Genomic DNA, 121,896 nt, shown 5'->3' with positions numbered 1-121,896 from the left:
TACTTTCTCCCACACTGAAAACACTTGGATGATAAAATTATTTGAACATTACCTCTTAAGACTGATTCAGGACAGACAATTAGTTATGTTAAACTTTTCTAGCAGTCCTTCACAAACAGGGAACAGTCTGTCTATTCTTTCCATCTGTCAGCTGCTGCTGGCTCTTCCTCCTCCTCTTCCTCACACACTGCTGAGTTTGTCCTGGTGGATCATCAGGGGTGCAAAGCCTCACAGATGATGTGCAGCAGCGGGTCCCGCAGTCTGTCCTCACTCTGGACACTTGCAGTTGTCACACATGGAAATCAAATGTGTGATAAGCTGCAGGATTCAAACACAAGTGTAACTTATAAATACATGTTCATACTTTTATTACACAATCAGAGAGAAAGAAAAAGAGAGACAGTGCAGGACAGAGAGAAAGTCAACAGTCTCAAGTATATACACTGCTACAAAACAGCACAAGAGAAGGAGGGTTTTTAAAGATGAAAACTATAAAACAATTAAATTTATACTTATTTTGTCATCTAAAGGAAATTTCTTTTTAATACAGAAACATAGGGCTCTCAGGAACTTAAGCTGTCAGTCTCAAAATGTCTTTCAAAATAAATGTTAAATGTTTCATTCTTTTCTTCACAGTCCATTAATTCTATTCTCTTGTAATCTAAAAAGAGGAGAAGAACAACTGATGTCACTTCCTTGTTTTCTCTCAGTATACGAAAAAACCCAGAACAGAGTAAAACCTGCCAGTGTTTGAACTCCTTTGAGGCTAACAGGACACACTGCAGTCTGTTCAGAGTAAAACATACATTTGTTTTTGAGAGTAAAGGTCTGACAGCTGCTGCTTGAATCAGCAGTGAGAAAACATGGAAGCTGTAGTTGGACTGTTGTTGATGATGTATGGAGTTTCTCATGGTGAGCTGTTCAACTTTTCCTGCATTAATACTTCATTTTAAAATCAAAAACATGTTTTGCAGCCACAGGATCCAGTACAATCAGCGAAATAAGTCTGATAATATTCTTATTGATGAAGCATTTGAAACAATGAGGCACTGAAAAAATAATAGTTTGGAGAAAGATCAGCTAAATACAGTCTCAGTTTGTGAATATAATTTGAATGTTGTTTTTAATGACATTGTTTGGTGTCTTGTAATAATAATAACATCAAATGTTATGATCTAATTTACATACATATGCACCTAAAATAAATGCAGTTATTACAGTTGAGCTGATTAAACTATATAAATAACAATATTCATTATAAAATTGGACTGAAGATGAATCATTTACTCAAGTATTTATTTAACCTTGTTTTTGCTCTTTATAAACGACACTCACTGTTTTATTTAAACATTTGCAAATGTTGCCACAGTAGTAGAGACCGAACGCTCACACTGGTGATATTTTTGCTTTACTTGATGATGATGATGATGATGATTATCATTATTTAATAATAATAATGGATTGGATTTATATAGCGCTTTTCAAGGCACTCAAAGCGCTTTACAATACCACTATTCATTCACTCTCGCATTCACACACTGGTGGAGGAAAGCTACAGTTGTAGCCACAGCTGCCCTGGGGCAGACTGACAGAAGCAAGGCTGCCATATTGCGCCATCGGCCCCTCTGGCCAACACCAGTAGACGGTAGGGTAAAGTGTCTTGCCCAAGGACACAACGACCAGGACAGAGAGCCCAGGGATCGAACCGGCGACCTTCTGGTTACAGAGCGACCATGGCTCAGGGGGTTGGGAAATGCAGGTGTGGAAACCTACTGTAATGGCAGACAGAATGGGACTCAGATTTTGGAGCTTTGGGAGGAACTGTGGTCATCCAACTGATGAACTATAATATGCTGTTCAGGAATTCAGTAAATAGACTACTAGATGTCAGTATAATAAATAATACAGTTCTTCGTAATATCACAAAGCATAGATCTCTCTTTATTCTCACCAATGCAACATTTAGGATCAATAACCTAAACAGGAATGACAGTGGTAATTATAAAGTTTTTACTGCCATCTACTGATATTATTTGATTGTTACATTAATATAGCAAAAAGTTCAGTAAGCTTTGTACCAAAATAGCTGGTAGAAACATACTCCAAAGAGCTAATTTTTCAACACTTGTATCTGCATTTCTGCTTAAATACTGAATGTCTGTACTTTTGCCAATTCTGCTGGTATAGGAGGAGAAGTCAAAACCAGAAGCCGAGACTTTTTTTTTGCAAAGTTTTTTCTACAAATGCTCAAGTTTTTAAACTGTTCCAACATCTCTCTCTGTATATCTGTATGTCTCTGAGCTTCTATGCTGAAATATTATTAAAATAAAGGTAAAAACTGACATGATCATTCTGCTCAGACCCCAAGCAACTCTCCAACACTTCATGGGCTGGATGCTTTTTCTACATACATCATTCAAAGCGACACCTGTGCGTGCATGTGCAGCGAGTGGTCGTGATCTTGGAGTACCTGAGGCAGGCAGGGATCACGGCCAACCTGCAATCAATCTGGGACCTTGGGATATCACATGTTGACAATTTATCATCTCTCTTGTACTGACTTGTTTGCATCTGAAAACTTTGAAATTGTGGTCAGATTATTAGCATCACTTGTAGCCTCATCAAAGTCTTAACTTGTGTTTTTATTTAAAAAATATTTTGGTGTGAAAAAATGAATTTGCTGATTTGATTTTGCTTTGTGATCCACACAAAGGAACCTGATTTGCATTTACAAGGTGGTAAAACAGATACATTCACACTGCACTCTTGTTTCACACTGGTCTAAACCTCATGCTTTTTCTCTGTAAAGTTCCATTTCTCAAGCTAACTTAAATTTCTCACACCATCTTCCTCTTTTTTGCTTGCGTAACGAATATTAAGCAATGTCACCCAACACTGATCATGCTTTATTTAAAGAAACATGATGCCACATTGTTACACATTAACTGACATTAACATTTGCTGTTATCTAGAGCTACGTTACCTACCAGTCATCTCTATAACCTCTTGCCACATAAACAAGAGGCAGTGGAGAAATACATCCCTAACTCTTCACCTGGGTTTTTCTTTGTTGATAAAAAGGCTAAAACTCCCCGGCCCTGCATTCAAGACCTAAATAGCATTGCTATGAAAAATAAATAGCCACTCACATTCATATGCACTCCTTTCAAGACACTACTGGAAGCCAGAGTTTTCTCTAAGTTGAATCTCCAAAAAACCTTTCATTTTTCATTTCCACTATTTTTCGACTTGAATTGTAAACAAAAACAGATCTCATTAATTTAAATACAATCCAGATCAGATTTATATATGTAGCACCACATCGTAACATGTGCACTGTCAAATGTTGAATCTTATGTCAGCTTATTTGTACTTAGAAGCCAGTTTAACACACGTCTTCCTCTGTCGGCTTTGTAGGTTTATGACCATTGTTGGGTGGTCTAACCTTACTTGAGCAAAGAAGAGGAAGATGGTGTGAGAAACTTTGCTTGAGAAAAGGAACATTATAAAGAAAAAGCATGAAGTTTAGACAAGTGTGAAAAAACAGTACAGTGTGAATGAATCTGTTACAATAATCAAAACAGTTTGAAAACTGCTGCACTGAGTAACACTGTAAAAAGTCTGAAATGTATTACTATTACATCTAATGTGATCACTCTAAATTTTTCACATAGTCAGTACTAGCGAGTTGCTTTCTTGATAGCTCATCTCTGTACAAAGGGAACAAAAAACCAATGAACATCACGTCTAAAGCTAAGTCAGCTTAAGTTCCGTCTCAGAGCTTCTTTTAGAATACATGACAAATGTTTTGTTCTCCTTCTCACAGTCCTTCACACATGAAGTCTATTTGCTTGAAAGCTAAAAAGTGGAAGAATAACTGATGTCACTTCCTTTTTTCCTCTCAGTGTGTGAAAAGATAAACAGAACTTCAGTAAAACCTGACACCAACACATTCACACATTCTCCTTTGAGGCCGATTGCTGACAGGACACACTGCAGTCTGTTCAGAGCAAAACACACACGTTTGGTTTTGAAGTTTGAAAGCTGCTGACTGGATCAACAGTGAGGAGACATGGAAACTGTAGTTGGACTGTTGTTGATGATGTTTGGAGTGTCTCATGGTGAGCTGTTCAACTATTCTCATGTAGTCTTTCACAAATACTTGATTTTAAATCAGTAACATGTTTTGCAGCCATGACATCCAATAAAATCACTGAAAGATGTTTGAGCTGCTTCATCTATAAGAATAACAGTGAAATATATATTTTTTTAAAAACACCTAAAATTCAGATAAAGATCAGATGAATACAGCCTCAGTTTGTGAATATCATTTTAACTTTGAACTAAACGTAACAATTTGTGATCTAATTTACATAAATATGCGCTAAAGCTGATTAAATCATAGAAAGAATAATATAATAAGAAAAATTGGATTATCCCTGAGCCCTAGCTGTGTGCAACATGTGTCGTTTTCATCTGCATGCATATAAATGCTTCTTTAGATCTCCTCGAATCTCTCTCCTCCCAAATATAAGAACAAAATCAGCATTAGCTCAGAGTAGCTTCATTAGATATGTGAATTAGATGGATGCGATTTGATTTTTTAAAATTTGTGCTTTTGCTTTGCTTGTGCCAAGTTGCTTTGATAAAATCTCTCACAATTAGAGTCAATTTAATTGTAGATTTTCTCTTAACCCTTTGTAAAAGAAAATAAAGGTATAAATCTGAGTATTAATCCTTATTACTCCAAACAGCTTGTGTAGGTTGTTCTAGCCTTTCCAGGTAACACACCCTCGAAGGCTGCACTCTAGGCTTCTAAAAGCATCCTATAGGTCAGGGGTAGGCAACTCCAGGCCTCGAGTGCCGGTGTCCTGGAGGTTTTAGATGTGTCCGTGATCCATCCCAGCTGATTTAAAGGGCTAAATGACTCCTCAGCATTTCTTGAAGTTCTCCAGAGGCCTGGTAATGAACTAATCATTTGATTTAGGTGTGTTAACCCAGGGTGCGATCTAAAACCTGCAGGACACCGGCACTCGAGGCCTGGAGTTGCCTACCCCTGCTATAGGTTAACAAGTACCACAATCAAGAGGGGAGATGATACAGTTTGACCTGCAAGCGTACTCAGGTTTCTTCATATCAGGGCAATCAGGGAAGACACCTGGTCATCAGTGCAGTCAGGCTGGGCGAGTCCCCTCACCCACACTGGCTCCAGCTAAACCCTTCATCATCTACTGGGTAAGACCCAGTAGAAAATCACCGTCCTGTACAGGGTGGTGGGTACTGAAAATTGACAAATATATTCTCTCTAGGTTTGATTAGAAGCACTGTGTTACCCACACTGTGAGTGTTTTTTGTGCTTCTGTTTTTATTTCAAGTTGACTAGTTTTTGACTTGGTAAAGTCAAGCCAGTTTAACTCACATATCTTTCTATCCCTCCTGCACCCTCTATTCTCCTGCAGCTACAGGAGAATAAAATCGTCAGATTACCTCTTTATGTAAAGCTTTAGGGATGTAGTTCTCCCTTGCCTCTTGTTTAGGTTGAGTTTACAGAAATGACTATTTAATGTAGCTGCAGTTAATAGTCAATGTTAAGTCTATTATATCGGTATCATGTTTCTTTGAATCAAACATGACCAGTGTTGAGTGACACTGTTTAACCTTTAAAAATTTAAGTTGGCTTGAGAACCACCTTGTACATGTAAATGCTTCCTGTGTGTGAATGACAGTGTTGGTCAAGTTACTTGAAAAAAGTAATCAGTAACTAATTACTAATTACTTCCCCCAAAAAGTTACTTTACTGATTACTTATTTTCAAAAGTAATTAATTACTTAGTTACTTTTTAAAAACACGATTTACAACCTGAAGAGGTGATAAAGCGATAGATCTTTCAGCCCAATTCTACTTTTTCTGCATAATCCATCATACAAAATGTAATCAAATGGAAAAATCTCTTTTTTTTAAACTTGTTTTATCAGTTTTAATCTTTTAACTTTATGCATCAAGCAAAAATTTAATTATATGCAACATTCTCTGACTTGAATAAATTTGTTTAACATTTAAACCTATTTTCTGCACATTCCAGCACATAAAATAAAATATTTTTTGTGTTTACACTCACTCTTTCAAATAGATGCAAGTAAAACACAGCAGAACATAAATAAAGTCAAAGACTCAGCGGTCCTGTTGCTCTATTTTCACCTGTAAAGCAGGATTGCGGTAGGCGGAGGTTTACCCTGGTGCAGGTGTGCCGCGGTCAGTTGAAGAATCTGCGAGTTTCTCTGTGAGTTTCCCATTACGTCGTTGCGCACTCGGTACTTGCTTGGAAGTTTAGGGGTTTTTTTCGCTGTAAAAAGAAGTTTTCTTCCCACGCACAACGGACGCTAATGTTTTTGTCACTTTTTATGGAATCAAACTCAAAGTAAGGTCAGTACTTCCACGCTTTAAACGCTGCACGCTCATACTCTCTCCCACAATCAATTTGTGATCCATTGTTGATCTGCACACAGCTGTTGTCACGAACATCGCACTCGCTTACGCCACTGTCGTGAGACATTCTCGCAAAAAATCACGGTTTTAGTAACGCAGTAACGCAGCGTTCCTACGGGAAAGTAACGGTAATCTAATTACCGTTTTTGCAATAGTAATCCCTTACTTTACTTGTTACTTGAAAAAAGTAATCAGATTACAGTAACGCGTTACAAGTAACGCATCACTGCAACTCCCCCTGACTTCTGCTCCGCGGCTGCTGGGCGAGCCCTCATCTGGGACTCTCCTCAGCTCTTACTGGAACAGTGGCGCGGCTGCCCCTCTGTTGGTCTTCCATGGTCTCTTGTGTTCTGGGGGCCTCTGGATGTCTGGAGTTTTGATCTCCTCCATACCCGCTTCACACCCTGGAGGACGGGGCTGTGGCCCCCCCACACTCCCTAGCAGATCATTACATGGAGAAACCTTTGGAATGCAAGCATGCTGATCCACACAGGTATGCACACATGGGTATTCACAGACGCGGACTAAAGCTTTCTTGGCTTTAAGACATGCATGCGCTCAAAGCACACTGTGCGCTGTCTATCTTGCGTGCTGCACAATATCGTTTATTATTTAGTAAATATTGATATCTATGACTAGCTAGTTTATTGTGATGGTGCTTTGTTTTCTCTATTATTATGTTGCTCTTTGTTGTTTGCTGTCTCCTCTGTTTGTTTTTTTTGTTTGTTTTTTTTTTTTCTCCATACAGGTGACCCAGGAGTTCTTTTTTTTTTTTTTTCTCTCTCTTCCCCCCCCTTCTCACCGTCTCTTCTCCCCTTTGGTTTTCTTTCTTTCTCTCCCCCTCTTTCTCTCATTCATTCCCCCTGTCCTATTTATTAAAAAAAAAAAAAAATGACAAAGGATGAACTGAAGCTCTGCCATCACGTAATGTCGCATACTGCTGTTTCTGATGTCATTTAAAAAAAACCAAAAAAACCAAAAAACCAAAAAAAACAAGTAACGCATTACTGCCCATCTCTGGTGAATGACAAAGCAACATCATATCGGCAGTCATAAACAAGACATTTTTAAACTTCTGCACTGGCTAACACTGTGATGAGTCTAGAAGTAATGCTAATACATTCATATAAACCCATGATATACCCATGCTCCAGACTGATAACAATACTATCAATAATATCAGTATCGTTATGCCATTGAGATACTATGACAACTATTTAACCTGATCCATAGTGTTGTAGAGAGTGTTGATGTTAATGTATGTTTTGGGGCATTACACCCTGGAACCTTCAGAGGTTTTTCAGGGCTTTCCCTGTCGGAATGTTATGTGGGAAACATGTTCCTGTATGTGTTGTGGCTAACTGTTGATGCCTCCGAAAGTGGTCATTAAACGTCCTGATTGTGGACCCTGAGTCTTCGAGCATTATTATCCTGAGATTATAACACATAGTATTTAATGGACAGTTGATACTGGTGGCTTTCCCTCTGTGAGCTGCTGGGAGACCTTATGGGGTTTTTATGCTTGATGTGTTGTTTGTGTTGCGGGTGTCGCAAGACAATTTGTGAGATCACATCCTGAATTTACCAATTTAAAGGCAGTACATCGGCTGGTCATTCACCTTTGGATTTTTGTAACTTGGCGCATTGCGCACAGCCATCGCAGCTGGGTTGAAGACATGAGAGAACAATTGTGCCGATTTTTTTTACCACCATTTTGATGAAAATGCAGTACAGAAGCTACTGACACAGTGTGGAAGATGTTGCAACTGTTTGAAAACTTGAGTTTGTGGAAAGAATGTTGCAAAAAAACCCCACATTTGACAAAGTTTTGGTTTCCAGGTTTTCAGTTTTGACTCTTTTAAAAAAAAAAACTGTCTGACGTGATATAGTCTGATTGGTGACGCTTGTCATTTACAAAATTATTGCTGGTATACATGGCTGTATGATGTATCATTCTCTCTAGCTAGTGATCAGCGCAATGCATGCTATGTCCTATGTGAAAGGGCCTTGGGTAAAGGTATCTGAGGAGGCATATCTTGTGTTGTGGGACTGAATAATAAAAAACACCATAGTATAACTGGTCAAAAATAAAGTCTGAAGTACTACTATTTTTTTTAACCCCAAGGGCATGCAAGTATTTCCCACACTCTTGCTACACAACATGTATGTGCATATATGTATAGTATGTTACCACTTCCCTTTTCAGGGAACAAGAAGTGAAGCACCAACACTTAAAGCTGTTCTGCAGCAATGGGGGTTACTCAAGCCTTGAAAGTTTTTCCTACATGCGTCCAAAGTGTTCTTGATTACTTACAACCCTGCCCCTGCAGATAGAGGTGTTTGCAAAACTAGTGTTGGAACATGCTGTGATACCATGTCCTTGTGAGTATTATTTGAACTGTAATGTACAGCAGAAGATCATGTGTTTCCATAAAAATGGCAAGAAAAAGGAAATTAACCCTAGAAGAAAGACAGACCATCATAACATTTAAAAATATTTCCTACACAGAAATTGCAATGAAGTCAAGATGTCAGTCAGTAGTTTCCTTCACCATCAAGAACCACTCTAAGTAAACTGACGGGATGAGGTCTGCAGACTTCAAACCACACAGAATCAGAAGATACATTTCTGAAAGTCAAGCTTGTGTGGGACACCTCACAAGACCACAGCTTTAAAACTTGATAGTGATTGTAGAAAACAAATCTCAGTTTTGACTGCAAAGAGAAGCCTTTAAGTTGCAGGTTTGACAGGTCGAGTTGCAACAAGAAAACCATTTATAAGATGCCAGAATAAGTTAAAAAAAAGGGTTGCCTGGGCCAGGAACCACAAATGTTGGACTACTGTAGACTGGAAGGCAGTTTTATGGACTGATGAATCAAAATGTGAAATCTTTGTTTCATGCTGAAGGGATGGTTCCTCAGTGTGTAACAGCATACGTCAAATAAGTAAGAGAAAGCGTCTGGTCTGTATGTAAAGTCCTTTTGCAATGGCATATTTTGATGTTTTGGGGACTACATCAATAAAACTAATAAACTAAATCATAGCAACAATAAAAAATAATGTCTAAAAAAAGGCAACAAAAGTGTAGCTGGTCAACAATAAAGTGTGAAGCAGTATCATTATTCTTTACTAAATATTATGTAGCACACTCTTGCTACATATGTATATGTAAATAAATGTATGTTACAAGCTGTACTTATATTATATATTTATATTCCTGCAAACATATTCTTCACTCAGTGCTCACCATGCTGACTGACATGTTTTTACTTTTTACTTTGTGTTTAAAGATGAAAAATATAAGCCACAATTGATCTTGTGCTTTTGTTATCCACATATCTGTAACTGATCATTTCTCTTTAATACAGTAACACAGTTTTCTTATTAACATAATCTCAGATTCAAAACTTCTTTTAAAATAAATGAAGATTGTTTCGTTCTCTTACTCTCAGACCGTAACGACATAATTCTGTTTTCTTTAAGCTAAAAAGTGGAAGAACTTGTCACTTCCTTTTATCCTCTCAGCAGATGAAAGAATAAAGAAAACTTCAATAAGTCTTGAAACCAGCTTTTAAAAAAAATATTTTTAAACCCCTCTCATTCGAGGCTTATCACTGACACTTTGCTTCAGTTCAGAGCCGCTTACATGTTTAGTTATTCTGAAAGCTACTGAGTGGATCGACAGTGAGCAGACATGGGAGCTGTAGTTGGGTTGTTTTTGATGATGTTTGGAGTCTGTCATGATGAGCTGTTCAAATTTTCTCCTGTAGTCCTTCGTTAATACTTCGTTTTATAGTCAATGTGTTGTTGTTTTCAGCAATGGGAATCAGTAAAATAAGTCTGACATTGTTGTAGTCTAAACAAATCCCCGGTACACACCTGCAGAGGAATTATTATTCTGATGCTGCTTTGAGCAACATGAAGTTATAGACATCAGCAACCACAGTCAATTGTCTTCCAGGTGCCAGAGCAGGGGACGGTGAGGGAAATTTAAAACTGCTTGGCTAACGGTAAACATAAATTCAGTAAAATCTTTTTTGACGCCAGCGGTAACGACATCTGGTTTAGTCAATTGAAGGTGACAAAACTATTGCATGGTTGTGTAACTTTGGTAAAACAATGTTGTACTCTGTAGTGTTCATTTGTTACCATTACCAGCAAGTCAAACAAGTACAGGATATCTTAGTTTTTCTAAAATTGCTGGCTGTCCGAGTGGTGCCCTAAAAAACAATATGTTTTTTGTATATAATTGCAAAACTTTGTGGGGGAAACCTGGTCTTTTTTTTATGGGAAAGGGGATCCATCCCAATTTGGATGAAGCAACTCTCATTTCTCCAAACCTTGACAAATTTATTAAACCTCAAAACGTGGCTAAACAGAGTTGGGACCAGGAAGCAGCGTCACTTCTCGCCTCCTGGTATCCCCTTAGAGACTGACAAAAAGTAAAAAGAGATTTAAAGCAAAAAAAAAAATAAATAAATAAATAAATAAAAAAATAAAAAAAACAACAACAGCAACAACAAAACATTATAGGGTCCGCAGCTCCACCAAAGAGTAAAACAGTTAAATGTGGATAAGTTGAACATTAGGTCCCTTTTACCTGGTTGCAGCAGGATGAATGTTTAGTTTATTAGATGAATCAAAACCTCGGGTCATACTGTCAGTGTCCATAGCTGGACTGGCCATCGGGCATACCGGGCATTTGCCAGGTGGGCCGATTGTGATTTTTATTTTTTATGGGTTTTCTTTTCGTAACGGTATAAACAATGAAAGGTGGTGGATTGGCCAGATACTGGCAGATGTGTAGAAATAACTCAATTGTTTGGTGGTGGCTATAGCAGAGCTTCCACAGATTCAATAACATTAGCAAGTGGTGGAGACCAGCAGGTGGGCCTCCTGCCTCTCCGCTGGTCCGAGTATCAGCGGAACTGAACTTCAGGTGAGAAGTTATGACCTGCAGTCTATCTGGGTCAGATATAAACCAAGTTTAGTTTACTTTCGTTGTGCTAACTTTTTACAGTCAGTAACAATAACTCGCACTGCGTATTAGCCAGCATGACGGATTTTCTATACTGCTGGGCGGGTGCTATGATGTTACTAATGGTAAACTTTATTTTATTCATAAGGTTAGTTATTAGAGAACGCAATCTTCTCGTAGAGAAAATATTACGCGTTTCGTATTGCGGTGAAAAGGAACGCAATTTGGCCTGTGCTTCAGCTACAATGAAAAAAAGACACAAAGCTGGAATTATTCTGTGTGTTCATGCTGTCTTCTTTCACTTTTTAAAGGTTGCCATGTTAGAAAAAATATTTTGCCCTGCCATGCTCCTTTTTTTTATGTGGTAAATAAATAGTTTATGAAAATATCACTAAATCTGTCATTTATTATTTTTAATATTCAGTAATGATCAAGTTTCACCTCTAGTCTTCTAATTTCAGGTTTCCACTATGTGTTGTAGATAGTTCAGGAAGTTAACTCAACCAAGCAGTCTTTGGGTTTCGGCTAAGTACTGTTTAGAAGACCAGAATAGGGAGGATGGTGTAGGTTTAAGTTTATTAGATTGATACATATATACCAACAAGACAGTATATATCACGTTTGTTTTCATTCAAAGGCTTTATGGTTTTTCCTATAATACCTGGTGAGCAGGTCTCTAGTCACAAATTTTGTCCCAGTCCAGCCCTGACAGTGTCCTTAAAGCACAGGTCCACGTGGTGTGTGGCAGCAATCTTCCACTCCAGAAAATTTAGTGCTCAGTTCAGATAAAATAATTATTGTGGTTGATCTTAACATCCTTGCAGATGCTGTAAGTAAATATAGTTATGACTGTTGGAGCTGATTAATTTATATTTGAATAATAATATCAATAATAAAATAGGATGAAAGGCGTACCCTTTTTTCAAATATTTATTTAATGCATTTAAGTTTTGGAAAATCCCTCAATTACTTATTTAATTGCATTTTACAGACACTATGTTAGTGTAATTCAAATACTCTGCATTATTTGATCATTTTTAGTGTTTTAACTAGACCAATGTGAGGAGTTCCCTGAAACATCAAATGATCAAAATTGTTCATTCTTGCTATGTTTTTTTTTTGTATTTAAGCTATTGACATTTTAAATTGGTCTGTCTTAAGTATCTACATAGGTCATGATGTTATGATGATAAGGCAATATGAAGAGTAACCTTCTTTCATATCAGGTTCAGTCTTGTCATTTTATTATTTGGACATGAAACCCATAATTTTTAAATGTTTGTTATGAAAAAGACTCACTCTGATTAGGAAATAGTTGGCTGTAGCCTCGCTATGGTTTAGTCACAGACCTGTGTAATGCTCATTCACTTTGTGTGACCTGAGATAGGTTGCACTATTTCTGTTTTAGGTAAACATTTGGAAATGTTGCCATAAATGTTCTGGTAGCGACTGAACACTGAAATTAGTGATATCTTTTTTAAAATTTATTATTGTTATTATTTACAGGTGTGGAAAGTTACTGTGACGGCAGACCAGATGGAGCTCATTGTTATGGAACTTTGGGAGGAACTTTGGACATCAAACTGACGGACAACACCTCAGAAATATTCAGATTCCTACTGTCCAAGAATACATCAGTAATAAAATTCAGGAGAAGCAACAGTCTTAAATATAATACGACAGATGAAAGATTTCTGTTTTATCCCAGTAATGGAACACTTAGGATAAATAACCTGAGCAGTACAGACAGCGGAAAATATAACTTTTTGACCTTTAATTCAGATGGAAAAATATCAGCTGAGCGGACTTTACAGATTTTTATTCAAGGTAATTTTTCCCTGCATTACTAGATTGAAAGTTAACATTGTTCTGGTAATTCATATGCATATATACAGTGTGTAAAAAGAAGTATTGAACACATCACCAAATTTCTAAGTAAATGTAATTTTAAAGGTGCTATTGACATGAAATTCTCACCAGATGTCAGTAACAACCTATCCAACCAAACACATGAAAAGAAAAAGAGATAAATCGCCCTCATCACCCTAAAGTGAATTCAAGCGCTACAAATTATTTCACAAGTTCTAAGTTCAAAAGCCTCTTATTAACAAACTCTGACAGAAAGAAAGTTCTGTGAATCTGAGTGTCTTCTCAGTTTCCTGTACAGAATCTCCTCTGCAACACACTCTCTCACAGGGCTCTGCTGAACCGTTATATAGACAGCATGAGACACATTAGAAATATCTGTGAATATAACAGGGAAAAGGACTTGCAAATCAGCGAGGAGCTCACTATCACAGTTAAACAACACTTAGGAAAAGATTAGAGGTCAGATCCCAGCTGAAATAGGAGTCAGGTCATTGCCAGATGCTTCACACACATGCTTGAGTGTTTCAGGTGCATCTGATATGGGGATGGGGATCCTGGCAGATCCCTCCCCTGTAAGGTAAGGCGGGATGAGAGAATACACACACAGCCACCAGCACACAAACAGGATACAGAGGAGGACTGTGACATTTGTCTTGTAAAATATGGTGCAAGAGTGAAAACTCTCAAGTGTGTTTTATTTCACAGCTCTAACTTTTCAGAAATATGTGTGTGTCTCTACACAGGTACTTCCTGGTTCATACATGGTTTGAAAGCAGTGGTAATTACGGTGGTAATTATATCATTAAGTGGGTGTCATGGTCCTGGGCCATGTGGGCCCAGTATTCTTAGTTCTTTGTATTTTTGTATTTCGTTCCTTATTTAGGCCATGTCTTCTGAGTTGCCCTGTTGTGTTGTTCCCTAAGTGTTTTCCCTTCATGGCTCTCTCCCCCCTGTGTGCCCTCTATGTATTGATGAGCCCTCGTCTCCCTTTGTGGTTGTTTCATGTTTCCCCAGCCCGTTATGTCTGTGTTTTCCCCGTGCTCTCTCTCCTCCTGTCGGAACCTCTGTGCCTCTACATGTCATGTTCAGTTCACCCCGCCCTGTCTCGTTATGATTATCAGTGTCACCTGTGTTCCCCGTGTGTGCCCACTTTCCTCGTTTACCCTCTGTGTATTTCTGTCTGAGTCTCCCTCTGTTCGGCGTCGTGTTCTCCCTCATGCTGTGTGTGATTCCCCTGTGTTTCCTGGTGAGCTTTACGTTAGTTTTTCCCAGTTTAGTTTTGTATCTCCCATTATCTTTTGTCAGCAATAAAGCTGCTTTTTGAGTTCATCCCCGTGTGTGTGAGTTTTGCATTTTGGGTCCTCCTCCTGCCTGCCACACAGCCGAGCCATGACAGAAGAACACGACCACGATATGGACCCAGCAGTTCACAACCCCTCCGCGGACCTCCAGTACGATCTGACCATGTCAGACCCAGCGGACAGTCCGGACGAGATTGGGGAGGAGCTGCAACGGCTCTGCCGGCTCATGACGCGCATCTGTGGGTGCACGGACCCCAGAGTGGTGTCCACCGGGTTGGCGGCCATTGACGCAATCCTTCAGCAAGCGCCACAGCTCCGGCGGTTTCCCCAGCTTTTTGAGGCGTTCGACTCTCTGGCCCCCCTGAAGGAGGAGCTTCGCGCCCGCACGCTGGCCCAGAGGGTGTTAAACGCCGCCTCCGCACCTACGACTCCGACCCGCAAACGGTTGTCGTTGCCGCTGCCTCGCGAGCCGGAGGCAGTCAGAGTAGGGACTCTGAGGCTCACCGCTGCACCGCCATCAACTCACAGTTCGTCTCCGCCACTGTCAAGCTACATAGCCCAGCGCACCGAGATGGTGGAGGCCACAGATTTCGACGACGATGAGCGACAGCAGGTATTGCTAGCTTTACGGGAGGACGAGCTTCGTTGGAAGCCCTGGCTCATTTCAGAGGAGGAACTCACACCTGTTGCACCGCCTCGGACCAGCCGCTCGCCCTCCCCACACTGCTCAGACTTTACTTCGCCTGCCTCTTTTCTGGCAAGGATGTGGGCGGACGACGAGGAGATCGCCGCCACATCACCCTCTGCTTCGGTGGCTCCAGCATCCATCGTACACACTTCCAGAAAGAACCGGCGTCAGCGCCGCCATCGCGCACTGCTACGTCCTGTCTCGCCCTCCACGAAGCGTCCCGCGGACGCTGTGGGGGTCCTGGACGTCGATCACGAGGGGCAGCAGCACGCCGCAGGCGCACAGCTAGTGGAAGAGTTCGGGAGGGAGCCGTGGCTCGCTCCTGATCATGACGAGCGCTCTTTCCGGGGGACTCGACTGGCTCTTGGGGGTCCCCGGAGTTGCCAGGGACTTCCACTGCTCACCCCGCCCGCTTCCACGGATAGAAAGAAGCGGCACTCTCGCCGCCGGCACCCTGAGCCTGCCATTTCTCGGACAGTTTTTTCTGAGCCTGCTCCTTTTCCTGCCCGTGTTTCTCCTCCCAGGCCAGTTCAGTTAGCTCCCTCGCAGCCACCCTCAGTTCAGTTAGCTCCCTCGCAACCACCCTCAGTTCAGTTAGCTCCCTCGCAGCCACCCTCAGTTCAGTTAGCTCCCTCGCAGCCACCCTCAGTTCAGTTAGCTCCCTCGCAGCCACCCTCAGTTCAGTTAGCTCCCTCGCAGCCACCCTCAGTTCAGTCTCCAGTGTCACCCCCAGTTCAGTCTCCAGTAGCTCCAGTGCCGCCTGTAGCACAGGCCCCAGTAGCTCCAGTGCCGCCTGTAGCGCAGCCCAGTCCCCGATAGCAGTACGGTCCGCTGGTCAGCTTAACATTCAGCCAGGGGTCTCAAATCTCTCTGGCTCTGCATCAGCTCCTGCTGGGAGCTCGGATGAGCTCATCCAGGACTCCGCGGCTCCCACGCCGCCATCTACCTCGTCAGCTGGAGGGTCCGAGGGGCCCGTTCAGCCTCCTGTCTCCGCTGGAGGGTCCGAGGGGCCCGTTCAGCCTCCTGTCTCCGCTGGAGGGTCCGAGGGGCCCGTTCAGCAACCTTCCTCGTCAGCTGGGGGTTCAGGAGAACCGCACCAGCCTCATGCCACGTCAGCTGGAGGGTCCGAGGGGCCCGTTCAGCCTCCTGTCTCAGCTGGAGGGCCCGAGGAGCCCATCCAGCCACCTTCTGCTACGCCTGGTCCAGCCTGTGCTTCGTCAGCTGCAGCTCCAGCCTGTGCTTCGTCTGCTGCAGCCTCAGAGCCTTCGTCTGCTGCAGCCTCAGCCTGTGCTTCGCCTGGTCCCGCCTTGACTGGTCCCGCCTCGACTGGTCCTGTGCCCACCGGGCCTCGGCCAGTACGCCTGACACTGGAGAGCCGCCGCCGCTGCCTTCCGCGCGGCCGGCCCCCTGAACTGCTCCGTCGTCTCCTTCGCCGCCGCCGCTGCCTTCCGCGCGGCCGGCCTCCTGAACTGCTCCGTCGTCTCCTTCGCCGCCGCCGCTGCCTCCCGCGCGGCCGGCCTCCGGACCAGCTCTGCCACCTGTGCCACCCGCCTGGTCGGTCCCCCGACCGTGTGACCCGTGAACTCTGGTGCCTGTGGGCTCTGGGTCGGCCCCCTGAACTTTATTTTGACTATGGTCATGTGCTCCCGTGTTTTCTGTTGTTTATTTTGTTTCCCGTTCTGGTCCCTCCGTCCTGGTCCCCCGCCTCCCGCCCTGGGTGGGTTGTTTTCTGTTTTTGTTTTTGTTTCTCGGGTTTGGGCTGTCGGGAGCCAGCCCTTTAGGGGGGGGTGATGTCATGGTCCTGGGCCATGTGGGCCCAGTATTCTTAGTTCTTTGTATTTTTGTATTTCGTTCCTTATTTAGGCCATGTCTTCTGAGTTGCCCTGTTGTGTTGTTCCCTAAGTGTTTTCCCTTCATGGCTCTCTCCCCCCTGTGTGCCCTCTATGTATTGATGAGCCCTCGTCTCCCTTTGTGGTTGTTTCATGTTTCCCCAGCCCGTTATGTCTGTGTTTTCCCCGTGCTCTCTCTCCTCCTGTCGGAACCTCTGTGCCTCTACATGTCATGTTCAGTTCACCCCGCCCTGTCTCGTTATGATTATCAGTGTCACCTGTGTTCCCCGTGTGTGCCCACTTTCCTCGTTTACCCTCTGTGTATTTCTGTCTGAGTCTCCCTCTGTTCGGCGTTGTGTTCTCCCTCATGCTGTGTGTGATTCCCCCGTGTTTCCTGGTGAGCTTTACGTTAGTTTTTCCCAGTTTAGTTTTGTATCTCCCATTATCTTTTGTCAGCAATAAAGCTGCTTTTTGAGTTCATCCCCGTGTGTGTGAGTTTTGCATTTTGGGTCCTCCTCCTGCCTGCCACACAGCCGAGCCATGACAGTGGGATTTGGATCTACTTCACTTGGAAGAAAAAAAACAATATTGGAAGGCTCTGCTGTTCCACAAAGGATGGAATCTCCAGACAACTCTGTTTTAATGACTGAAATGAGTCCTTACTCCAACATCTAGTGTCACCTTTCACCTGCTGTAAATTCGCTGTGTGTCCTTATAGGTGTGCAAATGAGGACTAGGTTCTTCTTCTTCTTGTTCTTTTTTCTTTTGTCATATGTAGTGCACAAGGACACATTTGTTTACACCCTTTGGTGTGTTTGTGTTGCATTTTATAATAAACCATATAGTTTACAATGTGATTTCAGTGTGTGAATAAAGAGGTAACAAAAATGTTTATTTCTGGTTCTTAAAAGCAGGAATAGTCAAAGAAAAAAAAGACCATGGAAAAGGGGAGAGCAAAAACTTTAGAGGAAAGGAGCTAAAGAACTGAAATAACATCTGAGTCGAACATTAACAATCAAGTTAAAAAGGGTCACGTTTTTATGTTGTGTAGTGTCGGGCAACAGAACTTCAACTGGATGGCATTTAGCCGGATTTGAGCAGACAGTATGTCTCTGAACACCTCAAAATACATTCGGCTGCGTCTGTCCTGTGTCATCAATAAACACTAGTGTCCTAGTTCCATTGGCAGCCATGACATGCCTCCGCTGTTTTTTACAGATGATGTGGTATGCTTTGTATTGGTCTTTCACGTGGAATTCCAATAAAATTGATTCATGTTTGTGGCTGTAATGTGACAAAATGTGAGAAAGTTCAAGGGGACTGAATACTTTTGCAAGCCACTGTATATAAAAGGGCCTTGGCTAAAGTTCTCTGAGAAGACATATCTTGCGTTGTGGGACTACATAAATAAAACTAAATTTAAAGTCTGAAGAAGTACTTTCTGTTTTTTTTTTAACCACAAGGGCATGCATTTATGTACCACACTCTTGCTACACATTATGTATAACAACTTAAAGCTGTTCTGCAGCAACGGAAATGGATTAAGCCTTGAAAGTTTGTGCTACCATTTCCTACATGCGTCCAAAGTTTTCTTGATTACTTACAGCCCTGCTCCTACAGATAGAGGCTTTTGTAAAAGTAGTGTTGGAACATGCTGTGGTACCATTCCCTTGTGAGTATTATGTCAGCCTGCAGTTTCCTTTGCCATCAAGAGGCACTCCGAGGGGAAGAGGTCTGCAGACCTCAAACCACACAGAATCAGAAGATACATTTCTGAAAGTCAATAGCTTGTGTGAGACACTTAATAAGACCACAGCTTCAAAACTTGATAGTGATTATAGTAAGCAAGTTTCGGTTTTGACTGTAAAGAGAAGGTTTTGAGTTGCAGGTTTGACAGGTCGAGTTGCAACAAGAAAACCATTTATAAGATTCCAGAATAAGTTAAAAAAAAGGGTTGCCTGGGCCATGAAACACATCTGATGGACTACTGTAGACTGGAAGGCAGTTTTATGGACTGATGACTCAAAATGTGAAATCTTTGTTTCATGCAAGATTTTTATATGTCGTTGAGTAGGTGAAGAGATGGTCTTTCCCTTTTCACGTCCTTTGAAATGGCATATTTTGATGTTTTGGGGACTACATCAATAAAACTAATAAACTAAATCATAACAACAATAAAAATAATGTCTAAAAAAAGGCAATAAAAGTGTAACTGGTCAACAATAAAGTGTGAAGCAGTATCATTATTCTTTACCACATATTATGTAGCACACTCTTGCTACATATGTATATGTAAATAATAGTATGTTACAAGCTGTACTTATATTATATATTTATATTCCTGCAAACATATTCTTCACTCAGTGCTCACCATGCTGACTGACATGTTTTTACTTTTTACTTTGCGCTTAAAGATGAAAAATATAAGCCACAATTGATCCTGTGCTTATTTTGTTATCCACATATCTGTTAGTAGGCATTTCTCTTTCTCGTTGACGTAATCTGTCAGTTTTGAGACTTATTTCAAAATAAATGACGAATGTTTCGTTCTCTTCCTCCCTGTTAATCGCGATATATTTTTATTCTCGTCAAACTAAAAAGCGGAACAAGAACTTGTCACTTCCTTTTATCCTCTCAGCAGATGAAAGGATAAACAGAAATTCAATAAGACTTGAAACTAGCTTTCTTTGAAAACCCGTTGTCCGAGGCTTATCACTGACGCTTGGCTTCAGTTCAGAGCCGCACACGCGTCTGTTTTTAATTATTTTGAAAGCTGCCGAGTGGATCAACAGTGAGCAGACATGGAAGCTGTAGTTGGATTGTTTTTGATGATGTTTGGAGTCTGTCATGGTGAGCTGTTCAAATTTTCTCATGTAGTCCTTCGTTAATACTTCGTTTTGTAGTCAAAGTGTTGTTGTTGTTGTTGTTTTAAATCAGCCACGGGATCCTGTACAATCAGTTAAAAAAGTCTGATATTGCAACAGTGCTGGATATTGTTGTAGTCTAAACACCCCCGTCCCCTCCCTGTACACACCCCGTGGGGTAAATATTATTTTGATTATTGGCGATGCTGCTTTGAGAAACGTGAAGTTCGAGACAGCGAGAACCACAGTCACATGTCTTCCAGGCAGTGGTGTGTCTAGAAAATTTTTGTTGGGGGGGCAGGTAGATGCACAGACTTGGAGAAGGGTGGCAGATGTAATTGGCAGATAATGTTAAAAAAATATCTTAACAACTGTTAACCATAATTCAATAACCCTATAAACCTAATAACCGAACGCACTTTTAACTCTTATTAGAATGAGATTTTAACCACTACGGTGCAAAGGTTTTAGATACTGCATTGATAAAGTACAAGAGATACAATCAGTGCTTTGTTGGTGTTTATTCAGCATTCAAGTACAGCAATATTTGCATAGTATTTTTACTGACATATAGCGCACATATGTTTTGGGCAAAAACAGTTTTGAATTTTAAAATACGAACATTTTTAACATACAATTTGCAAATTAGCCAATGCCAATGCAAAACTTTATCTGCCTATTAAAAAAAGAAGATAATCTTCTCACAAACTGGTGTTTGATTTTGAAAAGGAAAAAAGTGGGGAAACAAATGAAAAGACTAACATTTGAATGAAACCTGAAAGCAAGTAAATACTTTCTATGCTGCTCTATACATTTTACGTCAGATAAAACTTTTGTTTGCAAGATTCAGATAATTATTTAATAAGAGCTAGATATTTTAAATGAGAATAAGAAAGAAAAGTATTTCTTTGTGCCCCCCTTTCCCTGTTAATGCCCCACCTGGCCCCCTGGCAAAACTTTCCTAGAGAATGAGAGAAGAAGAGGCAGCTGTGCAGCGTAAACACACAGAATAACTCCAGCTTTGTGTCTTTTTTTTCATTCTAGCTGAAGTACGGGACAAACTGCGTCTCTTCTCAGCTTAATACGAAATGCGTAATATTACCGTTCCATTTTTTAAGGAGCCGTTGGCAACTCTACTAACTAACCAGCGGAGGCGTCACCCAGAGGGGAGCCATTGAAATGTGGGGTGAAGAATGTGAGAGGGGTCGTTGATGATTTTGGCTGCCTGTCTAAGGGCCTGTTGGCTGAAAACCTGTGCCAGATTTTTGACAGGCAGGCCAATGATTTTAGAGCACACTGATGCAGTGTGCTGCAGTCTGTATAGCAGCAATCTTCCACTCTTGCTAATTAATCAACCATAGAGAGACAGAATTTTCATTCATTAGAAATCCTGATACTTAGCCTCATCCACCCTAATTGTCAAAACTCTCATAAATCAGTTGTTAAACTCACAACACATAAATTATTTGTTATTATCTATCATCCACATAGCCCTTACTCAGAGTTTCTGATTTAGTGCTCAGTTCAGATAAAATAATTATTGTGGGTGATCTTGACATCCTTGCAGATGCTGAAAGTAGATATAGTTATGACCGTTGAGCTGATTAATTTATATTTGAATAATAATTTTTTTAAAATTTATTTTGTTTGTAGAAAAGCTAATTCAACTTTTGCGAGATCTCGCAAAAGTTGATATTGGCTCGGTTTACAAGACATCACATATTCGCAAAAGTGCTCCGACGTTTTAGGAGATGTATGAAACTTTTGCGAGATCCCGAGTTTGTTTTGCGAGATCTTGCAAAAGTCCGTCTTAATTTTTTTTTCTCCCATGTCCGCTGCGGGGCTCCGAACTATTTACATTTTAAATGGGTCTAGCTTAAGTAACACAATAGGTCATGATGTTATGATGATAGGGCAACATCAGCAGTAACAGTTACCTGAAACATCAAATTATTTTATTATTTGGACATAAATTATGAATTTATATAATTATAAAAAAAAAAGCACAGTTGACTAACTGTGCTCATTCACTTTGTGTGACCTGAGATAGGTCGCACTATTTCTGTTTCAGATAAACATTTGGAAATGCTGCCATAAATGTTCTGGTGGCGACTAAACACAGAAATGAGTGATATCTTTTCTTTAATTCATTATTATTATTATTTACAGGTGTGGAAAGTTACTGTGATGGCAGACCAGATGGAGCTCATTGTTATGGAACTTTGGGAGGAACTTTGGACATCAAACTGATGGACAGCACCTCAGAAATATTCAGATTCCAACTATTAAAAAATACATCAGTAATAAAATTCAGGAGAAGCAACAGTCTTAAATATAATACGACAGATGAAAGATTTCTGTTTTATCCCAGTAATGGAACACTTAGGATAAATAACCTGAGCAGTACAGACAGCGGTAAATATAACTTTTCAACCTTTAATTCAGATGGAAAAATATCCGCTGAGCGGACTTTACAAATTTTTATTCAAGGTAATTTTTCCCTGTATTACTAGATCGAAATTTAACATTGTTCTACTAATCCATATGCATATTTACAGTGTGTAAAAAGAAGTTTTGAACACAACACCAATTTTCTAAGTAAATCTAATTTTAAAAGTGGTATTGACATAAAATTCTCACCGGATGTCAGTAACAACCTGTCCAATCCACACACGTAAAAAAAAACAAACCACAGATGTCCATTAATTATGTTATGTGTAATATTGAGAAATGACAAAGGGAAAAAGGTGCAAAAAAGCATTGAAAATCATGACACCAGCTGAGATCTGTCAGCAATAATAAAGCAGTCCTGTCACTTAGTGCAAATTAATTTTAGGTGGTTCAGTTCCAACTGCTAACCAATAAAAAGGTGTCTTGTTACCAAGGTGTCACACAAGAAATCTCTCATAATGGGTAAAACAAATGAGCAAGACCTTCACAACCTTATTTTTTAAAATAAAACATACTGATAGCATTGGTTACAGACAAAAATGTAAACTACTGAAGTTTACTGATCTCTGTTGAAGCCATAATCCTGAAGTGGAAAGAAAATAAGTTCACCCGGAAGATTTCAGACAGAGGAGTGAAAAGAATAATCCTTTGAGTTCTGATAGCTGGCCCTTCTCATAGGACCAGTTGAGGAGAGCTACAGAAAGACTTGGAATCAGCAGGTACAATTGTTTAAAACGATAAGTAATGCACTCAACCACCATGGCCTGTATGTGCACTCACCATGCAAGATTGCATTGCTGAAGAAGCGTGTTTAAGTTTACTAAACAAAATTTAGACAAGCCTGTGAAATACTGGGAAAATATGTCTGGTCAGATGAAACCAAAAATGAACTCTTTGGATACCATAATATATGCCATGTTTGAAGATCAAAAGGCACTGCATATCACCCCCAAAACACCATATCAACAGTGAAGTTTGGAGGTGAGAACATCATGGTGTGGAGCTGTTGTTCAGCATACGGGACTGGCATGCTGGAAAATGCACCAAGACATTTTTGACAAAATCTGCTGCCATCTACCAGGATGATGACGATGAAACGAGGGTGGACGTTTCAGCAAGAGAATGATCCCAAACACAAAGCCACGGAAAATCTAGAGTGGCCCAGCCAATCACTTGACCTGAATCACTTTGAAAATCTATGGAAAGAAATAAAGCTCAGAGATCATAGAATAGGGAGATTCTTGTGTGGAAGAATTGGCAAAATCACTCATGAGCAAGCATGCAACTGGTTTCTCCATACAGGACGCACCAACAAAGGCTTTTGTACAAAGTAGTAAATTCGGTAAGTGTGTTTTCTCTGTGTCATTTCTCTTTATTAAACATATCCTAATTTATGGAAATCTGTGGTTTGATTTCTTTGCGTGTGTGGATTGGACGGGCTTGTCACTGACATCTGGTGAGAATTTCACGGCAATAGTGCTAGAAATATATTACAAAAACTGGTCACTTATTCAATAAATAAATAATCTCTCTGTCTTCTCTATCTTATCTATGATAAATGTAGTTTGTGCTTTTGCTGTTCTTCATTAGAGGCTATAAAGTATGTCCAAGATTGTGTTTTAGCGTCAAAAGTCATCTGTTTGTGTTTCTCTTGGCTCCTGTGTCCTTTTATTTTTAGAAGGAGGTATTTTGCCAGTGATCTGTGGTGTTCTCTCAGCACTGGTGATTTTCTTAGTTGTGGGTGTAGCTGTCATCTGTTTTGAGAGGAGAAAAAACAAAACAAAAAAAGGTACAAAACTTGCTTTTCAATCACCTCACTCAGCCTTTTGCTCTTCTTGTAGATATACAGAATCACATTATGCTTCTTTTTTGAAGACACTTTTTTGCTTTCTTGCTAATGATTTCTTCATAATGTTATAATTTCATTGAAATATGTTGGTATTGCTAACCAGTCAGCTCTACTGCAGTAAAAACATGATCAAAACAGGTCAGAACAGCATGTTTCACAAAAACTATTACCCTAATGAGTCACTGATGTTAATTTTATCTTGCTTCTATGCAGAGGAAGATGACCAGGAAGTAATGTACGCTGATGTTAGGATCAGGCAGCAGCAGGAGAAGCAAGTGAAGGGAAGAGAAGAGGAAGTGGAGTATGGCCAAGTGAAGCTTTCACAGTGATCTTATCAGACTGAACCAACGTGATGATTGTACAGAAAGATTGTTTGTGTCGCAAAATCCTTAAAATCAGGTGATTTAGATGGTCTGTGCATTTATACAGACTGCACCACTAAATGCCCACAGAGGGAGGAAGTGATGCTAAATCCCTAAACATCTTTTCTATCACAAAGCGATTTTCTTTGCTTCATCTTTACTTTTGTATTATAACAGAGCATAAATTCATCATTTAAATGGAAATAATTCAAGTAAGAACACTGAAGTTTTGTATGAATTAAAGTGGAGCAACAGCTTTGAGCATGACAACACATCCAGATGTTACAGTTACAGAATATGAGAAAACCTTTTGTTTCGTGTTACTTGGTTTCATCAATGATTAATACTTTTTACTCTGTAAACAAAGACACACCACCTTTTTATTAAAGACAATTCAGATTTATTTATATAGAACTAAATCATAAAATATCAAAAAACCCTACAATAATACAGATATGAGCACGGCCAATTACTTGTTATAGTGACAATAATACCATATTGATAATGTTTTGTCATCAGTCTGGGATCTACATATGTGTTCGTTAGTGTTATGGTGTAAAAATCTCTTTATGCTAAATCAAAAATATAGTATTGTGAATAATGCTTCTATTATGCTAAAGATGTTTTTTGTTTTATTTTAATTGACTGGGTTTTTTATATATTTTGCTTCTCTATAGTTACACAGTCACAACATATTTGTAACATTGATTTTTGTGCATTTGGTGATTTACAGAAATTGCCATGGTCCCTGGGTCTCGGTATTGAAGTTTGGATTTTAGGTTATCTTTGGATTAGGTTTCCGTTATTTTTACTATTTAGTTTTCTGTTCACATAATAGTTTATTCCTTTGTCTGTATATGTTTTTTTTTCTAGCCTTTTCGTTTGTGCCATCGGTTCTTGGCTCTGATGACTTTAAATTTAGTTAGTTCCCCTTTCCAGTGTGTTCCTCCTTCTGTCTTATCTCTGTCCTTTTCTTTCAGTGTTTCCTCATTTCTGTCGACATCTCTCATGCTGTTTTCTTGTCTGCTTCCTCTAGTTACGCTCTTGTTTAACCGTTTAAAGACAAACTGCATCATGTTCAGTTTTTTTAAGAGTTTCTGAGACTTCAACATCATCAGTTTGTTTTTTTGATTCAGGCTTAAAGAGTTCAGTTCAGTTCATGTTCAGTTTTTCTTGATGAGGTTTTTTAGCTTTTCTTCCTGGCTTTGCTCTCACTGATCACCTGATTATCAGCCCATCTGTCTCCTTTTCTCTGACTAACTGATACTTTGACATGACTAAATGATGTAATTACTTTGTTTCTTATCTCTTTAGAGTCTGTTTCACTTACATGTTTTATCACCGTTAATGATTTACTCTTTTAGAAATAATTACACTTCTAAAATGTCAGTTGAATTGCCTTTTTTGTTATGATAAAATAATAATAAATAATTATTAAAGTTTCAGTGAGTAATCTCTATAATTTTTATGGTAAGCTGTGTGGAAGACAGGGGTCGGAGACTGAACACTTAACTAAAGATGGCAGCTTTATTGCTGGAAAAAATGAACTAAAACAACATCAAGGCTGAAAGAAACAAACAAAAGCTAAACTAAACCCAAGGATCTTGAATTTGACAACTAACGACTTGATGTGACTGGAGAACGTAGCACTAACACAACACCACATAGGAAAAATGGAGAACACAACAAAGAACAGAGGGAGACTGGTGATATGATATATTGTCATCCTTTTACAACAACATGAATGTACTATTGCTGTGTGGTTTATTACTATTACTGAAGGTTACTCGCCACCAAGCTAACATTGTTAGCTAGTGTCAGCTGAGGTTAGTTCATAAACTGCAGACTGTTAAACTTGATGGAAGCATTAACAAGAGTTTTTAAATCTGAGAGTCTTTAAATCTAGCTGAGATTGCTCAGCTGAGCAGAGAGACCGATCTTATCAGGGCTCAACTCAGCCAGGCAAAGGGCCTCGGGTCAGGGGTCAGAGAATCGCTCGACAGTGGCAATGAGAGAAGAGGGTTGAGCTGCAGAGAGTAACACCTCAGAGCGCTGCCGAGAGCAGGATGTCTGGGTCCAGCTGTAAAGAGAGGCGGAGCCAGCATGTGTGGACTCCTGAAGAACAACAGCTGACTCAACAGGTAAGATTTAAGGGGTTGTTTGAAGCTCTCTGAGAGCAGCTCACCTTTTAGAAGTGGAGTAGTGGCTGCTCTTATCCTCCCTTCATAGCGTGATGCGACAGGTGTGTCGAGGAATGAACTGCGCTGAGCCTTTAGGTGTTCTCCTCATTCAGATATAGTAATGATTCACATGCAGTGTGTGTCTTGTTTTTTGCTGGGTTTTTTTTTTTTTTTGCTTAGGCAACATCACTCAACACTTTCAGTGCAAACAGAGTGGAGCAATGCCTCCTGGAGCTGAACAGGCAGAGCGCTGCAGCCCAAGGTCAACTGCTGGAAATAATCGAGCAACAGAAGCGAAGTGTTTCAGCCAGAGTCTCTCCCACTGTCTCCCCGATCCCAGCTTCTGCCTTCTGCCCGAATCCAGAATCCAGTGGGTAAAAGCAACATGTCGCTGTCTGTCTGGAGCACACATGACAGTTTAAAATCATTACACCTCATCTTTTGCAGCGGAACGCCTGCAGGCATCAGAGCGGGAGCTCCGGTCACACAGTGGTGGCGGTGAGGGTGAGAGGAGGTGAGTATCAGATCGGCTCAGAGAGGGATGTTATGACAAAGAACAGTAAGGTTATTTTCCAGCACCTTAAACAGACACAAGGTGATGATGTCAGGAAGAAGAACTGACTGAAGATCACATGATGTAGGTGATTAATTATCTTTGCTGCAGGTTTGCTGGCTCTGATGCATCTTCTTACAGTTTTGGAAGAGAAACTAGGGATGGCAAAACACAGGTACACGCACGCACGCACGCACGCACGCACGCACGCACGCACGCACGCACGCACAACAGAAATGTTACCAAATAATAATTAACTCACCTCTGTTTTTTGTAGTTCCACTTGCCTTCTTATGAATCCTACAAGACACTGTTCTTTATATAGAGATCATTAAATACTGATCAGATATCAGTATTTGATGAAAGGTCTGCCCCTCACAAACTCCTCCCAGCTGACCCAGTTATAATGAGTTTGGTGGTAAAGATGTGTCGATAAAAATTATGAACCAAAATTTTTATCCGTATTCTGTTTACATTTAAAAAATATTGCTTATAGCACCATTTAATCTATTTAATAGCAGTATTTCAAAGCCCGAACTTATTTCAACATGAAATGCTATCACATATAGATTGTCTGCAGTCCAAAATCCAGTGTAACCTAAATTTGTTCCAGTATTATTCTTAAAGTGGTTTTAGCTGCAACACAAACAGTAAAGGCTTTAGAGTGAAAGTTGCTTATTTTTCTGGAATTGAAAACTCAGTTTCTATCTTTAGGGTTAAGACTGGAGTAAAGCCGTATCCACGCTGTACTGTTTAATCAATGCTTCTCTTGGGCACTTCAATCAGGCCGGTGTGAGAACACTCCTTCCACATCACTACAAACACACGGACTTTGCAACAAAAAAGTTTTTTTGCTCTGCTCCTCCCAAACTCCTCCCAATAACTGAGATGTCATATAAGATGTATAAGGAGTGTACATGAGTTTCAAATGAGTAATAAAAAAAACAAAAGTCAAAGTAGAATGGCTACACCACATGATTTCCCAGAAACCATGTGACTTAAGTTTCACCTTACTCATAAGCTCATTTATACCAACACGTATAAGTTTGTCTCCACCTGCTGGGCGGTGGCGTGTTTAGAGTGGAGGATGTAGTTGCAGCTGTCCTGCAGGAGGAGGTGGTGCAGGACAAGCAGAGCAGCAGATTTGTGAGTGTTTTGGACTTGAATTAAAAAGACCAAGACGTGCTGATGAGGCTGCTGTGTGAAGTAGAGACATGTATAAGGATTGGGTCTCGCTGTATTGCTCAGGCTGTGCTACAGCATCTATTCACAGGTGCGATCCCACTACTGAGCGACACAGGGGCTTTGACCTGCTCCGTCTCCGACCTGGGCACCCCTCCTTAGGTGACCTGGTGGTCCCGGGCTCCCCCGGGATCACCATATCGATGCCAAACTTAGTGCAGACACCCGATCGACATAGCCTGCTGCAGCTCAGAGCTCCTGAGCTCAAATGATCCTCCAACCTCAGCCTCCCGGTAGCTTGGATTACAGGCACACGCCACCGCACCCAGCGAGAAGCACTTAGGTTAACAGGGCTTTTAACCATGTCTGAGGTGACATCATGACACTAACCTGCTGCCCATCATTAGCAAAGTCGTAATGATGGGCAGCAAAGATGAGGAATGAATGGTGCACAGTTGTTATATGCAAGTTTTTAGAAAGCTCGTGGTTAACCCTAGAGGATTTTGTCACAATATCAAGAAGAGTAACGTTTCAATGTCAGAAGTGGGATTCAAACCCACGCCTCCAGGGAAGACTGCAACCTGAACGCAGCACCTTAGACTGCTCAGCCATTCTGACATTGCAGTGTCAGTTTGGTGGAGGTTACCACTGTTAGATACTTTGGAAGAAACAAACATTATCCCTCTCATAACACATATAGCAGCTGTTCAGCCATGGAAACGTAGTGCGAATAATCTACAATGTCATCCATATTGATCATTTGGCTGAATACTTTTAGGCAGGTTGCCATGACCTGACAGTTCACACACTTTCGCATCGGTTCCATGGTGTAATGGTTAGCACTCTGGACTTTGAATCCAGCGATCCGAGTTCAAGTCTCGGTGGGACCTGCTTATTGGGAGGTGAAACCATACTGCATGTCACGTAATGATAACTTGTGCAGGTTTTTGGTCGCCAAGCGGTCTAAGGCACTGCATTCAGGTCGCAGTCTTCTCTGGAGGCGTTTGTTTGAATATAGCAGCTATTCAGCCATGTAAACACATACTACGAAGCTCGTGGCGCCCACTTTCTGTGCTGACTTTGAGGTCGGAAGAGGTTTGGAGCTGTGCAGTTAGAGAGTCAGCAGAGTGTTTGTGACTTTTGCGCACAGGCGCACCTCAGCACTCGGATACTCCAATCTGTAACTTTGTGTGGGTTGTAACTGAATTTCAGACAGCTCTTTAGTACCACATAGTGACTGACAAGTGAAGGACCTCTTTAGTGATTGACAAGTGTTTTGTAAAGGCAGACGTCATGATTAGCTGCTTGATTTTATACACCTCTGACTGAAAGCACAATGTGCTAGAGAAGACATGCACTATGGTTTCATATCCCAAAAGCAAATCCCACTGGATTCGCTGGATTCAGAGTGCTAACCATTGCACCGTGGAACCACGACAAATCATATCAGTATTATTGTCGTAGTATTTTTAAATGGCTGTACAAGAAAAAGAACGCCAGATGCATTGGCTGCATTTTAAGATTAATAGTCGTATAAAACTTTGTTGTTCACAAAATTTGTAAACTTATGGACAAAATCTTTGCATACGTTTTAAAAATGCACAATTTCTATTTGCATTTCAAGTTATGAAGATAATTTACTAAACATGTCTGTGGTTTTTACAGTAAGAAGAAAATATTACTACTACTAGGATTTTATATTCTTGTGTGATTTCAGATCAGTTGTGTTAATACAGTATGTCAATGAAAAAATAACTGTAAATTCAGACACGTGAGGTTGTGCTGAAAAGAATGATACCAAGCAAGGCAAGGTAAAAAAAACAAAAAACAAACAAACAAACATTCAAACAAACAAACATTTACACAGTAAACATCTGAAATGATGACAGCCTTTCATATTTTAATACCATCACATGGGAAGGACCAGTCCTTATTTTGGGATAGTTGGAGTAAAAGATAAAGATTGTTTCAACTTGCTGAAAGTTTTGACTTCACAAAATCAGGTTTTTAGCACATCAGTGTCAGTGTGAACAAATCCACTCTCTAGTGAATTTTATTACAATTATCTAGAATGTTGTTACACTGTGCATGATTACAAAATCCACTGCTGTCAGGGATGAACAGTGCACAACTCTCATAGTTGCCAGTTTCAAGTGTATTTTGTCACAACAGTAAGAAGTCTCCAAAGGTTGATTCTGTTCATCTGGATGTAGCGTTTTCAGTGGGAGAAACGTCTCGTCACTCATCCAAGTGACTTCTTCAGTCTCAGCTGACTGCAGGTTTCCCCAATCTTATAAACAGTATATTTGCATAATGACTGAAAGCAGCCCCCTGAAGGAACAGTGGGCTCGGAGGTCAGTTCCTTCATCATGATTATGCAAATTCTCATGACCATTGATCAAAGACCCATGAGTACCAGTAAGAAAGAAGTGCAAAAATTCAATTGTCAGAAGTGGGATTTGAACCCACGCCTCCAGGGGAGACTGCGACCTGAACGCAGCGCCTTAGACCGCTCGGCCATCCTGACATATTGAAACTTACTACTAGTTGAATAATCCCGCGCAGTTGCTGATTTCCATTTGACATACTTGTATGTTAAGTGCATGTAATAAACAAAAACAAATAAAAAATAATTACAAAGAAAATATATTGATTTTAAAGTTTGTGTTAAATGTTGTAAGTCAGATCGAAATAGAAAGATCAGGTGTGGGTGGACAGGAATGATTAGATGTCAACAACTTGATTGGACGGCCAAAGTGTGAAATGTGACGTCCTGTGAGGGAAGCGTGAAAAAGCGTGAGCAGGTATAAAAATTAGGTAAAAAAAAGACATTCTGGGTTCTTCCATTTTGTCTTTTGCGAGATGAGCAGTTGGGAAGGTTGGATCTAAGAGGTTCACAGTTGAAAGTTCAAGCAGAGACGCTAGAGGGGGAACCACAGCCCAACCTGTGAACTGGTTTCAAATGAATGCCCAGCTGCTTTCCTGTTGGGTGATTTTCATCAACACAGAACACGGGGATAAATGCATTTTTGGTTCCATCCTCTCTCCTCACCAATAAAATAAGAATAAAATCTGCATTAGCTCAACGTGGTTTAGTCAGATAAGTGTTGTTTACATACATAATTGTTTGGCGACCATAAACATGCACGTGTTATCATCAAATTTTCATCTCATGCTGCTGTTACACATGCTACAGATTTAAAACAAGTGGGGCTTAAAACTTTACTTTGGAAGACATAAATATTATACTTCACAAAACACATAGCTGCTGTTCAGCCATGGAAGCCAATACCACGATGTTCATGCTTGTTTGTTTTTTGATGTTAAAGACAGAGGAGGTTTAGTGCTGTACAGTTGTTGAGTCAGCAGCGTGTTTGTGACTTTTACTCTGTAACTTGGTGTGGTGTGCAACTGAATTTCACACAGCTCTTTAGTACTACTCTTTAGTGATTGACAAGTGTTTTGTAAAGGCATGGTTAGCTGCTTGATTTTATACAGCGTTCACTGAAAACACAATTCATACAGAAATTCAAAGTGCCAGAGAAGATACGTAGTATGGTTTCACCTCGCAAATATCAGGTCCCACCGAGATTTGAACTCGGATCGCTGGATTCAGAGTCCAGAGTGCTAACCATTACACCATGGAACCCCTGTTGTAGTGGCTATACTGTCAGGTCATGGCAACCTGTCAAAAAGTATTCTGAATTAAGTAAGAACGGTTCCATGTAAACCCATGCCGGAGGTGGATCAGATGAGAAATAGTATATCATCATGCGCAATTGTGCAGCCCAATAGTCCAACTGAAAGTTAGGACCCTTAAGCCCACCCCTGTCAAATGGCAGATATAATAGAATTAACCGAAGCCGATGGCGATGATTTTGCCAAATAAAATTGGTAATAATTTTCTTTAAGTTAAGAAAAAGACCTACAGGTACTAGTAGAGGAATATTCTGAAATAAGAAGAGGATTTTAGGGAGTACGCTCATCTTCACAATAATATGATATGGGTCGATTTGCCTACCTATCTACAACCTCTGGCGAAGCGGATGGCACAACACAGAAGAGCACAGAAGAGGTCAAGGCCCAGCCAAAAGTGAGTTTCAACAATGAGATGGGATTCATGATAAAAAATGAAAAATGTCAATGTGATGACATCCAAAGAGGGAGCTCGCAGTTCCCAGTTTTCATGCTGATGTTAAAGTCAGAGGAGGTTTAGAGATGTGGAGTCAGTGAGTCAGGAGAGTGTTTGTGACTATTACGCACAACTCAGCACTCAGACACCCCACCGTGTAACTTTGTGTGGTGTACAACTGAATTTCAGACCGCTCTTTAGCACCACATAGTGATTGACAAGTATTTGTAAAGGCAGACGTCATGGTTAGCTGCTTGATTTTATACACCTCTCACTGAAAACACAATTGTAGCACAGTTCTGGTGTGCCAGAGAAGACATGCAGAATGGTTTCATCTCCAAAAAGCAGGTCTCACCAATTTTTGAATTCAGATCACTGGATTCTAGGTCCACAGTGCTAACCATTACACCATGGAAGCACTACTGAATAAAAAAGGTATGACTACCAGATTGTTGCACTGTGACAGCACCATACCAGATGGAAACCAGAAAAAAAAAAAGTGGGATAAAATAAGACAGATTATAGTTACTAAATGACTACAAATCACTTCAAATTTGAAAAAGGAAAGAAAATTAAAAGCAAAAAACAGAAATACATAAGAGAACAAAAGAAAAGAAAGACTAGCTCATAAGAGGGAAAAATTGATTGAAATGATCAAAAACCTCACCTTATGATAGTTCTTGTTTTAAATACAATATTTGAGTGAGCTGACTGGAATTTTCTCGATACTGTTAGATAATAATCATATATTGTTATATTTGTGTCTTTAAAAAAGATAATTCCTCAGTGGACAGTTAACTCCTGATAAACCTTTTTACAAGACAGTCATTCAAATCTGTGGTTATAACTTATAACACTTTAGTGTACTACTTAAACACTAAAGTGGGCCTCACATGAGATGTCAGTGCCAGCACCCTCTTCGTTGTAAATGTTAAATTCACCTTGAAGAGGTGATTGATCAGAAATAAAAACGTACACTACTTTAAAATGATGGTTCCCTCTAAAAGGATAAAGTCAAGCACCCATACCCCCACTTTAGGCATCAAAAGTTACATTTTTCCTTTAACACTGAAGACTCACAGATTTTACCAGGTCTTTACACACACACACACACACACACACACACACGCACGCACGCACACACACACACACACACACACACTCTCACATCTTTCAAGGCCAATTCTACACAGGTTGTCAGCTAGGCCCGAGTTAGGTCTGTATCTTAAAAATTATTTTAGTTGTTTATATTTTAGTTCTTATCTTATCCAACTCAGACATTAATAAAAAACATTACCATAGACATTTTCACTACTCAAACTTCACTACTACAGAGCAGTACATTTAGGTCAGGGGAACAATATCCCCAAATGATCACCTTCTGTCACCAGTTTTAGCTCACCTTTTTATATAAATAAATACATATTATTATATTATAATATATTATACATATATTTGTTTATGGGCAACATGGTGGTTATCACTGTTGCCTCACAACAAGAAGGTCCTGTGTTTAATTCCACCATCAGGCTGAGATCTTTCTGAGTGGAGTTCAAAAAGAATTTCTGTTACTACTGAGGCCCACCTGCTTTACCTTTGTGGCCCACCAGGCCCCCCCACACCACTCTTTGGGAATCACTGTGGTAGATGTTTACTATTTACACTTAGCTATCATATGACTATTTAGTATTATTTTCTCCTTTTGGCTGCTCTCTTTAGTCACAAAAGATCATCTTCCTCCATCTCACCCCATCCCTGTAACATCTGTCACACGATCCCTGTGTATATCGTCCTCCTCTACAAACATGAACCTACTCTGAGGTCTTCCTCTTTTTCTCCTGCTTGGTAGCTCCTTATCTTTGTCCATTGTATCCACTAGCCCTATTCTGGACATGTCCAAACGATCTCAGTCTCTTTAACTTTGTCTCCAAACTGGACAGTCTAAGGTGTCCAAATGAGAGACTCATTTCTAATCCTGTCCATTCTGGTCACTGCCAATGGAAATCTTAACATATTAAACTCTGTCACCTCCAACTCTGCGTCTTTTATTTTTGTTATTGCCAGTCTCCAAATCATACATCATAGTAGGTCTCACTACAACCTTATAAACCTTCCTTTTTGCTGCTATTTACAAATAACCCCACACAGTCATGTCCACCCACTCCACTTGGCCTGCATGCTTTGCCTGTTTGCTTTGGATGATTGACCTGAGACATTTAAACTACTTCACCTTCATTACCTGTACTTGTTGCAGTGTCACTGTTACCCATTTACACACGTTTAGTCTGTCTTGCTTCTACTGACTTTTCATTCCTCTTCTCTTTAGAGAAAACCTCCACTTTTCCAGGCTGACTGTTCCCTACTCTCTAAACAGATCAAAATGTCATCTGCGAACAACATAAATCCACAGAGACTCCTGCCTGACCTCATCTATCAACCTGTGTATCACCTTCACAAATAGGTGGCTCCCATCTGATCCCTGATGCAATCCCACCCCTACCTTGAACCCATCTATCTCATCACCTGCACACCTGCACACCACGCTCTTGCTTTCTTTATCCATCGCATCACCCTCTCATAATCACATATTTGTATGCCACTTTTGACTTCCTCCTGCAATACCGCAGTTCTTTTCTTAGCACCCTATTGTTGTGATATTTTGATACCATGGTAGCATTTACAGGATATTGTTTTATAGTGATATTATACAGGAAAACTGTTACTCAATAAGGCCCATTTACTAGTTGTTTTTCTCTTTCTCTGTGACCCAAGAATTAATGTGTAAGAATCACAGGCTGGTACCTCAAGGTCGAAAACACCACAGAGACCACTTCCTTACTCCCATCCTCCCTTCTTTATCTCTTAGAAAAAGGCTTGTTAAAGGCCAGGTGGTTTGTTTCAGAATTCACTAATGAAAGAACTCTGTATTCTATGTCTAGGAGTGTATTTCGCTGGGATAATCATAAATTGTAGCTGAACTGATAAACTATACAAAGGATACTTCTTTGCTCAGAGGGCAGGAAGACGCTTCCTTATTTGGTCTGTACCAGTTTGAACTGAGAATCTGCTGAGACACGAACCTTTTTCCTCTATATAAACTGTTGTATGACAAATAAACTTTGAGTTGGTTTGGGAAGGCAACCTGAAGCAGTCTGTGTTTCCTTGTTCTCCCAAGCTACTCCCGACGTCGTAACTAACCTGCTGAACGGCATACCTGAGTGTTACTTTGAATAATTTTGAATCTTATAGGGTAAAGACAAAACTCTGCTTATGGGTGCCCACGCCTCGGAGGTAAACCCGATCCACGGATGACCCGGGACGGAGATTTCTTTCACCTATCATATGCTTTCTCTAGATATTCAAATAAACAGTGGAACTCCTTCTGACCTTCTTTATACCGCTTCAACACTCTCAAAGCAAACATCTATAGTGCTCTTTCTTTGCATGAAGTCATAATGCTGTTCACTGATTGTCACCTCTCCTCTTAACCTAGCTTCAACAACTCTTTCTCATATCTTCATGGTATGGCTCATGAACTTTATTTGGAAAATAGAATACAACAGAACAGAATAGAATAGCTCTTGGTTAACTCCTGCAAATTGTATATTTACATTTTATGCTGAATATATGTTGAACTGGTTATTTTGTGGCATTGCACTGTGGCAGAGTAAAAACTTATGAGATGCCCAACTAATGCCAACATGTACATTCTGATGGACGTGTGCGCATGGATGTAGTTGTCACTTCTATTTTTAGGGCAGAATAAGAAGATGTATACAAAATAAAAGTCAAAGTAGACTCACTGACTATAAAAGCCCTGCACCAAACACAGTTCCATCTCTGCTCTGTAAAGCAGGAAGTACCAATGCATGGGTCTTTTTTTTTGGCTGATGAGCTTTTCTCACTTGTAGCTCAGTGCTTACATACTACCTTAGCCTGTGCTGCTCTATGCATCCATTTAACTGTAAGTAAACTATTTACATTCATCTTTACCTTGATTAAACAATAGTTTACCTGATTCTTCTTATGTTCATGTTTATCATCACTCCTCATGCTAAAGGCCTGCTAATTAGCCTGAGGCTAATTAGAAAAGTGAAGATCTGTAATGTTTGCTTCCATCGCACAATCACGTCATGTTCATTTATTTATTGATTATTGTTGTTTATTATTTAGTTGTGTAGCTGAGATTCTCATATTGAATTCAGCCTCCTTTGGTAGACAAAAGGCTTCTTTGTTTGTTGGTCAGCATTGCCTCACCGTTTCATATTGTGCTCATGATTTGCATCCTTTTAGTAAGCTGCTTTTTCATAGGTTGTTTATATTTTATTCTTTCTACGCCAATTTGTTTCCTTCCTTTCAGAAAGCAAACTCTGCAAACTTACAAACATAAAATGATGTCTCTCTTGGACACCCTGTAAAGACTCTTAAGCAATAAAGCTCTCCCCACAGGAACAACTGTTTGTGACTTAACGTGTCACTTCAGATGTTGCATGTTCTTTCTCAAAAGTACATGTGAAGAAAGTATGTGTGCCTGACACACTTTTGAAAGTGTGTTTTGTCTAGATTTCGTTTTGCGTATAAAAGTGAGGGGGAAATTGTTTATTTGCATTTGATGGATATTTCTTGAAATCAGGTCACTACAAAACGCAAACAACTCATCTGAGTCTTTTTGTTGGCAAGCAGAAGTGAAAGTTGATTTCCTAACTTTGAAAATAACTAAATATATCATCTCCCGTTGACTGTTTCCTGTCAGTTAGGACTCAGGTTTGCAGCAGATTTACACCCAGATTTGTACATAATTTTCTAGAAGCTTGGAAAGATTAAAACCACACCGTGGATGAATGATGAGCATGGAACAGTTTTTTTTTATCATTGTGCTACTAGCAGGAGGAACTCAAGGTAAGATTGTCCTCATAAAGAAGCCAAACATTCACATTTGTAGTGTGAATAATTTCACCTCATGTTCTATTAAATGCATCTTCTCCAGCTCTCTTTCCAGTTGATGCGACCACATGTGACCTCAGGACGAGCACATGTCCATGCTCTCCTCTTCTTGAAGGAACTGTGTATATCCAAGTAATGACTGATGCTAGTGGCCGTGAAATGAAGTGTTTGAAGGTGCTTCCCAATGAGACAAAAACTGTGTTCAGTCTGAAGAAAGAAAAAATAATGACAGACAAGGAATTTAACAACAGACTAACGTTTATAATCAAGAACGGGACACTCAAGATCACAAACCTGAAGAAGAATGATTCAGGTCAATACAGCATTGAGATCTTTAATTCAAATGGAGTCCAAGAGAAAAACATTAATTTCACCCTGGATGTTAAAGACAACAGCAAAGTTGAAAGCAAGTTATGTAAGTTACTCTTTATTGCCTAGTTTTTATGTTATTATAAAGTTAATTACAAATGTAAGCATCATGTGGCAGTAGAACTGTTAAACACAGTAAACATCACTTGTGCAACAAATGATAGAAGCTAGAATGGGGGAAAAACATATGGAAAGAAAGATGGAAATGTACAGTGAACAGAATAGAACAGAGTATATGTTGATGCAGTATTTGTCTCTCTATTAGTATTTGTGGTCATTTAGCCACACATGGGCTGCTATTCATTTTTATGATTTAATCATCTTTTATTACCCAGTAACTACCACCTAAACTCTAAAGGCACACTGAAACTTTCCACTTGGTCACTGATTATTATTAGTTGCATTAAATGAGAACATTAAGCTGTGAAGAAGAAATATTTTAGCAGATGCGGTTTTGTGACAGGAAATTTCCTGTCACAAAACCGCATCTGCTAAAATATTTCTGCCCTTGTTCAGCACAAGTTTTCAGTGTGGCTTTTCTTCAGTGTGTAACACTACCAGCTCTGGTGTGGTATGGTCAGGTTTAGTGAAAGATAAAAAAAAGAATAATATTTATCTATCTACCAATTTCCTTCACAATGTGCTTCACAAAAAGAATGAAAAGAATAAAAGATAAGAACATGTGTGAATCAGAAAGTGTTAACATGCAAAGGCTATGGAAGAAACAAAGCTGAAGTTCTTAATACTTGTATGGAGGTAATGAAGTATTAAATAACATGTAATAATGTTAACTATTAGTTATATAGTAGTGAATCCTCAACCCCATAACAAGCTGACTTGTTTCATACGAGTATTAAGATCTTCCTTGTTGCAAATGCAGTTACATTTGCTTTAACATAAATTACTTCATAACTTGGTTAATAAATGGTAAACTTATAGTTAAATACTTTTAACTATTTTATTTTTTAATAAAATTATAATGTGTAAAAATATGTTAATTTTTTATGAAATTATCTGAATTGTTATTGTAAAGTAATAGTAACTTTAAAACAATGCTAATCAGCTCTGTCTAGAGCATCTATAAATATTATAGATGTTTGTAGAGCTCATGGATAGTGTCATGTGGTGTTTGTGAAGGACCCAAAGCACAGGCATTGGCTGATGTGTGAGTGAGCTTTATTGAAGGAGAATGACATACAACCAATAGCGAGGGTGGTGAGAAACAGAACTAAGAAATGAGGAAACTGCACACAGGAGGGAGACACAGCTGAACCTAATGAATCTGATGAGACAGGGAGGATGCAAACTGAATACACTGACACAGACCTTCACAATAAAACAGGACACTCAACACACATGCAAAGACACAGACTAAGAAACACGGGCCTTACACAGAGGGAACACACCAGCAGGGAATGACAAGACACAGAGCAGAGGGAGCACAGGATAACATGAGGTGCAACGGGGCCAAAACCTAGGACCTACAAATAGAAACTCAAAACATAGACAGCCATAACATGGAAAATAGATACTAAACAACTCCACATACTGGGCCACAGACCCAGGACTCTGACAGGTAGACCGGCAGGGAGGAGGTGGAACCTGGAGGGCAATGCAACACGTTTGAGTGTTTTCCCCCATTGTTCCAGTCTTCTTTCACCACCTCTTTATTTAGTTTAGTCACTAAAGTTACTTGATTAGTTTTAGAAAAAGATTGACGTGAAATACATCAACTCACATCCCTACATCTTAAGAAACAAGGCTTAAGGGTACCCAGTGTGTGGGGGTTGTGCCCAAACGTTTATATATTTACAGTTAGTTAACCATAATAATACCAAAGTCTTACCAAAGTTACGCTTGAATAAATTGTAAGTACTGTACTTATAATTATCACTGTGTTCTCATCAGCACACAGTTTTCCTTACCTGAGGCTAGTCTTTGCTGCACTGGGATCTCCCCTGATAGCAGTGTCATGCTGTGTTGTGTATCGGGAACTGAAGCATCTTAAGAAGACTTCTAACAAGGCGGCCCATGATCAAAAGAGGTTAATAAACAATTACATAATTCCAGTGAATACCATCAGTTGATGGGTAATTGTAAAAGTCTTTGTTTTGCTATAATTGTTTTTTCTTTCTTTCACAGCCTCAGGTTTGAAACAGAGAATATAAACCTTAAGTGTGAGTCTGAGCTTTAGTGAACTGACCTCTTTCATAATCAGCACTGGACACTGAACTGAGGATCAATGAAATAAAAATAAAAAGGAAATTCAAAAACAACAATCAGGAGTATGTCTGTGTAGGTTCTCAGTCATCCAGGTCATGGTAATCTAAGGAGCTTGGCTTGAAAGCAACTGGACTTTGCTGAGTTTCTTGAAGACGCTTCACCTCTCATCCGACAAACCTCTTCAGTTCTGAAACCAAATGGTGGAGTGTTTCACTTAAGAAGGTCTTTGACCCACTAATAATCATGTCCGTCATCATATGACCCAAGGTGTAAGTCATTACCATTACAACACCAAGTGTCTGCCACCTACAACCCAGTTTTTAGATCCTTTCCCAGGTTCCTCAATCCCTGCTTTGTCAAGTGATGGGTCACATAATAGTTTTAGGTAAGGGCTTAGGGTGGTTTCACTCAAAACCTCTGGTGGTAAGGACTCATGCTTTGTTTTTTTAAACACCTTGGCTCATTGTATTGCATTGTATTGTATTGTATTGTTAAATACAATTATTTTAAAGGATCATACATTTATATCTTACTTTAACACTGAGTTTAGATACTTCTTGTCTATTAATCTGCAGTCAACAAATGACTCCGCCTTACTGTGGGAAACTATTAAAGCGTACACTAGAGGGATTCTTATTTCTTACTCAACCAGTAAGCGGCAGCAAAAAGTGAGGAAGCAGAATCAGTTAATGGTAGAACTTAAAACAAAAGAAAGGACTTATGCTGACTCCCCAACCCCAGCTTTACTACAAGAGATTTCTGCAGTCAGATCAACTTTAGATAGCCTTTTTATGCAAGATGAAGAGCTTAACCTTACGTTTACTAGACAAAGATTTTATGAACATGGAAACAAACCGGGAAAATACTTGGCATGCCTTACCAAGAAAAGATCTCAAACACAATTTATTACAGTTATTTGTGATGCTCAGAATGAGCGCGTATATGATAGTAAAACTATAAATAGCATTTTTAAAGAATTTTATTGTAGACTATATACATCTGAACAATCAGTTAATGCACTGGAATTAATGGAGGATTTCTTCTCCAGGCTTAGTCTGCCTACTATAACAAATAAACAACAGACTACCCTTAATGCTCCCATTTCTAGAGAGGAAGTACTAAACGCTATAAAAACTTTAAAGAACGGCAAAGCCCCAGGACCTGATGGTTTTTGTAGTGAATTCTATAAAGAATTTAGTGAGCTGTTAATAGACCCCTTACTTAATATGTTTAATTACTCGTTCTTGCATAATAGATTACCTCAGACTCTAAGGGAAGCTAATATCTCTCTTATTTTGAAGAAGGGGAAGTGCGCAGAGTCTTGCTCCTCTTATAGACCGATAGCTCTTCTAAATGTGGACCGGAAGATACTTTCTAAAATATTAGCTACTCGACTCGAAATTCTTTTGCCTGTAATTATTAAAGAAGATCAAACAGGCTTTATAAAAGGCCGTAATTCTCGTAATAATGTCAGACGCCTTCTCAATCTAATTCAGGCTGCTCAGCAAAGGAACATAGGCGGTTTGGTGCTCTCTCTGGATGCTGAAAAGGCTTTCGACCGTATAGAATGGACCTACTTATTTTATACTTTAAATAAATTCAGTCTTGGTGATAATTTCATTAAGTGGGTAAAAATTTTGTATGATAATCCCCAGGCGTCCATCTTGTCTAATGGATTGAAATCAGATAGTTTCCCATTGTATAGAGGAACGAGGCAAGGCTGCCCACTGTCACCTCTTTTGTTTGCCATGGCTATCGAACCATTAGCCGAGGCTATAAGGACGGCATCTGATGTACGGGGTTTGCAAATCGATTATGAGCATAAGATCAGTTTATATGCAGACGATGTTTTAATATTTATTTCTGATCCAGAGACATCAGTACCGGCTTTACTTAACATTATTGATACATTTAGTCAATTTTCTGGCTATAAAGTAAATTTGACTAAGTCAGAGGCTATGCCAATTGGGAGCTTTAATTCAGTGCCAACTAGACCGTTTTCTTTCCCCTTCAAATGGTCCCCCACAGGTTTGCTGGAAGGACGGGTGTCAGATCTGGAACAATATTCAAGAGTAAATGATGTGATAGTGACAGGACTGGAAACCAAGCATCAGACATACGCACGGGTAGCAGCAGCAGAGAGAGGGGAGCCACCCGAGCAAGAGCTACGCTCTTTGGAAGAGCAGGTAATGGCCTTCTTTAAAAGCAAAGGTATAGAAATGGACAGTAAAAATATTGAGGGATGCCATCCTCTTCCGAGAAAAAATCAAATACCTGCCATTATCATTCGTTTTGTTAATAGAAAACAGAAAAAAGAACTGCTCAAGCAAGGAAGAAAGCTAAAAGGTACAAATGTTTATTTAAATGAACACCTAATCAAGAAAAATGCAGACATTGCAAGACAAGCAAGAATATTAAGAAAACAGAAGAAAATACAGTCAACTTGGACGTCAGACTGTAAAATATTCATTAAGTTAAATGGAACACCAGAGCAGGCTAAGGTTCTAGTCATCAAAGAGATGACTGAACTAGAAAAATATAACTGATAAATGCAAAGCAGTGCTAAATATGATGTGACCGTCCAAGTGCACAACCAACGCAGATGTCTGACAATTTTCAACTAACAACTCATATAGATATTGAAAATAAGACATTGATGTATGACAGCAACATAGATCCTGATTGTAATTTCTTTAACAATAAGACAAATGAATGCAATTATTATACAAATGAGCAACTTAAAAAGGAATTCAAGGTAGAACAGGGTATAACAATGGTTCACTTTAATAGTCGAAGCTTATATGCAAACTTTCAATCCATCAAAGACTACATAACACAGTTTGAACAGCCATTCAATGTGATAGCCATATCGGAGACCTGGATAACTCCTGGAAAAGAAGAAGACTTTAAAATAAATGGATATGAATTCCTTCATGTAGACAGGATCAACAAGAAAGGAGGTGGGGTGGCACTTTACATTGATAAAAACCTAAAGTACAAAAGAATGGGAAGAATGACAACTGTTATTGATGGAGTGATGGAATGTTTATCAGTGGAAATAAGTATAGAAAAAAGGAAAAACCTAATTGTCAGTTGTATATATAGAACACCAGGATCTAAGATTGAGATATTTAAGGATAATATGGAGGACTTATTTACAAATATAAATCAGAAAAGAATGTTTATTTGTGGGGACTTTAATATTGACTTATTGAATCCAAATCATAATAAGAGTACAGAAGAATTTATTGATTCCATGTACAGCATAGGTTTATTTCCACTGATAACAAGACCGACCAGAATAACATCTCATTGTGCAACTCTATTAGATAATATATTTACAAATATAATAGAAGGAAAGATAAAAAGTGGGCTATTAATCAACGATATAAGTGACCATTTACCAGTCTTTGCATCGTATAATTGCCATTATAAAGTGAACAACGATGGACATAAGATTATTTACAAAAGAATAAGAACAGAGAAGACCTTAAATTGTCTTAGAAATGAACTTTTAAAGCAAGATTGGAATATTGTATATGAACAAACAGAAGTTAATAAAGCTTACGAAGGATTTTTAAGAACATTTAACACATTACTTGATAAAAACTGCCCAGTAATTGAAATCAATAGGAAACACAACTATGCAGGAAGACCATGGATGACAAAAGGACTACAAAATGCCAGCAAAAAAAAGAATACCCTATATCGAGAATTCATAAAAAAGAGAACAATAGAAACTGAAATGAAGTATAAAACTTACAAAAATAAATTAACTAATATAATGAGATCCTGTAAAAGAGAGTATTACATTAAAAGGTTAGAACACAATAAAGATAACACAAGAGATATATGGAATGTATTAAACAGAATAATCAAAAATGAAACAAGGAATAATGATTACCCTGGGTACTTTATAGAAGGGACAAGAAGTATTAATAACATGGAGGAGATAGTAAATGGCTTTAATGAATTCTTCGTAAACATAGGGCCAAAACTGGCAGAAGAAATAAAGGTTGATGGAATAGAAAGGGACACTGGTGAAAATATTGAAAGGAATAGTAGCTCAATGTTTTTAAGAGCAGTGGAAGAGAAAGAGATTTATGACATGGTTAGAGGACTTAAGAACAAAACCAGTACAGACTGGAATGATATTGATATGGTAACGGTAAAGACAGTTATTGATGGTATCGTAAAACCATTAAAATATATATTCAACTTGTCGTTTCAAAAAGGAGTTTTTCCACAAAAAATGAAAGTTGCTAAAGTTATTCCCATTTACAAAACCGGTGAAAGACATCATTTTACAAACTATAGACCAGTGTCAATACTCTCCCAGTTCTCTAAGATACTGGAAAAACTCTTCATAAAAAGATTTGACAGTTTTGTGGAAAAATATGAATTAATGACAGATAGTCAGTATGGGTTCAGAAACAACAGATCAACAGCTTTGGCACTGATAGATTTAATGGAAAAGATAACGGAATGTATGGATAATAAGAGGTATGCGCTCGGAGTTTTCTTAGATCTAAAGAAGGCGTTTGATACTGTTAATCATGAAATTCTATTAAAAAAACTGGAAAAGTACGGGTTTAGGGGAGTGGTTTTGGAATGGTTAAAAAGCTATGTAGGGAATAGGAAACAATATGTACAAATAAATGAATATAAATCTAATTTGATGGATATAGCTTGTGGAGTACCTCAAGGTTCAGTACTGGGTCCAAAAATGTTTATTATGTACTTAAATGATATCTGCAGAGTATCGGAGATTTTAAAGTTTGTAATATTTGCAGATGACACAAATATACTGTGTTCAGGTGGGGAATTGCCACAGGTTTTGGAAATGATCACACAGGAATTAACGATATTAAAGAAGTGGTTTGATATAAATAAATTATCATTGAATCTAGATAAAACCAAATTTATGTTGTTTGGAAACCAAAAGAAAAACATCGAAGTAGAAATATGTGTTGACAATGTATATTTAGAAAGAGTAAATGAAATAAAATTTCTTGGGGTGATCATTGACCACAAGCTCTGTTGGAAGCCACACATTACTTATGTTCGGGGGAAATTGGCACGGGGCATTGCCGTCCTGGGAAAAGCAAAGCATATGTTGGATCAGAAAGCACTGCACATTTTATACTGTGCTTTACTACTGCCATATATGAGCTACTGTGTAGAGGTCTGGGGAAACACATACAAAAGTAACACACAAACAATAACTATAATACAGAAAAGGGCCATTAGATTAATAAATAATGTAGGGTACAGGGACCATACAAATGCACTCTTTGTCAAAATGCAAGCTATTAAATTCCAAGACTTGGTGAAGCTTAAAACAGCGCAAATAATGTATAAAGTCAGAAATAAATTGCTTCCCAAAGAAATCTGTAAATTGTTCATAGAAAGAGAAGGTGGGTATAACTTAAGAGGGAAATGGAATTTAAAAATAGAAAGTGCTAGAACAACTTTAAGAACTATGTCAATCTCAATTGCAGGAGTTAAATTATGGAACAGTCTAACAGAAGAAATAAAAGACAGTCAAAACATAAAACAGTTTAAAGTAAAATATAAAAACCTAATTTTAAATAAGTATAAGAATGAAGAAAACGGGGTTAACCCAGGATGGTAATGTTGCTGGTAATGGTGTTGCGGTTCTTTTTTGGTTGTTTTTTTGTTTTTTTGTTTTGTTTTGGTTTGTTGTTTTTCCATAACTTGTGTATCTGCAAATATACACATTCTGTATTTTTCATATGAAAGAAACTATACTGTGGTGGGGCTTGCTAATTTCTTGTTTTTGATTTATGTATGTTATGTTTTGTTTTACTTCATATGTTTATATGTTTCATATGTTGTTTGTTTAATTTAAGACAAAAAAAAAATTAAATGAATGAGAGGTAAAACTTGAGGGGGTAGGGACAAATAAGTAAATACTTCAGCCTACTCCTTTTCAAACAAATAATGGAATGATATTTTGTAATGATTGTGAAGGCACATGTTTGAAATGTTTGAAATAAAAATGAACTGAACTGAACTGAACTGAACTGAACAGGTTTTGTATACTTAGGGATATTTATAACTCCAGAATTTAAAGAAATGTATAAAGCAAATTTTCCCCCTCTGTTCGAGAAGGTAAAGCAAGATTTGGAGAGATGGAATTCCCTACCTGTTTCTTGGCTAGGACGTATAGCTTTGATTAAGATGAATATTTTACCTCGATTGTTATATCCTGTCCAAATGATTCCGGTTATATTTTCAAATAGAGTGATGAAGGATCTGAATAGTTGGCTAAGCTCTTTTATATGGAGCAAACGTAGACCAAAACTTAAGATGGCTACACTGCAGCTCCCAGGTTCAGTAGGAGGTCTAGATTTACCAAATGTTAGAACATATCAATTGAGTACTCACATGAGTTATATTCATGACTGGGTCACAAATAATTCACACTCTATCTGGTTGGGGATTGAAACCTCTCTTTCAAAGTATCCATTAAGGGACCTATTGTTTTTTAAGAACTTTAAAGATATTAGATTGAGCTGTGATAATCCAGTCACACTTAATACACTTAAGGCCTGGCGGTCAGTATGTCGAATTGAGGGAAGGTTGAAGCTAACATCTATGTTTACTCCTATTGTGAATAATCTTGACTTTCAACCGGGGATGTTTGATATAGGTTTTAAGGAATGGAAGAACAAAGGAATTCAGAGACTGAGGGACTTATTCTCCGATAATGTAGTTATGCCATTTGACCAAATGGTTGAGAAATATTCTCTCCCCAAGCATGACTTTTTCCGTTACTTACAGATAAGGCATTATATTTTGCATAGTACTAACTTTAGTGAGAGTCATGAAGTCTCTCCTGTTGAAAAATTATTATTTTTAACAGACAAAGAGGTACCTGTGAAGATATTTTATAAGGCTTTATATTCTGTACTCTCAGGGACGTCACAGAGGCTTAAAGGCAAATGGGAAAAGGAATTAGGTATAGTAATTGATGATGAGGAGTGGGAAGATGTCTGGAGTTACGCCAAATCAATATCAGTTTGTAATCGTACCAAAGCAATACAGTTAAAAATTATACACAGAATGCACATATCTATGTTTCGCAGACATCAATATAATCCTACCCTTTCACCCATGTGCCTCAAATGTAAGACAGTAATTGGTACCCTAACTCACAGCTTCTGGTCATGTTTGAAATTGCAAGAATATTGGTCTAATGTGCTATTTGAAATGGAGAAGATTTTTGGTTGTGAATTGGAGATGGATCCTCTGTCTCTCATACTGGGCCTCCCCAGCCGGCGATTAATATCCAAGAATAATAGGAGATTGTACTGTGTTCTCACCTATGCGGCAAGGAAGAATATACTACTCCAATGGATTTATGAAAAAGTACCAACTATTAAAGGTTGGCAAAGAGTAGTGTTGGATTTAGTGCCACTGGAATATCTTACATGTATACTGCATTCAAAAACAGATCAATTCTTTAAGGTGTGGGAACCATACTTGAACTATGTGGAACCTGATGTTTCTAATATTATGTTACAAGGATTCTCTTGAGTGTTTAAACTGTAATGGAACTGAGCTGTTTTTTTATTTTTTTATTTTATTTTATTTTATTTTTTTGTGTTTAGTTATCAGTTTGTTGTTTGTTTTATGTTTGTTTGTCTGTTTGTTTATTTTTTGGTTTTGAATTGTACACTGTATTATGTTATGTAATTATGTACTATTTGTGAAAATAAAAAGTTAAAAGGGAAAAAACAAAAAAAACAAACAAAAAAAAACCCGGTGTGACAAAGTGAAGTAGGCTAAAAAATCTGAAAAAGCATGCCTAAAAAAAAAAAACAAAACAAAACAAAACAAAAAACAAAAAAAAACAAAACACCTTGGCTCATGCAATGAAGCACACGATCAATCGTGGGTCAATGACGCTCATAAAGGACAACTCCTACCAGGGTTTAAACACTTGGGACTCTCCACCATTTGTTTTTAGAAGTGAAGATGCCTCTTGGACCAGAGATGAAACATTTTCATGAAACTTAAAGAAGTCCAGTTGCTTTCTTTTCCAAGCTGCTTAAACATCAGGAGGTGACTGTGGAAGTTTCATATTGTATGTGTTTAATGTTGAAAAAGACTTGAAAACAATACAAATTTTATGCTTGTAGCTATGTGATCATATTTTACAGGCCACATAAGAATATAGAGTCATGTATATTATGTTGATTCAAAGTTCCTTAAAAGCAATAAAAACACTGTAAATGAATGGGAAAAGTATTTTTCAGTGAGTAAGTAGGCATTTTTTAAAAAAATATTTCACTCTAGTTAGAAATATATTAAAAGATATATCAAACCTTGTGTTTAGTGCCTCATTTAATTCATATATTACTTTGTATGAATAAAAAAAGTTTGAAAATTGTGTTTTAATTATAACTAATAGGATGGCATATTTATCAGTGTGGATTTGACATTAGGAAAACTGACAGGAAAAAATGAAGAGAAATAAAAGTACAATAGCTGGGCTCTTTGTGGGCCTGCAGTTTGTATGTTGACCATTGTCTGCGTTTCACTTCCTACATATGGTGGTGGTGTAAAATGAACATATCTCCTTGTATGGTGAGATCTCAGGGTGAAACTGAGGCTCTGTGTTGCTAAAATATTCACAAACTTCTACATTGTTTCACACGCCTATTTTCTCATGCAACTGAAGAATAATGTAACTGTTTTAATAAAGTTGACTGTAAATAATAATAATAATAATTTCATTAAGAAGAAGTGGTAATGTAACTTTATTGTTATATGTTAGTTGCTTTTTAAGGTAAAATGTAGTTCAGATCCAATTCCTACTTAGTCACATAACTCAGCTTACTGTGTAAAACAAAAGGACCTTCAGAAATACTTTCTTACTTAGGATGAGTATGACTGAATTTGTGGAAATACTATAAGCCAAAAACAGAAATATGTATTTCTGCACTTAAAAATAGATCAAACAGAATTATACTTATGATTTTGCACAAGAAATACAATTAATTCAACAAGGTAAGAAGAAGGGAGCATTTATTGTTGTGTAAACATTAAAATTAAATTAATGATCTGGACCTGTACATATGGGTAGGTGTGAGGTTTCCCTCTACTGGTTTATGGAGGTGTTGCATTTAAATTTGGATGAACTCTTGACCTGAGATGAGTCTTCTAGCAACTGTAGTTTTAATTATGTCACAGCAGGGAATTTGTCCTTTTAAGGCCGTGCGTATAATATTTGGTACATGGGTTTTGAGACCACGATATTATAAGGATGACTTTTTTCCCCAAATAAGCTGATGTATTAAATCAGACACATGCAGCGCTACTGTAAGCAATAAATAGAAAAAAATACTGCATGCAGTAAATATTATTAATTTGAAAGTCATGAATGCAAATAGATTAAAAAAATGTGAATTTAAAAAATATTTTCATAGTTCTGACTTTAGAGGGTAATGATCTATTATGTAACCCTGATACTGCTCAGTCAGTTGTGCTCGTAGATGATCTGCTCCATTTGATACTGTGGACCATCAAATATTTATTTTCCCATTTAAGATGAGATATAAACAGTTGAATTATAGAAAGGGGAGTGCTGTATTAGTACACACTAAGTGATGGGCAAGATAGTGTTAACTTGTTACAGATCTAAAAGTAGTTTAGTGAAAGTGTGAGCAATAAGTAAAAAGTCTGCACAAGCTCTGAGGGGTTCCTTTTATTTCTACCACGTAGATTATGTGAAATATGTGCTGGTGTTCCTTTTCAGCTTTCCACATATACAGAAAGAACTGTCTTAGAGGTTTATCAGAAGCCAATTGTGACTTTTAACTCCTTGATGTACATGCCATTTAATAAAGTATGCTGACTTTGTCAGCGCACACTGAACAAGGAGGAGACATGGAAGTTGTGCTTGGACTGATGGTGATTCTACAGGGAGTGTCTCATGGTAAACTGTTTGGGTTTTTTTTTTAATCTCATTTTAATCATAATAATATGCTATACATCAGCAATACTTAAGCAAAAATGCATAAATTCTCACATTGTTCTCTGGGATGAGAACAAAACTGGTTTCATAAAAGGTATGTACTCATCAAATACACGTAGACTACTTAATTTGATAGACTATTAATGTTTGCGTTTGACAGAGTTAACTGGAAATTTTTATTTGCAACTCTACACAAATTTGGTTTTGGAAACTCTTTCATAAACTGGTTAAAAATATTATACAATTCCCAACAGCATGTGTCAGGACAAATGACCAAACATCCGACAATTTCTGTCTCCAGAGACAGGGATGGCCACACTCCACTTCAGACCACATCAGATGGCTATTGCGATTAAAGGTATAAAATGCAAGGATGTAGAACATAAAATTAGTCTTTATGTGGATGATGTGTTGCTTTTTCTCCAAAACTCACAAACCACTCTCACTGAGGTAAATGCATTAATAAACTCTTTCTCAAAAGTTTCAGATTATTCGACAAACTGGTTAAAATCTACAGTTCTTCTGATTAATTGCTCCTTCTAGTTTCTTTAAAAGTGGGATGTTGTTTGGATTAGGTTAGTTAAATCTGCAAGATTAGTAGAGACATTAATACCTAAATATTTATATTTGTAGATTGCACTGGGATAGAAAAAGAATTATGGAAGACTCAAATCACTAATGGGATCGAAGGGTTGCCACAATAAAAATGATGGTCTTGCCAAGAATCAATTTTTTATTTTCGATGATCCCAAGTAAACCACCACCAGACTGGTTTAGCACTCTGGAACTGTTCATTTCTAAATTCCTTTGGAAAGATAAACCCCAGCGTATTAGTTTTAAAATGCTACAAAGGGCCGAGGATAACGGAGGACTAGATCTGATATCAACACTACTTCTTAGCCAACAGCCTACAATCATCTCAGGATGGTTAAAACATACCCTCTTATGAGCCCTGGCCAGACGTAGAACAGGCACCATGCGATAATATAGAGATTTCAGACCTACCATTCATTAGCTCAAACATCAAATGACATGTAGCAACCTCAAGGACTGACATAGGGACGATGTAGAGCAGGGGTGTCAAACTCAAATATACAGTGGACCAAAATTCAAAACTGGAACAAGGTCGCGGGCTAACATTAATATTTACTGAAAAAAAATCTTCCTCCAGATTTAAGAATGAATCTCTTCTTATGGACTCAAACAAGTTTTGCTGAAAAACTGAATATGGAACAAGCAAAGCTTAATACTAAACAATATATATATATTAGCTGTATAATACCAGTAGGCCAGCTCTAATAATAACTTGGTATGGCCAGAGTGTGACACCTATGATGTAGAGTTATAAAACCCGTGAGCGCTACTTACCGACGAAAACAACAAAAAAAATCATCACATCAAAATGCACTCTTGTACTTGGTGTCAATCAATCAAAAGTCATTAATCACAGAAAATAAAACATTTACAGTACACAAACCTCGTTAGCTGACATCCAGGAGGGGATAATATTCGTTTATGAGCTTATTATCTTCTTCTCCATCTTCTTTCTTACTTATTTCTTCTCTTTCTCTAACTTTGAACATTACTTTCTCTATGTGTGGAGCTAACCACGAGCTGCAGCATGCAGACACCAGTTGCACTGGCAAAAAAGTATTTGGGTGGAGACCCAAACTGCAAACAACTGTACCCTCCATAATTCACCACCAGAGGGTGCAAAAGAGCAAAATCTGGACATACAGCTCAACTAAACATCAAATGCAAAAGACTGTTACATCACATATATGCTTTAAAAACCAAAGGGTGCTCTGGATCTGGTCCAGTGGACAGGGCTGTGCCAGGTGGCATTTGTGCAGGTAAAAAAGGCTGTCTGTGGGTAGCCGCTGGAATTTAGGGTCACCTGATCCAGCCCTAATTATATGTTTTAGCAAAAAGGAAAGTTTTATCTCTAATTTTAAAATTAGAGATAGACTCTTGTCTCCTGAATCCAAATTGGAATCACTATAAGACAGAGGAGCACATTACAAGCCTGATACTTGCAAACCTAAAAATTTCAGTAAACTTAAAAAGTTTTACATGGAAACAACTGTGGTAGTTTCTGTGTAATAAGCAGGGCACAGCGCTGCAAAATGCAAAACTGCCCGTTTCTATTTAATAACATATGAATAACCTATTAAAGTTTGTATATAAGAATATCATAGAATGGAATAGAATACTGAAACTCCTACAAAATGTAAATCAAAATTTTATCCTCAATATATGTTGAACTGGTTGTGGCATTACATTCTGGCAGAGTAAAAACCTATGAGATGCCCACCCAGCTGGGTATGCCCATGTACATTCATACATCTTGGTGTTCATAGATCTAGCTGTCGATTGTATTTTTAGGGCAGAATAAGAAGAGGTATGCAAAATAAAAGTCAGCGCAGCCTCAGTGTCTATAAAAGCCCTGGACCACACACACAGTTCCATCTCTGTTCTGTAATGCAGGAAGTACCCATACACGGGTCTTTTTTTTTTCACAGATGAACTTTTCTCACTTCCAGCTGAGCACTTACATGTTACTTTCTTAGCCTGTGCTGCTATGTGCATCCATTCAAATGTAAGTAAGCTAATTACATCCTTCTTTTCCCCGACGAAACACAGATTTTCTTGATTCTTTTTTTATTCATGTTCACCATCATTCTTTGTTCTTACTGAAAACATTACAAAGTGAAGATTTGTAATGTTTGCTTCCATTGCAGAATCATGCCGTGTTTATTTATATGTTTATTTATTTTACTATATTCACAGTGACATTTCAAATCTTGTTATGTTATTACACAGTTTTTCTATCCACAGGTGACTTACCACTGGAAATATAATTTACAGTTTTATCTGTGCTTGTTACCAAATACTTGTGAGTTGTGTAGCTGAAATTCTCATATTGAATTCAGCCTCTTTTGGTAGATAAAAGGCTCCTTTGTTTGTTGGACAGCATTGCCTCACTGTTTCATGTTGTGCTAATGATTTGCATCCTTTTAATAAGCTGCTTTTTCACAGGTTGCTTACATTTTATTCTTTCTACATCAGTTCGCTCCCTTCATTTCAGAAAGCAAACTCTGCAAACCTCCAAACATAAAATGACATCTGTCATGGACATCCTGTAAAGACTGTTATGCAATAAAGCTCTCACCACAGGAACCTCTAGACTATTTGTAACTTAACTTATCACTTCAGATGTTGCACGTTTTTTCTCAAAAGTAAATGTGAAGAAAAAATAGTGTGTGCCTGACACACATTTGAAAGTGTGTATTGTTTAGATTCAGTTTTGTGTATTTAATTACAAGAGCAAGAGGAAAATTGTTTATTCGCATTTGATGAATATTTCTTGAAATCAGGTCGCTACAACACGTAGACATGCAGTTTATTTCCTGCTGTTGTGAAAATAACCTGTCTATATCATTTACTGTTTCCTGTCAGTTAGGACTCAGGTTTGCAGCAGATTTACATCCAGATTTGTACATAATTTTCTAGAATCTTTGAAAGATTGAAACCACAGTGTGGGTGAATGAAGAGCATGGAACAGTTTTTTATTATTGTGCTACTAACAGGAGGAACTCAAGGTAAGATTGTCCTCATAAAGAAGCTAAACATTCACATTTGTAGTGTGAATAATTTCACCTCATGTTCTATTAAATATGTTTTTTCCAGCTCTCATTCCAGTCGATGAGACCACATGTGACCTCAGGACGAACACATGTCCATGCTCTCCTCTTCTTAAAGGAACTGTGTATATCCAAGTGATGACTGATGCTAGTGGCCGTGAAGTGACATGTTTGAAGATGCTTCCCACCGTGAATATAATTGTGTTCAATCTGAAGAAAGAAACAATAACAATAGACAAAGAATTTAACAACAGACTACAGTTTCTAATCAGGAATGGGACAATCAAGATCACAAACGTGAGGAGGAATGATTCAGGTCAATACAGCATTGAGGTCTTTAATTCAGGTGGAGTCCGAGAGAAAAACATTAATTTCACCCTGGATGTTAAAGGCAATGACAAAGCTGAAAGCAAGTTATGTAAGTTACTCTTTGTTGAATAGTGTTGATGTTATTATAAAGATAATCAGACATGTAACTGTTAAACTGTTAAACACAGTACACATCACTTGTGCAACAAATGATAGAAGCAGAAATGCAGAAAAACATATGGAAAGAAAGATGCAAGTGTACAGTGAACAGTCTATGCTGATATAGTATTTGTCTATGTATAGGTATTATTGGTTATTTAGCCACACATGGGCTGCTATTACTTTTTATGATTGAATAATCTTTTATTTCCCAGTAACTACACTTTAACTACCACCTACACTTTAAAGAATATCCTGAGCTGCACTGTATGACCATATTAACTTGTGACATGTATGCATTATAATAGAAGAAGAATCCTTTTTATTGTTGTTATGTATATATATACACATATATACACACACACACATGCATATAAGCACAAAGAAGACACTATTAAAAGCACACCGTCATACTAAGACAGGGGACACTTTCTGTTGTCACTCTGTAGAAGTTCATAAGAGGCAGAGAAGCGAGTCCAGTCCGTTTTAGCTTCCTGGGGAATAATAGCCTTTGTTTGGCTTTCATCACAAGGTGTGACGTGTTCAGGAACTGGGTCAGGTCAGATAATGACCTGTTTCATATTGGGATCTTCTATGTTGCAAACAGGGTTGACAACATATTTTACATTTACTTTGAATTTTCATTTTAGTCAAAGCCAAATAAAAACATGTAGGTAATACTTCATCATACCTTGGTTAATAAGTTAGTAAAGTCATAGTCAAGTACTTTTAAGTTAATTTTTATACAATAAAAATTATAATGTCACAAAACATTAACAGATTTGTAAACATTATCTAAACTGTTTTTATAACATAATAGTAACGTTAAAACAATGTTAATAAACTCTGTCTACAGCATCTATAAATATTGTACACGTTTATTAAGGAGGAACCTGGAGGACCACGCTACACGTTTGAGTGTTTTCCCCCTTTGTTCCAGTTTTCTTTCACCATCTCTTTATTTAGTTTAAATAATAGTTTAGTGTGTGGGGGTTGTGCCCAAACGTTTATATATTTACAGTTAGTTAACCATAATAATACCAAAGTCTTACCAAAGTTTACGCTTGAATAAATTGTAAGTACTGTACTTATAATTATCACTGTGTTCTCATCAGCACACAGTTTTCCTTACCTGAGGCTAGTCTTTGCTGCACTGGGATCTCCCCTGATAGCAGTGTCATGCTGTGTTGTGTATCGGGAACTGAAGCATCTTAAGAAGACTTCTAACAAGGCGGCCCGTGATCAAAAGAGGTTGATATACCATTACATCATTTCAGTGCCATAATTTGATGGGTAATTGTAAAAGTATTTATTTTGCTATAATTGATTTTTTTTTCTTTCACAGCCTCAGGTGTGAAACAGAGACCATAAACCTTAAGTGTGAGCCTGAGCTTTAGTGAACTGAACTCACTCGTGATCAGCACTGGACACTGAACTGAGGATCAATGAAAAATGAAAACAGTTAGGAGGTGACTGTGGAAGTTTCATATTGTATCAAAAACAATTTAAAAATGTTATGCTTGCAGCTTTGTAATCATATTTTGGAGATCAGATAAGAATATACAGTCATGTATATTATCCTGATTCAAAATTCCTTAAATAACAATAAAAACTTTGTAAATGAATGGGAAGTCTTTTTCAGTGAGTTAGTAGGGATTAAAAAAAAATAAAAAAAAGTATATATATATATATATATATATATATATATATATATATATATATATATATATATATATATAGAGTGTTTGGAAGGTTACTTTTAAAATGTATTCCACTACAGATTACAAAATACATGCCCCAAAATGTATTCTGTAACGTATTCCGTTACGTTACTCGATGAGAGTGACGTATTCTGAATACTTTGGATTACTTAATATATTATCATGCTGTTTACAACTACGTGAATGTACTATTGCTGTGATTTATTACTGTTACTGAAGGTCCGCAGCTCCGAACCGTAGTAAAGGGACCTCTGGCTAATACGTCAGGTTCCGTGTCGGGCTCGTAGCCGAAAAATAGCTTTACTTTGTTGTCTGGGTCAACTTTGCTTGCGAGAGACAAAGAGAGGCGTTGAAAGGCTGCTCCAACAGAACTTATTGTTTCGGAGGAAAACACAAACACAGCGTACAGTTGAGTCTTAATAGCTTACTTACAACTGGGCTCGTCAGGCACTCTTCTTGGCTGCAGTGGTTATTATTATATTTATATGCTTCCAGCTCCCGTTTTTGCTCGATGACAACTCGTACTTTTCCTTTTTCTCCCTCCCTCGCTCACAGACACATAACAGGTATGGCAGTCCATTCTCCCTGCAGCATGGACTACACTGCCTATGATGCTACATTCTTTAGAGCTATACCTGTAGCATTCTGCCTATTAGCTTAGCACAACTACACCAACAAAAAGGCGCTCTCGCACCCAGGAAACACGCAGAGAGAGAGCGTCACCCTGTAACCATGGCAACCGTAACCTTGCCGCCTGGAACAACAGAACATACCTGTCAAACAAACCCAAACAGTCCTGACCCGCCACAATATGAAACAGGGAAGTACCGCCGTGTAAACCATTTATTTCAACAAAGTAACTGTATTCTAAATACCACGTTTTTAAACGGTAACTGTAACGGAATACAGTTACTCATAATTTGTATTTTAACTACGTAACGGCGGGACATGTATTCTGTTACTCCCTGTGACAAAGTGGGTGAGAAGACCATTTGTCTACATTCTTAGTTAACATTCTTGTTTTGATTTAACCATATTTCACATGTAATCTGCAATAGGCAAACATCTACTATCCCGGGTTTGTTTATGTTCTGCACTTTTACAGATTATATAATATAACATCTTGGTTTAAATCAATTCATGCAAGTTTGTTAAGTTAACATGTTATTTATTTCAACTGTTAATTTGTATTGTTTGAACTTACCTTTACCTACCTGTCTTCCAGAAGCAAAAGGAGGAAATGTAGTTCTACTTCCTGCTTTATACCTTCTGGGTTCATCTGAGGTCACAGGAAGAGACCAAGGGCAGGAGGGGAAGAATTCTTATAATTTAATAAAATTGATTTTAAAGGGTTTATAAAGAAATAGATTTAATGTTGTGATATGTATTGATTACACCAGAGTTTATGTTGCCAGTCAAGAGGAGTAGTAGAGGATGAATATAATCATGTTCATCTCACCTACCTACTGAATGGAATAGTCCAGAGGAGAAAGTGTTTGATTAAGGGGACTATTTAAGCAGACGAACTCAGGTGTTTCAGGAGAAGGGTTCAGGTCAGTGTAGCTGTGTGCAGTTTGACCTTAATTTCCGTTGATTTAAGTTCAGTTATGTTTATTTGAATTGAGTTTATTATAGAGTTGAGTTTCTTATTTGTTTCTTTGTAAATATTCTTGGGCCACAGAATGGTGAATAAATCACTTGCTACACTGGACAGCATCAGTCTCCTGCACTTCTTTGACCGCTTAAGTCGAGTCCTACCACACTCCCCAACACTGTATATATATATATATATATATTGCTGTAGTTAGAAATATATTAAAAGATATATCAAACCTTGTGGGTTTTGGCTTTATCACTTTAGTGTGTCTTTGAATGAACCTAAAGAAGTTTGAAAATAAATATAACTGTTTTAATTATAACTAACAGGGCCACATATTCATCAGTGTGGATCTGACTCTAGGGACATTGACAGGATAAAATGAAGATGGACTCTGTGGGAAAGCTGCTTGTGTCCCTGCAGCTTGTATGTTGACCATTGTCTGCGTTTCACTTCCTTCATATAGTAGCGGTGTAAAATGAACATATCTCCTCATATGGTGAGACCTCAGGGTGAAACTGAGGCTCTCAGTGTTGCTAAAATATTCTCAAACTTCTACATTGTTTCACACGTCTATTTTCTCATGCAACTGAAGAACAGAATTCACTCAGTCAGCTTCATTGTTTTAATGAAGTTGACTGTAAGTGAATTATGACATCACACAAAAGCTTTCTCCAATTTATTTCACCACTTTGTAAGTGGTGCTAATGAATAATTACGATTAATAATTAAATTTTTAAAAAAGCGTTAACTTTATTGTTATATTTATATGTTAGCTGTTTTTTTAAGGTAAAATGTAGTTTGAATCTAATTTTTATACAGTGCACATAACTCAACTTACTGTCAAACAAGAGGACCTTTATATGACTATGATTGAATCTGTGGAAATACTATATGTCAAAAACAGAAACATGTATTTCTGCACTTAAAAATAGGTCAAACAGAATCATTAGTTATGATTTTGCACTAGAAATGGTGCTATGAAGAAGAGAGACCCTATTGCTGTGTAAACAATATAACGACATTACTTTTAACGTCTGGACAAACATATTGGTAGGTGTGAGGTTTCTCTCTACTGGTTCATAAAGGGATTGCATTCAAGCTTTTACACTTTTACACTTTAACAGGAAAGGATCAGCACTAGTTACTTTGGTTGAGATGGCAGGAGCTTTTTAGGTTAATTTGTCCAGTAGCTGTATGTCGTGGCATTGAATTTGCCCTTTTCTGTGCTACTATAGGCAATAAATTGGACAGAAATATTTCAGCAGGCAAAAATGGTTAAATTATATATAAAATAACAGAGAAATTCTTCAATGTAAAGTAAAAAGGCAATGAGTTTCATTATTTGAGACGCGACTGTTGGTCTGTTCTTTAGTTTTGTTCTTTGGTGTCAACATAAATCTTCTTCTTCTGTACTTTTGTCATGTAAACACATTATGCTTGTGTTTGGTCCGTTTATAACATCCTGCCATGCGATTGCATTTGTCCCTAACCACCAGAAACCCTCACGTTAACTTTTATCAAGTGGAAAAAAGTTAGCGTTCATCCTTCAGCTTCACTGTGTTAATGTTATGCTAACGTAGCTGTTTTGCTAGTGATCACGTAGGACATCATTATATACCAGCTAGTCCGACTTCAGTAACCCTACAAAAGTCCCTGCTGTACATTTTAATTTTTTCAGAAATCTCTCAGTCAGAACATGGCATATGATGTTTAGGTGGAAACTAGCGAGCTAATTTCCTGCTAACTTCTAACTCCGTTGAATTTAATAAATCTGTTTTCATGGATGCCTGAATGTTAAACTTAATTGTTACACGTGGTTAAGCAGCAACACTGATCATTTTATTAAAGATGAAAGAATTTAGACAGTTTTTAAATCTCAGTGATGCCACAGTGTTCCTTTGACTTTGGGACCTGAAGCAGACGGAGTTTTGGACTCAGATTACTCAGCAAGGCTCCTGACTACGGCAGCCTAATGCTGCGGCAAGCCATCAAGCGGTGTGCCTTCATAGCTTACCAAAGTCGTACTAAAAGACTTTTTGACAGATTTCTGCGCGCCGTGTACTACATAAAATTGGTTCGAGGTCATTAAGCACAACCAGAATTCATACATAAGGCACACAGTTGATTTTTGAGAAAATTAAAGGATTTTAAGTGTGCCTTACAGTGTGTAAAATACGTTATACAGAAGAAAAGAATATATCATGATATATATAGTTACCGCATATGCTTCAAATTATACCATGATATGGATTTTAGGCCATATCGCCCAGCCCTATTTGGGAGTATATTATTGATTAAATGTGTGTGCTCTTGACGCTCTATTACCTGCACCTACTCAGAGTGAAATAATCAGAGCTCGTGTACTCATGGCAGTAGTGTTATTAAAAATAATTTGATAAACGTTATCATTTTATACAAAGCTAATCCAAAACACTGGATTCACAACATGTTAACATGAAACACTGAAAAAGAAAAAACTTTTTTAATGTTTCAAAATTTGCAGGTGTGGAAACTCACTGTGATGGCAGACGGGATGGAGCTCAGTGTTATGGAGCTTTGGGAGGAACTGTGGACATCCAGCTGATGGACAGCACCTCAGAAATACCTAGAATCCAACTGTTAAAGAATTCATTAAAAATACTATTTGTCAGAAATAATAAGGTTATTTCTAATACCGTAGTACATAGATCTAGCTTTTTTCCCAGAAATGGAAAATTTAGGATCAATAACCTGAGCAGGAACGACAGTGGTAAATATACCCTTCAAACCTTTGATTCAGATGGAAGATCATCAGGTGTGCTGACTTTACAGTTGCTTTTTCAAGGTAAATGTTATGTTAATAAGTAATTAATTAAATTAATTAATAACCAATTTAACATTGTTTTCGTAATGTATATATCTTACATAATTTCAGATACATATAGTTTGTGCATACCCTGTTCTTTATTAGGAGAGTATAAGCAATGATGTCTAGACTTAACACTTGCTTATTCAAAGTTGAAGGTTACTATTGGGAAATGACACTAATTAGTAGATAGAAACTTAACAATGTTTTGGTAATCTATATATCTCCTTTTTTTATTAGAGAGATTTTAAAATCTAAAACTAAACTCATCTGTGTGTGTTTCTCTCAGCTCCTGTGTCCTCTGTCCTGCTGGTCTCTCAGTGTCTGTCCCAGGGAGAGATGAGGGTGTCCTGCTCCTCTGAGGGAGGGGACAGTCCTCAGTACAGCTGGACTCTGGATGGACGCACACTGACAGTTGCTGAGCTGCTTTCTGTAAATATTAAGACTAACATCATCACTCTGAAACAGCACGTCTCAGGAAGTCTTGTCTGCTCAGTCAAAAACCATGTTAGTAAAGTCTCCAAAGAAAAGAGGATATCTACCTGTGTTGAGTGAAAAAGGTGATAGTTACAACTTTGATAATTATATCACTTTTTACATTTTTGATAAATTATTAGTTTTTTGCTCATAGGGTTCATTTTCATCAACTGCACCTCAATCAATGGGACACAGGTGTCAGAGTGGGTGTATGAAGCCAATAACACCCTGTGCATTGAACCAACAAGTGAACCCACCACAACCACACAAACTGCAGTGGGTAAGAGGAATGACCCATGGTACAGTGGAAATTGAAAAAACAGCTAGATCCATTGATATCATTTTCTCCTTTCTTCATTTCATGTTTGACTTAATTCTTTCTATGAAATAGGACATTTGCCACTGATCAGTGGTGTTCTCTCAACACTTATAATTTTCTTAGTTGTGGTTGTAGCAGCAATCTGTGCCCAACGGAAAAAGCAAAACAGCAAAACAAAAGGTACAAAACTTCTTTTCCCTTACTCACTTTTCTTAAATTGCTTTTTTACTCTTTTTATAAATATACTTAATTAATGCAGTCTCAACAACAGTTTATTTATATCTCTGTTATATGTCACTTAAATATTGTTAAGCAGCCACAGTTAACACAGTAAATGTAAAAAGAAAAAAGTTAAACAGCTTAACAAAATCCAACATAATGTCTAAAGCTCGCAAATGAAGTTTAATACAAAGTGCGACTATTCCTCTAATTATTCATTTATTATTTTTAAAGCAACCGTTTCTTCTTCTTCTGACTGCAGAGGAAGAAAATGATCAGGAAGAAATCTTTGCTGATCTCAGGGTCGTGAAACAACAGGCGAAACAACTGGAGAAAAGAGCAGAGCTAGAGTTCTGCCAAGTCAAGTATTCAAAGTGTCCTTGGCAGACTGAACCAACGGGAGATGATTATTTGTATGCTAACGTTCATAAATTCAGGTGATTTAAGTGGTCAGTTCTTCCACACAGACTGCATCACTGAAGATCCATGGAGAGAAGAGCTGATGTTAAAATGTCTAAAGGTCTTTAATTTAATGTGATTTCCTATCAGAAAAATATAAAAAGCTAATACTTACTGATTTATTTTACTTTAATCTGCATTATACCAGAACACATGTATTCTTTTATGATCTCTTGATTTAAAGATAGTATGTTATATAAACACTGTGAGTGTTTTCTGCTTTTGTATTCTGCAGACATGATGATAGACTATTTTGATGTGGGAGTTTTTCTTTTTTCATGTGAACTTGTCTAGTTTTTGACTTGGTAGAAGTTGGAACAGATGATCCTTAAATTAGAAATAAATAAAGTAAATGGCTAAATGTTTGTACAAATTTCAGTGCAGCAAAACCTTTGGACAGTGATAAAACACACTAGTATAAACAGTTTTCCTCACAGATTCCTTACAAGAGACACTGATATTCAGATGACATTCTCTTATTTTTTTTTTTTTTTCTTTTCTTTGCCTGTCCCGTTTGGCTCTTTTGCCATCAGAATTGTTGTCTAAAGGCAAACAAAGATGCCCAACGGATTTACTTTACCAAATTGACCATCCCAGCCTTGCCGTAATGGTCCATTTGATTCACCTTTTATTGTTTTTTTTTTTTTTTTTGTTTATTTCATTTTCACTTTCTGAATACGGGACAGACTTGACTGGGGGAAAGAAGGGGAGAAAGAAAGAGGGAAAGAGAAACAGCTGAGAAGAGGGACGGGGGACAAGGGCAAAAAACATAAACCAACAGAACGGGCAGAGAAAAAAAAAATGCATATATCAATCACCTGGATCACCTGCTGAGAAAGAAAAAAGAAAACAAGCAGAAGAGAACAAGAGTAATAGAATAAACAACATCACAATGATATATGGGAATATGACAGTAAATACTAAATGTTAAACATTATTGTGCAGCACATAAGATCAACAGAACACAGTGTGCTTTGAGGTAGGAGCCAAAAAGGGTGTAGTTTGTGGGTGTGATCACCCGTGTGTACACCTGTGAGCATGGACGCGCTTGTTTTTTTGTTTTTTTTAAAAGGTTCCTTCATGTAATAATCTGCTCGAAGGTGTGGGGGGGCCACAGCCCCGTCCTCCAGGGCATGAAGCAGGTATGGAGGAGATCAAAACTCCAGACATCTCAAGGGAAAGGTGTGTGAGTCACCATCTTTGTATTTGCTGCCATTTGGAGAATCACTTGAAAGAGACTGTGAGGTTTGCTATATGGCAAAGCAGGACTTGGATGGACTTGATGGACAATTAATTTATTTAGAAGCTTCAAAATGTGCAACAAACAATCCCAAAACTCGATACACAGCTTCGATGATCCAGATTCCATGATGCCAGTGATTCTCTTCAACAGGCTGCTCTCCACTGGTTTCTGTGCACAAGAGGAGACAGGTACGTTTCTTCACAAGATGACAAGAAGCACAACAAACCAGCACAAGACCCGGAGTTACACTAACTGAAGTTCCTCAATGATCCAGCGGTGACTGAGTACCTCAGGTAGTGACTCATAAGACGCTTTAAAAGGAGACCTGATGCTATCTTTTGAGGTGGCATATCTTTGAACTATATACATAAAACAAAAGCCTATTGAAACAATTTATGATAGTCCAAAAAAGGGGAAAAAGGTGTATCTGGTCAACAAATCAGTCTGAAGCAGTATTATTATTTATTCCCACGAGATGGTGCTATTATGCAGTATTCTATTACTGTTTTAACTGTCTTTTAGTTACTTATCTGACTTTATTGTAAAGAAGAGGTCTTCAAGATTTGTACTATTAAAATTTTAAAGATGAACTGTAACTATTTTAATTATATTTTTGTATATATTCTCACAAAACCTCAGTTTTTAAACATGAAAGCAATCATTTTAGTACACAGTGTTTGTAAATAGTTATTGGTCAACATCCGGAGTGACCTATTCCTATTTGGAAGATGTATCATTTTTACCATTTGTATTTATTTAATCTATTTAGATTTTGGAAAAGCACTCAGTTATCTACAATGTAAGTTTATTTTAAATGCAGTTTTCAGACACTATCAGTGTAATTCAAACACTGTTTATTGGAATATATTATTTATTTTGGGTGTCAACTACAACTACGGTATATGTGAAAAGATTTGACATAAACAACAACTTGTCATAATTATGGGGGTAAGTTAACTGTTACTTACCCCCATGCACTGCATTGGAAAACAGCACTAACAGTCTGTTAGTTTCAAAGGGCTGGAGTAACATGTAAGAGCTATTTATACTATTTAGAATTAACTGTCATGGTTCCTGGGTCGCCGACTAAGTGTTTTGAGTTATGTGGGTTCATGATTTACTTTGGTTTTATATATTTACTGTAATTATGTTCTAGTTCTTCAGTGTTTCATCCTTTGAGTACAATATTCCAAGCACCCAGCAGAGTGTTGTTATCCATGTTACAGGTTACTCCAGCCAAACTAACAGACCCTTAGGTACGGATGGTTCTTGTTGAGAACCGGTTCCCACTGTTTCAATTAATTGGAATTGTTTGCCATTTTTGCAAACGATTCCCCTATCGATTCCAGTCCCTTTGAATGACGTCGCCACGTTGCATAGCGTCATTTAGCCGACAGGAAACATAACGACTAAGTGGCACAAACGCTCAAAAGTTTGGTTATACTTTACAAGAACAGATGACAGCAGGGCAACAGCAGGGCAACTTGGGTTTCTGAGGCAGTTACAGCTGGGTGAGTCCCCTCACACATCGGTTTCATCAAAGCTTTGCACTGTTTGCTGGGTAAGATCGATAGGATCAGAGATTTGGACTCTTTAAACAGACAGCCAATCCCTACTTCCTGTATTGGGGTGCTCAGCACCACTTTACTGTCTGTCTTGAGTTCACAAGAGAAATGTTTCAGTGGTTGAAGCGGAAGTTGCAGACATGTAGTGTTAGTTTCAGAGAAGAGGAATTTGTGGAGAATTTCAAGTCAACTGTCAAAGAAGGATCTTTTTGCAATTGACGGCTATAGACGTCAATGGCAGTGAATGAGTTAATTTTAGGGTTAGGGTTTAGTCTAGTCAATTTCACTTCCTTCTGTGCAAAATATCTTCTATGGTGAAACTAACTAACATGTAACCTCAACATACATAACTTCAGAAAACACTTTAAAACCAGTGAACAACAGAACAATCATTGATGTCTATGAAAGTGTTTTGAGATTTGAAATAATCTGTAATTTAAACTTGAACATAAATTGGAATTTTTATCATGTATGTGTTGAACTGGCTTGAAAATACATATAAACCTCTTACTTGTTTTAATTTTAATTTTTTTTAGTTATTGCATTTATTTTAAATTTTAAATATTACAATGTCAGTGAAACTGCATGATTAGCTGAACAAGAAAATTACACATTTGGTTTCAAAGTATTAGTATCTCTAAACTGAAAGACAACTTCTGTCTTTTCTCTCTCTTGAGTTCCATTCTAAACACTTCCGTTCTTTCTGAGTTCACACATTCTTATCTGAAACTGATCACTAATGACAGCTGCTTTCAGTAGTTAGACTAGAGTAGTTTATCTGAAGGTTGCCAGAACGCGGGAGCTCCTATAAAACTCTGTCATACTGTCATGCTCATAATCATCAGTAGTGTAGTCCTATTTTAAATAGTTAATTATTGATCATGTTAATTCAGGTTCCTCCTTGTGGAAAAAAATAATGATGATGAAGAGAAACAGCTAGTTGTTTTTAGTTTTAGTGAGCTAGCTTTCAAACCCAAGAGTTTTAGATTTAAATAATTTTATAATTTTAATAACGACTTCGTCTGACATCATAGGTGTGATGATTTGCCCTGTTATTTCACTGAAGCTCTGCAGTTACAGAAATAAAAAAAATCAAACAAAAAATGAAACAAAGCAAAAAAGAAAGAAACAAATATGCAGAGTACTTTTATTTTACGAATTTCAAAGAATAATAAGATGAGTATACCAATGCTTTTCGTCAAAGTATTCACACACTGTCCTTTGAGGTTGGGATTCACATTTAAGATCAGTAGCCTGCGCAGGCAGACAATCTGAGCAGGCCTATGATTCAGATGAACACTTAGATGAGCAACAAAATGTTTCGCTCACTGAAAATGCTTTGTGCAGATTAAGACAATTTTCTTAAATGTTTATATCTGGATTATTGAGAATGCAGTATTTAAAACATACTTTTGAATAATAGTGTCACTTTTCAGAACTTGTACTGGTTTGAATGAGCATTGGTCAAAACAACCACTCAAACCACCAATTAGCCTAAATACCACAATCCCTAAAGTCACCCGTATAGAAAAGAAATAGAAAAAACTTATAAAAGACTTGCATCAGATGTGGCCTACTTCATATAGTGAATCATATAAGGCTTATATGATTTACTCATGAAAGTGGCCACTTTCATATATTGTTTTAGTAAGTATCCAAAACATACAAGTTTCATTTATATATTTTTTCTAGGGATCTTATTTTTTTTTCACTCTTGTATGCTTTTCATACAAGTTTCACACAAGACAGATACAAACTTTATAAGATTTATATATATGTTTTCCATATGGGCAGAGTGTACATTTTATAATGTTTTAAAAGTGTTTCTTTTTTCTTCATGGATGTGTATACAAGGTACTTTGTATCAGCAACAAAATATGGACTTAAGGTGGAATATAAATGGGGCTGCTGTTGAATTGCATTAAACTGCATGAATGTTGTAGACACTGAGTGATGGGCAGGATATGGTTAGTTTGTTACCGATCTAAAAATAGTCCAGTGACAGTGTGAGTAATAATTAAACAAAGTCTGTGGAAGATCTGTGAGGTTCCTTTTATTTCTGCAAAGTAATGAATATGCTAGTTGTACTTCCTTTTTCAAATTTCCACACACAGAATGAGAACAGCATTTCAAACGAGGCTGATCAGTAGCAGGAGCCATTTCTGACTGTTACCTGTTGGACAAATGTGCATATTATTTAATAAAGTACTCTGACGGCTGCCGACTGTGTCAACACACACTGAACATTGAGGAGACATGGAAGCTGTGCTGGGATTGATGGTGATCCTACTGGGAGTGTCTCATGGTGAGATATTCTTTTTACATGTGACACTTATCATTTAATACCTTTTTAACCTGTACAAAATATCTGACATCGTCATCAGAGATGTTAAAGCTGCACAAATACTTACCCAAAGTTACAATATGTGCACTTTGATTTATTTTATTTAATTAAATGTTAGAATCTATTGGCTACATCTGCAGTACATGACATTTGAGCAGAGCTTTAGTTCCTTTTTTTGTCTTTTTACCAGTTTTAGTAGCAGTGGTAAATTCTTAGCCCACTATGCACCTTGGGAGCCTTGTTGCAGTGTGTTTAAGTGAGTTTTAAACTGACTTTTTAAAGGACTTTATTCTTTCCATCCTTATCAGAGACGTCAAGCTTATTTGTTACTGTGATAAACTGCCTGATTTTGAAGAATCTGTCTCAACTTATCGGTTGGCTGTAACTAGGAATCCAGTTAAGTTATTTAAGTCATGCAGTCACTACAGATATGCTGAAGAATGTATAGGTTGCATTACTTTATCATTTTTAATGCCACCTTCAGAAATGAACATCTGTGTCCTGTTTGTGTGCAGATTCTTTTTTCTGAAATATTGCTTCCTGTTTTCTGTTTGACATTTATTTTATTTTGGTTACATGAAAATACTTTAGTTTTTGCACTCGGCTAAAATGTGGAGAATGTGTCTACCTGTATTTCTTAATTATTAATATATTAGTAAATGTTGGACAGATTCGTGTGATAACTTTGGGATTATGGATGCAGTATGTTTGTTCTTGAGGCTCTATTACCTACAATTGTCAAAACTACTACCTACTCTGAGTTAGATATTAAGAGCTGACAGATTTATGGCAGTAGTGCTACTTCAAATACTTTGATACCATTCAATCAAAACACTGGGTTATCCAAAACATAATTAGGCATTAGGTATAAACATGGTAATACAAAAACTACTTTTTAACAAGTAAAAGTCCTCGCATCAGTAAATTTTAGATTGCTGACCATGTTAATCAAATTGTTGTTGTAATTTATTAGGTAGAAACTAACAAATCACAAATGCTTTTCTTTTTAATGTTTCAAAATTTGCAGGTGTGGAAACTCACTGTGATGGCAGACGGGATGGAGCTCAGTGTTATGGAGCTTTGGGAGGAACTGTGGACATCCAGCTGATGGACAGCACTTCAGAAATACTTAGATACCAACTGTTAAAGAATTCATTAAAAATACTAAATGGGTTAAATAATAAGGTTACTTCTAATACCATGGCACATAGATCTAGCTTTTTCCCCAGTAATGGAACATTTAGGATCAATAACCTGAGTAGGAATGACAGTGGTAAATATACCCTTAAAATCTTTGATTCAGATGGAACAACATCAGGCGAGCGGACTTTACAGTTGTTCATTCAAGGTAAATGTTGGGAAATGCAGACTTTAATTTATGTAAATGCAGTATTGTTTTGGTAATCTTTATAACATACAGCACAGAATTTCAAATAAGTACACTTTGTGCATCCCCTGTTTTGAATTAGCAAACCATAAATAATGATAATCTACATGATGCACACTACATTCACTAAAGTATTGGGCCACATCTCTTAATCTTTGAATTCTGATGTTTATAGTTCCACTGGCACAGATGTATGAAAACCAAGCAGCTAGCCATGCAGTCTTCCTCTACAAACATTTGTGAATTAATGAATAATTGTAAAGAGCTCACTGAAATTCTGTATGTTACTGTAACAGGATGCTACCTTTGCAGCAAATAATTTTGAGATATTTCTTCCCTCCTATATTCCATAACCAACTGATAGTGTTGCAAAGTAGTAGATTTTAGGAACTATGGAAAATCAGCTACCAAGTTTCAGACCATGACCAAGTTACACAGAAGGAAGCACAGTGCATGAAAGTGCATCTTGTTATAGTACCAAAAGTCATCTGTGTGTGTTTCTCTCAGCTCCTGTGTCCTCTGTCCTGCTGGTCTCTGAGTGTCTGTCCCAGGGAGAGATGAGGGTATCCTGCTCCTCTGAGGGAGGGGACAGTCCTCAGTACAGCTGGACTCTGGATGGACGCACACTGACAGATGCTGAGCTCCTTTCTGGAAATAATAAGAGTAACAGCATTATTCTGAAACAGCAAGTCTCAGGACATCTGGTCTGCTCAGTGAGAAATCATGTCAATAGTGTCTCCAAAGAACAGAAGACCTGTAGTGAGTGACAACATTTTGAATAAAAGTCGATAATAACGACTAATTCACTTTTGAAGGTCTTTCATGAATGATCTGTTTTTTGCTCACAGGCTTCATTAACTGTACCTCAATCAATGGGACACAGATATTAGGGTGGGTGCATGCAGACAGTAACAGCCTGTGTATTGAACCAACAACTGAACCTACACCAGTCACACCAACTGCAGTGGGTAAGGAGACTAACATGTCAAATAAGCCTCTTTAATCAAACTGCCATCAGTGATGACACATGGTATATAAATGAATAAAAATGAACTCTGATGAAGGGGATGCATTCACGTATTTTTTCCCCTTTCTATAAACTATGGTACATGAGTGAAAACTCTACTGTGACTCTTCTCTCACAGCTCTAACTTGTCATAAACATTTTTGTGTCTAACACAGGTACTTCCTGGTTCATATTTGGTTTGAAAGCCGCTGTGGTAATTCTGTCATTAAGTGGGATTTGGATCTGGTTCACTTGGAAGAAAAAAACAATATTGGAAGGCCCTGCTGTCCCAGAAAAGGTGGAATCTCCAGATAACTCTGTTTTCATGATTGAAATGAGTCCTTACTCCAACACCTAGTGTCACCTTTCACCTGCTGTACATTTGTCACATATCCGTGTAGGTGTGGAAATAAGGATTAGAGTTTATCCTTTCCTTTTCATTCATTCCACATTTTTTTTCACAAGATAACAAGTGTGTATAAATTTTCCATAAATAGTGGTTCTTTCTGTAATTTTATATTTAGGTCCTGTTAAATATAATCAAAGTGGGAAAAACTCTCTGTCCTTCATAGTTTTTATTTTGTGTTTACATTTCATCTGTAGTGCTGAAGGACACATTTGTGTACAGATGTTTTCACCATTTGTTGTTTGTTGCTGCATTTTAAAATAATCAACCATATAGCTGACAATGTGATGTCAGTGTGTGAATAAAGTGCCAATAAAAGAGTTTATTTCTGGTAACTATGCAGGAAGAGTCAAAGAAAAGAGACCATGGAGAACACAGAAGTAAGAACTTGGTGCTTTAGATGAAAAGAGAAAAAAAGAACAAAAGTTAAACTTAAACATTGAAGTTAAAAGTGAATATCTTTTTCTCTTTGTGGTAATTAAGTAAAATTAACTTATTTAGCGCTTTTCACAGATAAAAATCACAAAGTGCTTCACAAATGGTGTAGTGTCGGACAATAGAAGTTAATTTTTGGGAAATTGATGCCAACAAAACTTTAACCTTGTTAAAGTGTGAGAAGAGATCAGATACAGATTTGATAACTGACAATTGGCAGAAAATCTTTTTTTTTTTTTATATCTTATGGTGGAATTAAGTAAAATATATTTTTCTGTTATCCATTGCATATTCAGCTTCATAAGAACATGCGCTAAAAATCCTGCCTGTGGACTCTGCTGGAGCCACTCTGCTACACCTGTTGTCGCTGCGATGCTCCTCCTGTAAGCTAAGAACAGGAAACTGAAGACAAGAACTGGAAGGGCTCATGAAAATACTGAAGATCTGGTGACTGTTAAGGCCGTCACCAGATCTCAGTTTCTCCACCACTATTTTTGGGATGTGGTGGATTGAGAAATTCATATCTTTGCACATTTTTTTTAAAAGCAATATTGTCAATTTGCAGGCCCAGTTCGCCTATACAGAAAGTCTGGTTCGGCTCTTTGTTGAAAATGTTTTAATCTCTGATCCTGTGAGGCTTATGATTCTTATCTTATGGAGTAGCTATTCTGCCGTAACTAGATGTAAAGGTGTGTTGTAGCTTGGAAGCTAGCATCACATTTGAAGAAAATGATAAAGTAGAATTCATGATTCAGTAGACAACAACAAGTGGTCTGCTTGACCCCTTCTGATGCAACAGTAAACAAGATTTTTAGGAAGATTTCCATGTTAATAGATTAGAAAGAATTATACACCAAGCATCACTGCAAGTCTTTCTATAGAGATACACACCAATTCTAATGGCCTTTGAAAGTCTGACTTTTTATTTTCATAACTTGTCATTTAAAGATATTAGTTAGTCCTATTACAGAACAAAAAATCTGTAATAAAAAATAAATATTAAGAAAATCCTCCTAATCTGCACGTATGTTGATATCACGTACTTTTACAGCAGATTAGGAGTGGGACTCGATTAAAAAAAATTAAAGTAATAATAGGCTTTTTAATTAATCTCAATTATTCGCATTTAATCGCACAAGAAAATTTGCCCCAAAATACAAATGTTTTTTTTTTTTTAATTTAAAAGGGTTTTAGTGGGCGACAAAATCAAATAATAGACATGGACATGAATACTGTAAACTCAAGCTCTTTTAATTTCTGCAAAAACAAACAAACATTTAAACTGCATTTCAATTCAAAACAGAGAAACAAAAAAAATTATTCCTTGCCAAAATTGGACAGTCTTAAAAATAAAGTGCTATTTTAAGTACATTTTCAAAATGGTATTGTCTTTAAATAATAATAATACAATTTTCAACATAAAGTGCCATTTTTCTTCCTAAAAAAATAAGACAGAATCATAACAGGTTATTTGACCAGCTTCACCTTTAAACTCTGAGTGACCTTAACCAAAATTATTTTGTACATTAGGCTAAAACAGTTTGATTATCGAACATTTTAGTGCAAAAAACAAAACAAAAAACCCCCCCCAAAAAACCCCCCAAAAAAACTATTGGACTCACAATATCTCCATTCTTATTTACTGTCCATTTGAATCAGAATCTGATGACAATCAAAAGAGGAGAAGGTTCTTTGTCTTTGCTGGCTCCTTTGTATCTACACTGTTCCTGCAGCAGGGCCTCAAGGCCGGTCCAAACCTCTTCTCGCTCTCCCCTCACAAGACACTTTAAATCCTTAAAGCATGGGTCAAGCACAGTAGCTATCTTGAGCCATTGATGGTTGAGTATAGCTACACGGTGAGATTGGTCCTTTGTGAAGGCAGTATTAAATTTTACCATGTAGTTTGAGTCATCATCAGAGATCTCCGTGGGGTGATGCAGGTGTTAGAAGCAGGTAAAACCACTGAACATGAGACATATGTCTCTTTTTTTTTTTTTTTTTTTTTTTGGCCTGTTCCGTTTGGCTCTTTTGCCATCAGAATTGTTGTCTAAAGGCAAAGAAAGATGCCCAACGGATTTACTTTACCAAACTGACCATCCCAGCCTTGCCGTAATGGTCCATTTGATTCACCTTTTATTGTTTATTTTATTTTCACTTACTGAATACGGGACAGACTTGACTGGGGGAAAGAAGGGGAGAAAGAAAGAGGGAAAGAGAAACAGCTGAGAAGAGGGACGGGGGAGAAGGGCAAAAGACAAAAACCAACAGAACGGGCAGAGAAAAAAAAAATGCATATATCAATCACCTGGATCACCTGTTGAGAAAGAAAAAAGAAAACAAGCAGAAGAAAACAAGAGTAATAGAATAAACAACATCACAATGATATATGGGAATATGACAGTAAATACTAAATGTTAAACATTATTGTGCAGCACATAAGATCAACAGAACACAGTGTGCTTTGAGGTAGGAGCCAAAAAGGGTGTAGTTTGTGGGTGTGATCACCCGTGTGTACACCTGTGAGCATGGACGCGCTTGTTTTTTGTTTTTTAAAAGGTTCCTTCATGTAATAATCTGCTAGGGAGTGTGGGGGGGCCACAGCCCCGTCCTCCAGGGCGTGAAGCAGGTGTGGAGGAGATCAAAACTCCAGACATCCAGAGGCCCCCAGAACACAAGAGACTAAGGAAGACCAACAGAGGGGCAGCTGCGCCACTGTCCCGGAAAGAGCTGAGGAGAGTCCCAGATGAGGGCTCACTCAGCAGCCGCGGAGCAGAAGCCAGGGGGAGTTGCAGTGACGCGCCCGTGAGCTCCGCCGGCAGCCAGCTGCGCCTGAGTGACCGAGCCCCAGGCCGAGAGGCCGGGGGCACCCCACCTCCGAAGTGGCCCGAGCGAGCCCCAGGCTCCAGGCCCCGATAAGCGGCCGCCAAGGAGTGAGCCGGTGTGTACCTGGACGCCCATCCCCGGACACAAAGAACCACCAACGCACCGATGTCTGAGGGGGTCCGCCACTGGCAGGGGAAGTGGTGGTAGGGGGAGATAGGCCTCCAAACCTTGGAGGGCCTGAGATGTCCCCAGAGAGGTGGCGCCTGACACCCAACCTGACATATAGACACAGACATACAGGCACACACAGATACAAACATCCATTCCCACCCTCATGCTCTCATGTGCACTTACTCCACACTCAACCAACGTGGAGACAGACATAAAGAGACGCTGTACACACGATCACACTCCCCAAGCGTACTCTACAAACCGGGTCTAGGTGCCCCCGCCCCTGGAGGGGGGAACTGCACCCAGACCCAGGTGGTGTTTCCCTTTTCCCTGCGGTGGGGGGGAGGCAGACCGCCCCGACTCCGCAGCAGCAGGAAGGCTCCACACTCCAGACCGCAGTCGGACGGCCAACTCCTCCTCCTAGTCCTAGCCCCCCTGCTCCAGCAGGTCGCAGAGAACGGGGGTGAGAGAAGACTCCAAACCTCCCTCCACCCGCTCATTGTAATGTTGATGCATGTGTGTTCTAAGGTGCATTTAAAACCCAGGAGGGCTTGGAGCTACCTGCCAGAGAGCAGCAGGTAAGCGCATGGTCCCTCCTGCTAGCCCTCAATGTCTACGTGTATTTAAAATTGAGAGGTGGGTAACGATGCCAGGGGTGGGGTGTACACCCTGATGGTACTTTGGACTCCGTTTATCGTGCCCACCCCCAAGATCCTATATGTATGTGTAATGAGAGTGTGAGTAATGTGAATGTCTAAGTTGTGGGATAAAATTGAGGCAGAGGCAGCCAGAAGGGGACAGAGGGGGGGGGGGGGGGGGGGGTAGCCTCCTCTGCACCCTGGTGACATACCCCTACTCCAAGGCCCTGCATGTGTGGGTGGTTGTGGTGGAGCGGGAAGAGGGAGGCAGCTGGAGATGGGGAGGGAAGGAAGGGAGGGGCAAGTGACCCCTCCCTGGGGCCAGCTCCCCCGCTGACCCCAGTAGGCACCCCCATACTCTGCGACCCGCCAGGGAAGGGGGGCCCAGGCCCATCCAGACCGGGCCCAGTGCAGCAGCGCCGCCCGGCCCCACAGAGCCCGGGACAGTCCACCCAACCCCACCACAGAGAAAACTGCACCCACCCCACCATCCACTCATCTTCCAGACTACATAAGACAATAAACACCCAGGCTGAGATCTTCCTCCACCTCTCCTGTATCTCCCCCTCCTGCAGAGGGAGCTCCTGAGGAGAGGAAAGCTCCTGCAAGATGTGACAATCTCCCCCACCAGTTGAAGAGCCCCCCCAGGTGGCTCGACGCACCGGCGGCACCCTGCTCCAGGGCTGGGCCCCCATGCACCCACCCGCCCACAACCCCGGCAACACACCAACCAGGACCCAAGCCCCCGAGGCCCGGTCCGGGTCCCAGCCCAGAGACGGAGCGCCCCCAGAACCTCACGCCCATCCCGGACCCACCCAGGGGCAGCCAGGCTACCAGGTCAGTAACCCACGTCCGTCAGCACAGACCCTCCCCTAGCCCCGCTGCACGCAGCCGCGAGGAAACAGTCACCGGAGAGCCAACAGAGCCCCTAACCGGACATGACCGCTACCCCGGGTTGAGCCCCCCAAGGAAGATGCCTCCGGGGAACCCCCCGACGCCCTAAGCCTGTCCCTACCCCCACACCAATCACAACAGTGAAGGCGGGACCAAACTATGACCCCCCACCCCCACTAGGTGATGGAGCTGATCAAAGGAGCCCAGAGCAATTGATCTGATGTGGTGGCAGAGGCTGTGTCAAGACTAATGTAATCTAATAGATAATTTCTATATTGGTTAGAATTAAGATTATTTTTATTTTTCCAGTTCATGAGGACTGTTTTCTTGGCTATGCATAGGGCAGTGAAAACCATATGGGCGATATTCTTTTCTGAAGTGACATTATCTAAGCTGCCCAACAAACACACTAAGGGGGAAGTTGGAATGTTACATTTCAGACACTTCGATAAGTCTTCACATATCTCGCGCCAAAACTTCTGAACTGGTGGACAGGACCAAAGAGCGTGGATATAATTGTCCGGTGAATTGGTTTGGCAGTGTGAGCAGTTGTTGGTAGACGTAAAGCCCATCTTGAACATCCGATGACCTGTATAGTGTACTCTATGTAATATTTTGTATTGAATTAATTGAAGACTGGGATTTCTAATTAGATGAAAGGTTTTTAAGCAAATCTGAGACCAGAAGTTTAGGTCTAAGTTAACTGATAAATCCGCTTCCCATTTTGCAATAGGAAGTGATATTGATTCATCTGTTTTAGAAAGCATTCTGTATATTTTGGATAGTAATTTGGGGGGTTTAAGAGTAAGAAATTGAACCACACTTGGTGGTGTTTGTAGTTCAACTTGACCCGGTTTAAATTTCTTTTTTACTATGGATTTAATTTGTTGATATTCTAAAAATCTTTTCTTGTTGATCCCATATTGTGTAACTAGTCCGTCAAATGAAATAAATTCTGTTCCTTCTAGTATATGTTCTAAATATTTGATTCCTTTATCACTCCAATCTGAAAAGTTTATCATATTATTGTTTTGTAATATGTCAGGGTTGTTCCAGATAGGTGTACGTTTGCATGGGATTAATGAAGACGCCGTCAATTTTAGAAACTCCCACCATGCTGTCAGAGAAGAGCTGATGTTGATGCTTTTAAAGCATTCATGTCGTTGGATGTTTGAGCTGATAAATGGTAGGTCTGAGATCTCTAGATTATTGCAGAGTGCTTGTTCTACATCTAGCCAAGGTTCATCTAAGAGGGTGTGTTTTAGCCATCCTGAGATAAACTGAAGCCTGTTGGCTAAGAAGTAGTGCTGAAAGTTAGGCAGTTCTAGTCCTCCTTTATCCTTGGTCTTTTGTAGTGTTTTTAAGCTTATACATGGGGGTTTATTTTTCCAAAGGAATTTGGACATACATGAATCTAGAGATCTGAACCAATCTTGTGGCGGTTTAGTTGGGATCATTGAGAATAAATAATTTATTTTTGGTAAGACCATCATTTTTATAGCGGCAACCCTTCCCATGAGTGATATGGGTAGACATTTCCATCTAGCCAGATCATCTTCTACCTTCTTTAAAAGTGGGATATGGTTCAATTTAGTTAGATCTGCAAGCTTGGGAGAAACATTAATACCTAAATATTTTATATTTCCCGATTGCAGTGGTGTAGAAGAGGAATTATGGAAGGAGCAATTAGTCGGTAGGACTGTAGATTTTGACCAGTTAATTGAGTAATCTGATATTCTTGCAAAAGAGTTTATCAATTCAATCACCCCAGAGATATTGGTTTGTGAATTTTGGAGAAAGAGTAACACATCATCCGCATAAAGGCTGATTTTATGTTCCACGTTCTTTCATTTTATGCCCTTAATTACTGAATTCTGTCTAATTGCTGCTGCTAGTGGTTCAATAAAAATTGCAAATAGTGAAGGGGAGAGTGGGCATCCCTGCCTGGTGCCCCTCAAGAGACAGAAGCTGGAGGATGTCTGGTCATTTGTTCTAACACAAGCTGTTGGGGAATTATATAATATTTTTAACCAGTTTATGAAAGAGGATCCAAAACCAAATTTGTGTAAAGTTGCAAATAGAAATTTCCAGTTAACTCTGTCAAATGCTTTTTCTGCGTCTAAAGAGAATATTGTAGTTTCTAGGTTTTTACTGTATGAGTAGTCTATCAAATTAAGTAATCTACGTGTATTTGTTGATGAGTGCCTACCTTTTATGAAACCAGTTTGGTCAGGATGAATTAAGAGGGGGGTTATTTTCTCCAGTCTCTTTGAGAGAGCTTTGCAGATTATTTTAAGGTCTACATTTATAAGGGATATTGGACGATAGCTTGAGGGATATACAGGGTCTTTGCCTGGTTTTAGCAGGAGATTAATGTTTGCAGAATTCATATTTGATGGAAGTCTGCCCTTTTCTTTAATTTCCAACAACGTTCTGTAGAAAACTGGTGCTAGAATCGACCAGAATTCTTTGTAGAATTCTGCAGGAAAGCCATCTGGACCTGGAGCCTTATTATTGTGCATACTTATCAGGGCTTCCTGGAGTTCACCTGGTGTCAGTGGTGAATCCAGTGCCATTGCTTGAGTGTCCAATAATTTTGGAAGAGTTATGTTGTCCAAAAACTGATCAATTTCTTTTTTAGATGGGTTTATTTGTGGTGAATACAACGTTTTATAGAAATCCCTGAAAATGTTGTTTATTTGTATCGGTTCATATAATGTGTTCCCAGATGAATCTTAAACAGCACATATAGTTGTTTTTCTTTATTTATTTTTAGCTGGTTTGCTAGAAATTGACCGGATTTATTACCATGTTCATAATTTTGTAGGCGTAGTCTTTGTACTAAGAATTTTGTTTTTTTTATCAATTATCTCATTTAATTCTAGTTTTGTTTTGCGTATTTTGTTCAATGTTTCCTGATCTTGGTGGGACGCGTAGGCTTCTTCTAGTGATTTGATGTTTTTTTCTAATTCCTGAATATTTTTGTTTTCTTTTTTCTTTTTATGTGATGAGAAAGAAATTATTTTACCTCTCATCACAGCTTTCCCTGCTTCCCATAGAACAGAAGCTGATGTTTCGGGAGTGTCATTATAGTCCAAATATGAAGTCCACTCTTTTTTAAAATATTTAATAAAGTCTTCATCTTTAAGTAGTGATATATTAAATCTCCAGTTTTTTCTTGGCGTAGTATTATTCTTGTGCATTAGTGTTAAAGATACAGGACCATGATCGCTGACAGCTATAGGGTGAATCTCAGTGTCTGAAATGTCGTTCAGCAGTGAGCTGCTGACCAAAAAATAATCCAGATGAGAGTAGGAGTGATGGACATGTGAGAAAAAAGTATATTCCTTACTGGTGGGGTGAAGGGAGCGCCATGCATCGCAAAGACCAAAGTCGCTCATATACTGTTTGATTATATTTGTGGACTGCCAATTACACTGAGTTCCTGCTGTATTGAGCCTATCCATGTCTTCATTTAGTCCAAGGTTGAGGTCACCTCCAAGAACAAGTGTGCCATCTAAGTGTTCAGAGAGTGCACTGAAAAAACCGTGAAAGAATGAGGGATCATCAACATTTGGACCATATACACTTGCAATACATAGCTTTTTATCACGTATAGATAGTTTAATGATTAAGAATCTGCCCTCTGGATCTATAACTGTATCGAGTACTGTGAAATTAATATTTTTATGTATTAAAATTGCTGCTCCCCTTTGTCTAGAATTATAACAAGCTGAGAACACATTAGGAAACTCAGGTGTTTTAAGTTCATTCGAACCTCTAAGAGGTCTGTGGGTCTCTTGTAATAGGACAACATCTGCCTGTAGTTTTTTGAGTTGGTTAAATATTTTTAACCTCTTTTCTCTGGAGCCAGCTCCATTTATATTCCATGTAATGAACCTCAGTGTACCCATAGATGTTTGTGTATAACTAGGGATGTATGCTGTGTGCGTCGCTTAGACAGGTGGAGAGAATACGTCACTTGTTCATAAATAAAGAGAAGGAGAGAGAGAAAAAATGTGTGGCGAGATGCTCCCTGAGTCTGACTTTGTGTATGCATAGTTACTAATATGAGTAGGCTTGGCTTAAGTGTGTGTGTATCTTATATGACTGTGTGCGCTGTCTGACTGATGTAAATGTGCTGCCGTTGAGCGCATGGTGCGTATGTGTCGAAATAAAGGATGTTTGTGGATGAGTGTCGAAGCAGGTGATCGAGGCAGTGAAAGGAATAAAGAAAGAAACCAAGGACAGGGGTGAGCAGCATAAAACCAAGAGGGGGAAAAGAGAGGAGGAGAAAAAAAAAATAAAAAAAATAAAAAAAAAATAAAAAAAACGAGAAGAAAAAAAAAACAGAAACAAAACGTAAACATTCCAATTAAATCACTGACGGAGAGTGACGGTGTTAATTCTGCTATGAAATCACACTTTAAGATGCGATTTGATACTGGTACGTTAAACAGATGTTAATGCAAGTTAGTGTGAGTGGATAGGGAAATGGTGTAGCTGATTCTTATCTGGTGTGAGGTTAATACAGCCACGGAGTGATGTTGGGGTCCCGGTGGAGCTGTCCGTCCACGTACAGCCGGTCCACAGCGATGACAGCGCGGGAGCCCTTCTGGATGAAGCCGCGTCGGATTGGGAAGAGGACCCTGCGTCGTTCCAAGATCTCTTTGGGGAACTGGTCGTTCACGCTGAAGTCCGTTCCTTTTAATTCCCTGCCGCGGCTTTTCACATGTTGCTTTTGTTTGAAGTGGCCGAATTTGGCCACGATAGGACGTGGTCTCCCGGCCGTAGCCCGAATGGGGCCGAGGCGATGTACCCGATCGAAGACGATGTTTTTCACAGTGTCCTCCGGCAGCTTCAGGTGGGTTTTGATGAAGCTTTTTACCGTGGTCTCCGCGTCCTCTCCAGCGGCTTCTGGAATACCAGAAAATACCAGATTATCACGCATGCTACGAGCTTGTAGATCGATAACTGTTTCTTTTATTTTTTTATTTTCTCTATTGAGCTGGGTAACATTATCTGTGAGACATTTCACCGACTCCCTTAGCGTGGCATTTTCAGCAGCAAGCGTTTCCACCTGCTGCTGGCTGTACTCCAGGGATTCTCGCAAGCATTTAAATTCTCGGTGAAGAATCTCCACCAAGGACAGCCTTGCGTCGAAACTGGACAATCGCTTGTCGATTGACTCCAATATGTCGGCAATATCTTTGCCGGCTGGCGATGTTGAGCCGGGGGAATCTGCCGGGCGTTGTCTTTTCGACGACGGCGTCTCAGCTTTGGCTGGGGAAGCTGCACACAGGGTCTTCTTCATCACGAGATCCTGAAAGCACTGATCGATGTAATCTTGGAGAGTCTCTAAACTCTCCTCGTTGTTCTCCAGGGTGTTGGAGATTATTTAGACAAATAGTGTTAGTTATAAGACAATTGATAAGTGTATTTGGTAATGCTGAAGCTTAAATGAATTTGTTCAAATCTAAACTACCATTTGCTTTAATTTTCCGCCAAAATCTCCGGCGTCTGACGTCAGTTACAACATGAGTCGCTTACCTTGTCCGTCACTTCCGTCACTTACTCACCTGCTGCCCGTCTAAATGCAATCATTGCATTTGTGGGCAGCAGCTCTAATCTCAAGGTGAGACATATGTCTCACCTCCAAGAAGCTCAGTCACAAACCCGTAGTAGACAATTCAGGAAAGTCATTATAGATCTACACAGTAACTGTCAACTATAGAGCTTTTTGAAGAAACAGTAAAAATAAGTTAAAAATAGTTTTATTTACCTGTTCAGGTCCATCGCAGGGATGATAGTTCGAGTCCAGTGTCGGGAATCATTTCTGCGTACTACAGTGCGTGGAGTGATGGTATTTTATCACTTTTCTGCAGAAGGGAACATAGGGAAGGGAAGAAGGCCATTGCAGAGGACGCTCTGAATGTAAAGGGAAGTTGGATCCAGTAAGTAGCTGAGCCAACTTAGCGGGCTAAAGAGGCAGCTGTGGGCAGGCACTACACTTCAGCCAGATGAGAAGCTCTGGGCAGTTGTAACTGTATGGTAAGAACTGTAGGTAAAAGTATGTTGTAAGATGGCAGAGAAGGTTGAATGGTTGTGTGGGAAAGGGATCACTCAGCATCAACCAGCTGAAAAGTAGAAGAGCAGTTGGAGAGAAAGGAAAAGACAAGTAATGCAGTTTTCGGACATCAAGAGCTGACAGCAGGTCAAGAGAAAACAGCAGTATCCTGAGCAGTGAGAGGTCCAGCACCAGCAGTATGTGCAAACGGCATCAGCATGGAGAAAACCCCATCATCAGGACTGGATGGATGGAGATGCATTTCCAACAAGCGGCAACTTCACTGTGCATGAATGGACCTTGGGAAGACTGTCTGAGTTTCATAATTGCCATATTTGGAGTGAAATGGCAATGGAAAAGACAGCTGGATTACACAGGACAAAGCTGAAGAGAACTGACTGTAACTGGACTAGTCCAAAGTGGGGAGGAGAGAAAACCACAGTGGAAGGAGGAGGGGGAGGACACATGGAAGAACACTGTTTAGTGTGGGAGATCAAATTGGGTTAGGGAACCTGGGGAGGAAAACCGACTGCTTTGGGGTGGAGAATCGAAAACATGTCGGAGCACCACAAAGAGGAGGGGTATGTAATATCCCACCTGAACGTTCTTTCGCATACAGGGACGAGAGGAGCAAGCGAATCAGCGCTCAGGGCACAGAGACTAAACAGGTCTTAGACACACCATTTATTCCAGCGGAGGAAGAAAAACCAGAACACAAATACAATTACAGATAAAATGTTAAAATACCCTTATACAATAAAAACAACTTTCTCAATATGCTACAAACCCTGTCGGCAGAAATGAATATACACTATCTAAAATTCCCCACACAGTCCCGTCATCCCTCTGTCCAGCCACACTCGGGCAAATGTTCCTTATGTTTAAAACCAGGAGAGGAACTCCACTTCTGAGATGGGGACCACGCCAGCCAGAAAACAAAGGACGACGCTACCATCACGGAGCTGTCTTTTCCTGACGGTGCATCGCCGCGCAGTCCAGCCACACTCCACACTTGGGCCCTCGATTACTGCAAATGTTGCCTCCCTCGTAGCACCGCCCTGAAACAGACAGACATGGGTCAGCAACGTTGTTGGCCCGGCCGCAGCGACCCTCCCCCGGCAAAGCTGCACCTGACGCACAACAGTGGGAAAGCAATACTCACAGATGCAGGCAGAGGCTCACCCCTGCCCTCCTGTTGATTTTACTTGAAATAGTCTTTCGGCACAGCAGTTGGAAAGTTGGATCACCTAGCACGTTTTTTAACCCCCGTCTTCTACCACTAATAGTGGTCTAGATGGTAGATGGTACCGTAAGGTTGAAGTGCTTCGATGGTATGCCAACTCCTTTTTGCACAGTTTGCACAAAACCACACTTTTATCAAGGCTTCTGTTGGGTGGTCATTTGAAATGAAATTTGCTTCTGATCAGTCCTAGCAACACGCATATGCACTAGGTTTAAATGAACTGCAAACTGTAATCCACTTACAAAACTGTCTCATTTTATTAGAACAATTCACACTTGTATCCTTTCATGGTACATTTTATATATCTTCTCAACACATTTTTACACAGGATGAAAGGACAGAGGGTGTTTGTGTGGTGTGCAGACAAGATGTTACTTCCCATTGTAATGAATGTTATATCTTTCATAATTAAGAACTACTTAGAACAAAGTAGCAACAGTTTGAGAAGACATTTAGGAAAGTCACATCCTGGCAGTACATTTTCTTAAAGCAAATTAGAGCTGCTAGACGACTGTGAGTCTTCATAATTACAAGTGCAGCTGAAGGTGTCTAATGCTGGTAATGAATACACATGTTCTTTTTAAAACCACATGCCATATGTGACCACAGCTGACATGCGCTACACTGATGCCACTCGCGCCATTTCTTCATAGTTCAGAGTTTTTCCTCTTGTTATTGAAATGAGCGTGCCAGAAGCAGCAAATGTAAGAGGCCTCTAAAATACACAAAAAGTGGAGCTGTTGGATCAGGATATTAGCTGTAATGAATATTAAAGACAGATAACACGCTACTTTATCTGAAGACATACCATCCCTAGCTGCTAGCACTGCCTCAATTCTGGATGTTTCCACAGACTCCTCTAAATTCTTAATTTACAAACAGCAGTTGCACAAAATATATAATTATTTTCTTCCCATTAGTACTTTTCACTTCAAGAAATTGCCCTGTATGATTCACAGGTAAGTATGTTGTGAAAATAAGTAGTATGTTGTGACATCAGCAACTACTTACTAATTGCATATTGAGTCACTCACTTGAGTAAAATGTGTTGTTTCCTTCACTAACCTAACACAGAGAGCCAATAAGGTAAGGAAGTAACACATATTGTACTATACTGCCCGTATACTACTTAGTGTTCTAAATGATGAAGGGTCTGAGGTCAGACTCAAACCTGGGCCACTACATTCAACCATGTGGCATATGGTCATCTTGTCAAGTAGTGAGCTAAACCAGTGCCCTAACGTTATGAAATTTATCACAAATTTAGAGAATATAACAAATTTCTACTGATGACTTCATCTCATGAAATTGCTGATAGATGTCAATGTGTAGATCAGCTGAGCTGGTGATTAAATAGTAACCTTTCCTACTCAAAATGCTGTTAGAACAATTCTAATTTTATAACGTGCTGTCACAAGAAACTTAAAATGGGTGCCAGTTGGTCCACCGTGTCATTTGTTGTTTTTCCACATGTAAGGTAGTAATAAACAAACATACAAGAAACTTGTTTCCAAACACTGCCTCTAAAATATCTTCCACAATTTCTGTCCGAAGTCCACTCTCCCTGCCTGATCCAAATAAAACACAAAATTACAATATGTTGTTGACATTGTTTTCAATGTCTCTCCTTACAGAATGTTTAACCAATTAACCAATATGTGTAATTGTGGAGGCTTAATGAAAGTATCACACATTTTTTTTATAAGTTCCTATACAATGAAAATATGGCATATTTAATTGACAGATACTAAAAAAAAATGCCAACTTAGTAAATCAAACAGAAAACCTGCAATGTGAGCAGAGAATCTTAAGCTAACAATAACATATTTTTTTGGAGCACAATGGCTCAACACGTCCAGAATTTTGTACCAGGTATAACTAACAGAATTACTAAGATTTAAATGTAAAACATGTCAAACATTATAGATTACTCAATCTGAAGACATACCCTCTGCCGGCATTACTACAGTACCACCTGTGCTCCTCAGCACTCTGTGCACCTGAAGAGAAAAGAAGGGGGGAAGTGTCCAAAAAAAATCAAATCTACAATGTGTTAAAGAATCTTTAGTCAAGAACAGATTTGCCTTCCAAAGTGTGGTGTTAGACACCACTGTACCTCTGCTATTTAAAAAGCAGACTGTTAAGAGTTTGGGTCAAAACACTTTGTGTTTTAGTTCATAATGTTTTTCCCTTTTTAAAATTCAAACTAAGAAGATATGTAACTTTTTAGCTAATAAAAATATGATTTTCTTCTTTAGATTACAGTTGATCATGATAGATTAATCAATCACAATCAAACTGATATTTCAAAAGACAAAAATATTGATTTTACAGTAACTTTTTTGGAGAAGTTGTAAACAGATCACAGTTGTTGGGTTTTACAAACAGAACTGGAATGTATCCTAAACCAGTTGAGAGTGCTGATCATCACCACTCAGTTTTTCAAAATAAACCCTTACATTTGAGATTAAATTACTTTCTGTAGTGAAATATAATAAATAGGGATGGGTATCGTTTAGGTTTTATCCGATACCGGTGCCAAATCGGTACTTTTGAAACGGTGCCGGTGCTCAAACGGTGCTCAAACCGGTGCTTAAAGAATGGAGAACACAAAATTGGTCCAAAAACCTCTCATGTTGTTATGTGCTGGATTGTCTCTTTACACAGCCTGCACCTGGGGTCTTGCCTGGTGTGATAGACCCCAGCCTCAATGGATCTTGTGCTCAGCGCTTGTTCTTGTGCTGCCATGATTAGTGCCTCTGTGCTGTCTTTAAGTCCAGCTTTGTCCAGCCACTGGTAGGATTTCTGGATATCAGCCACCTTCTCTATCTGCCGGTGGTACATACCGTGCAGGGGCCTGTCCTTCCATGATGGGTCCTCGCCTTCCTCCGAGGAACCATATATATATACATATACAGACATGTACATGTCAATATTAAAGTGATAGTCCGGTTTCCTTCATTTGTGCAGTTGTTATAGTAACATATTTTAAATGTTACATGTTCCCCTAATGACATGCTTCTTCCTGTTGTCTAAAACTTTTTTGGATTAACATGTTCATATGTACAGGGTTTAAATGAACTTCAAACTGTAATTCACTTAACATGTTTTTACACATAATGAAAGGACAGAGGGTGTTTGTGTGTTGTGCAGACAAAATTTGTTATGTGTTATAATTTAGAACAATTTGAGAAGACATTTAGGAAAGTCACATCCTGGCAGTACATTTTCTTAAAGCAAATTAGAGCTGCAAGACAACTGTGAGTCTTCATAATTACAAGTGCACATTAAGGTGTCTAATGCTGGCAATGAATACACGTTCTTTTTAAAACCACATGCCATGTGTGACCACAGCTGACATGCACTACACTGACACCACTCGCACCATTTTTCATAGAGTTCTTCCTCTTGTCGTTGAAATGAGCATGACAGATGCAGCAAAAGTAAGAGGCCTCTAAAACACACAAAAAGTGCGGTTGTTGGATCAGAATATTAGATGTAATGTACATAATAGATGGATAATACACTACTTTATCTGAAGACGTACCATCTGTAGCTCCTTGCACTGCCTCAATTCTGCATGTTTCCACAGACTCCTCTGGGCTCTGTGCACATAAAAAGAAGGTCACAGGCTAGCAGCACATGTAGTTGGGAAAATTCTTAATTTACAAACACCGCTGAACAAAAATGCAATTATTCTCCTCCCATTACTCCTTCTCACTTCAATAAATTGTCAAAATAAGTCGTATGTTGTGACATCAGTGTTGGAAGTTTTTATTTAATAAAGCCTGCAGACAAACGGTGAGCGGCAGCTAACATCCCTTAACAACATATTTTACATTTACTTTGAATTTTCATTTTAGTCAAAGCCAAATAAAAACATGTAGGTAATACTTCATCATACCTTGGTTAATAAGTTAGTAAAGTCATAGTCAAGTACTTTTAAGTTAATTTTTATACAATAAAAATTATAATGTCACAAAACATTAACAGATTTGTAAACATTATCTAAACTGTTTTTATAACATAATAGTAACGTTAAAACAATGTTAATAAACTCTGTCTACAGCATCTATAAATATTGTACACGTTTATTAAGGAGGAACCTGGAGGACCACGCTACATGTTTGAGTGTTTTCCCCCTTTGTTCCAGTTTTCTTTCACCATCTCTTTATTTAGTTTAAATAATAGTTTAGTGTGTGGGGGTTGTGCCCAAACGTTTATATATTTACAGTTAGTTAACCATAATAATACCAAAGTCTTACCAAAGTTTACGCTTGAATAAATTGTAAGTACTGTACTTATAATTATCACTGTGTTCTCATCAGCACACAGTTTTCCTTACCTGAGGCTAGTCTTTGCTGCACTGGGATCTCCCCTGATAGCAGTGTCATGCTGTGTTGTGTATCGGGAACTGAAGCATCTTAAGAAGACTTCTAACAAGGCGGCCCGTGATCAAAAGAGGTTGATATACAATTACATCATTTCAGTGCCATAATTTGATGGGTAATTGTAAAAGTATTTATTTTGCTATAATTGATTTTTTTTTCTTTCACAGCCTCAGGTGTGAAACAGAGAACATAAACCTTAAGTGTGAGTCTGAGCTTTAGTGAACTGAACTCACTCGTGATCAGCACTGGACACTGAACTGAGGATCAATGAAAAATGAAAACAGTTAGGAGGTGACTGTGGAAGTTTCATATTGTATCAAAAACAATTTAAAAATGTTATGCTTGCAGCTTTGTAATCATATTTTGGAGATCAGATAAGAATATACAGTCATGTATATTATCCTGATTCAAAATTCCTTAAATAACAATAAAAACTTTGTAAATGAATGGGAAGTCTTTTTCAGTGAGTTAGTAGGGATTAAAAAAAATAAGTATATATATATATATATATATATATATATATATATATATATATATATATATATATATATATATATATATATATATATATATATATATACACATAGTGTTTGGAAGGTTACTTTTAAAATGTATTCCACTACAGATTACAAAATACATGCCCCAAAATGTATTCTGTAACGTATTCCGTTACGTTACTCGATGAGAGTGACGTATTCTGAATACTTTGGATTACTTAATATATTATCATGCTGTTTACAACTACGTGAATGTACTATTGCTGTGATTTATTACTGTTACTGAAGGTCCGCAGCTCCGAAACGTAGTAAAGGGACCTCTGGCTAATACGTCAGGTTCCGTGTCGGGCTCGTAGCCGAAAAATAGCTTTACTTTGTTGTCTGGGTCAACTTTGCTTGCGAGAGACAAAGAGAAGCGTTGAAAGACTGCTCCAACGGAACTTATTGTTTTGGAGGAAAACACAAACACAGCGTACAGTTGAGTCTTAATAGCTTACTTACAACTGGGCTCGTCAGGCACTCTTCTTGGCTGCAGTGGTTATTATTATATTTATATGCTTCCAGCTCCCGTTTTTGCTCGATGACAACTCGTACTTTTCCTTTTTCTCCCTCCCTCGCTCACAGACACATAACAGGTATGGCAGTCCATTCTCCCTGCAGCATGGACTACACTGCCTATGATGCTACATTCTTTAGAGCTATACCTGTAGCATTCTGCCTATTAGCTTAGCACAACAACAACAACAAAAAGGCGCTCTCGCACCCAGGAAACACGCAGAGAGAGAGCGTCACCCTGTAACCATGGCAACCGTAACCTTGCCGCCTGGAACAACAGAACATACCTGTCAAACAAACCCAAACAGTCCTGACCCGCCACAATATGAAACAGGGAAGTACCGCCGTGTAAACCATTTATTTCAACAAAGTAACTGTATTCTAAATACCACGTTTTTAAACGGTAACTGTAACGGAATACAGTTACTCATAATTTGTATTTTAACTACGTAACGGCGGGACATGTATTCTGTTACTCCCTGTGACAAAGTGGGTGAGAAGACCATTTGTCTACATTCTTAGTTAACATTCTTGTTTTGATTTAACCATATTTCACATGTAATCTGCAATAGGCAAACATCTACTATCCCGGGTTTGTTTATGTTCTGCACTTTTACAGATTATATAATATAACATCTTGGTTTAAATCAATTCATGCAAGTTTGTTAAGTTAACATGTTATTTATTTCAACTGTTAATTTGTATTGTTTGAACTTACCTTTACCTACCTGTCTTCCAGAAGCAAAAGGAGGAAATGTAGTTCTACTTCCTGCTTTATACCTTCTGGGTTCATCTGAGGTCACAGGAAGAGACCAAGGGCAGGAGGGGAAGAATTCTTATAATTTAATAAAGTTGATTTTAAAGGGTTTATAAAGAAATAGATTTAATGTTGTGATATGTATTGATTACACCAGAGTTTATGTTGCCAGTCAAGAGGAGTAGTAGAGGATGAATATAATCATGTTCATCTCACCTACCTACTGAATGGAATAGTCCAGAGGAGAAAGTGTTTGATTAAGGGGACTATTTAAGCAGACGAACTCAGGTGTTTCAGGAGAAGGGTTCAGGTCAGTGTAGCTGTGTGCAGTTTGACCTTAATTTCCGTTGATTTAAGTTCAGTTATGTTTATTTGAATTGAGTTTATTATAGAGTTGAGTTTCTTATTTGTTTCTTTGTAAATATTCTTGGGCCACAGAATGGTGAATAAATCACTTGCTACACTGGACAGCATCAGTCTCCTGCACTTCTTTGACCGCTTAAGTCGAGTCCTACCACACTCCCCAACACTGTATATTATATATATATATATATATATTGTGGAGCAGGGAAATTATTTTACTGCTATTGTTAAATAATTGTCATCATTACCATTGCATTAATAATAAAATCTGGAGTTTATATTGCATTCAGGGGTTAAACAGTGTCTCTTTCAGAAAGACTGAGTTGCAGGCTGACAGGAAGTTGTATGCAGAAGTGAAAGCAGATAGTTATTTTGAGCCGCAGGCTAAGACGAGGCTTTAACAATGTAACAGATAGCTTTAAGAAGGCCTTAAGCAGTTATGACTATTTCATACACAATGCATATCTGTGCTTATTAAAGAGTTGGAGCTCGGTCAATTAATTGGGGGTCGGAAGCTTTGTTCGGCGCGATGTTCGGACAATCTATTGTGCAAGTGACTTGGAGCCATAGAAGGAATTGCAATACATGCTTACAAAACACTTATATATCAGATCATTTTATATTAAGGTTTTAGTAGAGGTTCTTGGTTAAAACATTTATTTAGTAGAAGACATACACATAGTCTCAGTGAGCCTCTGGTCTGGTAAAAGGTCAGAAGTGCAACAGGTGAATTGAGAAAGAGCATGTGAGGTCGTGACACACACACATAGAGTTAAATTTATTTAGAGGAACCGTCCTTGTTGTCTCGGCAAGAAAGAGGAACAAGACAAGAACTGAAAGGAAGACAGGAAGGGCTAGCCATGAAAATAGAAGATGATTTTCTAGGTGAAAAGTCATGATGATGTTGATCTGATCTATGTATAAAATGTACCGGTGACGCATGAAGGGGCGTCAGTAAACAAACCCTGATGCTATAAAATATCTGTTCATGCTTTGATTGAGTCGAGGACTACTGGCTGTCTGCGTACAGAGTGTCTTCCCACGCGTGTATTCATTAAAATCATCGTTTGACTTCACCCGGCCGGATCGGTGTGGTTATTCTTCGATCACCTCTTGTACCCTTCCTCAATATTGAATCTTAACAATATATAAATATATTGCTGTAGTTAGAAATATATTAAAAGATATATCAAACCTTGTGGGTTTTGGCTTTATCACTTTAGTGTGTCTTTGAATGAACCTAAAGAAGTTTGAAAATAAATATAACTGTTTTAATTATAACTAACAGGGCCACATATTCATCAGTGTGGATCTGACTCTAGGGACATTGACAGGATAAAATGAAGATGGACTCTGTGGGAAAGCTGCTTGTGTCCCTGCAGCTTGTATGTTGACCATTGTCTGCGTTTCACTTCCTTCATATAGTAGCGGTGTAAAATGAACATATCTCCTCATATGGTGAGACCTCAGGGTGAAACTGAGGCTCTCAGTGTTGCTAAAATATTCTCAAACTTCTACATTGTTTCACACGTCTATTTTCTCATGCAACTGAAGAACAGAATTCACTCAGTCAGCTTCATTGTTTTAATGAAGTTGACTGTAAGTGAATTATGACATCACACAAAAGCTTTCTCCAATTTATTTCACCACTTTGTAAGTGGTGCTAATGAATAATTACGATTAATAATTAAATTTTTAAAAAAGCGTTAACTTTATTGTTATATTTATATGTTAGCTGTTTTTTTAAGGTAAAATGTAGTTTGAATCTAATTTTTATACAGTGCACATAACTCAACTTACTGTCAAACAAGAGGACCTTTATATGACCATGATTGAATCTATGGAAATACTGTATGTCAAAAACAGACACATGTATTTCTGCACTTAAAAATAGGTCAAACAGAATCATTAGTTATGATTTTGCACTAGAAATGGTGCTATGAAGAAGAGAGACCCTATTGCTGTGTAAACAATATAACGACATTACTTTTAACGTCTGGACAAACATATTGGTAGGTGTGAGGTTTCTCTCTACTGGTTCATAAAGGGATTGCATTCAAGCTTTTACACTTTTACACTTTAACAGGAAAGGATCAGCACTAGTTACTTTGGTTGAGATGGCAGGAGCTTTTTAGGTTAATTTGTCCAGTAGCTGTATGTCGTGGCATTGAATTTGCCCTTTTCTGTGCTACTATAGGCAATAAATTGGACAGAAATATTTCAGCAGGCAAAAATGGTTAAATTATATATAAAATAACAGAGAAATTCTTCAATGTAAAGTAAAAAGGCAATGAGTTTCATTATTTGAGACGCGACTGTTGGTCTGTTCTTTAGTTTTGTTCTTTGGTGTCAACATAAATCTTCTTCTTCTGTACTTTTGTCATGTAAACACATTATGCTTGTGTTTGGTCCGTTTATAACATCCTGCCATGCGATTGCATTTGTCCCTAACCACCAGAAACCCTCACGTTAACTTTTATCAAGTGGAAAAAAGTTAGCGTTCATCCTTCAGCTTCACTGTGTTAATGTTATGCTAACGTAGCTGTTTTGCTAGTGATCACGTAGGACATCATTATATACCAGCTAGTCCGACTTCAGTAACCCTACAAAAGTCCCTGCTGTACATTTTAATTTTTTCAGAAATCTCTCAGTCAGAACATGGCATATGATGTTTAGGTGGAAACTAGCGAGCTAATTTCCTGCTAACTTCTAACTCCGTTGAATTTAATAAATCTGTTTTCATGGATGCCTGAATGTTAAACTTAATTGTTACACGTGGTTAAGCAGCAACACTGATCATTTTATTAAAGATGAAAGAATTTAGACAGTTTTTAAATCTCAGTGATGCCACAGTGTTCCTTTGACTTTGGGACCTGAAGCAGACGGAGTTTTGGACTCAGATTACTCAGCAAGGCTCCTGACTACGGCAGCCTAATGCTGCGGCAAGCCATCAAGCGGTGTGCCTTCATAGCTTACCAAAGTCGTACTAAAAGACTTTTTGACAGATTTCTGCGCGCCGTGTACTACATAAAATTGGTTCGAGGTCATTAAGCACAACCAGAATTCATACATAAGGCACACAGTTGATTTTTGAGAAAATTAAAGGATTTTAAGTGTGCCTTACAGTGTGTAAAATACGTTATACAGAAGAAAAGAATATATCATGATATATATAGTTACCGCATATGCTTCAAATTATACCATGATATGGATTTTAGGCCATATCGCCCAGCCCTATTTGGGAGTATATTATTGATTAAATGTGTGTGCACTTGACGCTCTATTACCTGCACCTACTCAGAGTGAAATAATCAGAGCTCGTGTACTCATGGCAGTAGTGTTATTAAAAATAATTTGATAAACGTTATCATTTTATACAAAGCTAATCCAAAACACTGGATTCACAACATGTTAACATGAAACACTGAAAAAGAAAAAACTTTTTTAATGTTTCAAAATTTGCAGGTGTGGAAACTCACTGTGATGGCAGACGGGATGGAGCTCAGTGTTATGGAGCTTTGGGAGGAACTGTGGACATCCAGCTGATGGACAGCACCTCAGAAATACCTAGAATCCAACTGTTAAAGAATTCATTAAAAATACTATTTGTCAGAAATAATAAGGTTATTTCTAATACCGTAGTACATAGATCTAGCTTTTTTCCCAGAAATGGAAAATTTAGGATCAATAACCTGAGCAGGAACGACAGTGGTAAATATACCCTTCAAACCTTTGATTCAGATGGAAGATCATCAGGTGTGCTGACTTTACAGTTGCTTTTTCAAGGTAAATGTTATGTTAATAAGTAATTAATTAAATTAATTAATAACCAATTTAACATTGTTTTCGTAATGTATATATCTTACATAATTTCAGATACATATAGTTTGTGCATACCCTGTTCTTTATTAGGAGAGTATAAGCAATGATGTCTAGACTTAACACTTGCTTATTCAAAGTTGAAGGTTACTATTGGGAAATGACACTAATTAGTAGATAGAAACTTAACAATGTTTTGGTAATCTATATATCTCCTTTTTTTATTAGAGAGATTTTAAAATCTAAAACTAAACTCATCTGTGTGTGTTTCTCTCAGCTCCTGTGTCCTCTGTCCTGCTGGTCTCTCAGTGTCTGTCCCAGGGAGAGATGAGGGTGTCCTGCTCCTCTGAGGGAGGGGACAGTCCTCAGTACAGCTGGACTCTGGATGGACGCACACTGACAGTTGCTGAGCTGCTTTCTGTAAATATTAAGACTAACATCATCACTCTGAAACAGCACGTCTCAGGAAGTCTTGTCTGCTCAGTCAAAAACCATGTTAGTAAAGTCTCCAAAGAAAAGAGGATATCTACCTGTGTTGAGTGAAAAAGGTGATAGTTACAACTTTGATAATTATATCACTTTTTACATTTTTGATAAATTATTAGTTTTTTGCTCATAGGGTTCATTTTCATCAACTGCACCTCAATCAATGGGACACAGGTGTCAGAGTGGGTGTATGAAGCCAATAACACCCTGTGCATTGAACCAACAAGTGAACCCACCACAACCACACAAACTGCAGTGGGTAAGAGGAATGACCCATGGTACAGTGGAAATTGAAAAAACAGCTAGATCCATTGATATCATTTTCTCCTTTCTTCATTTCATGTTTGACTTAATTCTTTCTATGAAATAGGACATTTGCCACTGATCAGTGGTGTTCTCTCAACACTTATAATTTTCTTAGTTGTGGTTGTAGCAGCAATCTGTGCCCAACGGAAAAAGCAAAACAGCAAAACAAAAGGTACAAAACTTCTTTTCCCTTACTCACTTTTCTTAAATTGCTTTTTTACTCTTTTTATAAATATACTTAATTAATGCAGTCTCAACAACAGTTTATTTATATCTCTGTTATATGTCACTTAAATATTGTTAAGCAGCCACAGTTAACACAGTAAATGTAAAAAGAAAAAAGTTAAACAGCTTAACAAAATCCAACATAATGTCTAAAGCTCGCAAATGAAGTTTAATACAAAGTGCGACTATTCCTCTAATTATTCATTTATTATTTTTAAAGCAACCGTTTCTTCTTCTTCTGACTGCAGAGGAAGAAAATGATCAGGAAGAAATCTTTGCTGATCTCAGGGTCGTGAAACAACAGGCGAAACAACTGGAGAAAAGAGCAGAGCTAGAGTTCTGCCAAGTCAAGTATTCAAAGTGTCCTTGGCAGACTGAACCAACGGGAGATGATTATTTGTATGCTAACGTTCATAAATTCAGGTGATTTAAGTGGTCAGTTCTTCCACACAGACTGCATCACTGAAGATCCATGGAGAGAAGAGCTGATGTTAAAATGTCTAAAGGTCTTTAATTTAATGTGATTTCCTATCAGAAAAATATAAAAAGCTAATACTTACTGATTTATTTTACTTTAATCTGCATTATACCAGAACACATGTATTCTTTTATGATCTCTTGATTTAAAGATAGTATGTTATATAAACACTGTGAGTGTTTTCTGCTTTTGTATTCTGCAGACATGATGATAGACTATTTTGATGTGGGAGTTTTTCTTTTTTCATGTGAACTTGTCTAGTTTTTGACTTGGTAGAAGTTGGAACAGATGATCCTTAAATTAGAAATAAATAAAGTAAATGGCTAAATGTTTGTACAAATTTCAGTGCAGCAAAACCTTTGGACAGTGATAAAACACACTAGTATAAACAGTTTTCCTCACAGATTCCTTACAAGAGACACAGATGACATTCTCTTATTTTATTTTTTTTCTTTTCTTTGCCTGTCCCGTTTGGCTCTTTTGCCATCAGAATTGTTGTCTAAAGGCAAACAAAGATGCCCAACGGATTTACTTTACCAAATTGACCATCCCAGCCTTGCCGTAATGGTCCATTTGATTCACCTTTTATTGTTTTTTTGTTTTTTTTGTTTATTTCATTTTCACTTACTGAATACGGGACAGACTTGACTGGGGGAAAGAAGGGGAGAAAGAAAGAGGGAAAGAGAAACAGCTGAGAAGAGGGACGGGGGACAAGGGCAAAAAACATAAACCAACAGAACGGGCAGAGAAAAAAAAAATGCATATATCAATCACCTGGATCACCTGCTGAGAAAGAAAAAAGAAAACAAGCAGAAGAGAACAAGAGTAATAGAATAAACAACATCACAATGATATATGGGAATATGACAGTAAATACTAAATATTAAACATTATTGTGCAGCACATAAGATCAACAGAACACAGTGTGCTTTGAGGTAGGAGCCAAAAAGGGTGTAGTTTGTGGGTGTGATCACCCGTGTGTACACCTGTGAGCATGGACGCGCTTGTTTTTTTGTTTTTTTTAAAAGGTTCCTTCATGTAATAATCTGCTCGAAGGTGTGGGGGGGCCACAGCCCCGTCCTCCAGGGCATGAAGCAGGTATGGAGGAGATCAAAACTCCAGACATCTCAAGGGAAAGGTGTGTGAGTCACCATCTTTGTATTTGCTGCCATTTGGAGAATCACTTGAAAGAGACTGTGAGGTTTGCTATATGGCAAAGCAGGACTTGGATGGACTTGATGGACAATTAATTTATTTAGAAGCTTCAAAATGTGCAACAAACAATCCCAAAACTCGATACACAGCTTCGATGATCCAGATTCCATGATGCCAGTGATTCTCTTCAACAGGCTGCTCTCCACTGGTTTCTGTGCACAAGAGGAGACAGGTACGTTTCTTCACAAGATGACAAGAAGCACAACAAACCAGCACAAGACCCGGAGTTACACTAACTGAAGTTCCTTAATGATCCAGCGGTGACTGAGTACCTCAGGTAGTGACTCATAAGACGCTTTAAAAGGAGACCTGATGCTATCTTTTGAGGTGGCATATCTTTGAACTATATACATAAAACAAAAGCCTATTGAAACAATTTATGATAGTCCAAAAAAGGGGAAAAAGGTGTATCTGGTCAACAAATCAGTCTGAAGCAGTATTATTATTTATTCCCACGAGATGGTGCTATTATGCAGTATTCTATTACTGTTTTAACTGTCTTTTAGTTACTTATCTGACTTTATTGTAAAGAAGAGGTCTTCAAGATTTGTACTATTAAAATTTTAAAGATGAACTGTAACTATTTTAATTATATTTTTGTATATATTCTCACAAAACCTCAGTTTTTAAACATGAAAGCAATCATTTTAGTACACAGTGTTTGTAAATAGTTATTGGTCAACATCCGGAGTGACCTATTCCTATTTGGAAGATGTATCATTTTTACCATTTGTATTTATTTAATCTATTTAGATTTTGGAAAAGCACTCAGTTATCTACAATGTAAGTTTATTTTAAATGCAGTTTTCAGACACTATCAGTGTAATTCAAACACTGTTTATTGGAATATATTATTTATTTTGGGTGTCAACTACAACTATGGTATATGTGAAAAGATTTGACATAAACAACAACTTGTCATAATTATGGGGGTAAGTTAACTGTTACTTACCCCCATGCACTGCATTGGAAAACAGCACTAACAGTCTGTTAGTTTCAAAGGGCTGGAGTAACATGTAAGAGCTATTTATACTATTTAGAATTAACTGTCATGGTTCCTGGGTCGCCGACTAAGTGTTTTGAGTTATGTGGGTTCATGATTTACTTTGGTTTTATATATTTACTGTAATTATGTTCTAGTTCTTCAGTGTTTCATCCTTTGAGTACAATATTCCAAGCACCCAGCAGAGTGTTGTTATCCATGTTACAGGTTACTCCAGCCAAACTAACAGACCCTTAGGTACGGATGGTTCTTGTTGAGAACCGGTTCCCACTGTTTCAATTAATTGGAATTGTTTGCCATTTTTGCAAACGATTCCCCTATCGATTCCAGTCCCTTTGAATGACGTCGCCACGTTGCATAGCGTCATTTAGCCGACAGGAAACATAACGACTAAGTGGCACAAACGCTCAAAAGTTTGGTTATACTTTACAAGAACAGATGACAGCAGGGCAACAGCAGGGCAACTTGGGTTTCTGAGGCAGTTACAGCTGGGTGAGTCCCCTCACACATCGGTTTCATCAAAGCTTTGCACTGTTTGCTGGGTAAGATCGATAGGATCAGAGATTTGGACTCTTTAAACAGACAGCCAATCCCTACTTCCTGTATTGGGGTGCTCAGCACCACTTTACTGTCTGTCTTGAGTTCACAAGAGAAATGTTTCAGTGGTTGAAGCGGAAGTTGCAGACATGTAGTGTTAGGGTTTAGTCTAGTCAATTTCACTTCCTTCTGTGCAAAATATCTTCTATGGTGAAACTAACTAACATGTAACCTCAACATACATAACTTCAGAAAACACTTTAAAACCAGTGAACAACAGAACAATCATTGATGTCTATGAAAGTGTTTTGAGATTTGAAATAATCTGTAATTTAAACTTGAACATAAATTGGAATTTTTATCATGTATGTGTTGAACTGGCTTGAAAATACATATAAACCTCTTACTTGTTTTAATTTTAATTTTTTTTAGTTATTGCATTTATTTTAAATTTTAAATATTACAATGTCAGTGAAACTGCATGATTAGCTGAACAAGAAAATTACACATTTGGTTTCAAAGTATTAGTATCTCTAAACTGAAAGACAACTTCTGTCTTTTCTCTCTCTTGAGTTCCATTCTAAACACTTCCGTTCTTTCTGAGTTCACACATTCTTATCTGAAACTGATCACTAATGACAGCTGCTTTCAGTAGTTAGACTAGAGTAGTTTATCTGAAGGTTGCCAGAACGCGGGAGCTCCTATAAAACTCTGTCATACTGTCATGCTCATAATCATCAGTAGTGTAGTCCTATTTTAAATAGTTAATTATTGATCATGTTAATTCAGGTTCCTCCTTGTGGAAAAAAATAATGATGATGAAGAGAAACAGCTAGTTGTTTTTAGTTTTAGTGAGCTAGCTTTCAAACCCAAGAGTTTTAGATTTAAATAATTTTATAATTTTAATAACGACTTCGTCTGACATCATAGGTGTGATGATTTGCCCTGTTATTTCACTGAAGCTCTGCAGTTACAGAAATAAAAAAAATCAAACAAAAAATGAAACAAAGCAAAAAAGAAAGAAACAAATATGCAGAGTACTTTTATTTTACGAATTTCAAAGAATAATAAGATGAGTATACCAATGGCTTTCGTCAAAGTATTAACACAATGCTGCAGTCACAGCATGCCCATAAAAAGTTTTTGGTTCACTGAGGCTCTACTTTCACAGTATTAAACAAATTGAAACTGAACAGTCTTCTTTGGCCAACAAACACAAAATGAAACCAATCACAAAAAGAAAGAAACACCTTTTCACTATTTTACTCATTTCAAAGAATAATAAGATGATTATAACAATGCTTTTCGTCAAAGTATTCACACACTGTCCTTTGAGGTTGGGATTCACATTTAAGATCAGTAGCCTGCGCAGGCAGACAATCTGAGCAGGCCTATGATTCAGATGAACACTTAGATGAGCAACAAAATGTTTCGCTCACTGAAAATGCTTTGTGCAGATTAAGACAATTTTCTTAAATGTTTATATCTGGATTATTGAGAATGCAGTATTTAAAACATACTTTTGAATAATAGTGTCACTTTTCAGAACTTGTACTGGTTTGAATGAGCATTGGTCAAAACAACCACTCAAACCACCAATTAGCCTAAATACCACAATCCCTAAAGTCACCCGTATAGAAAAGAAATAGAAAAAACTTATAAAAGACTTGCATCAGATGTGGCCTACTTCATATAGTGAATCATATAAGGCTTATATGATTTACTCATGAAAGTGGCCACTTTCATATATTGTTTTAGTAAGTATCCAAAACATACAAGTTTCATTTATATATTTTTTCTAGGGATCTTATTTTTTTTTCACTCTTGTATGCTTTTCATACAAGTTTCACACAAGACAGATACAAACTTTATAAGATTTATATATATGTTTTCCATATGGGCAGAGTGTACATTTTATAATGTTTTAAAAGTGTTTCTTTTTTCTTCATGGATGTGTATACAAGGTACTTTGTATCAGCAACAAAATATGGACTTAAGGTGGAATATAAATGGGGCTGCTGTTGAATTGCATTAAACTGCATGAATGTTGTAGACACTGAGTGATGGGCAGGATATGGTTAGTTTGTTACCGATCTAAAAATAGTCCAGTGACAGTGTGAGTAATAATTAAACAAAGTCTGTGGAAGATCTGTGAGGTTCCTTTTATTTCTGCAAAGTAATGAATATGCTAGTTGTACTTCCTTTTTCAAATTTCCACACACAGAATGAGAACAGCATTTCAAACGAGGCTGATCAGTAGCAGGAGCCATTTCTGACTGTTACCTGTTGGACAAATGTGCATATTATTTAATAAAGTACTCTGACGGCTGCCGACTGTGTCAACACACACTGAACATTGAGGAGACATGGAAGCTGTGCTGGGATTGATGGTGATCCTACTGGGAGTGTCTCATGGTGAGATATTCTTTTTACATGTGACACTTATCATTTAATACCTTTTTAACCTGTACAAAATATCTGACATCGTCATCAGAGATGTTAAAGCTGCACAAATACTTACCCAAAGTTACAATATGTGCACTTTGATTTATTTTATTTAATTAAATGTTAGAATCTATTGGCTACATCTGCAGTACATGACATTTGAGCAGAGCTTTAGTTCCTTTTTTTGTCTTTTTACCAGTTTTAGTAGCAGTGGTAAATTCTTAGCCCACTATGCACCTTGGGAGCCTTGTTGCAGTGTGTTTAAGTGAGTTTTAAACTGACTTTTTAAAGGACTTTATTCTTTCCATCCTTATCAGAGACGTCAAGCTTATTTGTTACTGTGATAAACTGCCTGATTTTGAAGAATCTGTCTCAACTTATCGGTTGGCTGTAACTAGGAATCCAGTTAAGTTATTTAAGTCATGCAGTCACTACAGATATGCTGAAGAATGTATAGGTTGCATTACTTTATCATTTTTAATGCCACCTTCAGAAATGAACATCTGTGTCCTGTTTGTGTGCAGATTCTTTTTTCTGAAATATTGCTTCCTGTTTTCTGTTTGACATTTATTTTATTTTGGTTACATGAAAATACTTTAGTTTTTGCACTCGGCTAAAATGTGGAGAATGTGTCTACCTGTATTTCTTAATTATTAATATATTAGTAAATGTTGGGCAGATTCGTGTGATAACTTTGGGATTATGGATGCAGTATGTTTGTTCTTGAGGCTCTATTACCTACAATTGTCAAAACTACTACCTACTCTGAGTTAGATATTAAGAGCTGACAGATTTATGGCAGTAGTGCTACTTCAAATACTTTGATACCATTCAATCAAAACACTGGGTTATCCAAAACATAATTAGGCATTAGGTATAAACATGGTAATACAAAAACTACTTTTTAACAAGTAAAAGTCCTCGCATCAGTAAATTTTAGATTGCTGACCATGTTAATCAAATTGTTGTTGTAATTTATTAGGTAGAAACTAACAAATCACAAATGCTTTTCTTTTTAATGTTTCAAAATTTGCAGGTGTGGAAACTCACTGTGATGGCAGACAGGATGGAGCTCAGTGTTATGGAGCTTTGGGAGGAACTGTGGACATCCAGCTGATTGACAGCACCTCAGAAATATTTAGATACCAACTGTTAAAGAATTCATTAAAAATACTAGATGTCAGAAATAATATGGCTATTTCTAATACCATAGCACAGAGGTCTCTCGTTTTTCTCAGTAATCAAACATTTAGGATCAATAACCTGAGCAGGAATGACAGTGGTAAATATACCCTTGAAACCTTTGATTCAGATGGAAGAACATCAAGCGTGCGGACTTTACAGTTGTTCATTCAAGGTAAATGTTGGGAAATGCAGACTTTAATTTATGTAAATGCAGTATTGTTTTGGTAATCTTTATAACATACAGCACAGAATTTCAAATAAGTACACTTTGTGCATCCCCTGTTTTGAATTAGCAAACCATAAATAATGATAATCTACATGATGCACACTACATTCACTAAAGTATTGGGCCACATCTCTTAATCTTTGAATTCTGATGTTTATAGTTCCACTGGCACAGATGTATGAAAACCAAGCAGCTAGCCATGCAGTCTTCCTCTACAAACATTTGTGAATTAATGAATAATTGTAAAGAGCTCACTGAAATTGTGTATGTTACTGTAACAGGATGCTACCTTTGCAGCAAATAATTTTGAGATATTTCTTCCCTCCTAGATATTCCATAACCAACTGATAGTGTTGCAAAGTAGTAGATTTTAGGAACTATGGAAAATCAGCTACCAAGTTTCAGACCATGACCAAGTTACACAGAAGGAAGCACAGTGCATGAAAGTGCATCTTGTTATAGTACCAAAAGTCATCTGTGTGTGTTTCTCTCAGCTCCTGTGTCCTCTGTCCTGCTGGTCTCTGAGTGTCTGTCCCAGGGAGAGATGAGGGTGTCCTGCTCCTCTGAAGGAGGGGACAGTCCTCAGTATAGCTGGGCTCTGGATGGACGCACACTGACAGATGCTGAGCTCCTTTCTGGAAATAATGAGACTAACAACATCACTCTGAAACAGCAAGTCTCAGGACATCTGGTCTGCTCAGTGAGAAATCATGTCAATAGTGTCTCCAAAGAACAGAAGACCTGTAGTGAGTGACAACATTTTGAATAAAAGTCGATAATAACGACTAATTCACTTTTGAAGGTCTTTCATGAATGATCTGTTTTTTGCTCACAGGCTTCATTAACTGTACCTCAATCAATGGGACACAGATATTAGGGTGGGTGCATGCAGACAGTAACAGCCTGTGTATTGAACCAACAACTGAACCTACACCAGTCACACCAACTGCAGTGGGTAAGGAGACTAACATGTCAAATAAGCCTCTTTAATCAAACTGCCATCAGTGATGACACATGGTATATAAATGAATAAAAATGAACTCTGATGAAGGGGATGCATTCACGTATTTTTTCCCCTTTCTATAAACTATGGTACATGAGTGAAAACTCTACTGTGACTCTTCTCTCACAGCTCTAACTTGTCATAAACATTTTTGTGTCTAACACAGGTACTTCCTGGTTCATATTTGGTTTGAAAGCCGCTGTGGTAATTCTGTCATTAAGTGGGATTTGGATCTGGTTCACTTGGAAGAAAAAAACAATATTGGAAGGCCCTGCTGTCCCAGAAAAGGTGGAATCTCCAGATAACTCCGTTTTCATGATTGAAATGAGTCCTTACTCCAACACCTAGTGTCACCTTTCACCTGCTGTACATTTGTCACATATCCGTGTAGGTGTGGAAATAAGGATTAGAGTTTATCCTTTCCTTTTCATTCATTCCACATTTTTTTTCACAAGATAACAAGTGTGTATAAATTTTCCATAAATAGTGGTTCTTTCTGTAATTTTATATTTAGGTCCTGTTAAATATAATCAAAGTGGGAAAAACTCTCTGTCCTTCATAGTTTTTATTTTGCATTTACATTTCATCTGTAGTGCTGAAGGACACATTTGTGTACAGATGTTTTCACCATTTGTTGTTTGTTGCTGCATTTTAAAATAATCAACCATATAGCTGACAATGTGATGTCAGTGTGTGAATAAAGTGCCAATAAAAGAGTTTATTTCTGGTAACTATGCAGGAAGAGTCAAAGAAAAGAGACCATGGAGAACACAGAAGTAAGAACTTGGTGCTTTAGATGAAAAGAGAAAAAAAGAACAAAAGTTAAACTTAAACATTGAAGTTAAAAGTGAATATCTTTTTCTCTTTGTGGTAATTAAGTAAAATTAACTTATTTAGCGCTTTTCACAGATAAAAATCACAAAGTGCTTCACAAATGGTGTAGTGTCGGACAATAGAAGTTAATTTTTGGGAAATTGATGCCAACAAAACTTTAACCTTGTTAAAGTGTGAGAAGAGATCAGATACAGATTTGATAACTGACAATTGGCAGAAAATCTTTTTTTTTTTTTATATCTTATGGTGGAATTAAGTAAAAGATATTTTTCTGTTATCCATTGCATATTCAGCTTCATAAGAACATGCGCTAAAAATCCTGCCTGTGGACTCTGCTGGAGCCACTCTGCTACACCTGTTGTCGCTGCGATGCTCCTCCTGTAAGCTAAGAACAGGAAACTGAAGACAAGGACTGGAAGGGCTCATGAAAATACTGAAGATCTGGTGACTGTTAAGGCCGTCACCAGATCTCAGTTTCTCCACCACTATTTTTGGGATGTGGTGGATTGAGAAATTCATATCTTTGCACATTTTTTTTAAAAGCAATATTGTCAATTTGCAGGCCCAGTTCGCCTATACAGAAAGTCTGGTTCGGCTCTTTGTTGAAAATGTTTTAATCTCTGATCCTGTGAGGCTTATGATTCTTATCTTACGGAGTAGCTATTCTGCCGTCACTAGATGTAAAGGTGTGTTGTAGCTTGGAAGCTAGCATCACATTTGAAGAAAATGATAAAGTAGAATTCATGATTCAGTAGACAACAACAAGTGGTCTGCTTGACCCCTTCTGATGCAACAGTAAACAAGATTTTTAGGAAGATTTCCATGTTAATAGATTAGAAAGAATTATACACCAAGCATCACTGCAAGTCTTTCTATAGAGATACACACCAATTCTAATGGCCTTTGAAAGTCTGACTTTTTATTTTCATAACTTGTCATTTAAAGATATTAGTTAGTCCTATTACAGAACAAAAAATCTGTAATAAAAAATAAATATTAAGAAAATCCTCCTAATCTGCACGTATGTTGATATCACGTACTTTTACAGCAGATTAGGAGTGGGACTCGATTAAAAAAAATTAAAGTAATAATAGGCTTTTTAATTAATCTCAATTATTCGCATTTAATCGCACAAGAAAATTTGCCCCAAAATACAAATGTTTTTTTTTTTAATTTAAAAGGGTTTTAGTGGGCGACAAAATCAAATAATAGACATGGACATGAATACTGTAAACTCAAGCTCTTTTAATTTCTGCAAAAACAAACAAACATTTAAACTGCATTTCAATTCAAAACAGAGAAACAAAAAAAATTATTCCTTGCCAAAATTGGACAGTCTTAAAAATAAAGTGCTATTTTAAGTACATTTTCAAAATGGTATTGTCTTTAAATAATAATAATACAATTTTCAACATAAAGTGCCATTTTTCTTCCTAAAAAAATAAGACAGAATCATAACAGGTTATTTGACCAGCTTCACCTTTAAACTCTGAGTGACCTTAACCAAAATTATTTTGTACATTAGGCTAAAACAGTTTGATTATCGAACATTTTAGTGCAAAAAACAAAACAAAAAAACCCCCCCAAAAAACCCCCAAAAAAACTATTGGACTCACAATATCTCCATTCTTATTTACTGTCCATTTGAATCAGAATCTGATGACAATCAAAAGAGGAGAAGGTTCTTTGTCTTTGCTGGCTCCTTTGTATCTACACTGTTCCTGCAGCAGGGCCTCAAGGCCGGTCCAAACCTCTTCTCGCTCTCCCCTCACAAGACACTTTAAATCCTTAAAGCATGGGTCAAGCACAGTAGCTATCTTGAGCCATTTATGGTTGAGTATAGCTACACGGTGAGATTGGTCCTTTGTGAAGGCAGTATTAAATTTTACCATGTAGTTTGAGTCATCATCAGAGATCTCCGTGGGGTGATGCAGGTGTTAGAAGCAGGTAAAACCACTGAACATGAGACATATGTCTCTTTTTTTTTTTTTTTTGGCCTGTCCCGTTTGGCTCTTTTGCCATCAGAATTGTTGTCTAAAGGCAAAGAAAGATGCCCAACGGATTTACTTTACCAAACTGACCATCCCAGCCTTGCCGTAATGGTCCATTTGATTCACCTTTTATTGTTTATTTTATTTTCACTTACTGAATACGGGACAGACTTGACTGGGGGAAAGAAGGGGAGAAAGAAAGAGGGAAAGAGAAACAGCTGAGAAGAGGGACGGGGGAGAAGGGCAAAAGACAAAAACCAACAGAACGGGCAGAGAAAAAAAAAATGCATATATCAATCACCTGGATCACCTGCTGAGAAAGAAAAAAGAAAGCAAGCAGAAGAGAACAAGAGTAATAGAATAAACAACATCACAATGATATATGGGAATATGACAGTAAATACTAAATGTTAAACATTATTGTGCAGCACATAAGATCAACAGAACACAGTGTGCTTTGAGGTAGGAGCCAAAAAGGGTGTAGTTTGTGGGTGTGATCACCCGTGTGTACACCTGTGAGCATGGACGCGCTTGTTTTTTGTTTTTTAAAAGGTTCCTTCATGTAATAATCTGCTAGGGAGTGTGGGGGGGCCACAGCCCCGTCCTCCAGGGCGTGAAGCAGGTGTGGAGGAGATCAAAACTCCAGACATCCAGAGGCCCCCAGAACACAAGAGACCAAGGAAGACCAACAGAGGGGCAGCTGCGCCACTGTCCCGGAAAGAGCTGAGGAGAGTCCCAGATGAGGGCTCACTCAGCAGCCGCGGAGCAGAAGCCAGGGGGAGTTGCAGTGACGCGCCCGTGAGCTCCGCCGGCAGCCAGCTGCGCCTGAGTGACCGAGCCCCAGGCCGAGAGGCCGGGGGCACCCCACCTCCGAAGTGGCCCGAGCGAGCCCCAGGCTCCAGGCCCCGATAAGCGGCCGCCAAGGAGTGAGCCGGTGTGTACCTGGACGCCCATCCCCGGACACAAAGAACCACCAACGCACCGATGTCTGAGGGGGTCCGCCACTGGCAGGGGAAGTGGTGGTAGGGGGAGATAGGCCTCCAAACCTTGGAGGGCCTGAGATGTCCCCAGAGAGGTGGCGCCTGACACCCAACCTGACATATAGACACAGACATACAGGCACACACAGATACAAACATCCATTCCCACCCTCATGCTCTCATGTGCACTTACTCCACACTCAATCAACGTGGAGACAGACATAAAGAGACGCTGTACACACGATCACACTCCCCAAGCGTACTCTACAAACCGGGTCTAGGTGCCCCCGCCCCTGGAGGGGGGAACTGCACCCAGACCCAGGTGGTGTTTCCCTTTTCCCTGCGGTGGGGGGGAGGCAGACCGCCCCGACTCCGCAGCAGCAGGAAGGCTCCACACTCCAGACCGCAGTCGGACGGCCAACTCCTCCTCCTAGTCCTAGCCCCCCTGCTCCAGCAGGTCGCAGAGAATGGGGGTGAGAGAAGACTCCAAACCTCCCTCCACCCGCTCATTGTAATGTTGATGCATGTGTGTTCTAAGGTGCATTTAAAACCCAGGAGGGCTTGGAGCTACCTGCCAGAGAGCAGCAGGTAAGCGCATGGTCCCTCCTGCTAGCCCTCAATGTCTAAGTGTATTTAAAATTGAGAGGTGGGTAACGATGCCAGGGGTGGGGTGTACACCCTGATGGTACTTTGGACTCCGTTTATCGTGCCCACCCCCAAGATCCTATATGTATGTGTAATGAGAGTGTGAGTAATGTGAATGTCTAAGTTGTGGGATAAAATTGAGGCAGAGGCAGCCAGAAGGGGACAGAGGGGGGGGGGGGGGGGGTAGCCTCCTCTGCACCCTGGTGACATACCCCTACTCCAAGGCCCTGCATGTGTGGGTGGTTGTGGTGGAGCGGGAAGAGGGAGGCAGCTGGAGATGGGGAGGGAAGGAAGGGAGGGGCAAGTGACCCCTCCCTGGGGCCAGCTCCCCCGCTGACCCCAGTAGGCACCCCCATACTCTGCGACCCGCCAGGGAAGGGGGGCCCAGGCCCATCCAGACCGGGCCCAGTGCAGCAGCGCCGCCCGGCCCCACAGAGCCCGGGACAGTCCACCCAACCCCACCACAGAGAAAACTGCACCCACCCCACCATCCACTCATCTTCCAGACTACATAAGACAAACACCCAGGCTGAGATCTTCCTCCACCTCTCCTGTATCTCCCCCTCCTGCAGAGGGAGCTCCTGCAAGATGTGACAATCTCCCCCACCAGTTGAAGAGCCCCCCAGGTGGCTCGACGCACTGGCGGCACCCTGCTCCAGGGCTGGGCCCCCATGCACCCACCCGCCCACAACCCCGGCAACACACCAACCAGGACCCAAGCCCCCGAGGCCCGGTCCGGGTCCCAGCCCAGAGACGGAGCGCCCCCAGAACCTCACGCCCATCCCGGACCCACCCAGGGGCAGCCAGGCTACCAGGTCAGTAACCCACGTCCGTCAGCACAGACCCTCCCCTAGCCCCGCTGCGCGCAGCCGCGAGGAAACAGTCACCGGAGAGCCAACAGAGCCCCTAACCGGACATGACCGCTACCCCGGGTTGAGCCCCCCAAGGAAGATGCCTCCGGGGAACCCCCCGACGCCCTAAGCCTGTCCCTACCCCCACACCAATCACAACAGTGAAGGCGGGACCAAACTATGACCCCCCACCCCCACTAGGTGATGGAGCTGATCAAAGGAGCCCAGAGCAATTGATCTGATGTGGTGGCAGAGGCTGTATCAAGACTAATGTAATCTAATAGATAATTTCTATATTGGTTAGAATTAAGATTATTTTTATTTTTCCAGTTCATGAGGACTGTTTTCTTGGCTATGCATAGGGCAGTGAAAACCATATGGGCGATATTCTTTTCTGAAGTGACATTATCTAAGCTGCCCAACAAACACACTAAGGGGGAAGTTGGAATGTTACATTTCAGACACTTCGATAAGTCTTCACATATCTCGCGCCAAAACTTCTGAACTGGTGGACAGAACCAAAGAGCGTGGATATAATTGTCCGGTGAATTGGTTTGGCAGTGTGAGCAGTTGTTGGTAGACGTAATCAAATCAAATCAAATCAAATCACTTTTTATTGTCAATTTTAAATCACTTTTTATTGTCCCTGACCGTAAAGCCCATCTTGAACATCCGATGACCTGTATAGTGCACTCTATGTAATATTTTGTATTGAATTAATTGAAGACTGGGATTTCTAATTAGATGAAAGGTTTTTAAGCAAATCTGAGACCAGAAGTTTAGGTCTAAGTTAACTGATAAATCCGCTTCCCATTTTGCAATAGGAAGTGATATTGATTCATCTGATTTAGAAAGCATTCTGTATATTTTGGATAGTAATTTGGGGGGTTTAAGAGTAAGAAATTGAACCACACTTGGTGGTGTTTGTAGTTCAACTTGACCCGGTTTAAATTTCTTTTTTACTATGGATTTAATTTGTTGATATTCTAAAAATCTTGTCTTGTTGATCCCATATTGTGTAACTAGTCCGTCAAATGAAATAAATTCTGTTCCTTCTAGTATATGTTCTAAATATTTGATTCCTTTATCACTCCAATCTGAAAAGTTTATCATATTATTGTTTTGTAATATGTCAGGGTTGTTCCAGATAGGTGTACGTTTGCATGGGATTAATGAAGACGCCGTCAATTTTAGAAACTCCCACCATGCTGTCAGAGAAGAGCTGATGTTGATGCTTTTAAAGCATTCATGTCGTTGGATGTTTGAGCTGATAAATGGTAGGTCTGAGATCTCTAGATTATTGCAGAGTGCTTGTTCTACATCTAGCCAAGGTTCATCTAAGAGGGTGTGTTTTAGCCATCCTGAGATAAACTGAAGCCTGTTGGCTAAGAAGTAGTGCTGAAAGTTAGGCAGTTCTAGTCCTCCTTTATCCTTGGTCTTTTGTAGTGTTTTTAAGCTTATACGTGGGGGTTTATTTTTCCAAAGGAATTTGGACATACATGAATCTAGAGATCTGAACCAATCTTGTGGCGGTTTAGTTGGGATCATTGAGAATAAATAATTTATTTTTTGGTAAGACCATCATTTTTATAGCGGCAACCCTTCCCATGAGTGATATGGGTAGACATTTCCATCTAGCCAGATCATCTTCTACCTTCTTTAAAAGTGGGATATGGTTTAATTTAGTTAGATCTGCAAGCTTGGGAGAAACATTAATACCTAAATATTTTATATTTCCCGATTGCAGTGGTGTAGAAGAGGAATTATGGAAGGAGCAATTAGTCGGTAGGACTGTAGATTTTGACCAGTTAATTGAGTAATCTGATATTCTTGCAAAAGAGTTTATCAATTCAATCACCCCAGAGATATTGGTTTGTGAATTTTGGAGAAAGAGTAACACATCATCCGCATAAAGGCTGATTTTATGTTCCACGTTCTTGCATTTTATGCCCTTAATTACTGAATTCTGTCTAATTGCTGCTGCTAGTGGTTCAATAAAAATTGCAAATAGTGAAGGGGAGAGTGGGCATCCCTGCCTGGTGCCCCTCAAGAGACAGAAGCTGGAGGATGTCTGGTCATTTGTTCTAACACAAGCTGTTGGGGAATTATATAATATTTTTAACCAGTTTATGAAAGAGGATCCAAAACCAAATTTGTGTAAAGTTGCAAATAGAAATTTCCAGTTAACTCTGTCAAATGCTTTTTCTGCGTCTAAAGAGAATATTGTAGTTTCTAGGTTTTTACTGTATGAGTAGTCTATCAAATTAAGTAATCTACGTGTATTTGTTGATGAGTGCCTACCTTTTATGAAACCAGTTTGGTCAGGATGAATTAAGAGGGGGGTTATTTTCTCCAGTCTCTTTGAGAGAGCTTTGCAGATTATTTTAAGGTCTACATTTATAAGGGATATTGGACGATAGCTTGAGGGATATACAGGGTCTTTGCCTGGTTTTAGCAGGAGATTAATGTTTGCAGAATTCATATTTGATGGAAGTCTGCCCTTTTCTTTAATTTCCAACAACGTTCTGTAGAAAACTGGTGCTAGAATCGACCAGAATTCTTTGTAGAATTCTGCAGGAAAGCCATCTGGACCTGGAGCCTTATTATTGTGCATACTTATCAGGGCTTCCTGGAGTTCACCTGGTGTCAGTGGTGAATCCAGTGCCATTGCTTGAGTGTCCAATAATTTTGGAAGAGTTATGTTGTCCAAAAACTGATCAATTTCTTTTTTAGATGGGTTTATTTGTGGTGAATACAACGTTTTATAGAAATCCCTGAAAATGTTGTTTATTTGTATCGGTTCATATAATGTGTTCCCAGATGAATCTTAAACAGCACATATAGTTGTTTTTTCTTTATTTATTTTTAGCTGGTTTGCTAGAAATTGACCGGATTTATTACCATGTTCATAATTTTGTAGGCGTAGTCTTTGTACTAAGAATTTTGTTTTTTTTATCAATTATCTCATTTAATTCTAGTTTTGTTTTGCGTATTTTGTTCAATGTTTCCTGATCTTGGTGGGACGCGTAGGCTTCTTCTAGTGATTTGATGTTTTTTTCTAATTCCTGAATATTTTTGTTTTCTTTTTTCTTTTTATGTGATGAGAAAGAAATTATTTTACCTCTCATCACAGCTTTCCCTGCTTCCCATAGAACAGAAGTTGATGTTTCAGGAGTGTCATTATAGTCCAAATATGAAGTCCACTCTTTTTTAAAATATTTAATAAAGTCTTCATCTTTAAGTAGTGATATATTAAATCTCCAGTTTTTTCTTGGCGTAGTATTATTCTTGTGCATTAGTGTTAAAGATACAGGACCATGATCGCTGACAGCTATAGGGTGAATCTCAGTGTCTGAAATGTCATTCAGCAGTGAGCTGCTGACCAAAAAATAATCCAGACGAGAGTAGGAGTGATGGACATGTGAGAAAAAAGTATATTCCTTACTGGTGGGGTGAAGGGAGCGCCATGCATCGCAAAGACCAAAGTCGCTCATATACTGTTTGATTATATTTGTGGACTGCCAATTACGCTGAGTTCCCGCTTTATTGAGCCTATCCATGTCTTCATTTAGTCCAAGGTTGAGGTCACCTCCAAGAACAAGTGTGCCATCTAAGTGTTCAGAGAGTGCACTGAAAAAACCGTGAAAGAATGAGGGATCATCAACATTTGGACCATATACACTTGCAATACATAGCTTTTTATCACGTATAGATAGTTTAATGATTAAGAATCTGCCCTCTGGATCTATAACTGTATCGAGTACTGTGAAATTAATATTTTTATGTATTAAAATTGCTGCTCCCCTTTGTCTAGAATTATAACAAGCTGAGAACACATTAGGAAACTCAGGTGTTTTAAGTTCATTCGAACCTCTAAGAGGTCTGTGGGTCTCTTGTAATAGGACAACATCTGCCTGTAGTTTTTTGAGTTGGTTAAATATTTTTAACCTCTTTTCTCTGGAGCCAGCTCCATTTATATTCCATGTAATGAACCTCAGTGTACCCATAGATGTTTGTGTATAACTAGGGATGTATGCTGTGTGCGTCGCTTAGACAGGTGGAGAGAATACGTCACTTGTTCATAAATAAAGAGAAGGAGAGAGAGAAAAAATGTGTGGCGAGATGCTCCCTGAGTCTGACTTTGTGTATGCATAGTTACTAATATGAGTAGGCTTGGCTTAAGTGTGTGTGTATCTTATATGACTGTGTGCGCTGTCTGACTGATGTAAATGTGCTGCCGTTGAGCGCATGGTGCGTATGTGTCGAAATAAAGGATGTTTGTGGATGAGTGTCGAAGCAGGTGATCGAGGCAGTGAAAGGAATAAAGAAAGAAACCAAGGACAGGGGTGAGCAGCATAAAACCAAGAGGGGGAAAAGAGAGGAGGAAAAAAAAAAAAAAAAACGAGAAGAAAAAAAAAACAGAAACAAAACGTAAACATTCCAATTAAATCACTGACGGAGAGTGACGGTGTTAATTCTGCTATGAAATCACACTTTAAGATGCGATTTGATACTGGTAAGTTAAACAGATGTTAATGCAAGTTAGTGTGAGTGGATAGGGAAATGGTGTAGCTGATTCTTATCTGGTGTGAGGTTAATACAGCCACGGAGTGATGTTGGGGTCCCGGTGGAGCTGTCCGTCCACGTACAGCCGGTCCACAGCGATGACAGCGCGGGAGCCCTTCTGGATGAAGCCGCGTCGGATTGGGAAGAGGACCCTGCGTCGTTCCAAGATCTCTATGGGGAACTGGTCGTTCACGCTGAAGTCCGTTCCTTTTAATTCCCTGCCGCGGCTTTTCACATGTTGCTTTTGTTTGAAGTGGCCGAATTTGGCCACGATAGGACGTGGTCTCCCGGCCGTAGCCCGAATGGGGCCGAGGCGATGTACCTGATCGAAGACGATGTTTTTCACAGTGTCCTCCGGCAGCTTCAGGTGGGTTTTGATGAAGCTTTTTACCGTGGTCTCCGCGTCCTCTGCAGCGGCTTCTGGAATACCAGAAAATACCAGATTATCACGCATGCTACGAGCTTGTAGATCGATAACTGTTTCTTTTATTTTTTTATTTTCTCTATTGAGCTGGGTAACATTATCTGTGAGACATTTCACCGACTCCCTTAGCGTGGCATTTTCAGCAGCAAGCGTTTCCACCTGCTGCTGGCTGTACTCCAGGGATTCTCGCAAGCATTTAAATTCTCGGTGAAGAATCTCCACCAAGGACAGCCTTGCGTCGAAACTGGACAATCGCTTGTCGATTGACTCCAATATGTCGGCAATATCTTTGCCGGCTGGCGATGTTGAGCCGGGGGAATCTGCCGGGCGTTGTCTTTTCGACGACGGCGTCTCAGCTTTGGCCGGGGAAGCTGCACACGGGGTCTTCTTCATCACGAGATCCTGAAAGCACTGATCGATGTAATCTTGGAGAGTCTCTAAACTCTCCTCGTTGTTCTCCAGGGTGTTGGAGATTATTTAGACAAATAGTGTTAGTTATAAGACAATTGATAAGTGTATTTGGTAATGCTGAAGCTTAAATGAATTTGTTCAAATCTAAACTACCATTTGCTTTAATTTTCCGCCAAAATCTCCGGCGTCTGACGTCAGTTACAACATGAGTCGCTTACCTTGTCCGTCACTTCCGTCACTTACTCACCTGCTGCCCGTCTAAATGCAATCATTGCATTTGTGGGCAGCAGCTCTAATCTCAAGGTGAGACATATGTCTCACCTCCAAGAAGCTCAGTCACAAACCCGTAGTAGACAATTCAGGAAAGTCATTATAGATCTACACAGTAACTGTCAACTATAGAGCTTTTTGAAGAAACAGTAAAAATAAGTTAAAAATAGTTTTATTTACCTGTTCAGGTCCATCGCAGGGATGATAGTTCGAGTCCAGTGTCGGGAATCATTTCTGCGTACTACAGTGCGTGGAGTGATGGTATTTTATCACTTTTCTGCAGAAGGGAACATAGGGAAGGGAAGAAGGCCATTGCAGAGGACGCTCTGAATGTAAAAGGAAGTTGGATCCAGTAAGTAGCTGAGCCAACTTAGCGGGCTAAAGAGGCAGCTGTGGGCAGGCACTACACTTCAGCCAGACGAGAAGCTCTGGGCAGTTGTAACTGTATGGTAAGAACTGTAGGTAAAAGTATGTTGTAAGATGGCAGAGAAGGTTGAATGGTTGTGTGGGAAAGGGATCACTCAGCATCAACCAGCTGAAAAGTAGAAGAGCAGTTGGAGAGAAAGGAAAAGACAAGTAATGCAGTTTTCGGACATCAAGAGCTGACAGCAGGTCAAGAGAAAACAGCAGTATCCTGAGCAGTGAGAGGTCCAGCACCAGCAGTATGTGCAAACGGCATCAGCATGGAGAAAACCCCATCATCAGGACTGGATGGATGGAGATGCATTTCCAACAAGCGGCAACTTCACTGTGCATGAATGGACCTTGGGAAGACTGTCTGAGTTTCATAATTGCCATATTTGGAGTGAAATGGCAATGGAAAAGACAGCTGGATTACACAGGACAAAGCTGAAGAGAACTGACTGCAACTGGACTAGTCCAAAGTGGGGAGGAGAGAAAACCACAGTGGAAGGAGGAGGGGGAGGACACATGGAAGAACGCTGTTTAGTGTGGGAGATCAAATTGGGTTAGGGAACCTGGGGAGGAAAACCGACTGCTTTGGGGTGGAGAATCGAAAACATGTCGGAGCACCACAAAGAGGAGGGGTATGTAATATCCCACCTGAACGTTCTTTCGCATACAGGGACGAGAGGAGCAAGCGAATCAGCGCTCAGGGCACAGAGACTAAACAGGTCTTAGACACACCATTTATTCCAGCGGAGGAAGAAAAACCAGAACACAAATACAATTACAGATAAAATGTTAAAATACCCTTATACAATAAAAACAACTTTCTCAATATGCTACAAACCCTGTCGGCAGAAATGAATATACACTATCTAAAATTCCCCACACAGTCCCGTCATCCCTCTGTCCAGCCACACTCGGGCAAATGTTCCCTATGTTTAAAACCAGGAGAGGAACTCCACTTCTGAGATGGGGACCACGCCAGCCAGAAAACAAAGGACGACGCTACCATCACGGAGCTGTCTTTTCCTGACGGTGCATCGCCGCGCAGTCCAGCCACACTCCACACTTGGGCCCTCGATTACTGCAAATGTTGCCTCCCTCGTAGCACCGCCCTGAAACAGACAGACATGGGTCAGCAACGTTGTTGGCCCGGCCGCAGCGACCCTCCCCCGGCAAAGCTGCACCTGACGCACAACAGTGGGAAAGCAATACTCACAGATGCAGGCAGAGGCTCACCCCTGCCCTCCTGTTGATTTTACTTGAAATAGTCTTTCGGCACAGCAGTTGGAAAGTTGGATCACCTAGCACGTTTTTTAACCCCTGTCTTCTACCACTAATAGTGGTCTAGATGGTAGATGGTACCGTAAGGTTGAAGTGCTTCGATGGTATGCCAACTCCTTTTTGCACAGTTTGCACAAAACCACACTTTTATCAAGGCTTCTGTTGGGTGGTCATTTGAAATGAAATTTGCTTCTGATCAGTCCTAGCAACACGCATATGCACTAGGTTTAAATGAACTGCAAACTGTAATCCACTTACAAAACTGTCTCATTTTATTAGAACAATTCACACTTGTATCCTTTCATGGTACATTTTATATATCTTCTCAACACGTTTTTACACAGGATGAAAGGACAGAGGGTGTTTGTGTGGTGTGCAGACAAGATTTTACTTCCCATTGTAATGAATGTTATATCTTTCATAATTAAGAACTACTTAGAACAAAGTAGCAACAGTTTGAGAAGACATTTAGGAAAGTCACATCCTGGCAGTACATTTTCTTAAAGCAAATTAGAGCTGCTAGACGACTGTGAGTCTTCATAATTACAAGTGCAGCTGAAGGTGTCTAATGCTGGTAATGAATACACATGTTCTTTTTAAAACCACATGCCATATGTGACCACAGCTGACATGCGCTACACTGATGCCACTCGCGCCATTTCTTCATAGTTCAGAGTTTTTCCTCTTGTTATTGAAATGAGCGTGCCAGAAGCAGCAAATGTAAGAGGCCTCTAAAATACACAAAAAGTGGAGCTGTTGGATCAGGATATTAGCTGTAATGAATATTAAAGACAGATAACACGCTACTTTATCTGAAGACATACCATCCCTAGCTGCTAGCACTGCCTCAATTCTGGATGTTTCCACAGACTCCTCTAAATTCTTAATTTACAAACAGCAGTTGCACAAAATATATAATTATTTTCTTCCCATTAGTACTTTTCACTTCAAGAAATTGCCCTGTATGATTCACAGGTAAGTATGTTGTGAAAATAAGTAGTATGTTGTGACATCAGCAACTACTTACTAATTGCATATTGAGTCACTCACTTGAGTAAAATGTGTTGTTTCCTTCACTAACCTAACACAGAGAGCCAATAAGGTAAGGAAGTAACACATATTGTACTATACTGCCCGTATACTACTTAGTGTTCTAAATGATGAAGGGTCTGAGGTCAGACTCAAACCTGGGCCACTACATTCAACCATGTGGCATATGGTCATCTTGTCAAGTAGTGAGCTAAACCAGTGCCCTAACGTTATGAAATTTATCACAAATTTAGAGAATATAACAAATTTCTACTGATGACTTCATCTCATGAAATTGCTGATAGATGTCAATGTGTAGATCAGCTGAGCTGGTGATTAAATAGTAACCTTTCCTACTCAAAATGCTGTTAGAACAATTCTAATTTTATAACGTGCTGTCACAAGAAACTTAAAATGGGTGCCAGTTGGTCCACCGTGTCATTTGTTGTTTTTCCACATGTAAGGTAGTAATAAACAAACATACAAGAAACTTGTTTCCAAACACTGCCTCTAAAATATCTTCCACAATTTCTGTCCGAAGTCCACTCTCCCTGCCTGATCCAAATAAAACACAAAATTACAATATGTTGTTGACATTGTTTTCAATGTCTCTCCTTACAGAATGTTTAACCAATTAACCAATATGTGTAATTGTGGAGGCTTAATGAAAGTATCACACATTTTTTTTATAAGTTCCTATACAATGAAAATATGGCATATTTAATTGACAGATACTAAAAAAAAATGCCAACTTAGTAAATCAAACAGAAAACCTGCAATGTGAGCAGAGAATCTTAAGCTAACAATAACATATTTTTTTGGAGCACAATGGCTCAACACGTCCAGAATTTTGTACCAGGTATAACTAACAGAATTACTAAGATTTAAATGTAAAACATGTCAAACATTATAGATTACTCAATCTGAAGACATACCCTCTGCCGGCATTACTACAGTACCACCTGTGCTCCTCAGCACTCTGTGCACCTGAAGAGAAAAGAAGGGGGGAAGTGTCCAAAAAAAATCAAATCTACAATGTGTTAAAGAATCTTTAGTCAAGAACAGATTTGCCTTCCAAAGTGTGGTGTTAGACACCACTGTACCTCTGCTATTTAAAAAGCAGACTGTTAAGAGTTTGGGTCAAAACACTTTGTGTTTTAGTTCATAATGTTTTTCCCTTTTTAAAATTCAAACTAAGAAGATATGTAACTTTTTAGCTAATAAAAATATGATTTTCTTCTTTAGATTACAGTTGATCATGATAGATTAATCAATCACAATCAAACTGATATTTCAAAAGACAAAAATATTGATTTTACAGTAACTTTTTTGGAGAAGTTGTAAACAGATCACAGTTGTTGGGTTTTACAAACAGAACTGGAATGTATCCTAAACCAGTTGAGAGTGCTGATCATCACCACTCAGTTTTTCAAAATAAACCCTTACATTTGAGATTAAATTACTTTCTGTAGTGAAATATAATAAATAGGGATGGGTATCGTTTAGGTTTTATCCGATACCGGTGCCAAATCGGTACTTTTGAAACGGTGCCGGTGCTCAAACGGTGCTCAAACCGGTGCTTAAAGAATGGAGAACACAAAATTGGTCCAAAAACCTCTCATGTTGTTATGTGCTGGATTGTCTCTTTACACAGCCTGCACCTGGGGTCTTGCCTGGTGTGATAGACCCCAGCCTCAATGGATCTTGTGCTCAGCGCTTGTTCTTGTGCTGCCATGATTAGTGCCTCTGTGCTGTCTTTAAGTCCAGCTTTGTCCAGCCACTGGTAGGATTTCTGGATATCAGCCACCTTCTCTATCTGCCGGTGGTACATACCGTGCAGGGGCCTGTCCTTCCATGATGGGTCCTCGCCTTCCTCCGAGGAACCATATATATATATACATATACAGACATGTACATGTCAATATTAAAGTGATAGTCCGGTTTCCTTCATTTGTGCAGTTGTTATAGTAACATATTTTAAATGTTACATGTTCCCCTAATGACATGCTTCTTCCTGTTGTCTAAAACTTTTTTGGATTAACATGTTCATATGTACTGGGTTTAAATGAACTTCAAACTGTAATTCACTTAACATGTTTTTACACATAATGAAAGGACAGAGGGTGTTTGTGTGTTGTGCAGACAAAATTTGTTATGTGTTATAATTTAGAACAATTTGAGAAGACATTTAGGAAAGTCACATCCTGGCAGTACATTTTCTTAAAGCAAATTAGAGCTGCAAGACAACTGTGAGTCTTCATAATTACAAGTGCACATTAAGGTGTCTAATGCTGGCAATGAATACACGTTCTTTTTAAAACCACATGCCATGTGTGACCACAGCTGACATGCACTACACTGACACCACTCGCACCATTTTTCATAGAGTTCTTCCTCTTGTCGTTGAAATGAGCATGACAGATGCAGCAAAAGTAAGAGGCCTCTAAAACACACAAAAAGTGCGGTTGTTGGATCAGAATATTAGATGTAATGTACATAATAGATGGATAATACACTACTTTATCTGAAGACGTACCATCTGTAGCTCCTTGCACTGCCTCAATTCTGCATGTTTCCACAGACTCCTCTGGGCTCTGTGCACATAAAAAGAAGGTCACAGGCTAGCAGCACATGTAGTTGGGAAAATTCTTAATTTACAAACACCGCTGAACAAAAATGCAATTATTCTCCTCCCATTACTCCTTCTCACTTCAATAAATTGTCAAAATAAGTCGTATGTTGTGACATCAGTGTTGGAAGTTTTTATTTAATAAAGCCTGCAGACAAACGGTGAGCGGCAGCTAACATCCCTTAACCAAAAAAAAACAAAAACCCAAGCTTGGTGGGAGCAGCCATCGCACAGGGCAAATGATCAGCAGTCTCTCCTGAACCCAGAACAGTCCTGGGTTAAATACTTCCTACAGGAATAATAGGCTGTACACAGCTGTTTTCACACCTTTGGTCTTCCCCAAAAAGAAAGTTCACACTCCCTTGCTACTTCTTACAGTAGTTGAAACCAAAAGACTCTTCCCCCCACTCTAGAGTCTTTGTGTGTGAATGCTTCCCCCACAACTTCCGGAGATACTATCTGTTAACAGCATGAGGCTACGTCCACACTAATGCGTTTTCAAACGAAAAACAATCTATCCAGCTGGTGTGGACGTAGCCTGATTGTGTGAGACACTGAGACATGATAAAAACCAGCGGCACCAAAGCATTATACAATAAATAATGTGAATAACACATAAATAAAATGAATTCCTTTTACATCAACAACAATAACATATTTTTGTTGCAGCACAATGGCCCTAACATCAACACATCCAAAATGATGTACCCAGGTATACCTAACAGAATTACTAAGATTGTCTTTCAGTCTTTCAGCTCCCACTATGGTCTCACATGAACTCGCACAGCACGTATCTGGGCCAGCTGGAGGCTCAGGCGAACCCAGCCAGCAGTTTTTATTGTGAGCTGGGGGTTGACAATGAAATTTAGGTCATCCTTCCTTTGCTCCTAGCTCCAAGCTGGCTGTGACAAGTCTAGGTTTTGGCATGGAGCAGAGGCTCTGCATGGTAAAGGTGGCATGTAGGGATGCACCGATACAGATACCGGTATCGGCCTCGATACCACATTTTCTAAAGTACTCGTACTCGTTAAAAGTCCCCCGATACCGAGGACCGATACCACGGTCTGAGACCTGTCTATGTTTGAGCGGCATGTAAGGGGTTAATCACAGGCACCGAGTGCCCGCCCCCAGGCCCCGGCTGCATCTCAGAGCTGGGAGAAGGCGAAGCGAGACATATCAGCCGTGTGGAACTATTTCAAAGTGAACGAAGACGCGAAAACAAAGGCGGACTGCAAATTGTGCTCAGCGAAATTGTCTAGAGGAGGCTCAAAAGGTAGCGCATTTAACACAAGTAATTTAATCAAGCACCTAAAATCCCAACACGACAACGAGTACAAAGAGTTTACCCACGCTTATTTACCCATGCTTATTAGCACAGAGGAGCATAGCTGATGCAGTGGGACGGAAAATAGTTGGGCATTTTAAACATTCCACCTTAGCCTACTCCCGCCTCGAGGACATTCAGGGACAGCTCAACCAGCCAATAAAGAGACTGCAGCAGGATGTACAGACGCGCTGGAACAGCACGTATTACATGCTCCAGTCCCTCATTGAGCAAAAGCGAGTGCTGGGCATGTATGTGTCCGAGTATGAACTCCCTGACTATCTCACCGCTTACCAATGGGCTCTTATGGAGAAGACTGTTGCCATCCTCGCCCCCTTTGAGGAACTAACTAAAAAAGTGAGCAGCTACGACGCACTAGCCTCTGATGTCATTCCAGCTGTGACTGTGCTAGTGAGACTTCTAATTCAATGAGTATAGCTACAGTACTAAATGTAAGATTATTTTACATCTGAAATATTATATATTTGTAACTAAAATACACAAATACAAATGTATACAATATATACAATATGAAATACATTTCCCTTATTATTACCAGAAAGTCAAATGGCTGGCATTTGTCACAGTGGTTTAGGGGAAACTAAAATCAGTCCTTTTTTTCCACATATTAATACATTTATGAATTTTGTGCAGGTATAAAGATTGCTTCTTCTCCAACAACACTGCTCCAGAGGCCAAGCTGCACCTGAAGCAGGAGCTGCAGATGATGTCCAGAGCTGAGGCAGAGGGGAGTTGGGCAGAAGCTGCAGAACCTCCTGCTAAACTGTTCCTCAAGGCCCAGACCCAGGCTCGACACATACCTCGGAGAGGCCCCAAGCCCTCGTGAAGACAGTCCTCTGAAGTACTGGGGTGTCAACAAAATCAGGTTCCCCACTTTGGCTAAAATAGCCCGTAAATAACTCTCAGCCCCATGTAGCAGTGTGGAAAGTGAAAGGCTTTTTAGCTCAGTGTCACACATTATAGATGAAAACAGAAACAGTCTGACTGCTGATAATGCAGAAAAGCTACTTTTCTTAAAAAAAAACCCTGCCACTCACTTTTTCTCTCCATTAAGTGAGTCATCTTAGACTTGATGTTAATACCTACTTCAATTGCACTGACTGCCACAGTTTTATGTCGGTCGATGTTGTTAGTTTATTCAAATATTGTGCACTAAATGGCAAAGATGTTTATTAATACCCCTTGTGTTGTCCAAAGCGGCAGAGTTTACAATAAACTGAAAAAAATACTTGAGTTGCACTGTCACTGTTTAAATTTTTTTTTCATAATTATTTATTCTGTAATATGTTGCATACAACATGCTTTTCATTTTAAATAAATGTTCTTAATTCCAAACCAGTCCTTTGTTTTTTTTTTGTTTTTTTTTTTGTTTTTTTTTTGTTAAATTATAGGACTAAAGCTGTTACCTGTAAATTTAAATCATGTTTTTATTAAGTACTCGGTATCGGTGAGTACTGAAATGCAAGTACTCGTACTCGTTTCCAAAAAAGTGGTATCGGTGCATCCCTATAGTGGCATGCACACTTGTGGTTTGTATGTTGAGACTTAGGCTACGTTCACACTGCAGGTGTTAATGCTCAATTCCTTTTTTTTGACCAAATTCGATTTTTTTTGTCTGCTTGTTCACACTACAAATAGAATGTGACAGCAAACGCGCTCTAGTGTGAACCCTCAAAGCAGCCCGCAGAAGACGTCACACACAACGCGCTCTGTTTAGACCCAGACCAAACAGTATTGTTTGACTGATGGCCCTTAATATAAAGACTTGTTTCAGACTTTACATTTCCCAATTTTGCTTTAAGTTATAAAGTTATTTTGTTATTTACATATGGCCTAATAATGATCCTTATTGCTGTTTTAGAGAGGAGCAGCCAATTCCAGTTTCCAACAATGGCGGCAGCTACTTAGTTTTAATATTACTCTTATTTTTCTTTCTGGGTCGCAAAAAAACTTTTAACATATTTTCAGGTGAGAATGTAGCTGTGTAAACTTCAAATATCTGAGCCAACCGACACATCGTTTTCAAACCCCAGCGGTCTTTCACTACTCGGGTTAAACATGATATATAAGTCACTTTGATAACTTAATGTTAAATGTTATTGTTTGGCTTTTTCAGTGTTTTATTTGTTCGTGAGTAAATCGGTTTGGCTGAGATTAAAGTTATTAGATTAGATCAAATTTAACTTTATTAATCCCTCGGGAGGGTTCCTCCAGGGTTTTCACACAGCTGAATAAACATCAAACAGAAAACTAATTAAACAAAGTGTGAGACGGTCGATTGATTGATTGATTGAATCTTTATTTTGAACATGTTGAAAAAGTACAACAAAATAGAATTAAAAGAGACAAATGAACAAAGAACAAAGTCGAAAGTTTAAGTCAGCGCCCAGTTATATTTTAGATAGCAAGGAGCAGACGGCAGAGTTTCACTCCACCGAGGGAGCTCATGACGTACTACCCGGCTTTCTTTAGACCGCGAAGGCCGGGTCCTCAGGT

The 121,896-nt window shown here is 38.8% G+C and overlaps 6 protein-coding genes, 2 long non-coding RNA genes and 4 other non-coding genes across 16 annotated transcripts; 8 read left to right on the top strand and 4 right to left on the bottom strand.

Annotated features, from left to right (window-relative positions):
• Positions 1 to 3,962: 3,962 nt before the first annotated feature.
• On the top strand, positions 3,963 to 14,140 carry LOC146717603 (uncharacterized). The gene is made up of 3 exons (XR_014923653.1): positions 3,963 to 4,121; positions 12,973 to 13,293; positions 14,079 to 14,140. It is a non-coding gene; the product is annotated as an uncharacterized LOC146717603 (long non-coding RNA).
• A 659-nt stretch (positions 14,141 to 14,799) lies between these two features.
• On the top strand, positions 14,800 to 17,890 carry LOC146717602 (uncharacterized). Its single transcript, XM_085467224.1, has 2 exons — positions 14,800 to 15,857; positions 17,872 to 17,890. Exons 1-2 carry the CDS (start codon positions 14,800 to 14,802, stop codon positions 17,888 to 17,890), a joined length of 1,077 nt encoding a protein of 358 aa, XP_085323350.1.
• A 1,895-nt stretch (positions 17,891 to 19,785) lies between these two features.
• Positions 19,786 to 62,002, top strand: LOC146717595 (uncharacterized). Of its 4 annotated transcripts, none has more exons than XM_085478255.1 (6): positions 19,786 to 20,003; positions 60,205 to 60,525; positions 60,836 to 61,097; positions 61,164 to 61,333; positions 61,418 to 61,522; positions 61,824 to 62,002. In XM_085478255.1, exons 1-6 carry the CDS (start codon positions 19,955 to 19,957, stop codon positions 62,000 to 62,002), a joined length of 1,086 nt encoding a protein of 361 aa, XP_085334381.1. In that variant the 5' UTR covers positions 19,786 to 19,954. The 4 variants fall into 4 exon arrangements, with proteins under 4 accessions (XP_085334381.1, XP_085334399.1, XP_085334390.1 ...); XM_085478273.1 differs by lacking the exon at positions 19,786 to 20,003 and adding an exon at positions 50,181 to 50,229 and having other exon boundaries at positions 61,164 to 61,303; positions 61,415 to 61,522; XM_085478264.1 differs by lacking the exon at positions 19,786 to 20,003 and adding an exon at positions 50,181 to 50,229 and having other exon boundaries at positions 61,164 to 61,327; positions 61,415 to 61,522.
• On the bottom strand, positions 28,632 to 28,924 carry LOC146717601 (signal recognition particle RNA). Its single transcript, XR_014915861.1, has one exon.
• Positions 29,413 to 29,484, top strand: trnaq-uug (transfer RNA glutamine (anticodon UUG)). The gene has a single exon. It is a non-coding gene; the product is annotated as a tRNA-Gln (tRNA).
• On the bottom strand, positions 31,039 to 31,121 carry trnal-cag (transfer RNA leucine (anticodon CAG)). The gene has a single exon. It is a non-coding gene; the product is annotated as a tRNA-Leu (tRNA).
• Positions 32,172 to 32,243, bottom strand: trnaq-cug (transfer RNA glutamine (anticodon CUG)). The gene has a single exon. It is a non-coding gene; the product is annotated as a tRNA-Gln (tRNA).
• Positions 37,292 to 41,496, top strand: LOC146717597 (uncharacterized). Its single transcript, XM_085478393.1, has 4 exons — positions 37,292 to 37,625; positions 37,714 to 38,085; positions 39,948 to 40,083; positions 40,182 to 41,496. Exons 1-4 carry the CDS (start codon positions 37,568 to 37,570, stop codon positions 40,231 to 40,233), a joined length of 618 nt encoding a protein of 205 aa, XP_085334519.1. The 5' UTR covers positions 37,292 to 37,567; the 3' UTR covers positions 40,234 to 41,496.
• LOC146717596 (uncharacterized) lies at positions 52,626 to 56,001 on the bottom strand. Its single transcript, XR_014923659.1, has 3 exons — positions 55,792 to 56,001; positions 55,513 to 55,603; positions 52,626 to 54,122 (listed from the first exon to the last, which is right to left on the bottom strand). It is a non-coding gene; the product is annotated as an uncharacterized LOC146717596 (long non-coding RNA).
• A 4,972-nt stretch (positions 62,003 to 66,974) lies between the features above and the next one.
• LOC146717594 (uncharacterized) lies at positions 66,975 to 70,340 on the top strand. Its single transcript, XM_085478325.1, has 5 exons — positions 66,975 to 67,133; positions 68,200 to 68,520; positions 69,067 to 69,318; positions 69,408 to 69,527; positions 69,742 to 70,340. The coding sequence occupies exons 1-5, from the start codon at positions 67,085 to 67,087 to the stop codon at positions 69,921 to 69,923; spliced, it is 924 nt and encodes a 307-aa protein (XP_085334451.1). The 5' UTR covers positions 66,975 to 67,084; the 3' UTR covers positions 69,924 to 70,340.
• Positions 70,341 to 90,145: 19,805 nt separating this feature from the next.
• On the top strand, positions 90,146 to 94,068 carry LOC146717593 (uncharacterized). Of its 2 annotated transcripts, XM_085478293.1 has the most exons (7): positions 90,146 to 90,190; positions 91,881 to 91,887; positions 92,271 to 92,591; positions 92,902 to 93,163; positions 93,230 to 93,393; positions 93,481 to 93,588; positions 93,890 to 94,068. In XM_085478293.1, exons 1-7 carry the CDS (start codon positions 90,146 to 90,148, stop codon positions 94,066 to 94,068), a joined length of 1,086 nt encoding a protein of 361 aa, XP_085334419.1. The 2 variants fall into 2 exon arrangements, with proteins under 2 accessions (XP_085334419.1, XP_085334427.1); XM_085478301.1 differs by lacking the exons at positions 90,146 to 90,190; positions 91,881 to 91,887; positions 93,230 to 93,393 and having other exon boundaries at positions 92,296 to 92,591; positions 92,902 to 93,157; positions 93,473 to 93,588.
• Positions 94,069 to 99,131: 5,063 nt separating this feature from the next.
• On the top strand, positions 99,132 to 102,458 carry LOC146717592 (uncharacterized). Its single transcript, XM_085478340.1, has 5 exons — positions 99,132 to 99,289; positions 100,356 to 100,676; positions 101,225 to 101,476; positions 101,566 to 101,685; positions 101,900 to 102,458. The coding sequence occupies exons 1-5, from the start codon at positions 99,241 to 99,243 to the stop codon at positions 102,079 to 102,081; spliced, it is 924 nt and encodes a 307-aa protein (XP_085334466.1). The 5' UTR covers positions 99,132 to 99,240; the 3' UTR covers positions 102,082 to 102,458.
• Positions 102,459 to 121,896: the final 19,438 nt, after the last annotated feature.

Source organism: Copadichromis virginalis, linkage group LG2 (genome assembly GCF_057382275.1).
Source record: "Copadichromis virginalis isolate Kocher_CV1m ecotype Utaka linkage group LG2, C_Virginalis_male_GT1.1, whole genome shotgun sequence".
Classification (NCBI taxonomy): domain Eukaryota; kingdom Metazoa; phylum Chordata; class Actinopteri; order Cichliformes; family Cichlidae; genus Copadichromis; species Copadichromis virginalis.
This window is presented reverse-complemented; position numbering and strand designations above follow the sequence as displayed.

What these genes read in the sequence shown, in the direction of transcription:
- LOC146717602 (XM_085467224.1), top strand. Translation starts at nt 14,800, where the DNA reads ATGTCAGACCCAGCGGACAGTCCGGACGAGATTGGGGAGGAGCTGCAA.
- LOC146717595 (XM_085478255.1), top strand. Translation starts at nt 19,955, where the DNA reads ATGGAAGCTGTAGTTGGATTGTTTTTGATGATGTTTGGAGTCTGTCAT. An exon ending in TTTACAGTTGCTTTTTCAAG is followed by an intron (nt 60,526 to 60,835) that starts GTAAATGTTATG and finishes TGTTTCTCTCAG; the next exon opens with CTCCTGTGTCCTCTGTCCTG. An exon ending in TGACCCATGGTACAGTGGAA is followed by an intron (nt 61,334 to 61,417) that starts ATTGAAAAAACA and finishes ATGAAATAGGAC; the next exon opens with ATTTGCCACTGATCAGTGGT.
- LOC146717597 (XM_085478393.1), top strand. Translation starts at nt 37,568, where the DNA reads ATGATGAGCATGGAACAGTTTTTTTTTATCATTGTGCTACTAGCAGGA. An exon ending in CAAAGTTGAAAGCAAGTTAT is followed by an intron (nt 38,086 to 39,947) that starts GTAAGTTACTCT and finishes TGTTCTCATCAG; the next exon opens with CACACAGTTTTCCTTACCTG. An exon ending in GCGGCCCATGATCAAAAGAG is followed by an intron (nt 40,084 to 40,181) that starts GTTAATAAACAA and finishes TTTCTTTCACAG; the next exon opens with CCTCAGGTTTGAAACAGAGA.
- LOC146717594 (XM_085478325.1), top strand. Translation starts at nt 67,085, where the DNA reads ATGGAAGCTGTGCTGGGATTGATGGTGATCCTACTGGGAGTGTCTCAT. An exon ending in TTTACAGTTGTTCATTCAAG is followed by an intron (nt 68,521 to 69,066) that starts GTAAATGTTGGG and finishes TGTTTCTCTCAG; the next exon opens with CTCCTGTGTCCTCTGTCCTG. An exon ending in CAAAGAACAGAAGACCTGTA is followed by an intron (nt 69,319 to 69,407) that starts GTGAGTGACAAC and finishes TTTTGCTCACAG; the next exon opens with GCTTCATTAACTGTACCTCA.
- LOC146717593 (XM_085478293.1), top strand. Translation starts at nt 90,146, where the DNA reads ATGAAGATGGACTCTGTGGGAAAGCTGCTTGTGTCCCTGCAGCTT. An exon ending in TTTACAGTTGCTTTTTCAAG is followed by an intron (nt 92,592 to 92,901) that starts GTAAATGTTATG and finishes TGTTTCTCTCAG; the next exon opens with CTCCTGTGTCCTCTGTCCTG. An exon ending in GAGGAATGACCCATGGTACA is followed by an intron (nt 93,394 to 93,480) that starts GTGGAAATTGAA and finishes TCTATGAAATAG; the next exon opens with GACATTTGCCACTGATCAGT.
- LOC146717592 (XM_085478340.1), top strand. Translation starts at nt 99,241, where the DNA reads ATGGAAGCTGTGCTGGGATTGATGGTGATCCTACTGGGAGTGTCTCAT. An exon ending in TTTACAGTTGTTCATTCAAG is followed by an intron (nt 100,677 to 101,224) that starts GTAAATGTTGGG and finishes TGTTTCTCTCAG; the next exon opens with CTCCTGTGTCCTCTGTCCTG. An exon ending in AGTCACACCAACTGCAGTGG is followed by an intron (nt 101,686 to 101,899) that starts GTAAGGAGACTA and finishes TGTCTAACACAG; the next exon opens with GTACTTCCTGGTTCATATTT.